Here is a 144179-nt window from a genome sequence, read left to right on the forward strand (position 1 = left end):
AAAACTCACCCCAGTGGGACGTCGATGTGAATGACTATGAGAAACCTTGGAGAGGACGCATATGTAGGTAACCCCCCCCCCCCCGGGACACCGAAAGCAATGGATGTCGAGTGGGTCTGACATAATATTGTGAAAGTCCAGTCCATAGTGGATCCAGCATAATAGTGAGAGTCCAGTCCATAGTGGATCTAACATATTAGTGTGAAAGTCCAGTCCATAGTGGATCTAACATAATAGTGTGAAAGTCCAGTCCATAGTGGATCTAACATAATAGTGTGAGAGTCCAGTCGATAGTGGATCTAACATAATAGTGTGAGAGTCCAGTCCATAGTGGATCTAACATAATAGTGTGAGAGTCCAGTCCATAGTGGATCTAACATAATAGTGTGAGAGTCATAAATAAATAAATGATAAATGGGTTGTACTTGTATAGCGCTTTTCTACCTTCAAGGTACTCAAAGCGCTTTGACACTACTTCCACATTTACCCATTCACACACACATTCACACACTGATGGAGGGAGCTGCCATGCAAGGTGCTAACCAGCACCCATCAGGAGCAAGGGTGAAGTGTCTTGCTCAGGACACAACGGACGTGACTAGGTTGGTACTAGGTGGGATTTGAACCAGGGACCCTCGGGTTGCGCACGGCCACTCTCCCACTGCGCCACGCCGTCCCGAGTCAAGTCCATAGTGGATCTAACATAATAGTGTGAGAGTCCAGTCCATAGTGGATCTAACATAATAGTGTGAGAGTCCAGTCCATAGTGGATCTAACATAATAGTGAGAGTCCAGTCCATAGTGGATCTAACATAATAGTGTGAGAATCCAGTCCATAGTGGATCTAACTTAATAGTGTGAGAGTCCAGTCCATAGTGGATCTAACATAATAGTGTGAGAGTCCAGTCCATAGTGGATCTAACATAATATTGTGAGAGACCAGTCCATATTGGATCTAACATAATAGTAAGAGTCCAGTCCATAGAGGATCTAACACAATATTGTGAGAGTCCAGTCCATAGTGGATCTAACATAATAGTGTGAGTCCAGTACATAGTGGATCTAACATAATAGTGAGAGTCCAGTACATAGTGGATCGAACATAATAGTGTGAAAGTCCAGTCCATAGTGGATCCAGCATAATAGTGAGAGTCCAGTCCATAGTGGATCTAACATAATAGTGTGAAAGTCCAGTCCATAGTGGATCTAGCATAATAGTGAGAGTCCAGTCCATAGTGGATCTAACATAATAGTGAGAGTCCAGTCCATATTGGATCTAACATAATATTGTGAGAGTCCAGTCCATATTGGATCTAACATAATAGTAAGAGTCCAGTCCATAGAGGATCTAACATAATATTGTGAGAGTCCAGTCCATAGTGGATCTAACATAATAGTGAGAGTCCAGTCCATAGTGGATCTAACATAATAGTGTGAAAGTCCAGTCCAGAGTGGATCCAGCATAATAGTGAGAGTCCAGTCCATAGTGGATCTAACATAATAGTGTGAAAGTCCAGTCCATAGTGGATCTAGCATAATAGTGAGAGTCCAGTCCATAGTGGATCTAACATAATAGTGAGAGTCCAGTCCATAGTGGATCTAACATAATAGTGTGAGAGTCCAGTCCATATTGGATCTAACATAATAGTAAGAGTCCAGTCCATAGAGGATCTAACACAATATTGTGAGAGTCCAGTCCATAGTGGATCTAACATAATATTGTGAGAGTCCAGTCCATATTGGATCTAACATAATAGTAAGAGTCCAGTCCATAGAGGATCTAACACAATAGTGTGAGAGTCCAGTCCATAGTGGATCTAACATAATAGTGTGAAAGTCCAGTCCATAGTGGATCTAACATAATAGTGTGAGAGTCCAGTCCATAGTGGATCCAGCATAATAGTGAGAGTCCAGTCCATAGTGGATCTAACATAATAGTGTGAGAGTCCAGTCCATAGTGGATCTAACATAATAGTGTGAAAGTCCAGTCCATAGTGGATCTAGCATAATAGTGAGTCCAGTCCATAGTGGATCTAACATAATAGTGTGAGAGTCCAGTCCATAGTGGATCCAGCATAATAGTAAGAGTCCAGTCCATAGTGGATCTAACATAATAGTGTGAGAGTCCAGTCCATAGTGGATCTAACATAATAGTGTGAAAGTCCAGTCCATAGTGGATCTAACATAATAGTGTGAGAGTCCAGTCCATAGTGGATCCAGCATAATAGTGAGAGTCCAGTCCATAGTGGATCTAACATAATAGTGTGAGAGTCCAGTCCATAGTGGATCTAACATAATAGTGTGAAAGTCCAGTCCATAGTGGATCTAGCATAATAGTGAGTCCAGTCCATAGTGGATCTAACATAATAGTGAGAGTCCAGTCCATAGTGGATCCAACATAATAGTGAGAGTCCAGTCCATAGTGGATCTAACATAATAGTGTGAAAGTCCAGTCCATAGTGGATCTAGCATAATAGTGAGAGTCCAGTCCATAGTGGATCTAACATAATAGTGTGAGAGTCCAGTCCATAGTGGATCTAACATAATAGTGTGAGAGTCCAGTCCATAGTGGATCTAACATAATAGTGGGAGAGTCCAGTCCATAGTGGATCTAACATAATAGTGTGAAAGTCCAGTCCATAGTGGATCCAGCATAATAGTGAGAGTCCAGTCCATAGTGGATCTAACATAATAGTGTGAAAGTCCAGTCCATAGTGGATCTAGCATAATAGTGAGAGTCCAGCCCATAGTGGATCTAACATAATAGTGAGAGTCCAGTCCATAGTGGATCTAACATAATAGTGTGAGAGTCCAGTCCATAGTGGATCTAGCATAATAGTGAGAGTCCAGTCCATAGTGGATCTAACATAATAGTTAGAGTCCAGTCCATAGTGGATCTAACATAATAGTGTGAAAGTCCAGTCCATAGTGGATCTAACATAATATTGTGAGAGTCCAGTCCATATTGGATCTAACATAATAGTGTGAAAGTCCAGTCCATAGTGGATCTAACATAATATTGTGAGAGTCCAGTCCATAGTGGATCTAACATAATAGTGTGAAAGTCCAGTCCATAGAGGATCTAACACAATATTGTGAGAGTCCAGTCCATAGTGGATCTAACATAATAGTGAGAGTCCAGTCCATAGTGGATCTAACATAATAGTGTGAAAGTCCAGTCCATAGTGGATCCAGCATAATAGTGAGAGTCCAGTCCATAGTGGATCTAACATAATAGTGTGAAAGTCCAGTCCATAGTGGATCTAGCATAATAGTGAGAGTCCAGTCCATAGTGGATCCAACATAATAGTGAGAGTCCAGTCCATAGTGGATCTAACATAATAGTGTGAAAGTCCAGTCCATAGTGGATCTAGCATAATAGTGAGAGTCCAGTCCATAGTGGATCTAACATAATAGTTAGAGTCCAGTCCATAGTGGATCTAACATAATAGTGTGAGAGTCCAGTCCACAGTGGATCTAACATAATATTGTGAGAGTCCAGTCCATATTGGATCTAACATAATAGTAAGAGTCCAGTCCATAGAGGATCTAACACAATATTGTGAGAGTCCAGTCCATATTGGATCTAACATAATAGTAAGAGTCCAGTCCATAGAGGATCTAACACAATAGTGTGAAAGTCCAGTCCATAGTGGATCCAGCATAATAGTGAGAGTCCAGTCCATAGTGGATCTAACATAATAGTGTGAAAGTCCAGTCCATAGTGGATCTAGCATAATAGTGAGAGTCCAGTCCATAGTGGATCCAACATAATAGTGAGAGTCCAGTCCATATTGGATCTAACATAATAGTAAGAGTCCAGTCCATAGTGGATCTAACATAATATTGTGAGAGTCCAGTCCATATTGGATCTAACATAATAGTAAGAGTCCAGTCCATAGAGGATCTAACACAATAGTGTGAAAGTCCAGTCCATAGTGGATCCAGCATAATAGTGAGAGTCCAGTCCATAGTGGATCTAACATAATAGTGTGAAAGTCCAGTCCATAGTGGATCTAGCATAATAGTGAGAGTCCAGTCCATAGTGGATCCAACATAATAGTGAGAGTCCAGTCCATAGTGGATCTAACATAATAGTGTGAGAGTCCAGTCCATAGTGGATCTAACATAATAGTGTGAGAGTCCAGTCCATAGTGGATCTAACATAATAGTGTGAAAGTCCAGTCCATAGTGGATCCAGCATAATAGTGAGAGTCCAGTCCATAGTGGATCTAACATAATAGTGTGAAAGTCCAGTCCATAGTGGATCTAGCATAATAGTGAGAGTGCAGTCCATAGTGGATCCAACATAATAGTGAGAGTCCAGTCCATAGTGGATCTAACATAATAGTGTGAGAGTCCAGTCCATAGTGGATCTAACATAATAGTGTGAGAGTCCAGTCCATAGTGGATCTAACATAATAGTGTGAAAGTCCAGTCCATAGTGGATCCAGCATAATAGTGAGAGTCCAGTCCATAGTGGATCTAACATAATAGTGTGAAAGTCCAGTCCATAGTGGATCTAGCATAATAGTGAGAGTCCAGTCCATAGTGGATCCAACATAATAGTGAGAGTCCAGTCCATAGTGGATCTAACATAATAGTGTGAGAGTCCAGTCCATAGTGGATCTAACATAATAGTGTGAAAGTCCAGTCCATAGTGGATCTAGCATAATAGTGAGAGTCCAGTCCATAGTGGATCTAACATAATAGTGTGAGAGTCCAGTCCATAGTGGATCTAACATAATAGTGTGAGAGTCCAGTCCATAGTGGATCTAACATAATAGTGTGAAAGTCCAGTCCATAGTGGATCTAACATAATAGTGTGAGAGTCCAGTCCATAGTGGATCTAACATAATAGTGTGAGAGTCCAGTCCATAGTGGATCTAACATAATAGTGTGAGAGTCCAGTCCATAGTGGATCCAACATAATAGTGAGAGTCCAGTCCATAGTGGATCTAACATAATAGTGTGAGAGTCCAGTCCATAGTGGATCTAACATAATAGTGTGAGAGTCCAGTCCATAGTGGATCTAACATAATAGTGTGAAAGTCCAGTCCATAGTGGATCCAGCATAATAGTGAGAGTCCAGTCCATAGTGGATCTAACATAATAGTGTGAAAGTCCAGTCCATAGTGGATCTAGCATAATAGTGAGAGTCCAGTCCATAGTGGATCCAACATAATAGTGAGAGTCCAGTCCATAGTGGATCCAGCATAATAGTGAGAGTCCAGTCCATAGTGGATCCAGCATAATAGTGAGAGTCCAGTCCATAGTGGATCTAACATAATAGTGTGAAAGTCCAGTCCATAGTGGATCTAGCATAATAGTGAGAGTCCAGTCCATAGTGGATCCAACATAATAGTGAGAGTCCAGTCCATAGTGGATCTAACATAATAGTGTGAGAGTCCAGTCCATAGTGGATCTAACATAATAGTGTGAAAGTCCAGTCCATAGTGGATCTAGCATAATAGTGAGAGTCCAGTCCATAGTGGATCCAACATAATAGTGAGAGTCCAGTCCATAGTGGATCTAACATAATAGTGTGAGAGTCCAGTCCATAGTGGATCTAACATAATAGTGTGAGAGTCCAGTCCATAGTGGATCTAACATAATAGTGTGAAAGTCCAGTCCATAGTGGATCCAGCATAATAGTGAGAGTCCAGTCCATAGTGGATCTAACATAATAGTGTGAAAGTCCAGTCCATAGTGGATCTAGCATAATAGTGAGAGTCCAGTCCATAGTGGATCTAACATAATAGTGTGAGAGTCCAGTCCATAGTGGGCCAGCAGGAAACCATCCCGAGCAGAGACGAGTCAGCAGTGCAGAGATGTCCCCAACCGATGCACAGGCGAGCGGTCCACCCCGGGTCCCGACTCTGGACAGCCAGGACTTCATCCAGGGCCACCGAGAAAATGGTGTTTGTTATGGACAAACTGGGACCAGCACAAAAGTCCAATAACAAAAGACCACTCGGGTTCAGATTCGGGCGGCCATTCTTCCCAATCACGCCTCTCCAGGTTTCACTGTGGTTGCCAACATGAGCGTTGAAGTCCCCCAGTAGGACAAGGGAATCACCCGGGGGAGCACTTTCCAGTACTACCTCAAGGGAGTCCAAAAAGGGTCAGTACTCTTAGCTCAGTGGTTGTTAACCTTGTTGGAGGCACCAGACTCCACCAGTTTTACATGCGCATTCACCGAAGCCTTCTTTAGTGAAAAATAAAATGTTTTTTTTCTCCAATTCAAGACAAAGTTGTATGTTTTTGGTAACACTTAAGTATAGGGGAATATATTCTAAGTGACAAAGACTTAATTTAGAGTTATATGGACACTAGGGGAACATATTTTAAGTAATACAATATGTTAATTATTTGGTCAGGGTCAGGGTTAGAGGGTTAGGGTTACTGTATAATAAGGCCACGCCGAATAAGGCATTAATTAGTACTTAATGACTAGTTAAGAACCAAAATGTTACCAATTTGCATGTTAATAAGCAACTAATTAATGGTGAATAAGTTCCTCATATAAAGTGTTACCATATTTTTTTTACTGGTGCACAAAATCAAGCGTGCATGAACATCATCTTGTCCAAACAACAAAACTAAGACATAAACTCACAACAAATGACACACCTGCAAATCAGTCAGCTGTTGCCGTATCTGTAATATGCCAACAGGGAGAAGTGTTTGTATTTACTGGAAGAGTCGGGTGTGTTTTGATCTCCGCCGAACCCCTGAGGTCGACTCACCCAACCCCTAAGGTTTGATCGAACCCTGGTTAAGAACCACTGTCTTAGCTGCTGCTTGGTGGGTAAGCGCAAACAACAGTCAGGACCCGTCCCCCCACCCAAAGGCGGAGGGAGGCTACCCTCTCGCCCACTGGGTTGAACTCCAACACTGTCTTAGCTGCTGCTTGGTGGGTAAGCACAAACAACAGTCAGGACCCGTCCCCCCACCCAAAGGCGGAGGGAGGCTACCCTCTCGCCCACTGGGTTGAACTCCAACACTGTCTTAGCTGCTGCTTGGTGGGTAAGCACAAACAACAATCAGGACCCGTCCCCCCACCCAAAGGCGGAGGGAGGCTACCCTCTCGCCCACTGGGTTGAACTCCAACACGGTCTTAGCTGCTGTTTGCTGCGTAAGCACAAACAACAGTCAGGACCTGTCCCCCCCACCCAAAGGCGGAGGGAGGCTACCCTCTCGCCCACTGGGTTGAACTCCAACACTGTCTTAGCTGCTGCTTGGTGCGTAAGCACAAACAACAGTCAGGACCCGTCCCCCCCACCCAAAGGCGGAGGGAGGCTACCCTCTCGCCCACTGGGTTGAACTCCAACACTGTCTTAGCTGCTGCTTGGTGGGTAAGCACAAACAACAGTCAGGACCCGTCCCCGCACCCAAAGGCGGAGGGAGGCTACCCTCTCGCCCACTGGGTTGAACTCCAACACTGTCTTAGCTGCTGCTTGGTGGGTAAGCACAACCAACAGTCAGGACCCGTCCCCCCACCCAAAGGCGGAGGCAGGCTACCCTCTCGCCCACTAGGTTGAACTCCAACACTGTCTTAGCTGCTGCTTGGTGCGTAAGCACAAACAACAGTCAGGACCCGCCCCCCCCACCCAAAGGCGGAGGGAGGCTACCCTCTCGCCCACTGGGTTGAACTCCAACACTGTCTTAGCTGCTTCTTGGTGCGTAAGCACAAACAACAGTCAGGACCCGTCCCCCCCACCCAAAGGCGGAGGGAGGCTACCCTCTCGCCCACTGGGTTGAACTCCAACACGGTCTTAGCTGCTGCTTGGTGCGTAAGCGCAAACAACAGTCAGGACCCGTCCCCCCACCCAAAGGCGGAGGCAGGCTACCCTCTCGCCCACTGGGTTGAACTCCAACACTGTCTTAGCTGCTGCTTGGTGGGTAAGCGCAAACAACAGTCAGGACCCGTCCCCCCACCCAAAGGCGGAGGCAGGCTACCCTCTCGGCCAGTGGGTTGAACTCCAACACTGTCTTAGCTGCTGCTTGGTGGGTAAGCGCAAACAACAGTCAGGACCTGTCCCCCCCACCCAAAGGCGGAGGGAGGCTACCCCCTCGCCCACTGGGTTGAACTCCAACACTGTCTTAGCTGCTGCTTGGTGCGTAAGCACAAACAACAGTCAGGACCCGTCCCCCCCACCCAAAGGCGGAGGCAGGCTACCCTCTCGCCCACTGGGTTGAACTCCAACACTGTCTTAGCTGCTGCTTGGTGGGTAAGCGCAAACAACAGTCAGGACCCGTCCACCCACCCAAAGGCGGAGGCAGGCTACCCTCTCGCCCACTGGGTTGAACTCCAACACTGTCTTAGCTGCTGCTTGGTGCGTAAGCACAAACAACAGTCAGGACCCGTCCCCCCACCCAAAGGCGGAGGGAGGCTACCCTCTCGCCCACTGGGTTGAACTCCAACACGGTCTTAGCTGCTGCTTGGTGCGTAAGCACAACCAACAGTCAGGACCCGTCCCCCCACCCAAAGGCGGAGGCAGGCTACCCTCTCGCCCACTGGGTTGAACTCCAACACTGTCTTAGCTGCTGCTTGGTGGGTAAGCACAACCAACAGTCAGGACCCGTCCCCCCACCCAAAGGCGGAGGCAGGCTACCCTCTCGCCCACTGGGTTGAACTCCAACACTGTCTTAGCTGCTGCTTGGTGCGTAAGCACAAACAACAGTCAGGACCCGTCCCCCCACCAAAGGCGGAGGCAGGCTACCCTCTCGCCCACTGGGTTGAACTCCAACACTGTCTTAGCTGCTGCTTGGTGGGTAAGCACAAACAACAGTCAGTACCCGTCCCCCCCACCCAAAGGCGGAGGCAGGCTACCCTCTCGCCCACTGGGTTGAACTCCAACACTGTCTTAGCTGCTGCTTGGTGCATAAGCACAACAACAGTCAGGACCCGTCCCCCCCACCCAAAGGCGGAGGGAGGCTACCCTCTCGCCCACTGGGTTGAACTCCAACACGGTCTTAGCTGCTGCTTGGTGTGTAAGCGCAAACAACAGTCAGGACCCGTCCCCCCACCCAAAGGCGGAGGCAGGCTACCCTCTCGCCCACTGGGTTGAACTCCAACACTGTCTTAGCTGCTGCTTGGTGGGTAAGCGCAAACAACAGTCAGGACCCGTCCACCCACCCAAAGGCGGAGGCAGGCTACCCTCTCGCCCACTGGGTTGAACTCCAACACTGTCTTAGCTGCTGCTTGGTGCGTAAGCACAAACAACAGTCAGGACCCGTCCCCCCACCCAAAGGCGGAGGCAGGCTACCCTCTCGCCCACTGGGTTGAACTCCAACACTGTCTTAGCTGCTGCTTGGTGCGTAAGCACAAACAACAGTCAGGACCCGTCCCCCCACCAAAGGCGGAGGCAGGCTACCCTCTCGCCCACTGGGTTGAACTCCAACACTGTCTTAGCTGCTGCTTGGTGGGTAAGCACAAACAACAGTCAGGACCCGTCCCCCCCACCCAAAGGCGGAGGCAGGCTACCCTCTCGCCCACTGGGTTGAACTCCAACACTGTCTTAGCTGCTGCTTGGTGCATAAGCACAACAACAGTCAGGACCCGTCCCCCCCACCCAAAGGCGGAGGGAGGCTACCCTCTCGCCCACTGGGTTGAACTCCAACACGGTCTTAGCTGCTGCTTGGTGGGTAAGCACAAACAACAGTCAGGACCCGTCCCCCCCACCCAAAGGCGGAGGCAGGCTACCCTCTCGCCCACTGGGTTGAACTCCAACACTGTCTTAGCTGCTGCTTGGTGCATAAGCACAACAACAGTCAGGACCCGTCCCCCCACCCAAAGGCGGAGGGAGGCTACCCTCTCGCCCACTGGGTTGAACTCCAACACGGTCTTAGCTGCTGCTTGGTGTGTAAGCGCAAACAACAGTCAGGACCCGTCCCCCCCACCCAAAGGCGGAGGCAGGCTACCCTCTCGCCCACTGGGTTGAACTCCAAGGCGCTTGGCTTTGAGCCGGGGGGTCAACAAGAATTGCTAACCCAGCCCGTTGCCTCTCACTGCCGGCAACGCCAGTGTGGAAGAGAGTCCAGTCCCTCTCGAGAGAACTGGTTCCAGAGCGTGGAAGTGAGTCCGACTCTATCCAGCCGGAACTCCCCCTCCAGCGAGGTAACCTTCCACTTCCCAAGAGCTAGCTTATGTAGCCGAAGATCAGACCGCCAAGTGCCCTGCCTTCGGCTGCCACCCCGCTCACAACGCACCCGACCTCTGTGGCCCCTGCTATGGGTGGAGAGCCCATTGGAGGGGGGACCCACATTGCCTCTACGGGCTGTGCCCGGTCGGGCCCCATGGTAAAAGGCACTCGCCATTGTGCCCCAACTCTGGGCCTGGCTCCAGAGGGGGGCCCGTCTCCCACGTCCGGAGTCTCGGTTTTTGGCATTTCCCTAGAATTCTATTTCCAATGAACTCTATTTAAAGAAGTTTATTTATATGATATTATCATTACTTTAGTTTTTTTGTTTTTTTTGGCTGTCTTTCTCTTTTTGTGGGGTGGAGGGGTGTCATCGTTGGGAAATAAACAAAAACAATATTTTGACTTTAAGGGCAGACAATAGATGTCTAATGTATGCAAATGTGATGTAATGGATAAGAATGTCTGATGCTGGTTGTCAATAAAAAATAAATACATAAAAAAACATATTTTGTAAGTAAAAAAATCCATCTAAATGAAGTAAGAGTAGTTGTATTGATAGAAGTCGTGCTCACTTCTCTCACGCCGACTGTAGCCTCCACATCAAAGACAAGTGAGAAGAAGATTGTGTCAATCCTGCCTTCCGGTCACAGTGTGCTGACATGACACCAGATTACTTCCTGTCCTGTTCTTTTATTTTGACGGCTCTTCCGGTTTTCATGTGGCTGCTTCACTTCTGTTGATCCTTTTGCTGCCTTCCTTGTCCGGACATTATTCTTTGTTCACGGCTGACGATCGACTCAACTTTTGGATGCCGAGCTCTACTACGCACGTACTTTGTGGACGCCGTCTGCTTCACATGTCCTGTGAGTGTTTTGCTGGGTTTTCAGCAATTTGTTTTGTTTTCTTCATAGTTCCCTCTTGTTCTCGGTTTTTGTTCTTTTATCAATAAATATCCCTTTTTTTTTACTGCACGGTGCAACTTCTTTCGTCTGCGTCTTAAAAATCACTAAAAGATATTATGTAGCATTTCCAATTTCCAGTTTTTGGTGAATTCTTGTGAAATTTCCACTGTCATGTTACTCCTTATAGTTCATTAATTAATAAATTAAGAACATATTTACCAAGTCACACCTTGTGGTGTGATTGTTTTACCTGTTAAGGAAAGTATTTAATCTTATATATATATATATATATATATATATATATATATATATATATATATTCCTTCATATTGGCAGCCATAGTGATTCATTTATTCAGCTGAGGATTAAAACTTGGATCTGACGAAAAAGTAAACACAAATGCTGTCTTCCTCGCTGATAAAACATGATGGCAACATGTATCTGCTAGCTCATGATCACCCCCACTTTTCAATGTGGCGAGTTGGAGTACTACAAGAGGCACTCTAATACAGTGCTTCAATCTGTATTTTTAGTCTTATTATCAAGGAATAATGAGGTCACACTTAAATTAAAACATCAATGCTAAGGTTCCGTCCAGTATTGGGCCGGCGATGATGATGATGATGATGATGATGATGATGTACCTGAGCAAGTGAACAATTGGATCCACAAGGGACAACAACCCTTTCCACAGACTTCACACACACCAGAAACACAAATCTTAGAAGCCTACAACAATACATTAAAAGAAGACTTTAGGATTAAAAGTGAAGATGTGAGGTGAAATAAGTACAAATGCAGTAATAAAAACCAGCGATCCTTTCTGGAGAATCTCTTCTTACAAACAGAGCAAGTAAAAGGTTTCTCACCTGTGTGTGTTCTCATGTGCAATATCATGTCATTCTTAGTGTTGAATCTTTTATCACAAGCTGGGTATCAGGTTCAAACACTGATGACATCTATTAATCAGACAAGAAGCAAGGAATCATGCAGAGACAGAGATCAATTTAGTTCATGAGGAGTATGCATGGAGCTGCACACTTAGTCACAGTCTCGCCCTACGCTCTAAGGTTCAGGTCCCGCATCCCTCTATTTATTTTGGAGTTCCACAGTCAACATCACTGAGGCCGCATCTAAAAGGAGTGGTCACATATCATGCAAAGCAGGTCCAAGACGCACAATACGTGAAGGAATGTGCTGGGGGCCCATGTGATTTCGCCTTGTCTCTACTTCGTCTGCGTGTTGTCATCTTATCGTTGAGGTCCCTCAAGTCCTTGGCTGTGAGCAGGCTAAAACAAAGATAACATCTGCGGCTGAGGCCACCCCTCAGACAAGAAGTTTTTGTCCTTGCACAATTAGAAAAGTCTAACTTGAGCACAATAACTAATAACGAAAGCATCAGACTTTAAGCATACTAAAGTTAGTGTGATAATATACACGCTTATACATTATTATTCTTGCACTGAACAAGCAAGATTTTTCTCTCCAGTGTGTGTTCTCATGTGTCTGGTCATGTGTTGCTTTCTGGAGAAACTCTTCTTACAAACAGAGCAAGTAAAAGGTTTCTCACCTGTGTGTGTTCTCATGTGCAATATCACTTCCTTCTTACTGTTGAATCTTTTAGCACAAGCTGAGCAAGCAAAAGGTTTCTCTCCAGTGTGTGTTCTCATGTGTCTGGTCATGTTAAGCTTTCTGGAGAAACTCTTTTTACAAACAGAGCAAGTAAAAGGTTTCTCACCTGTGTGTGTTCTAATGTGCAATATCATTTCCTTCTTACTGTTGAATCTTTTAACACAAGCTGAGCAAGCAAAAGGTTTCTCTCCAGTGTGCGTTCTCATGTGTGTGGTCATGTTAATCTTTCTGGAGAAACTGTTCTTACAAACAGAGCAAGTAAAAGGTTTCTCACCTGTGTGTGTTCTCATGTGCAATATCATGTCATTCTTAGAGCTGAATCTTTTAGCGCAAGCTGAGCAAGCGAAAGGTTTTTCTCCAGTGTGTGTTCTCATGTGTCTGGTCATGCGTTCCTTTCTGGAGAAACTCTTCTTACAAACGGAGCAAGTAAAAGGTTTCTCACCTGTGTGTGTTCTCATGTGCAATATAAGTTCCTTCTTAGTGATGAATCTTTTAGCGCAAGCTGAGCAAGCAAAAGGTTTCTCTCCAGTGTGTGTTCTCATGTGTCTGGTCATGCTCTGCTTTCTGGAGAAACTCTTCTTACAAACAGAGCAAGTAAAAGGTTTCTCCCCATTATGTGTTGTCATGTGTCTTGTAAAATTACTCTTCAGTCGAAATGACTTCCCACATTCAGAGCAGTCAAAGTGTTTGTTGTTAGTGTGATGTCTCGTATCCTCTTTAGAGTCATTTTTCCTCTCCAAAGGTTTTTGGATGTGGTCACTGTGGTCAGAGGAGTCTGACATCATGTGGTCCATGTCTGACAGTGGAGCAAAGATGCTGTCTGGTTCCGACTTTATATCTTCACAATGCTCTCCATCAGCTTCTGTCATGTGTTGACTTACAAGCTCCGCCCCTCTGTTCTCCTCACTTTGACTGTGATGAAGCTGTAAGGACTGAGCTTCATCTTCATCATGAAGCTGCTCCTCTTTAATGTGGGAGGGGGTCTGTAGCTCCTTTTGTCCCACACTGGTGTGCCACTCCTCTTGGTGACTCCCCGCTGACACCCGCTGGACGTCTGCAGAACAAATGAGGTCTTACTCTATTGGAGTTTGTAGTATTCAAACTATTGACGTGTGAGGTAGTGTAAATAGACAGTGATGGGCAAGCTACCTGGACAATGTAGTAAGCTAAGCTACAAGTTACTCTCATTTAAATGCAGCTAAGCTATCCCCAGAGAATTGAAGCACGCTACACTGCAAAAGTAGCTTGCCACATCAAGGCTACATTTAACAGCATGTATATATATATATACATATATATACTGTATACATACTAGGGGTATAATGGTACGTGTATTTGTATTGAACCGTTTCGGTACGGGGGTTTCGGTTCGGTCTGGAGGTGTACCGAACGAGTACACATGCTAGCAGCGACCGGGCTAGGACAACATGTAAAAGCCAGAGCTGGAAGAGCCTCCTGCCTCGTTAAGATCTCCCGTTTGGGAACACTTTGGCTGCGCGATACAACAATGGAGGACGGAGGTTTGCTGATATTGTTCAGCGGCTGCTTCTGACAACACGTCAAACATGCGTTGCACCTTTCCTGCTTCCGGCTCCCAGACCGTAGTCGAGGAGCGCAGGGGGAGACACTCCTCCAGGGCTGATGTATTCTCGGGGGCAACACCCTTTACTCTACCCGGCAGTGGGTCTCCACAGCTCCGGACTCCAGGGTAAATGAAGAGTCCGGTGATTAGTTGCAAATCGTGGCTTTGTTGAGGTCTTGCACATAGCCAATCCAACAAAACATTAGCCACTCCCGCACTCACCTACCGCTCCCTCACCCACACACTCACTGACGTCACATGCTGTCACAGATTAAAGGTGAAAGAAAAGTTAATCTGAGGCTGAGTTGACTTGAAACTGTTTAATGTTTCACTTTTTATATGTAGAATAAAAGTTGTGTCATTTTATTTAATCCGAGCAACAACTTGAGGCAGTTTAATGTTGATGAAGGTGGACCCCGACTTAAACAAGTTGAAAAACTTATTGGGGTGTTACCATTTAGTGGTCAATTGTACGGAATATGTACTGTACTGTACAATCTACTAATAAAAGTCTCAATTAATCAATATAAAAAAGCACTTTATATGTATGGAAAGGTTTTGTTAAGAAACCATTCTGAGCCTTATATCTTATTTAGTTTTTATTTTATATATGTTGACCACCTTAACCCTTGCAATAGACCTTGTGTGTATATTTATGTTATGCCATTGTTAACAAATTTGGTAAATAAACAACCAAAAATTTATATATATATATATATTTTTTTTACTGTACCGAAAATGAACCGAACCGTGACCTCTAAACCGCGGTACGTACCGAACCGAAATTTTTGTGTACCATTATACCCCTAATATATATATATATATATATATATATATATATATATATATATATATAAACACAGTATTTAGGGACCGATGTCCCTTTGGGACAGAGGACCCTACTGAATTTCTAGCGTTTTATTATTATTAGGGACCGAATATTATTAGGGACTGAATTTCAAAGGTTTTATTATTATTCTTTATTATACCGCCGCCTCTTTGAGCTGTAATTTGACCACATTAACATGCTTCAAAACTCACCAAACTGGACACACACATTAGGACTGGCAAAAATTGTGATCTAATCAAAAAAAAAAAAAAACCCTAAATCCCCAAAAATTTGCTCTAGCGCCCCCTAGGAAGAAAACACAGACAAAACTGCCTCTAACTCCCAGTAGGAATGTCGTAGACACATTAGTGAATTATATTTATATAGCGCTTTTCTCAAGTGACTCAAAGCGCTTTACATAGTGACACCCAATATCTAAGTTACATTTAAACCAGTGTGGGTGGCACTGGGAGCAGGTGGGTAAAGTGTCTTGCCCAAGGACACAACGGCAGTAACTAGGATGGCAGAAGCGGGAATCGAACCTGCAACCCTCAAGTTGCTAGCACAGCCACTCTACCAACCGAGCTATGCCGCATGAAACAAAAACCTATATTTCATACACTGACAACCCCCAGCTAAAATCAACAGGATGTTTGCTATTCCTCCTTTCAAAACAAAAGCTGCACTCCATTCACAATACATTAGAGTCTTAAGATGGCGGTGTTCTGCTCAGACAAAACTGCCTCTAACTCCCAGTAGGATTGTCGTAGACACATGAAACAAAAACCTCTATGTAGGTCTCACTTAGACCTATATTTCCTACACTGACAACCCGAAGTTTGCAATTCCCTCTTCAATACAAAAGATGGCTAAAAAAACTTGCATGTGTGATGTATCATGTTGTATGCATGCATGTGTGATGTATCATGTTGTATGCATGCACGTGTGATGTATCATGTTGTATGCATGCATGTGTGATGCATCATGTTGTATACATACGTGTGTGATGTATCATGTTGTATACATGTGTGTGTGATGTATCATGTTGTATGCATGTGTGTGTGATGTATCATGTTGTATGCATGCATATGTGATGTATCATGTTGTATGCATGCATGTGTGATGTATCATGTTGTATACATACGTGTGTGATGTATCATGTTGTATACATGCGTGTGTGATGTATCATGTTGTATGCATGCATGTGTGATGTATCATGTTGTATGCATGCATCATGTTTCGTTTTTGTCATGTTTGGTTATTTTTTGGGCATTCGGTTCCTGTTCCTGGACTTTTTTTCTTTGGTACCATAGTAACTTATTAATTTCACCCGTCATGTCACGCCCCTGTCCTCTATTTTCACACCTGCTGGTAATCATCATTGGTATTATTTAAACCTGTAGTTGCCAAGAGTTCAGTCTGGCAATTTCACCCACATATCCCTCAACTCCTTCATGCCATACCATGCTGTTCGTTTTGTCCACGCCACGTAAGTTTTCTTATTCATGCCACAGTGCAAGTGTTTTTGTTTCATGTTTGTAGTTTGTAGCCTTTATGCTAGTCTTTTGTTTTTTCATAGCCAAGTGTTTGTACCTCCTTCTGAGCGCCCTTTGTTTGCTTTTTTTGTTAGTTATAGTGTTTAATAAATAATAATGTACTCACATTCACGTCTGGCTCTTCCCAACTATCCTTTGCGACAAAGAAACAATCCAAGTCCAAGTCCTTGTCTGACAGCTTGTTTTAAAATGTCTCTGACAAGCTTGCATTTTCTGATTTGGAAATGACATGAATGTTTGTGCCACTGTGCCAATAACTGCTTAATAAATACAGTTTTGCTAAATTGACTTAGTTGTGATTTCCCTCTCTGCATGAAAGTTCAAAAGTAGAATATATTAGTTTTACTATTATTGTCCTTCGGTCAATGGTCAACAAAATAAACAAACAGTTGTACATTTATAGATTGAAAATGAAAATGTTGCAGACCGAATGGGTTTAGGCTGAAGTTAAACACTTATTGCACTTAACTCTATAAACAATATCAATTACAAAATGAACTTCCCAAATTATGAAATGTCCTTTGCACAACATATTATAAATACACATTATACACAACATGAACATAGTTCAATTATATACACAGTAAAGGCAGTTGAAATATCCTTGCACACGCATTAAACCTTTGCACCAATTATATACAAAATATACAAACAATTATACTTCCATTATTATTAATATCCCACATTTAGTTTTTAATTAACATTAATCATAGTATGTACTACAATGTTGATTCAAGAGTGATATATTTCTTCAAGACAATGGTCTTAAAGTGTTTTTTAAATGTGTGAATGGAAGTGGAACATTTGAAGGAATCATCCAAGCTGTTCCACAGTTGAACTCCTCGAACAGAAACACATCTACTTGTTCTTATTTTAGCTTTCTGAAAGACAGCTGAACCTCTGAGGTCTTAGCGACTCTCTCTGGGTTTGAACCTCTCCTGTGGACACCCGGGCAGCATGTGGTTATGAGCTTTGAAAGCCACAATAGTAGTATTGAGGTCAACAAGATGGTGCAGTTTTAATGTTTTTAATTGAATGAACAGAGCATTGGTATGGTCCTGATAATTTGCATAATTTACAATTCTAATCGCTTTCTTTTGAAGTAAGAATATAGAGTTGATGTTTGATTTGTAATTGTTACCCCAGATTTCAAAACAATAATTAAGATACGGGTGTATGAAAGAATGATATAACATGTTAAGAGCCTTTTGATTTACAGAGTTTTTAATTTTATGTAACATAGCAATATTTTTTGCCATCTTTGTCTTAAGTATATTTATGTACAGTTTCCAATTGAATGTATCATCTATATAGATTCCCAAAAATTTTATTGAATACACCCTTTCTATCTCCATATCGTCAATTCTTATATGACGCTGAATGTTATTTTTACTATTTCCAAAAATGATATATTTAGTTTTATTTAGGTTGATTGATAGTTTATTGGCATCAAACCATTGCTTCAGTATGTGGAGTTCAAGCTCTACAGTCTCTAGGAGTTGGTCAAGGTCTTGCCCAGAACAGTACAGACTTGTATCATCAGCAAAAAGAATACAGTTGAGTTTTTTAAAGATTGTACACATATCACTAATACACAGTAAAAACAATTTTGGTCCCAGTACAGAACCTTGGGGTACTCCTTGTGTTATGATCTTTTTATCTGAATATACATTATTCATATGCACATTCTGCTCTCTGCCACCAGGATAACTGTTCAACCAATCATGAGCAAGACCTCTGACATCATACCTCTGCATTTTGTTTTAAAGTAATGTGTGATGAATGCTGTCTCTGCATTTTCATTAAAAGTAATGTGTGATGGATGCTGTCTCTGCATCTTGTTTAAAAGTAATGTTTGATGGATGCTGTCTCTGCATTTTGTTTAAAAGTAATGTGTGATGGATGCTGTCTCTGCATTTTGTTTAAAAGTAATGTGTGATGGATGCTGTCTCTGCATCTTGTTTAAAAGTAATGTGTGATGGATTCTGTCTCTGCATCTTGTTTAAAAGTAATGTGTGATGGATGCTGTCTCTGCATCTTGTTTAAAAGTAATGTGTGATGGATGCTGTCTCTGCATTTTGTTTAAAAGTAATGTGTGATGGATGCTGTCTCTGCATTTTGTTTAAAAGTAATGTGTGATGGATGCTGTCTCTGCATTTTGTTTAAAAGTAATGTGTGATGGATGCTGTCTCTGCATTTTGTTTAAAAGTAATGTGTGATGGATGCTGTCTCTGCATTTTGTTTAAAAGTAATGTGTGATGGATGCTGTCTCTGCATTTTGTTTAAAAGTAATGTGTGATGGATGCTGTCTCTGCATTTTGTTTAAAAGTAATGTGTGATGGATGCTGTCCCTGCATTTTCATTAAAAGTAATGTGTGATGGATGCTGTCTGCATTTTGTTTAAAAGTAATGTGTGATGGATGCTGTCTCTGCATTTTGTTTAAAAGTAATGTGTGATGGATGCTGTCTCTGCATCTTGTTTAAAAGTAATGTTTGATGGATGCTGTCTGTGCATTTTGTTTAAAAGTAATGTGTGATGGATGCTGTCTCTGCATTTTGTTTAAAAGTAATGTGTGATGAATGCTGTCTCTGCATTTTCATTAAAAGTAATGTGTGATGGATGCTGTCTCTGCATCTTGTTTAAAAGTAATGTTTGATAGATGCTGTCTGTGCATTTTGTTTAAAAGTAATGTGTGATGGATGCTGTCTCTGCATTTTGTTTAAAAGTAATGTGTGATGGATGCTGTCTCTGCATCTTGTTTAAAAGTAATGTGTGATGGATGCTGTCTGTGCATTTTGTTTAAAAGTAATGTGTGATGGATGCTGTCTCTGCATTTTGTTTAAAAGTAATGTGTGATGGATGCTGTCTCTGCATCTTGTTTAAAAGTAATGTGTGATGGATGCTGTCTCTGCATTTTGTTTAAAAGTAATGTTTGATAGATGCTGTCTGTGCATTTTGTTTAAAAGTAATGTGTGATGGATGCTGTCTCTGCATTTTGTTTAAAAGTAATGTGTGATGGATGCTGTCTCTGCATCTTGTTTAAAAGTAATGTGTGATGGATGCTGTCTGTGCATTTTGTTTAAAAGTAATGTGTGATGGATGCTGTCTCTGCATTTTGTTTAAAAGTAATGTGTGATGGATGCTGTCTCTGCATCTTGTTTAAAAGTAATGTGTGATGGATGCTGTCTCTGCATTTTGTTTAAAAGTAATGTGTGATGGATGCTGTCTCTGCATCTTGTTTAAAAGTAATGTGTGATGGATGCTGTCAAAGGCCTTGCTCAGGTCAATAAAAACAGCAACAGCAAAGTCCCTCTTATCAATTTCAGTGCTTACCTCCTCAACTAGTTCCATCACTGCCATGGAAGTGGACCTATTAGATCGGAAACCGTATTGGTGTTCATTTAGCAAGTGATGCTTATCAATAAAACTGTTTAATCTTGACACAAATAATTTTTCAAGGACTTTTGAAAATTATGAGAGTAAAGAAATAGGCCTATAGTTGGTGAACTGATGCTTATCTCCACTTTTGAAGATGGGAATGACTTTTGCCGTTTTCATTTTCTTTGGGAAGACACTTTTTATGAAAGAAATATTGCAAATATAAGTGACGGGAACAGTGTCGTGGAATGTCTGTCTTTTATCCCATATTTTCTGTCTGTTGAAGTCCTAAAAGAAAATCTGTCAAAAAGCTTTAAGAGGTCTGCTCTTTTCTTTTTTTTTCCTATTCAGAACCAAAGGAGCATGTGTGGGGGAAAGTTGAGTTTGTGGTGGCTCTGACCATTCTAAGAAATGTTATGACTGTTTTTTTATGACTAAGGGATCCACGGTTGTTTTGGAGCCAGTAGTTGCAAAAGAACGAGGCCTTGACACATGAGGGAAACATAAAAGGCCAGGAGACCAATATTTGATATGATTTTGCTTGATTCTGAATCTTTCGGAGGATGCTGTCTGCAGTTCAATCCAACTTGTACTTTTGAATATGGGTAAATACAACTTTTGTACTAAAACCACTTTGTTTGCAGTTTAAGCTTCGGGCCAATCCACCACAACAACTATAAAACCAACAATTTCCTTGATCAGAGAAAAGTCCAAGTCACAGCAGTCTGTTGACTTCTTGTTCTTCTGAGAATGTACAATTGTTGGGATTTCACTTTCATGAACGGGGGAAATAAAAAACGATTCTAAATTGTTTTGAATGTTTTTTTCATTAAATTTTGCACTGTTTTCAGGTTGTACAATTTTATTTGCTAAATTAGGTCCAACATTTACAAAGAAGGTGTTAAAAGCATCCGTTATTTCTTTAGGGTCATTTATAGTTTGATTATTTTCTATAAAATAGCTAGGATGTTGCTTATGTGTCATGTATTTTTTTTTTTTTATGATACCATTCCAAACTTTCCACGTACCCTGGATGCTATTTTGATGTTGTTCTAATAGGTTACAGTAATATGTTCGTTTGCTGTGCTTTATTACTTGTGTTAACTTATTTGTGTACATTTGTGTTCAGTCTCTTTGGTTCTGTACTTTAAATGTCTTCTGTAAAGATCATTTTTCTTTTTTAAAGACTTCAATATTCCTCTTGTGATCCACGGTTTGTCCATAACGATGCTGTCTTTAATGACATGTTTTTTAATTGGACAGTGCTTATCGTACAGTTTTATGAAAATATTAAGAAAAGTTTCATATGCCTCATCTGGGTCTGTGGAGGTATAAACCTCCCTCCAGTCTTGGACACATAACTCAGACTAGAATGCTGCCATAGTTTTGTGTGTTTGATGTCTAACAAATCTATATTGAACTGCTTTTTTGCTCTCTCTCTTATCAAAGAAATTGTGTAAAATGCTGAATACAGGTAGATGATCACTTATGTCACTTGGTAGTAGTCCTGCTGTTATTTGATTCTCCGGACGATTGGTGAAAATGTTATCGATCAGTGTGGCAAATCTACGGTTATTCGGGTTGGTTTTGTTATAAGGGGAAAGAAATTATTACTGTACAATCCTGTTATAAAATCTGTTGTTTTATAACAGATTTTATAACACCGCACACAATATGGATCTTTTTTGATTTACTAAACATATCATCCCATTTTTGATTGAATGTGTCTAGACATGATCCAGGCGTTCTATAAACACAACTGACATATATTTATTGGATTTTTCTACTTCAATTTCTACAGTTATACATTCAAATACTCCAGCTTTAGCAGTTGATTTGCTGTCAATCTTCCAACGGTTCAAATCTCGATTCACAAAAAGTGCTACTCCTCCTCCCCTTTTTCCAACTCTATTTGTGGTGAATAATTCATAACCTTCCAATCTCATTTCACAACACTTGTTCTCATTGAGCCAAGTCTCTAAAAACTGCAACAACACTGCATTTTTTGAACTGGCTCAGATATTCTCTAATATTTTCATAACTTTTATATAAGCTTCGGCAATCAAAATGTATTATGGTAAACGATTTGTCCACATTCACACATTTAAATTGTTCATCTGTGTAGTACTCACAGTTTCTGGTAACATCATTGTAAAGATTACAATCCGGATCTATGTCACTGCCAAACTCATTGGACTTACAGTTGTAATTGATATTGTCATTGAAGTCTAGTTGGATGTGATTAGAATTATTATACACTTCATTACTATTATTATTATTGTCATCAGTACTTCTACTATCTAATTCCTTATCACCAACATTGGTTAAGATATTTTTTAATTCAATTTCCATTATACTTTAGTTTTTTCTTTATTCTTTGTACAGATAAAACATTTGTATCCACCTCCACTGAAACACTTGCACTGACACACACACACACGCACGCACGCACGCACGCACGCACGCACGCACGCACGCACGCACGCACACACACACACACACACACACACACACACACACACACACACACACACACACACACACACACACACACACACACACACACACACACACACACACACACACACACACACACACACACACACACACACACACACACACACACACACACACACACACACACACACACACACACACACACACACACACACACACACACACACACACACACACACACACACACACACACACACACACACACACACACACACACACACACACACACACACACACACACACACACACACACGCCCAGACAATACTTTTACTGTATTTTGAGCATCCCAAAGCAGTCGAGGAGAAAACAAGTGTGTATTTGATATTAGTTTAGTGTTTATACGTGGTGTTGAGTTCTTTATGATCCAAGGTAAGAAAAAGTTAAAAAGAACAAAAATAGTCTGAGCATTCCAAAAATAATCTCATCAAAAATCTCACTGTAGCTGTCCTCATAAAAAATGGAACGTTTAAAAAATGAGCTCGACAAGAGTGCAATTGTAACTGTGGGAAAAAAAATGGAACAATGGACATCATCTGAACTGTTCAAGGTCTTCAAGTTCTGTCACCAGTATCATCTGAACTGTTCAAGGTCTTCAAGTTCTGTCACCAGTATCATCTGAACTGTTCAAGGTCTTCAAGTTCTCTCACCAGTATCATCTGAACTGTTCAAGGTCTTCAAGTTCTCTCAGCAGTATCATCTGAACTGTTCAAGGTCTTCAAGTTCTGTCACCAGTATCATCTGAACTGTTCAAGGTCTTCAAGTTCTCTCACCAGTATCATCTGAACTGTTCAAGGTCTTCAAGTTCTCTCAGCAGTATCATCTGAACTGTTCAAGGTCTTCAAGTTCTGTCACCAGTATCATCTGAACTGTTCAAGGTCTTCAAGTTCTGTCACCAGTATCATCTGAACTGTTCAAGGTCTTCAAGTTCTGTCACCAGTATCATCTGAACTGTTCAAGGTCTTCAAGTTCTCTCACCAGTATCATCTGAACTGTTCAAGGTCTTCAAGTTCTTTCACCAGTATCATCTGAACTGTTCAAGGTCTTCAAGTTCTGTCACCAGTATCATCTGAACTGTTCAAGGTCTTCAAGTTCTCTCACCAGTATCATCTGAACTGTTCAAGGTCTTCAAGTTCTCTCACCAGTATCATCTGAACTGTTCAAGGTCTTCAAGTTCTCTCACCAGTATCATCTGAACTGTTCAAGGTCTTCAAGTTCTCTCACCAGTATCATCTGAACTGTTCAAGGTCTTCAAGTTCTCTCACCAGTATCACTTTACCTTGCTCCGGTCTAGATCCATTCAGCTGAATGAAAACCTTGCGGTTTCTTGTCCATGTGGCTCCAATCTTGTTGTTTTTCCTCAGGATCCGTGCTCCCTGTACTATATCTGATATTTTCTTGGTCAGATGCTGGTTGACATACACCCTTAAGATCCCTTCAACTTTCTTCCTTGTCTCAGTAATTCCGTTTTGTGTCTGGGGTTTACAAAGCGCACAAAGACTGCAGGCTTTGCTTTGTCTCTGCGTGGCAGCGTATGACACGCTGAGATGTTGTTTGCATCCACGTGTATGTCTTTTCCTTTCAAAAAGTGCAAGACTTGGTCTCCTAAAGTTTGCAGATCCTCTGTCTCTGCGTCCTCTCCAACATTCCTGCCCGCCGCAGCAGCTCGGGCATATGAGCGCGGTCTGATGTTTAGTCGTGTGATGATGACATCTTCCATCCTTGTGTACTGCTCCAAGTTTTCAACTCTCCTTTCAAGATCACTTATTGTCTTGTCTTTTTGTCCAATTATTTCTTTGAGTTTTCTCCCTTAATCTACAAGCTCCGTTAGCTTGCTTAGCTGCTGGGAGATGCTAGCCAGGTCCCCTGACATGAAGTTTAGTGACTGGCGTATTTCCTCTATGTCATTCTCCATCTTCTTTGGGAGAGGCATGACAAAAAGTGCGTCGATGCTTTCCACGCCTTTCTTTTGTATTTTGGCAGAGTAGATTAAATAATAGTTACTTAATGTTGTCCTACCTCATGTATAGCCCGAGAGCCCCAAAGCGAGCAGCGTGCCTACACGGCGGCCATATGAATGTAGTATGAAGAAGAATGTTTGAATGTAGAGACATAGAATCATCATACTGCTGGCATTATATGCATCAAGTGTTCATTCAAGGCTGAGGCAAAATATCCAAATATATGGTGTATGGTCACATGACCTAAAGATATATATGGTGTATGGTCACATGACCTAAACATATATATGGTGTATGGTCACATGACCTAAACATATATATGGTGTATGGTCACATGGCCTAAACATATATATGGTGTATGGTCACATGACCTAAACATATATATGGTGTATGGTCACATGACCTAAACATATATATGGTGTATGGTCACATGACCTAAACATATATATGGTGTATGGTCACATGGCCTAAAGATATATATGGTGTATGGTCACATGACCTAAACATATATATGGTGTATGGTCACATGACCTAAAGATATATATGCTGTATGGTCACATGACCTAAACATATATATGCTGTATGGTCACATGACCTAAACATATATATGGTGTATGGTCACATGACCTAAAGATATATATGGTGTATGGTCACATGACCTAAAGATATATATGGTGTATGGTCACATGGCCTAAACATATATATGGTGTATGGTCACATGACCTAAAGATATATATGGTGTATGGTCACATGACCTAAACATATATATGGTGTATGGTCACATGACCTAAAGATATATATGGTGTATGGTCACATGGCCTAAACATATATATGGTGTATGGTCACATGACCTAAACATATATATGGTGTATGGTCACATGACCTAAACATATATATGGTGTATGGTCACATGACCTAAAGATATATATGGTGTATGGTCACATGGCCTAAACATATATATGCTGTATGGTCACATGACCTAAAGATATATATGGTGTATGGTCACATGACCTAAACATATATATGGTGTATGGTCACATGACCTAAAGATATATATGGTGTATGGTCACATGGCCTAAACATATATATGGTGTATGGTCACATGACCTAAACATATATATGGTGTATGGTCACATGACCTAAACATATATATGGTGTATGGTCACATGACCTAAACATATATATGGTGTATGGTCACATGACCTAAACATATATATGGTGTATGGTCACATGACCTAAACATTTATATGGTGTATGGTCACATGACCTAAAGATATATATGGTGTATGGTCACATGGCCTAAAGATATATATGGTGTATGGTCACATGACCTAAACATATATATGGTGTATGGTCACATGGCCTGAACATATATATGGTGTATGGTCAAATGACCTAAAGATATATATGGTGTATGGTCACATGACCTAAACATATATATGGTGTATGGTCACATGACCTAAAGATATATATGGTGTATGGTCACATGACCTAAACATATATATGGTGTATGGTCACATGACCTAAACATATATATGGTGTATGGTCACATGACCTAAAGATATAAATGGTGTATGGTCACATGACCTAAACATTTATATGGTGTATGGTCACATGACCTAAAGATATATATGGTGTATGGTCACATGGCCTAAAGATATATATGGTGTATGGTCACATGACCTAAACATATATATGGTGTATGGTCACATGGCCTAAAGATATATATGGTGTATGGTCACATGACCTAAAGATATACATGGTGTATGGTCACATGGCCTAAAGATATATATGGTGTATGGTCACATGGCCTAAAGATATATATGGTGTATGGTCACATGACCTAAAGATATACATGGTGTATGGTCACATGGCCTAAAGATATATATGGTGTATGGTCACATGACCTAAAGATATATATGGTGTATGGTCACATGGCCTAAAGATATATATAGTGTATGGTCACATGACCTAAAGATATATATGGTGTATGATCACATGGCCTAAACATATATATAGTGTATGGTCACATGACCTAAATATATATATGGTGTATGGTCACATGGCCTAAAGATATATATGGTGTATGGTCACATGGCCTAAAGATATATATGCTGTATGGTCACATGACCTAAAGATATATATGGTGTATGGTCACATGACCTAAACATATATATGGTGTATGGTCACATGGCCTAAAGATATATATGGTGTATGGTCACATGACTTAAAGATATACATGGTGTATGGTCACATGGCCTAAAGATATATATGCTGTATGGTCACATGACCTAAAGATATATATGGTGTATGGTCACATGACCTAAACATATATATGGTGTATGGTCACATGGCCTAAAGATATATATGGTGTATGGTCACATGGCCTAAAGATATATATGCTGTATGGTCACATGACCTAAACATATATATGGTGTATGGTCACATGACCTAAAGATATATATGGTGTATGGTCACATGACCTAAACATATATATGGTGTATGGTCACATGGCCTAAACATATATATGGTGTATGGTCACATGACCTAAACATATATATGGTGTATGGTCACATGACCTAAAGATATATATGGTGTATGGTCACATGACCTAAACATATATATGGTGTATGGTCACATGGCCTAAACATATATATGGTGTATGGTCACATGACCTAAACATATACATGGTGTATGGTCACATGACCTAAACATATATATGGTGTATGGTCACATGGCCTGAACATATATATGGTGTATGGTCACATGACCTAAAGATATATATGGTGTATGGTCACATGACCTAAACATATATATGGTGTATGGTCACATGGCCTAAACATATATATGGTGTATGGTCACATGACCTAAACATATATATGGTGTATGGTCACATGGCCTAAACATATATATGGTGTATGGTCACATGACCTAAACATATATATGGTGTATGGTCACATGGCCTGAACATATATATGGGATATGGTCACATGACCTAAACATATATATGGTGTATGGTCACATGACCTAAAGATATATATGGTGTATGGTCACATGGCCTAAAGATATATATGCTGTATGGTCACATGACCTAAAGATATATATGGTGTATGGTCACATGACCTAAAGATATATATGGTGTATGGTCACATGACCTAAACATATATATAGTGTATGGTCACATGGCCTAAACATATATATGGTGTATGGTCACATGACCTAAACATATATATGGTGTATGGTCACATGGCCTAAAGATATATATGGTGTATGGTCACATGACCTAAACATATATATGGTGTATGGTCACATGACCTAAAGATATATATGGTGTATGGTCACATGACCTAAAGATATATATGGTGTATGGTCACATGACCTAAACATATATATAGTGTATGGTCACATGGCCTAAACATATATATGGTGTATGGTCACATGACCTAAACATATATATGGTGTATGGTCACATGGCCTAAAGATATATATGGTGTATGGTCACATGACCTAAACATATATATGGTGTATGGTCACATGGCCTAAAGATATATATGGTGTATGGTCACATGGCCTAAAGATATATATGCTGTATGGTCACATGACCTAAACATATATATGGTGTATGGTCACATGACCTAAAGATATATATGGTGTATGGTCACATGACCTAAACATATATATGGTGTATGGTCACATGGCCTAAACATATATATGGTGTATGGTCACATGACCTAAACATATATATGGTGTATGGTCACATGACCTAAAGATATATATGGTGTATGGTCACATGACCTAAACATATATATGGTGTATGGTCACATGGCCTAAACATATATATGGTGTATGGTCACATGACCTAAACATATACATGGTGTATGGTCACATGACCTAAACATATATATGGTGTATGGTCACATGGCCTGAACATATATATGGTGTATGGTCACATGACCTAAAGATATATATGGTGTATGGTCACATGACCTAAACATATATATGGTGTATGGTCACATGGCCTAAACATATATATGGTGTATGGTCACATGACCTAAACATATATATGGTGTATGGTCACATGGCCTAAACATATATATGGTGTATGGTCACATGACCTAAACATATATATGGTGTATGGTCACATGGCCTGAACATATATATGGGATATGGTCACATGACCTAAACATATATATGGTGTATGGTCACATGACCTAAAGATATATATGGTGTATGGTCACATGGCCTAAAGATATATATGCTGTATGGTCACATGACCTAAACATATATATGGTGTATGGTCACATGGCCTAAACATATATATGGTGTATGGTCACATGGCCTAAACATATATATGGTGTATGGTCACATGACCTAAACATATATATAGTGTATGGTCACATGGCCTAAACATATATATGGTGTATGGTCACATGACCTAAACATATATATGGTGTATGGTCACATGGCCTAAAGATATATATGGTGTATGGTCACATGACCTAAACATATATATGGTGTATGGTCACATGACCTAAAGATATATATGGTGTATGGTCACATGACCTAAAGATATATATGGTGTATGGTCACATGACCTAAACATATATATAGTGTATGGTCACATGGCCTAAACATATATATGGTGTATGGTCACATGACCTAAACATATATATGGTGTATGGTCACATGGCCTAAAGATATATATGGTGTATGGTCACATGACCTAAACATATATATGGTGTATGGTCACATGGCCTAAAGATATATATGGTGTATGGTCACATGGCCTAAAGATATATATGCTGTATGGTCACATGACCTAAACATATATATGGTGTATGGTCACATGACCTAAAGATATATATGGTGTATGGTCACATGACCTAAACATATATATGGTGTATGGTCACATGGCCTAAACATATATATGGTGTATGGTCACATGACCTAAACATATATATGGTGTATGGTCACATGACCTAAAGATATATATGGTGTATGGTCACATGACCTAAACATATATATGGTGTATGGTCACATGGCCTAAACATATATATGGTGTATGGTCACATGACCTAAACATATATATGGTGTATGGTCACATGACCTAAACATATACATGGTGTATGGTCACATGACCTAAACATATATATGGTGTATGGTCACATGGCCTGAACATATATATGGTGTATGGTCACATGACCTAAAGATATATATGGTGTATGGTCACATGACCTAAACATATATATGGTGTATGGTCACATGGCCTAAACATATATATGGTGTATGGTCACATGGCCTAAACATATATATGGTGTATGGTCACATGACCTAAACATATATATGGTGTATGGTCACATGACCTAAACATATATATGGTGTATGGTCACATGACCTAAACATATATATGGTGTATGGTCACATGGCCTAAACATATATATGGTGTATGGTCACATGGCCTAAACATATATATGGTGTATGGTCACATGACCTAAACATATATATGGTGTATGGTCACATGACCTAAACATATATATGGTGTATGGTCACATGACCTAAACATATATATGGTGTATGGTCACATGGCCTGAACATATATATGGGATATGGTCACATGACCTAAACATATATATGGTGTATGGTCACATGACCTAAAGATATATATGGTGTATGGTCACATGGCCTAAAGATATATATGCTGTATGGTCACATGACCTAAACATATATATGGTGTATGGTCACATGGCCTAAACATATCCACATATGAATAAAAGACCATATGGCCCTGCCTTAATTACAATGTGATTCTTTGCCCTGAGAATAAAAATATTTGCTTACTTGGACTGTGATGAAGCTGTGAGGACTCAGCTGCTTTGTCTTCATGCTCTTCAGTCTTCACAGAGACAACAGTCAGTGGAAACTTGCAGACATCAGCCTCCTCCTGCCCTGGAAGACACTCTCCCTCCTGACTCATCCACACGTCCTCCTCTTCCTCTTTAATGAGGGGCGGCTGTGGATCCTCCTCTTCCTCTTTAATGTGAGAGGGCTGCTGGACGTCTGTTGGGTAAATAAGTAAATAAGATAAACATAAATGGTAAATGGGTTGTACTTGTACAGATCTTCTCTACCTTCAAGGTACTCAAAGAGCTTTGACACTACTTCCACATTCACACACACATTCACACACTGATGGAGGGAGCTGCCATGCAAGGCGCTAACCAGCACCCATCAGGAGCAAGGGTGAAGTGTCTTGCTCAGGACACAACGGACGTGACCAGGTTGGTACTAGGTGGCGATTGAACCAGGAACCCTCGGGTTGCGCCCGGCCACTCTGCCAACCGCGCCACGCCGTGAGCTTTACATGTTTACCCCGCGTGCCGTGCCGTGTGACACCAAGGCCCCAGCAACGTTGAGTTATTGATATATTCTTATTGCTTCACACTATTTGGAGACGTGGTTAATGGAGTCAGTGTCGCTGCTGTTGTCCAGCAGTTCAGTGACAATTCCTGCTTTCCTGAAATCATGTCTCTCAATAGGAGCCATTTTGGGGTCTTTACATAAACACACAAATGGAAATGAAACGGCACGGCCTGGCGCAGTCATATATCCCAGCATGCACCGTGCGCTTCTTCTCCTAAAAGGGGAAAATGAAATCGGGGGCTGCTTACCGTAGTTGTGAGACCTGTTGCGGCTCAATATCGGTCCATATATAAGGCACACCGGTTTGTAAGGCGCACCGTCAGCTTTTGAGAACATTTAAGGTTTTTAGGTGCGCCTTATAGTGCGGAAAATACGGTATTGCTTTTCAGGTTTACATAAACGTCACACCCAAACAAAGCATCCTCACAAATCACAAGTCAACAGCGCAGCTCTTCTTCTACCTGATGTCCACAATATATGACAAATCAAGTCTCTAAAGGCTGGGCTGAGGTTAAACAGTAAACAAATGGAGGTTCATTTGTGTCTTGATAATGAAAGCGTTTATTTTACACAGAATTGATACTTTTTAGATATCCAAGTTAAATAAAACAAATTATAAAAATTACATATACACAGTTAACAAAATGTTACACTTAAATCAAAATCACAACCAAAAGCAATAAAACAGTTTCTGTCTCTGTTGAAGGGGTGGGGTTCTGGGGGTCTGGGGGACACTCAAAGTTACACAACAAAATGGCAACAAAAAGTTATTGTGACTGAAATGATCACAGTTACGACACTATGTGCTGAAAAAGTACTTAGAGAACTTGGTCAAATATTTTATTGGGTCTACTTTTTGAGCATATTCAACAATATGGTGATAATGATCTTCTATTTTAATTTGTAAACATTGTTTTTTACAAAAAATACCAATCAGGTGATGAAGTCCATTTACTTCCAGTTGGTGACGCCACACAAGTACCAGTACTTCTGTTAAAAACACCTCTGTCTGTTTCAACACAATACTGGAGTTTTCATCAATAACTTACACAAGTACCAGTACTTCTCCTGTTAAAGACACCTCTGTCTGTTTCAACACAATACTGGAGTTTTCATCAATAACTTATGCAAGTACCAGTACTTCTCCTGTTAAAGACACACCTGTCTGTTTCAACACAATACTGGAGTTTTCATCAATAACTTACACAAGTACCAGTACTTCTCCTGTTAAAGACACCTCTGTCTGTTTCAACACAATACTGGAGTTTTCATCAATAATTTACACAAGTACCAGTACTTCTCCTGTTAAAGACACCTGTCTGTTTCAACACAATACTGGAGTTTTCATCAATAATTTACACAAGTACCAGTACTTCTCCTGTTAAAGACACACCTGTCTGTTTCAACACAATACTGGAGTTTTCATCAATAACTTATGCAAGTACCAGTACTTCTCCTGTTAAAGACACCTGTCTGTTTCAACACAACACTGGAGTTTTCATCAATAACTTACACAAGTACCAGTACTTCTCCTGTTAAAGACACCTGTCTGTTTCAACACAACACTGGAGTTTTCATCAATAACTTACACAAGTACCAGTACTTCTCCTGTTAAAGACACCTGTCTGTTTCAACACAATACTGGAGTTTTCATCAATAACTTATGCAAGTACCAGTACTTCTCCTGTTAAAGACACCTGTCTGTTTCAACACAATACTGGAGTTTTCATCAATAACTTACACAAGTACCAGTACTTCTCCTGTTAAAGACACCTCTGTCTGTTTCAACACAACACTGGAGTTTTCATCAATAACTCACACAAGTACCAGTACTTCTCCTGTTAAAGACACCTGTCTGTTTCAACACAATACTGGAGTTTTCATCAATAACTTACACAAGTACCAGTACTTCTCCTGTTAAAGACACCTCTGTCTGTTTCAACACAATACTGGAGTTTTCATCAATAACTTACACAAGTACCAGTACTTCTCCTGTTAAAGACACCTGTCTGTTTCAACACAATACTGGAGTTTTCATCAATAACTTATGCAAGTACCAGTACTTCTCCTGTTAAAGACACCTCTGTCTGTTTCAACACAATACTGGAGTTTTCATCAATAACTTACACAAGTACCAGTACTTCTCCTGTTAAAGACACCTCTGTCTGTTTCAACACAACACTGGAGTTTTCATCAATAACTTACACAAGTACCAGTACTTCTCCTGTTAAAGACACCTGTCTGTTTCAACACAATACTGGAGTTTTCATCAATAACTTACACAAGTACCAGTACTTCTCCTGTTAAAGACACCTCTGTCTGTTTCAACACAATACTAGAGTTTTCATCAATAACTTACACAAGTACCAGTACTTCTCCTGTTAAAGACACCTGTCTGTTTCAACACAATACTGGAGTTTTCATCAATAACTTACACAAGTACCAGTACTTCTCCTGTTAAAGACACCTCTGTCTGTTTCAACACAATACTGGAGTTTTCATCAATAACTTACACAAGTACCAGTACTTCTCCTGTTAAAGACACCTCTGTCTGTTTCAACACAATACTGGAGTTTTCATCAATAACTTACACAAGTACCAGTACTTCTCCTGTTAAAGACACCTCTGTCTGTTTCAACACAATACTGGAGTTTTCATCAATAACTTACACAAGTACCAGTACTTCTCCTGTTAAAGACACCTCTGTCTGTTTCAACACAACACTGGAGTTTTCATCAATAACTTACACAAGTACCAGTACTTCTCCTGTTAAAGACACCTCTGTCTGTTTCAACACAATACTGGAGTTTTCATCAATAACTTACACAAGTACCAGTACTTCTCCTGTTAAAGACACCTCTGTCTGTTTCAACACAACACTGGAGTTTTCATCAATAACTTACACAAGTACCAGTACTTCCCCTGTTAAAGACACCTGTCTGTTTCAACACAATACTGGAGTTTTCATCAATAACTTAGACAAGTACCAGTACTTCTCCTGTTAAAGACACCTCTGTCTGTTTCAACACAACACTGGAGTTCTCATCAATAACTTACACAAGTACCGGTACTTCTCCTGTTAAAGACACCTGTCTGTTTCAACACAATACTGGAGTTTTCATCAATAACTTACACAAGTACCAGTACTTCTCCTGTTAAAGACACCTGTCTGTTTCAACACAATACTGGAGTTTTCATCAATAACTTACACAAGTACCAGTACTTCTCCTGTTAAAGACACACCTGTCTGTTTCAACACAATACTGGAGTTTTCATCAATAACTTACACAAGTACCAGTACTTCTCCTGTTAAAGACACCTCTGTCTGTTTCAACACAACACTGGAGTTTTCATCAATAACTTACACAAGTACCAGTACTTCTCCAGTTAAAGACACATCTGTCTGTTTCAACACAACACTGGAGTTTTCATCAATAACTTACACAAGTACCAGTACTTCTCCTGTTAAAGACACCTGTCTGTTTCAACACAATACTGGAGTTTTCATCAATAACTTACACAAGTACCAGTACTTCTCCAGTTAAAGACACATCTGTCTGTTTCAACACAACACTGGAGTTTTCATCAATAACTTACACAAGTACCAGTACTTCTCCTGTTAAAGACACCTGTCTGTTTCAACACAATACTGGAGTTTTCATCAAAAACTTACACAAGTACCAGTACTTCTCCTGTTAAAGACACCTCTGTCTGTTTCAAGACAATACTGGAGTTCTCATCAATAACTTACACAAGTACCAGTACTTCTCCTGTTAAAGACACCTCTGTCTGTTTCAACACAATACTGGAGTTTTCATCAATAACTTACACAAGTACCAGTACTTCTCCTGTTAAAGACACCTCTGTCTGTTTCAACACAATACTGGAGTTTTCATCAATAACTTACACAAGTACCAGTACTTCTCCTGTTAAAGACACCTGTCTGTTTCAACACAATACTGGAGTTTTCATCAATAACTTACACAAGTACCAGTACTTCTCCTGTTAAAGACACCTCTGTCTGTTTCAACACAATACTGGAGTTTTCATCAATAACTTACACAAGTACCAGTACTTCTCCTGTTAAAGACACCTCTGTCTGTTTCAACACAATACTGGAGTTTTCATCAATAACTTACACAAGTGCCAGTACTTCTCCTGTTAAAGACACCTCTGTCTGTTTCAACACAACACTGGAGTTTTCATCAATAACTTACACAAGTACCAGTACTTCTCCTGTTAGAAACACCTCTGTCTGTTTCAACACAATACTGGAGTTTTCATCAATAACTTACACAAGTACCAGTACTTCTCCTGTTAAAGACACCTGTCTGTTTCAACACAATACTGGAGTTTTCATCAATAACTTACACAAGTACCAGTACTTCTCCTGTTAAAGACACCTCTGTCTGTTTCAACACAACACTGGAGTTCTCATCAATAACTTACACAAGTACCGGTACTTCTCCTGTTAAAGACACCTGTCTGTTTCAACACAATACTGGAGTTTTCATCAATAACTTACACAAGTACCAGTACTTCTCCTGTTAAAGACACCTCTGTCTGTTTCAACACAACACTGGAGTTTTCATCAATAACTTACACAAGTACCAGTACTTCTCCTGTTAAAGACACCTCTGTCTGTTTCAACACAATACTGGAGTTTTCATCAATAACTTACACAAGTACCAGTACTTCTCCTGTTAAAGACACCTCTGTCTGTTTCAACACAATACTGGAGTTTTCATCAATAACTTACACAAGTACCAGTACTTCTCCTGTTAAAGACACCTCTGTCTGTTTCAACACAATACTGGAGTTTTCATCAATAACTTACACAAGTACCAGTACTTCTCCTGTTAAAGACACCTCTGTCTGTTTCAACACAATACTGGAGTTTTCATCAATAACTTACACAAGTACCAGTACTTCTCCTGTTAAAGACACCTCTGTCTGTTTCAACACAATACTGGAGTTTTCATCAATAACTTACACAAGTACCAGTACTTCTCCTGTTAAAGACACCTCTGTCTGTTTCAACACAACACTGGAGTTTTCATCAATAACTTACACAAGTACCAGTACTTCTCCTGTTAGAAACACCTCTGTCTGTTTCAACACAATACTGGAGTTTTCATCAATAACTTACACAAGTACCAGTACTTCTCCTGTTAAAGACACCTGTCTGTTTCAACACAATACTGGAGTTTTCATCAATAACTTACACAAGTACCAGTACTTCTCCTGTTAAAGACACCTCTGTCTGTTTCAACACAACACTGGAGTTCTCATCAATAACTTACACAAGTACCGGTACTTCTCCTGTTAAAGACACCTGTCTGTTTCAACACAATACTGGAGTTTTCATCAATAACATACACAAGTACCAGTACTTCTCCTGTTAAAGACACCTCTGTCTGTTTCAACACAACACTGGAGTTTTCATCAATAACTTACACAAGTACCAGTACTTGTTCTGTTAAAGACACCTCTGTCTGTTTCAACACAATACTGGAGTTTTCATCAATAATTTACACAAGTACCAGTACTTCTCCTGTTAAAGACACCTCTGTCTGTTTCAAAACAACACTGGAGTTCTCATCAATAACTTACACAAGTACCAGCACTTCTCCTGTTAAAGACACCTCTGTCTGTTTCAACACAATACTGGAGTTTTCATCAATAATTTACACAAGTACCAGTACTTCTCCTGTTAAAGACACCTCTGTCTGTTTCAAAACAACACTGGAGTTCTCATCAAAAACTTACACAAGTACCAGTACTTCTCCTGTTAAAGACACCTCTGTCGGTTTCAACACAATACTGGAGTTTTCATCAAAAACTTACACAAGTACCAGTACTTCTCCTGTTAAAGACACCTGTCTGTTTCAACACAATACTGGAGTTTTCATCAATAACTTACACAAGTACCAGTACTTCTCCTGTTAAAGACACCTCTGTCTGTTTCAACACAATACTGGAGTTTTCATCAATAACTTATGCAAGTACCAGTACTTCTCCTGTTAAAGACACCTCTGTCTGTTTCAACACAATACTGGAGTTTTCATCAAAAACTTACACAAGTACCAGTACTTCTCCTGTTAAAGACACCTCTGTCTGTTTCAACACAATGCTGGAGTTTTCATCAATAACTTACACAAGTACCAGTACTTCTCCTGTTAAAGACACCTGTCTGTTTCAACACAATACTGGAGTTTTCATCAATAACTTATGCAAGTACCAGTACTTCTCCTGTTAAAGACACCTCTGTCTGTTTCAACACAATACTGGAGTTTTCATCAATAACTTACACAAGTACCAGTACTTCTCCTGTTAAAGACACCTCTGTCTGTTTCAACACAATACTGGAGTTTTCATCAATAACATACACAAGTACCAGTACTTCTCCTGTTAAAGACACCTGTCTGTTTCAACACAATACTGGAGTTCTCATCAATAACTCACACAAGTACCAGTACTTCTCCTGTTAAAGACACCTCTGTCTGTTTCAACACAATACTGGAGTTTTCATCAATAACTTACACAAGTACCAGTACTTCTCCTGTTAAAGACACCTGTCTGTTTCAACACAACACTGGAGTTTTCATCAATAACTTACACAAGTACCAGTACTTCTCCTGTTAAAGACACCTGTCTGTTTCAACACAATACTGGAGTTTTCATCAATAACTTACACAAGTACCAGTACTTCTCCTGTTAAAGACACCTGTCTGTTTCAACACAACACTGGAGTTCTCATCAATAACTTACACAAGTACCAGTACTTCTCCTGTTAAAGACACCTCTGTCTGTTTCAACACAACACTGGAGTTTTCATCAATAACTCACACAAGTACCAGTACTTCTCCTGTTAAAGACACCTGTCTGTTTCAACACAATACTGGAGTTTTCATCAATAACTTACACAAGTACCAGTACTTCTCCTGTTAAAGACACCTCTGTCTGTTTCAACACAATACTGGAGTTTTCATCAATAACTTACACAAGTACCAGTACTTCTCCTGTTAAAGACACCTCTGTCTGTTTCAACACAACACTGGAGTTTTCATCAATAACTCACACAAGTACCAGTACTTCTCCTGTTAAAGACACCTGTCTGTTTCAACACAATACTGGAGTTTTCATCAATAACTTACACAAGTACCAGTACTTCTCCTGTTAAAGACACCTCTGTCTGTTTCAACACAATACTGGAGTTCTCATCAATAACTTACACAAGTACCAGTACTTCTCCTGTTAAAGACACCTCTGTCTGTTTCAACACAATACTGGAGTTTTCATCAATAACTTACACAAGTACAAGTACTTCTCCTGTTAAAGACACCTGTCTGTTTCAACACAATACTGGAGTTTTCATCAATAACTTACACAAGTACCAGTACTTCTCCTGTTAAAGACACCTCTGTCTGTTTCAACACAATACTGGAGTTTTCATCAATAACTTACACAAGTACCAGTACTTCTCCTGTTAAAGACACCTCTGTCTGTTTCAACACAATACTGGAGTTTTCATCAATAACTTACACAAGTACAAGTACTTCTCCTGTTAAAGTCACCTGTCTGTTTCAACACAATACTGGAGTTTTCATCAATAATTTACACAAGTACCAGTACTTCTCCTGTTAAAGACACCTCTGTCTGTTTCAACACAATACTGGAGTTTTCATCAATAACTTACACAAGTACAAGTACTTCTCCTGTTAAAGACACCTGTCTGTTTCAACACAATACTGGAGTTTTCATCAATAACTTATGCAAGTACCAGTACTTCTCCTGTTAAAGACACCTGTCTGTTTCAACACAACACTGGAGTTTTCATCAATAACTTACACAAGTACCAGTACTTCTCCTGTTAAAGACACCTGTCTGTTTCAACACAACACTGGAGTTTTCATCAATAACTTACACAAGTACCAGTACTTCTCCTGTTAAAGACACCTGTCTGTTTCAACACAATACTGGAGTTTTCATCAATAACTTATGCAAGTACCAGTACTTCTCCTGTTAAAGACACCTGTCTGTTTCAACACAATACTGGAGTTTTCATCAATAACTTACACAAGTACCAGTACTTCTCCTGTTAAAGACACCTCTGTCTGTTTCAACACAACACTGGAGTTTTCATCAATAACTCACACAAGTACCAGTACTTCTCCTGTTAAAGACACCTGTCTGTTTCAACACAATACTGGAGTTTTCATCAATAACTTACACAAGTACCAGTACTTCTCCTGTTAAAGACACCTCTGTCTGTTTCAACACAATACTGGAGTTTTCATCAATAACTTACACAAGTACCAGTACTTCTCCTGTTAAAGACACCTGTCTGTTTCAACACAATACTGGAGTTTTCATCAATAACTTATGCAAGTACCAGTACTTCTCCTGTTAAAGACACCTCTGTCTGTTTCAACACAATACTGGAGTTTTCATCAATAACTTACACAAGTACCAGTACTTCTCCTGTTAAAGACACCTCTGTCTGTTTCAACACAACACTGGAGTTTTCATCAATAACTTACACAAGTACCAGTACTTCTCCTGTTAAAGACACCTCTGTCTGTTTCAACACAACACTGGAGTTTTCATCAATAACTTACACAAGTACCAGTACTTCTCCTGTTAAAGACACCTGTCTGTTTCAACACAATACTGGAGTTTTCATCAATAACTTACACAAGTACCAGTACTTCTCCTGTTAAAGACACCTCTGTCTGTTTCAACACAATACTAGAGTTTTCATCAATAACTTACACAAGTACCAGTACTTCTCCTGTTAAAGACACCTGTCTGTTTCAACACAATACTGGAGTTTTCATCAATAACTTACACAAGTACCAGTACTTCTCCTGTTAAAGACACCTCTGTCTGTTTCAACACAATACTGGAGTTTTCATCAATAACTTACACAAGTACCAGTACTTCTCCTGTTAAAGACACCTCTGTCTGTTTCAACACAATACTGGAGTTTTCATCAATAACTTACACAAGTACCAGTACTTCTCCTGTTAAAGACACCTCTGTCTGTTTCAACACAATACTGGAGTTTTCATCAATAACTTACACAAGTACCAGTACTTCTCCTGTTAAAGACACCTCTGTCTGTTTCAACACAACACTGGAGTTTTCATCAATAACTTACACAAGTACCAGTACTTCTCCTGTTAAAGACACCTCTGTCTGTTTCAACACAATACTGGAGTTTTCATCAATAACTTACACAAGTACCAGTACTTCTCCTGTTAAAGACACCTCTGTCTGTTTCAACACAACACTGGAGTTTTCATCAATAACTTACACAAGTACCAGTACTTCCCCTGTTAAAGACACCTGTCTGTTTCAACACAATACTGGAGTTTTCATCAATAACTTAGACAAGTACCAGTACTTCTCCTGTTAAAGACACCTCTGTCTGTTTCAACACAACACTGGAGTTCTCATCAATAACTTACACAAGTACCGGTACTTCTCCTGTTAAAGACACCTGTCTGTTTCAACACAATACTGGAGTTTTCATCAATAACTTACACAAGTACCAGTACTTCTCCTGTTAAAGACACCTGTCTGTTTCAACACAATACTGGAGTTTTCATCAATAACTTACACAAGTACCAGTACTTCTCCTGTTAAAGACACACCTGTCTGTTTCAACACAATACTGGAGTTTTCATCAATAACTTACACAAGTACCAGTACTTCTCCTGTTAAAGACACCTCTGTCTGTTTCAACACAACACTGGAGTTTTCATCAATAACTTACACAAGTACCAGTACTTCTCCAGTTAAAGACACATCTGTCTGTTTCAACACAACACTGGAGTTTTCATCAATAACTTACACAAGTACCAGTACTTCTCCTGTTAAAGACACCTGTCTGTTTCAACACAATACTGGAGTTTTCATCAATAACTTACACAAGTACCAGTACTTCTCCAGTTAAAGACACATCTGTCTGTTTCAACACAACACTGGAGTTTTCATCAATAACTTACACAAGTACCAGTACTTCTCCTGTTAAAGACACCTGTCTGTTTCAACACAATACTGGAGTTTTCATCAAAAACTTACACAAGTACCAGTACTTCTCCTGTTAAAGACACCTCTGTCTGTTTCAAGACAATACTGGAGTTCTCATCAATAACTTACACAAGTACCAGTACTTCTCCTGTTAAAGACACCTCTGTCTGTTTCAACACAATACTGGAGTTTTCATCAATAACTTACACAAGTACCAGTACTTCTCCTGTTAAAGACACCTCTGTCTGTTTCAACACAATACTGGAGTTTTCATCAATAACTTACACAAGTACCAGTACTTCTCCTGTTAAAGACACCTGTCTGTTTCAACACAATACTGGAGTTTTCATCAATAACTTACACAAGTACCAGTACTTCTCCTGTTAAAGACACCTCTGTCTGTTTCAACACAATACTGGAGTTTTCATCAATAACTTACACAAGTACCAGTACTTCTCCTGTTAAAGACACCTCTGTCTGTTTCAACACAATACTGGAGTTTTCATCAATAACTTACACAAGTGCCAGTACTTCTCCTGTTAAAGACACCTCTGTCTGTTTCAACACAACACTGGAGTTTTCATCAATAACTTACACAAGTACCAGTACTTCTCCTGTTAGAAACACCTCTGTCTGTTTCAACACAATACTGGAGTTTTCATCAATAACTTACACAAGTACCAGTACTTCTCCTGTTAAAGACACCTGTCTGTTTCAACACAATACTGGAGTTTTCATCAATAACTTACACAAGTACCAGTACTTCTCCTGTTAAAGACACCTCTGTCTGTTTCAACACAACACTGGAGTTCTCATCAATAACTTACACAAGTACCGGTACTTCTCCTGTTAAAGACACCTGTCTGTTTCAACACAATACTGGAGTTTTCATCAATAACTTACACAAGTACCAGTACTTCTCCTGTTAAAGACACCTCTGTCTGTTTCAACACAACACTGGAGTTTTCATCAATAACTTACACAAGTACCAGTACTTCTCCTGTTAAAGACACCTCTGTCTGTTTCAACACAATACTGGAGTTTTCATCAATAACTTACACAAGTACCAGTACTTCTCCTGTTAAAGACACCTCTGTCTGTTTCAACACAATACTGGAGTTTTCATCAATAACTTACACAAGTACCAGTACTTCTCCTGTTAAAGACACCTCTGTCTGTTTCAACACAATACTGGAGTTTTCATCAATAACTTACACAAGTACCAGTACTTCTCCTGTTAAAGACACCTCTGTCTGTTTCAACACAATACTGGAGTTTTCATCAATAACTTACACAAGTACCAGTACTTCTCCTGTTAAAGACACCTCTGTCTGTTTCAACACAATACTGGAGTTTTCATCAATAACTTACACAAGTACCAGTACTTCTCCTGTTAAAGACACCTCTGTCTGTTTCAACACAACACTGGAGTTTTCATCAATAACTTACACAAGTACCAGTACTTCTCCTGTTAGAAACACCTCTGTCTGTTTCAACACAATACTGGAGTTTTCATCAATAACTTACACAAGTACCAGTACTTCTCCTGTTAAAGACACCTGTCTGTTTCAACACAATACTGGAGTTTTCATCAATAACTTACACAAGTACCAGTACTTCTCCTGTTAAAGACACCTCTGTCTGTTTCAACACAACACTGGAGTTCTCATCAATAACTTACACAAGTACCGGTACTTCTCCTGTTAAAGACACCTGTCTGTTTCAACACAATACTGGAGTTTTCATCAATAACATACACAAGTACCAGTACTTCTCCTGTTAAAGACACCTCTGTCTGTTTCAACACAACACTGGAGTTTTCATCAATAACTTACACAAGTACCAGTACTTGTTCTGTTAAAGACACCTCTGTCTGTTTCAACACAATACTGGAGTTTTCATCAATAATTTACACAAGTACCAGTACTTCTCCTGTTAAAGACACCTCTGTCTGTTTCAAAACAACACTGGAGTTCTCATCAATAACTTACACAAGTACCAGCACTTCTCCTGTTAAAGACACCTCTGTCTGTTTCAACACAATACTGGAGTTTTCATCAATAATTTACACAAGTACCAGTACTTCTCCTGTTAAAGACACCTCTGTCTGTTTCAAAACAACACTGGAGTTCTCATCAAAAACTTACACAAGTACCAGTACTTCTCCTGTTAAAGACACCTCTGTCGGTTTCAACACAATACTGGAGTTTTCATCAAAAACTTACACAAGTACCAGTACTTCTCCTGTTAAAGACACCTGTCTGTTTCAACACAATACTGGAGTTTTCATCAATAACTTACACAAGTACCAGTACTTCTCCTGTTAAAGACACCTCTGTCTGTTTCAACACAATACTGGAGTTTTCATCAATAACTTATGCAAGTACCAGTACTTCTCCTGTTAAAGACACCTCTGTCTGTTTCAACACAATACTGGAGTTTTCATCAAAAACTTACACAAGTACCAGTACTTCTCCTGTTAAAGACACCTCTGTCTGTTTCAACACAATGCTGGAGTTTTCATCAATAACTTACACAAGTACCAGTACTTCTCCTGTTAAAGACACCTGTCTGTTTCAACACAATACTGGAGTTTTCATCAATAACTTATGCAAGTACCAGTACTTCTCCTGTTAAAGACACCTCTGTCTGTTTCAACACAATACTGGAGTTTTCATCAATAACATACACAAGTACCAGTACTTCTCCTGTTAAAGACACCTGTCTGTTTCAACACAATACTGGAGTTCTCATCAATAACTCACACAAGTACCAGTACTTCTCCTGTTAAAGACACCTCTGTCTGTTTCAACACAATACTGGAGTTTTCATCAATAACTTACACAAGTACCAGTACTTCTCCTGTTAAAGACACCTGTCTGTTTCAACACAACACTGGAGTTTTCATCAATAACTTACACAAGTACCAGTACTTCTCCTGTTAAAGACACCTGTCTGTTTCAACACAATACTGGAGTTTTCATCAATAACTTACACAAGTACCAGTACTTCTCCTGTTAAAGACACCTGTCTGTTTCAACACAACACTGGAGTTCTCATCAATAACTTACACAAGTACCAGTACTTCTCCTGTTAAAGACACCTCTGTCTGTTTCAACACAACACTGGAGTTTTCATCAATAACTCACACAAGTACCAGTACTTCTCCTGTTAAAGACACCTGTCTGTTTCAACACAATACTGGAGTTTTCATCAATAACTTACACAAGTACCAGTACTTCTCCTGTTAAAGACACCTCTGTCTGTTTCAACACAATACTGGAGTTTTCATCAATAACTTACACAAGTACCAGTACTTCTCCTGTTAAAGACACCTCTGTCTGTTTCAACACAACACTGGAGTTTTCATCAATAACTCACACAAGTACCAGTACTTCTCCTGTTAAAGACACCTGTCTGTTTCAACACAATACTGGAGTTTTCATCAATAACTTACACAAGTACCAGTACTTCTCCTGTTAAAGACACCTCTGTCTGTTTCAACACAATACTGGAGTTCTCATCAATAACTTACACAAGTACCAGTACTTCTCCTGTTAAAGACACCTCTGTCTGTTTCAACACAATACTGGAGTTTTCATCAATAACTTACACAAGTACAAGTACTTCTCCTGTTAAAGACACCTGTCTGTTTCAACACAATACTGGAGTTTTCATCAATAACTTACACAAGTACCAGTACTTCTCCTGTTAAAGACACCTCTGTCTGTTTCAACACAATACTGGAGTTTTCATCAATAACTTACACAAGTACCAGTACTTCTCCTGTTAAAGACACCTCTGTCTGTTTCAACACAATACTGGAGTTTTCATCAATAACTTACACAAGTACAAGTACTTCTCCTGTTAAAGTCACCTGTCTGTTTCAACACAATACTGGAGTTTTCATCAATAATTTACACAAGTACCAGTACTTCTCCTGTTAAAGACACCTCTGTCTGTTTCAACACAATACTGGAGTTTTCATCAATAACTTACACAAGTACAAGTACTTCTCCTGTTAAAGACACCTGTCTGTTTCAACACAATACTGGAGTTTTCATCAATAACTTATGCAAGTACCAGTACTTCTCCTGTTAAAGACACCTGTCTGTTTCAACACAACACTGGAGTTTTCATCAATAACTTACACAAGTACCAGTACTTCTCCTGTTAAAGACACCTGTCTGTTTCAACACAACACTGGAGTTTTCATCAATAACTTACACAAGTACCAGTACTTCTCCTGTTAAAGACACCTGTCTGTTTCAACACAATACTGGAGTTTTCATCAATAACTTATGCAAGTACCAGTACTTCTCCTGTTAAAGACACCTGTCTGTTTCAACACAATACTGGAGTTTTCATCAATAACTTACACAAGTACCAGTACTTCTCCTGTTAAAGACACCTCTGTCTGTTTCAACACAACACTGGAGTTTTCATCAATAACTCACACAAGTACCAGTACTTCTCCTGTTAAAGACACCTGTCTGTTTCAACACAATACTGGAGTTTTCATCAATAACTTACACAAGTACCAGTACTTCTCCTGTTAAAGACACCTCTGTCTGTTTCAACACAATACTGGAGTTTTCATCAATAACTTACACAAGTACCAGTACTTCTCCTGTTAAAGACACCTGTCTGTTTCAACACAATACTGGAGTTTTCATCAATAACTTATGCAAGTACCAGTACTTCTCCTGTTAAAGACACCTCTGTCTGTTTCAACACAATACTGGAGTTTTCATCAATAACTTACACAAGTACCAGTACTTCTCCTGTTAAAGACACCTCTGTCTGTTTCAACACAACACTGGAGTTTTCATCAATAACTTACACAAGTACCAGTACTTCTCCTGTTAAAGACACCTCTGTCTGTTTCAACACAACACTGGAGTTTTCATCAATAACTTACACAAGTACCAGTACTTCTCCTGTTAAAGACACCTGTCTGTTTCAACACAATACTGGAGTTTTCATCAATAACTTACACAAGTACCAGTACTTCTCCTGTTAAAGACACCTCTGTCTGTTTCAACACAATACTAGAGTTTTCATCAATAACTTACACAAGTACCAGTACTTCTCCTGTTAAAGACACCTGTCTGTTTCAACACAATACTGGAGTTTTCATCAATAACTTACACAAGTACCAGTACTTCTCCTGTTAAAGACACCTCTGTCTGTTTCAACACAATACTGGAGTTTTCATCAATAACTTACACAAGTACCAGTACTTCTCCTGTTAAAGACACCTCTGTCTGTTTCAACACAATACTGGAGTTTTCATCAATAACTTACACAAGTACCAGTACTTCTCCTGTTAAAGACACCTCTGTCTGTTTCAACACAATACTGGAGTTTTCATCAATAACTTACACAAGTACCAGTACTTCTCCTGTTAAAGACACCTCTGTCTGTTTCAACACAACACTGGAGTTTTCATCAATAACTTACACAAGTACCAGTACTTCTCCTGTTAAAGACACCTCTGTCTGTTTCAACACAATACTGGAGTTTCATCAATAACTTACACAAGTACCAGTACTTCTCCTGTTAAAGACACCTCTGTCTGTTTCAACACAACACTGGAGTTTTCATCAATAACTTACACAAGTACCAGTACTTCCCCTGTTAAAGACACCTGTCTGTTTCAACACAATACTGGAGTTTTCATCAATAACTTAGACAAGTACCAGTACTTCTCCTGTTAAAGACACCTCTGTCTGTTTCAACACAACACTGGAGTTCTCATCAATAACTTACACAAGTACCGGTACTTCTCCTGTTAAAGACACCTGTCTGTTTCAACACAATACTGGAGTTTTCATCAATAACTTACACAAGTACCAGTACTTCTCCTGTTAAAGACACCTGTCTGTTTCAACACAATACTGGAGTTTTCATCAATAACTTACACAAGTACCAGTACTTCTCCTGTTAAAGACACACCTGTCTGTTTCAACACAATACTGGAGTTTTCATCAATAACTTACACAAGTACCAGTACTTCTCCTGTTAAAGACACCTCTGTCTGTTTCAACACAACACTGGAGTTTTCATCAATAACTTACACAAGTACCAGTACTTCTCCAGTTAAAGACACATCTGTCTGTTTCAACACAACACTGGAGTTTTCATCAATAACTTACACAAGTACCAGTACTTCTCCTGTTAAAGACACCTGTCTGTTTCAACACAATACTGGAGTTTTCATCAATAACTTACACAAGTACCAGTACTTCTCCTGTTAAAGACACCTCTGTCTGTTTCAACACAATACTGGAGTTTTCATCAATAACTTATGCAAGTACCAGTACTTCTCCTGTTAAAGACACCTCTGTCTGTTTCAACACAATACTGGAGTTTTCATCAAAAACTTACACAAGTACCAGTACTTCTCCTGTTAAAGACACCTCTGTCTGTTTCAACACAATGCTGGAGTTTTCATCAATAACTTACACAAGTACCAGTACTTCTCCTGTTAAAGACACCTGTCTGTTTCAACACAATACTGGAGTTTTCATCAATAACTTATGCAAGTACCAGTACTTCTCCTGTTAAAGACACCTCTGTCTGTTTCAACACAATACTGGAGTTTTCATCAATAACTTACACAAGTACCAGTACTTCTCCTGTTAAAGACACCTCTGTCTGTTTCAACACAATACTGGAGTTTTCATCAATAACATACACAAGTACCAGTACTTCTCCTGTTAAAGACACCTGTCTGTTTCAACACAATACTGGAGTTCTCATCAATAACTCACACAAGTACCAGTACTTCTCCTGTTAAAGACACCTCTGTCTGTTTCAACACAATACTGGAGTTTTCATCAATAACTTACACAAGTACCAGTACTTCTCCTGTTAAAGACACCTGTCTGTTTCAACACAACACTGGAGTTTTCATCAATAACTTACACAAGTACCAGTACTTCTCCTGTTAAAGACACCTGTCTGTTTCAACACAATACTGGAGTTTTCATCAATAACTTACACAAGTACCAGTACTTCTCCTGTTAAAGACACCTGTCTGTTTCAACACAACACTGGAGTTCTCATCAATAACTTACACAAGTACCAGTACTTCTCCTGTTAAAGACACCTCTGTCTGTTTCAACACAACACTGGAGTTTTCATCAATAACTCACACAAGTACCAGTACTTCTCCTGTTAAAGACACCTGTCTGTTTCAACACAATACTGGAGTTTTCATCAATAACTTACACAAGTACCAGTACTTCTCCTGTTAAAGACACCTCTGTCTGTTTCAACACAATACTGGAGTTCTCATCAATAACTTACACAAGTACCAGTACTTCTCCTGTTAAAGACACCTCTGTCTGTTTCAACACAATACTGGAGTTTTCATCAATAACTTACACAAGTACAAGTACTTCTCCTGTTAAAGACACCTGTCTGTTTCAACACAATACTGGAGTTTTCATCAATAACTTACACAAGTACCAGTACTTCTCCTGTTAAAGACACCTCTGTCTGTTTCAACACAATACTGGAGTTTTCATCAATAACTTACACAAGTACCAGTACTTCTCCTGTTAAAGACACCTCTGTCTGTTTCAACACAATACTGGAGTTTTCATCAATAACTTACACAAGTACAAGTACTTCTCCTGTTAAAGTCACCTGTCTGTTTCAACACAATACTGGAGTTTTCATCAATAATTTACACAAGTACCAGTACTTCTCCTGTTAAAGACACCTCTGTCTGTTTCAACACAATACTGGAGTTTTCATCAATAACTTACACAAGTACAAGTACTTCTCCTGTTAAAGACACCTGTCTGTTTCAACACAATACTGGAGTTTTCATCAATAACTTATGCAAGTACCAGTACTTCTCCTGTTAAAGACACCTGTCTGTTTCAACACAACACTGGAGTTTTCATCAATAACTTACACAAGTACCAGTACTTCTCCTGTTAAAGACACCTGTCTGTTTCAACACAACACTGGAGTTTTCATCAATAACTTACACAAGTACCAGTACTTCTCCTGTTAAAGACACCTGTCTGTTTCAACACAATACTGGAGTTTTCATCAATAACTTATGCAAGTACCAGTACTTCTCCTGTTAAAGACACCTGTCTGTTTCAACACAATACTGGAGTTTTCATCAATAACTTACACAAGTACCAGTACTTCTCCTGTTAAAGACACCTCTGTCTGTTTCAACACAACACTGGAGTTTTCATCAATAACTCACACAAGTACCAGTACTTCTCCTGTTAAAGACACCTGTCTGTTTCAACACAATACTGGAGTTTTCATCAATAACTTACACAAGTACCAGTACTTCTCCTGTTAAAGACACCTCTGTCTGTTTCAACACAATACTGGAGTTTTCATCAATAACTTACACAAGTACCAGTACTTCTCCTGTTAAAGACACCTGTCTGTTTCAACACAATACTGGAGTTTTCATCAATAACTTATGCAAGTACCAGTACTTCTCCTGTTAAAGACACCTCTGTCTGTTTCAACACAATACTGGAGTTTTCATCAATAACTTACACAAGTACCAGTACTTCTCCTGTTAAAGACACCTCTGTCTGTTTCAACACAACACTGGAGTTTTCATCAATAACTTACACAAGTACCAGTACTTCTCCTGTTAAAGACACCTGTCTGTTTCAACACAATACTGGAGTTTTCATCAATAACTTATGCAAGTACCAGTACTTCTCCTGTTAAAGACACCTCTGTCTGTTTCAACACAATACTGGAGTTTTCATCAATAACTTACACAAGTACCAGTACTTCTCCTGTTAAAGACACCTCTGTCTGTTTCAACACAACACTGGAGTTTTCATCAATAACTTACACAAGTACCAGTACTTCTCCTGTTAAAGACACCTGTCTGTTTCAACACAATACTGGAGTTTTCATCAATAACTTACACAAGTACCAGTACTTCTCCTGTTAAAGACACCTCTGTCTGTTTCAACACAACACTGGAGTTTTCATCAATAACTTACACAAGTACCAGTACTTCTCCTGTTAAAGACACCTGTCTGTTTCAACACAATACTGGAGTTTTCATCAATAACTTACACAAGTACCAGTACTTCTCCTGTTAAAGACACCTCTGTCTGTTTCAACACAATACTAGAGTTTTCATCAATAACTTACACAAGTACCAGTACTTCTCCTGTTAAAGACACCTGTCTGTTTCAACACAATACTGGAGTTTTCATCAATAACTTACACAAGTACCAGTACTTCTCCTGTTAAAGACACCTCTGTCTGTTTCAACACAATACTGGAGTTTTCATCAATAACTTACACAAGTACCAGTACTTCTCCTGTTAAAGACACCTCTGTCTGTTTCAACACAATACTGGAGTTTTCATCAATAACTTACACAAGTACCAGTACTTCTCCTGTTAAAGACACCTCTGTCTGTTTCAACACAATACTGGAGTTTTCATCAATAACTTACACAAGTACCAGTACTTCTCCTGTTAAAGACACCTCTGTCTGTTTCAACACAACACTGGAGTTTTCATCAATAACTTACACAAGTACCAGTACTTCTCCTGTTAAAGACACCTCTGTCTGTTTCAACACAATACTGGAGTTTTCATCAATAACTTACACAAGTACCAGTACTTCTCCTGTTAAAGACACCTCTGTCTGTTTCAACACAACACTGGAGTTTTCATCAATAACTTACACAAGTACCAGTACTTCCCCTGTTAAAGACACCTGTCTGTTTCAACACAATACTGGAGTTTTCATCAATAACTTAGACAAGTACCAGTACTTCTCCTGTTAAAGACACCTCTGTCTGTTTCAACACAACACTGGAGTTCTCATCAATAACTTACACAAGTACCGGTACTTCTCCTGTTAAAGACACCTGTCTGTTTCAACACAATACTGGAGTTTTCATCAATAACTTACACAAGTACCAGTACTTCTCCTGTTAAAGACACCTGTCTGTTTCAACACAATACTGGAGTTTTCATCAATAACTTACACAAGTACCAGTACTTCTCCTGTTAAAGACACACCTGTCTGTTTCAACACAATACTGGAGTTTTCATCAATAACTTACACAAGTACCAGTACTTCTCCTGTTAAAGACACCTCTGTCTGTTTCAACACAACACTGGAGTTTTCATCAATAACTTACACAAGTACCAGTACTTCTCCAGTTAAAGACACATCTGTCTGTTTCAACACAACACTGGAGTTTTCATCAATAACTTACACAAGTACCAGTACTTCTCCTGTTAAAGACACCTGTCTGTTTCAACACAATACTGGAGTTTTCATCAATAACTTACACAAGTACCAGTACTTCTCCAGTTAAAGACACATCTGTCTGTTTCAACACAACACTGGAGTTTTCATCAATAACTTACACAAGTACCAGTACTTCTCCTGTTAAAGACACCTGTCTGTTTCAACACAATACTGGAGTTTTCATCAAAAACTTACACAAGTACCAGTACTTCTCCTGTTAAAGACACCTCTGTCTGTTTCAAGACAATACTGGAGTTCTCATCAATAACTTACACAAGTACCAGTACTTCTCCTGTTAAAGACACCTCTGTCTGTTTCAACACAATACTGGAGTTTTCATCAATAACTTACACAAGTACCAGTACTTCTCCTGTTAAAGACACCTCTGTCTGTTTCAACACAATACTGGAGTTTTCATCAATAACTTACACAAGTACCAGTACTTCTCCTGTTAAAGACACCTGTCTGTTTCAACACAATACTGGAGTTTTCATCAATAACTTACACAAGTACCAGTACTTCTCCTGTTAAAGACACCTCTGTCTGTTTCAACACAATACTGGAGTTTTCATCAATAACTTACACAAGTACCAGTACTTCTCCTGTTAAAGACACCTCTGTCTGTTTCAACACAATACTGGAGTTTTCATCAATAACTTACACAAGTGCCAGTACTTCTCCTGTTAAAGACACCTCTGTCTGTTTCAACACAACACTGGAGTTTTCATCAATAACTTACACAAGTACCAGTACTTCTCCTGTTAGAAACACCTCTGTCTGTTTCAACACAATACTGGAGTTTTCATCAATAACTTACACAAGTACCAGTACTTCTCCTGTTAAAGACACCTGTCTGTTTCAACACAATACTGGAGTTTTCATCAATAACTTACACAAGTACCAGTACTTCTCCTGTTAAAGACACCTCTGTCTGTTTCAACACAACACTGGAGTTCTCATCAATAACTTACACAAGTACCGGTACTTCTCCTGTTAAAGACACCTGTCTGTTTCAACACAATACTGGAGTTTTCATCAATAACTTACACAAGTACCAGTACTTCTCCTGTTAAAGACACCTCTGTCTGTTTCAACACAACACTGGAGTTTTCATCAATAACTTACACAAGTACCAGTACTTCTCCTGTTAAAGACACCTCTGTCTGTTTCAACACAATACTGGAGTTTTCATCAATAACTTACACAAGTACCAGTACTTCTCCTGTTAAAGACACCTCTGTCTGTTTCAACACAATACTGGAGTTTTCATCAATAACTTACACAAGTACCAGTACTTCTCCTGTTAAAGACACCTCTGTCTGTTTCAACACAATACTGGAGTTTTCATCAATAACTTACACAAGTACCAGTACTTCTCCTGTTAAAGACACCTCTGTCTGTTTCAACACAATACTGGAGTTTTCATCAATAACTTACACAAGTACCAGTACTTCTCCTGTTAAAGACACCTCTGTCTGTTTCAACACAATACTGGAGTTTTCATCAATAACTTACACAAGTACCAGTACTTCTCCTGTTAAAGACACCTCTGTCTGTTTCAACACAACACTGGAGTTTTCATCAATAACTTACACAAGTACCAGTACTTCTCCTGTTAGAAACACCTCTGTCTGTTTCAACACAATACTGGAGTTTTCATCAATAACTTACACAAGTACCAGTACTTCTCCTGTTAAAGACACCTGTCTGTTTCAACACAATACTGGAGTTTTCATCAATAACTTACACAAGTACCAGTACTTCTCCTGTTAAAGACACCTCTGTCTGTTTCAACACAACACTGGAGTTCTCATCAATAACTTACACAAGTACCGGTACTTCTCCTGTTAAAGACACCTGTCTGTTTCAACACAATACTGGAGTTTTCATCAATAACATACACAAGTACCAGTACTTCTCCTGTTAAAGACACCTCTGTCTGTTTCAACACAACACTGGAGTTTTCATCAATAACTTACACAAGTACCAGTACTTGTTCTGTTAAAGACACCTCTGTCTGTTTCAACACAATACTGGAGTTTTCATCAATAATTTACACAAGTACCAGTACTTCTCCTGTTAAAGACACCTCTGTCTGTTTCAAAACAACACTGGAGTTCTCATCAATAACTTACACAAGTACCAGCACTTCTCCTGTTAAAGACACCTCTGTCTGTTTCAACACAATACTGGAGTTTTCATCAATAATTTACACAAGTACCAGTACTTCTCCTGTTAAAGACACCTCTGTCTGTTTCAAAACAATACTGGAGTTTTCATCAAAAACTTACACAAGTACCAGTACTTCTCCTGTTAAAGACACCTGTCTGTTTCAACACAATACTGGAGTTTTCATCAATAACTTACACAAGTACCAGTACTTCTCCTGTTAAAGACACCTCTGTCTGTTTCAACACAATACTGGAGTTTTCATCAATAACTTATGCAAGTACCAGTACTTCTCCTGTTAAAGACACCTCTGTCTGTTTCAACACAATACTGGAGTTTTCATCAAAAACTTACACAAGTACCAGTACTTCTCCTGTTAAAGACACCTCTGTCTGTTTCAACACAATGCTGGAGTTTTCATCAATAACTTACACAAGTACCAGTACTTCTCCTGTTAAAGACACCTGTCTGTTTCAACACAATACTGGAGTTTTCATCAATAACTTATGCAAGTACCAGTACTTCTCCTGTTAAAGACACCTCTGTCTGTTTCAACACAATACTGGAGTTTTCATCAATAACATACACAAGTACCAGTACTTCTCCTGTTAAAGACACCTGTCTGTTTCAACACAATACTGGAGTTCTCATCAATAACTCACACAAGTACCAGTACTTCTCCTGTTAAAGACACCTCTGTCTGTTTCAACACAATACTGGAGTTTTCATCAATAACTTACACAAGTACCAGTACTTCTCCTGTTAAAGACACCTGTCTGTTTCAACACAACACTGGAGTTTTCATCAATAACTTACACAAGTACCAGTACTTCTCCTGTTAAAGACACCTGTCTGTTTCAACACAATACTGGAGTTTTCATCAATAACTTACACAAGTACCAGTACTTCTCCTGTTAAAGACACCTGTCTGTTTCAACACAACACTGGAGTTCTCATCAATAACTTACACAAGTACCAGTACTTCTCCTGTTAAAGACACCTCTGTCTGTTTCAACACAACACTGGAGTTTTCATCAATAACTCACACAAGTACCAGTACTTCTCCTGTTAAAGACACCTGTCTGTTTCAACACAATACTGGAGTTTTCATCAATAACTTACACAAGTACCAGTACTTCTCCTGTTAAAGACACCTCTGTCTGTTTCAACACAATACTGGAGTTTTCATCAATAACTTACACAAGTACCAGTACTTCTCCTGTTAAAGACACCTCTGTCTGTTTCAACACAACACTGGAGTTTTCATCAATAACTCACACAAGTACCAGTACTTCTCCTGTTAAAGACACCTGTCTGTTTCAACACAATACTGGAGTTTTCATCAATAACTTACACAAGTACCAGTACTTCTCCTGTTAAAGACACCTCTGTCTGTTTCAACACAATACTGGAGTTCTCATCAATAACTTACACAAGTACCAGTACTTCTCCTGTTAAAGACACCTCTGTCTGTTTCAACACAATACTGGAGTTTTCATCAATAACTTACACAAGTACAAGTACTTCTCCTGTTAAAGACACCTGTCTGTTTCAACACAATACTGGAGTTTTCATCAATAACTTACACAAGTACCAGTACTTCTCCTGTTAAAGACACCTCTGTCTGTTTCAACACAATACTGGAGTTTTCATCAATAACTTACACAAGTACCAGTACTTCTCCTGTTAAAGACACCTCTGTCTGTTTCAACACAATACTGGAGTTTTCATCAATAACTTACACAAGTACAAGTACTTCTCCTGTTAAAGTCACCTGTCTGTTTCAACACAATACTGGAGTTTTCATCAATAATTTACACAAGTACCAGTACTTCTCCTGTTAAAGACACCTCTGTCTGTTTCAACACAATACTGGAGTTTTCATCAATAACTTACACAAGTACAAGTACTTCTCCTGTTAAAGACACCTGTCTGTTTCAACACAATACTGGAGTTTTCATCAATAACTTATGCAAGTACCAGTACTTCTCCTGTTAAAGACACCTGTCTGTTTCAACACAACACTGGAGTTTTCATCAATAACTTACACAAGTACCAGTACTTCTCCTGTTAAAGACACCTGTCTGTTTCAACACAACACTGGAGTTTTCATCAATAACTTACACAAGTACCAGTACTTCTCCTGTTAAAGACACCTGTCTGTTTCAACACAATACTGGAGTTTTCATCAATAACTTATGCAAGTACCAGTACTTCTCCTGTTAAAGACACCTGTCTGTTTCAACACAATACTGGAGTTTTCATCAATAACTTACACAAGTACCAGTACTTCTCCTGTTAAAGACACCTCTGTCTGTTTCAACACAACACTGGAGTTTTCATCAATAACTCACACAAGTACCAGTACTTCTCCTGTTAAAGACACCTGTCTGTTTCAACACAATACTGGAGTTTTCATCAATAACTTACACAAGTACCAGTACTTCTCCTGTTAAAGACACCTCTGTCTGTTTCAACACAATACTGGAGTTTTCATCAATAACTTACACAAGTACCAGTACTTCTCCTGTTAAAGACACCTGTCTGTTTCAACACAATACTGGAGTTTTCATCAATAACTTATGCAAGTACCAGTACTTCTCCTGTTAAAGACACCTCTGTCTGTTTCAACACAATACTGGAGTTTTCATCAATAACTTACACAAGTACCAGTACTTCTCCTGTTAAAGACACCTCTGTCTGTTTCAACACAACACTGGAGTTTTCATCAATAACTTACACAAGTACCAGTACTTCTCCTGTTAAAGACACCTCTGTCTGTTTCAACACAACACTGGAGTTTTCATCAATAACTTACACAAGTACCAGTACTTCTCCTGTTAAAGACACCTGTCTGTTTCAACACAATACTGGAGTTTTCATCAATAACTTACACAAGTACCAGTACTTCTCCTGTTAAAGACACCTCTGTCTGTTTCAACACAATACTAGAGTTTTCATCAATAACTTACACAAGTACCAGTACTTCTCCTGTTAAAGACACCTGTCTGTTTCAACACAATACTGGAGTTTTCATCAATAACTTACACAAGTACCAGTACTTCTCCTGTTAAAGACACCTCTGTCTGTTTCAACACAATACTGGAGTTTTCATCAATAACTTACACAAGTACCAGTACTTCTCCTGTTAAAGACACCTCTGTCTGTTTCAACACAATACTGGAGTTTTCATCAATAACTTACACAAGTACCAGTACTTCTCCTGTTAAAGACACCTCTGTCTGTTTCAACACAATACTGGAGTTTTCATCAATAACTTACACAAGTACCAGTACTTCTCCTGTTAAAGACACCTCTGTCTGTTTCAACACAACACTGGAGTTTTCATCAATAACTTACACAAGTACCAGTACTTCTCCTGTTAAAGACACCTCTGTCTGTTTCAACACAATACTGGAGTTTTCATCAATAACTTACACAAGTACCAGTACTTCTCCTGTTAAAGACACCTCTGTCTGTTTCAACACAACACTGGAGTTTTCATCAATAACTTACACAAGTACCAGTACTTCCCCTGTTAAAGACACCTGTCTGTTTCAACACAATACTGGAGTTTTCATCAATAACTTAGACAAGTACCAGTACTTCTCCTGTTAAAGACACCTCTGTCTGTTTCAACACAACACTGGAGTTCTCATCAATAACTTACACAAGTACCGGTACTTCTCCTGTTAAAGACACCTGTCTGTTTCAACACAATACTGGAGTTTTCATCAATAACTTACACAAGTACCAGTACTTCTCCTGTTAAAGACACCTGTCTGTTTCAACACAATACTGGAGTTTTCATCAATAACTTACACAAGTACCAGTACTTCTCCTGTTAAAGACACACCTGTCTGTTTCAACACAATACTGGAGTTTTCATCAATAACTTACACAAGTACCAGTACTTCTCCTGTTAAAGACACCTCTGTCTGTTTCAACACAACACTGGAGTTTTCATCAATAACTTACACAAGTACCAGTACTTCTCCAGTTAAAGACACATCTGTCTGTTTCAACACAACACTGGAGTTTTCATCAATAACTTACACAAGTACCAGTACTTCTCCTGTTAAAGACACCTGTCTGTTTCAACACAATACTGGAGTTTTCATCAATAACTTACACAAGTACCAGTACTTCTCCTGTTAAAGACACCTCTGTCTGTTTCAACACAATACTGGAGTTTTCATCAATAACTTATGCAAGTACCAGTACTTCTCCTGTTAAAGACACCTCTGTCTGTTTCAACACAATACTGGAGTTTTCATCAAAAACTTACACAAGTACCAGTACTTCTCCTGTTAAAGACACCTCTGTCTGTTTCAACACAATGCTGGAGTTTTCATCAATAACTTACACAAGTACCAGTACTTCTCCTGTTAAAGACACCTGTCTGTTTCAACACAATACTGGAGTTTTCATCAATAACTTATGCAAGTACCAGTACTTCTCCTGTTAAAGACACCTCTGTCTGTTTCAACACAATACTGGAGTTTTCATCAATAACTTACACAAGTACCAGTACTTCTCCTGTTAAAGACACCTCTGTCTGTTTCAACACAATACTGGAGTTTTCATCAATAACATACACAAGTACCAGTACTTCTCCTGTTAAAGACACCTGTCTGTTTCAACACAATACTGGAGTTCTCATCAATAACTCACACAAGTACCAGTACTTCTCCTGTTAAAGACACCTCTGTCTGTTTCAACACAATACTGGAGTTTTCATCAATAACTTACACAAGTACCAGTACTTCTCCTGTTAAAGACACCTGTCTGTTTCAACACAACACTGGAGTTTTCATCAATAACTTACACAAGTACCAGTACTTCTCCTGTTAAAGACACCTGTCTGTTTCAACACAATACTGGAGTTTTCATCAATAACTTACACAAGTACCAGTACTTCTCCTGTTAAAGACACCTGTCTGTTTCAACACAACACTGGAGTTCTCATCAATAACTTACACAAGTACCAGTACTTCTCCTGTTAAAGACACCTCTGTCTGTTTCAACACAACACTGGAGTTTTCATCAATAACTCACACAAGTACCAGTACTTCTCCTGTTAAAGACACCTGTCTGTTTCAACACAATACTGGAGTTTTCATCAATAACTTACACAAGTACCAGTACTTCTCCTGTTAAAGACACCTCTGTCTGTTTCAACACAATACTGGAGTTCTCATCAATAACTTACACAAGTACCAGTACTTCTCCTGTTAAAGACACCTCTGTCTGTTTCAACACAATACTGGAGTTTTCATCAATAACTTACACAAGTACAAGTACTTCTCCTGTTAAAGACACCTGTCTGTTTCAACACAATACTGGAGTTTTCATCAATAACTTACACAAGTACCAGTACTTCTCCTGTTAAAGACACCTCTGTCTGTTTCAACACAATACTGGAGTTTTCATCAATAACTTACACAAGTACCAGTACTTCTCCTGTTAAAGACACCTCTGTCTGTTTCAACACAATACTGGAGTTTTCATCAATAACTTACACAAGTACAAGTACTTCTCCTGTTAAAGTCACCTGTCTGTTTCAACACAATACTGGAGTTTTCATCAATAATTTACACAAGTACCAGTACTTCTCCTGTTAAAGACACCTCTGTCTGTTTCAACACAATACTGGAGTTTTCATCAATAACTTACACAAGTACAAGTACTTCTCCTGTTAAAGACACCTGTCTGTTTCAACACAATACTGGAGTTTTCATCAATAACTTATGCAAGTACCAGTACTTCTCCTGTTAAAGACACCTGTCTGTTTCAACACAACACTGGAGTTTTCATCAATAACTTACACAAGTACCAGTACTTCTCCTGTTAAAGACACCTGTCTGTTTCAACACAACACTGGAGTTTTCATCAATAACTTACACAAGTACCAGTACTTCTCCTGTTAAAGACACCTGTCTGTTTCAACACAATACTGGAGTTTTCATCAATAACTTATGCAAGTACCAGTACTTCTCCTGTTAAAGACACCTGTCTGTTTCAACACAATACTGGAGTTTTCATCAATAACTTACACAAGTACCAGTACTTCTCCTGTTAAAGACACCTCTGTCTGTTTCAACACAACACTGGAGTTTTCATCAATAACTCACACAAGTACCAGTACTTCTCCTGTTAAAGACACCTGTCTGTTTCAACACAATACTGGAGTTTTCATCAATAACTTACACAAGTACCAGTACTTCTCCTGTTAAAGACACCTCTGTCTGTTTCAACACAATACTGGAGTTTTCATCAATAACTTACACAAGTACCAGTACTTCTCCTGTTAAAGACACCTGTCTGTTTCAACACAATACTGGAGTTTTCATCAATAACTTATGCAAGTACCAGTACTTCTCCTGTTAAAGACACCTCTGTCTGTTTCAACACAATACTGGAGTTTTCATCAATAACTTACACAAGTACCAGTACTTCTCCTGTTAAAGACACCTCTGTCTGTTTCAACACAACACTGGAGTTTTCATCAATAACTTACACAAGTACCAGTACTTCTCCTGTTAAAGACACCTGTCTGTTTCAACACAATACTGGAGTTTTCATCAATAACTTATGCAAGTACCAGTACTTCTCCTGTTAAAGACACCTCTGTCTGTTTCAACACAATACTGGAGTTTTCATCAATAACTTACACAAGTACCAGTACTTCTCCTGTTAAAGACACCTCTGTCTGTTTCAACACAACACTGGAGTTTTCATCAATAACTTACACAAGTACCAGTACTTCTCCTGTTAAAGACACCTGTCTGTTTCAACACAATACTGGAGTTTTCATCAATAACTTATGCAAGTACCAGTACTTCTCCTGTTAAAGACACCTCTGTCTGTTTCAACACAACACTGGAGTTTTCATCAATAACTTACACAAGTACCAGTACTTCTCCTGTTAAAGACACCTGTCTGTTTCAACACAATACTGGAGTTTTCATCAATAACTTATGCAAGTACCAGTACTTCTCCTGTTAAAGACACCTGTCTGTTTCAACACAATACTGGAGTTTTCATCAATAACTTATGCAAGTACCAGTACTTCTCCTGTTAAAGACACCTCTGTCTGTTTCAACACAATACTGGAGTTCTCATCAATAACTTATGCAAGTACCAGTACTTCTCCTGTTAAAGACACCTGTCTGTTTCAACACAATACTGGAGTTTTCATCAATAACTTACACAAGTACCAGTACTTCTCCTGTTAAAGACACCTGTCTGTTTCAACACAATACTGGAGTTTTCATCAATAGCTTATGCAAGTACCAGTACTTCTCCTGGTAAAGACACCTGTCTGTTTCAACACAACACTGGAGTTTTCATCAATAACTTTGTGAAAACCCAGCACAGTCTTTATATTTAATGTGAATACTGTATCTTAGTTGTTGAGACAGTAATGTGCTTATTCAAGCTTGGATTGGGGTATGAATGTTTTTATTGGGAAAATACGTTGATTTTATTTTTTTTAGTTAGCACATAAACTAACTAGCAAGCTAATGGTTAGTAGTCTGTCCATACTTTTATCAAGATGTGGTTATCAATCACAGTTTTTTATCATTTTAATTTAATATGGTAATACTAAACCGTCAGTCTACCCCAGGGCAGCTGTGGCTACTGATGTAGCTTACCACCACCAGGTGTGAATGAATGTTGAGTCCCACTTCTCTGTGAGCGCTTTGAGTCTTTAGAAAAGCGCGATATAAATCAAAGTTATTTTTTTTAACCATTGTAGGCAGTACACTCCCACTCAAAGGATCTGGTTTTCAATCGCATAGTCTGGGTAAATTAGTGAGACTTCTCAAAAACCGAATACGATCAGATTAAAGTGTTTCCATGAGTTGTGCAATAATTATCGCATTTTTCCGACCACAAAGAGCACTGGATTACAGGACTGACACTGTTAACACAATGACATTATTTGTGTTCTTTCCTGTGTTGTGTTAAATGTGTGTAGCAAAACAACCGATAAAAACACAGCAAATACCACCTTTTTTTCCGAAAATTAATGAAAAAGCGGTACAGTGAGTACAAAAACAGATTTGGAAATTGGATGGGGGACAAATTGAAAAGTTTTATAAGTTTGATCGAGGCATTCTTAACTTCACTGATGTAAAGTCTGTAAATATTGCGATTGACTTAAATATCATGGAAATAAAAAAAATATAATTCCAAAATCACTTATATTTTTTTTATTTCCATGAATGTTTTTTTAATTCCAAAATCACTTAAAAAAAACATTCATTGTATGTTTTTGTTATCATGCAGAATACTTTTGGGTGGTCATTTTGTTGCCTGGGCCAAAAGGAACTTTTAACAAAAACGTGTTCTACTATGTGGTATCTCCATCAACAATTCCTCTTCAGAAATTGGAGACCATCTACAACAGAAAGTCAGTCACCTTTATGTTCTTTGAATAGTTCAAGTGTTGACTACTTTGGTTATTGAAAATAAATGTTTACTTATCATCACTTATTGTTGCATGCAAGTCAGATTCAGGAAGTGAAATTAGAACTTGAATTAGATTTGATTACAGTGTAAAATGTATTTGGTGAGTGTGTGAGTTTAGTGTCAACATGTTGCTAAAGGTTTACATCTTCTTGGGGACTGGAACACGGATACAGTGGGGCAAAAAAGTATTTAGTCAGCCAGCGATTGTGCAAGTTCTCCCACTTAAAATTGTCTTTCTGAAAGTTATAAGAAGCAAAGCAAAACAATTTATGAATTTATTTAAACAAGTGAAGACCAAGTCTTTCAAATATGTTCTTGGATTTTCAAATTCTATTTGAGTTTTGTCTCTCTTAGAATTAAAAATGTCCAGCAAAGCGAGACCAGCTTGCTAGTAAATAAATACAATTGAAAAAATAGAGGCAGCTCACTGGTAAGTGCTGCTATTTTTAGAACAGGCCAGCGGGCGACTCATCTGGTCCTTACGGGCGACCTGGTGTTGGTGACCCCTGCTCTAAAACAAGCACTCATTGAACCCCACTTTGACTAGGGAGTTCATGTTTGGTATCGTGACAAGACAAACTGTCTATTGAGGAAAAGTGTTAATAATGAAATATAAAGTTAGTAAAGATGTGAGAGTAAGAAGTCAACAAACCTGTTCCGTGTAACACAACTTGATGTTTCTTGAAAACAGCGTCCAGTATTCCATTCTTCTCTTTGGTTCTAGAAAGTTCCGCCTGGTAATCTGCTATAGTTCTTCCGGACATTTGCAGGCAAATCCCAACACTTTATTCTCACATTTGATTTCTATTTAGCGAAGTGTTGACAACCTCCGCCTCTCTTTGTTAGCAGCTAACTAGCTAAGCTAGCTAACAAGCTAAGCTAACTAGCTAAGCTAGCTAAACTTGCCAGCACAATAAGGTTATCGCTCCCCGGGACGGGTTTTTTTTTCTCTTGAATTAAAGACTCAAAGATGTATTTTATACGACGTACATTTTTTACAAACTGGAGAAGAAATAATAAGACTGACTTATTGTTGGCGTCCTTCTCGCTTCTTTCTGCGCAGATGTGCTTTCACGACAGTTGTTCCGCTTGACGTTACAAGACCGTTCTGCTCTCGTCTACGACTGCTCTGCTCTCGCGAGATGTGTCAAGCGCAGAAGACTCAAAACTAAATAAAATAAATAAAATAAAATAAAAGTAAATCAGGAGCGTGATCACTTTTGGATTGTCAACATTTATTTTGCATTATTGACTTTGTTAAAAGGATGATTTTTTTCGCTAACTAAAATGATGTATATATTGTTGCATTATTCACCAATAAAACGATACATTTTTGATCCTGTGTTTTATTCTGATGATAATGAAAAATGAAGTAAAAGGCAAAGTGAATGTGAAAGTATAAAGCTACTCCCTCTGGCCGACACGTCAATTGATCGTGCGGTAGCCAAAAGTCAGCAGTAGATGGCAGTGCAGTGTTGTAAAGCAGTGCTTCTCAAATGGGGGTACTTGAAATATGCCAAAGCGTACGTGAGATTTTTTTTTTAATATTCTAAAAATAGCAACAGTTAAAAAATCATTTATAAACATATTTATTGACTAATACTTCAACAAAATATGAATGTAAGTTCATAAAGTGTGAAAATAAATGCAACAATGCAATATTCAGTGTTGACAGCTAGATTTGTGGACATGTTCCATAAATATTGATGTAAAAGACTTCTTTTTTTGTGAAAAATGTTTAGAAGTAAGTTGATGAATCCAGATGGATCTCTATTACAATCCCTAAAGAGGGCACTTTAGGTTGATGATTACTTCTATGTGGAGAAATCTGCATTTAGAATTAAATCACTTGATTATTTTTCAACAAGTTTTTACTTATTTTTATATCTTTTTTTCCAGATAGTTCAAGAAAGACCACTACAAATAAGCAATATTTTGCACAGTTATACAATTTAATAAATCAGAAAGTGATGACATAGTGCTGTATTTTACTTCTTTATCTCTTTTTTTCAACCAAAAATGCTCTGACAAGGGGGTACTTGAATGAAAAAGATGTTGACAGGGGGTACATGACTGAAAAAGGTTGAGAACCACTGTTGTAAAGTCCTACATATACTACCATTGAAAAGTTGCTGGCCATACAAACAAAACGCAAAACAACCTTTTTTTCTTCCTGAGAACTTTTTTCAAAAACTAAAATAGCGGAGATTTACTCTTTTTTTTGTCATGTTTATTTTCATAGCTTCTTTCAAGCCAGACAAAGGAAATACGATTATTTTGCCGGATTCACTACTTGAGCTAGTGATATACGACAAAGCTTTGAGTCTTCTGCGCAGAACCGTCTTGTAACGTCAAGCGTGCCAACTGTCGTAAAAGCACATCGGCGCAGAAAGCCGCAAGCAGGACGCTAATAAGTCTGTCTTATGATTTGCTCTCCAGTTTGACATATTTACGTCGTATAAAATACACATTTGATTCTAAATTTAAGGACATAATCGTCTCGATGCGCTAGAAGCACTTTGCTGGATCTCGTGTTCGTTTATTGTTAGTTAGCTTAGCTTTGCTAGTTAGCTTAGCGTGTTAGCTGCTAACAGAAGACACAGAAGTTATCAACACATCGCTAAGTAGAGATCAAGTGTGAGAGTAAAGTCTTGCAATTGTGTGAAAATGTCTACATTACACATGTTGAGAGCGTTGGTGGACCAGCGACTAACTGCTGCCGTTGAAGAAATATTTGTCGTGTTCGAAAGAACGATAGCAGAATACGAGGCGGAACTTTCTAGAACAAAAGAGGAGAACAATCAACTACTGGACGCTGTTTTCAAGAAGCATCAAGTTGTGTTACTCGGAACAGGTTTGTTGACTTCTTACTCACACACCTTTAATCACTTTATATTTGACTAATAACAAGAAAATGACATTTGGAATATATCAGTCCAAGTATTACCATGAATTGGTGAAGGTGGACCCCGACTTAAACAAGTTGAAAAACTTATTGGGGTGTTACCATTTAGTGCTCAATTGTACGGAATATGTACTGTACTGTGCAATCTACTAATAAAAGTATCAATCAATCAATCAATCAATCAATCAACCCGTTCACAAGATGTAGAAAAATTATCAAAGAGGATCTGATTTTTTTTTTTTTACTTTGCCCATCATTCACAATCCTAATGCAAGACAATAACATGTTTTCTTTTTTATGCATTCTAAGTCGTAAACCAGGCGTGTCCAAAGTGCGGCCCGAGGGCCATTTGTGACCCCGAGCTAATAAATACTATACTAAAAATGTAAAACATAAAAAAGTGTAATAAAAGAGTAAACAGTGACATGTAACAAGAAAAAGTTGCAATGTTGACACTAATAACACAAAGCTGCCATGCGGACTGTTATTGACCTGCTGAAGGCTACAATTACTTCACTGGAACTATTTCACTTTCAAATATTTTGGGGGGATAATATTGCATATTTTGTGCGAAACAAAGTTTTCTTTCACAAAAAGGGCATCAAACAAACAAAAAAGTGTGAAAAAAAAGATCAAATCTACTAATCAAGAGATTGTTAAAAGTAAAAAAAAATATAAATATACTTTGGCTTATTTTCAACACGTATTCTTTTTTTTTATTGTTATGAATTATTGACCTATTTAGGGTTCCAATTACTTCACGTCAAATATTCCTCTTTGAAATGTTTTGGGGGAAAATGTTGCATAGCTTGTGTGTTTGCCATATAAATAAGGGTGTTGACTTAAAGGCCATAAACATAAAAAACTCCATTTAAGAAAATGTTTTAACGACAGACAGACCTGAAGTTGATCTCGAGATTCAAGCGTTAAATGAAAAAAAGGATAATTTATGACTTATTTCTAACATTTTCATGACTGAGACCCTTCCGGAGACCGGGAACCAAACTTGAGGAAAGCCATAAAGGTTAAAAAAAACCCACAACTATTGTATTGCTTTTAAAAAGGAAAAATATCAAAATGGCCTCCCATGCTTTGATTTTTCAGTCTGCGGCCCACAGTGGAAAAAGTTTGGACACCCCTGTCGTAAACAGACAAAATTCTAACAATGGAGTCAAATCAGTTCATTCTCCTGAAGGAATCAATAAAGTACTATCTATCTATCTATCTATCTATCTATCTATCTATCTATCTATCTATCTATCTATCTATCTATCTATCTATCTATCTATCTATCTATCTGTCTATCTAATACCTCTATTCTGCTCACTAAGCCCCTCAAATAAGAATTAATAGATCAATATAATATACCGTATTTTTCGGACTATAAGTCGCAGTTTTTTTCATAGTTTGGCCGGGGGTGCGACTTATACTCAGGAGCGACTTATAGTCAGGAGCGACTTATGTGTAAAATTATTACCACATTACCGTAAAATATCAAATAATATTATTTATCTCATTCACATAAGAGACTAGACATATAAGATTTCATGGGATTTATGGATTAGGAGTGAGAGATTGTACGGTAAAGTTATAGCATGTTCTATATGTTATAGTTATTTGAATGACTCTTACCAGAATATGTTAGGTTAACATAGCAGTTGCTTATTTATGTGTCGTACAACCTACACTTATTCAGCCTGTTCTTCACTATTCTTTATTTATTGTAAATTGCCTTTTAAATGTCTGTTCTTGGTGTTGCGTTTTATCAAAAAAAAATTCCCCCCAAAATGCGACTTATATATGTTTTTTTCCGTTTTTATTATGCGTTTTCGGCATGTGCGACTTATACTCCAGAGCGACTTATACTCCGAAAAATACGGTAGTAACAATAGGTTAAGATTTGTCAGTGTGCGAGGTGTTACCCAGTTTACCCTAGGGCAACAACTTTAATTTATGTTTGATGAAACGTGATTATGTGCATGCGTGTATGTATGTATGTATGTATTTGTACTTGTATAAGAGCAGTATGTGTATATGTGTACAGTGAATGTATATGTACAGTATGTGTATGTTTGTACAGTGAATGTATATGTGGATGTAAGAACTGTGAGTATGTAGGTATGTACTGTATTTGTGTATGTATGTATGTATGTTTGCATGAATAACGGTGTGTGTGTGTGAGTATATGTGTGTTTGCATGTACAATATATTTGACTCCCAGTGTGTGTGGGAGCCAGAGTACAGCCTCAGCCACCCAGAAAGCCCAACCTAAACAGCAGGTGTGGTGCCCAGGGAACCAGGGACCACCGGCCCCACACAGCCAGGCCGGCCGGCGACAGGAACCCCAGAGCCAGGCCCACCATGCCGCCCGGAAGAGCCAGCAGCAGGCCGTAGACAAGGCACGGGAGAAGCATGGGACAGCCAGCCCTCAAGCCAGCGAGATACCACACCCCACACGGGAAGAAAGGCGAGACGCCCCTTTCGGGGGGCTCTCTGAGCCCCCGCCACCTGGACGGACGGAGACCAGCCAGCGCCAGTCAGCCCAAACGCCAACATGCAAACAAGAGACATTAACATCTCCCCCACCAAAAGACCCCACCCCCCAACCAAAACCCGCACAAACACACCAATGCCCAAAAAATAAAAATATAATAATAATAAATAGATATATAATGGATAAAAGTGTCTCCTCCACTTCCTGCAGATCATCAAGGACCAGAAGCTGCTGATCATCGTTGGCAGCATGCTGCTGATGGACTTGTGCATCCTCTTTTGCTGGCAGATTGCGGACCCGCTGGAGGAGTACAGCTTGGAGGTAAGTGAAGACAGTCACACAAGACACTCCCACCATTGCATTTGGAGCACCAGCAAACAAAATGTCCGCCTCGGGTCTTTGTACCATCTGCCTTCTGGTGGTGATTATTTTTGGGTTGGGATATGAGCTTCCCGTCCTGATCCCTTGGCCAGACTTTTGCCAAGCTGGCAAAGACGCTTCGCCAAAGAAGTGCAAAATGGGAGTGAACTCCCCACTCGGATTGCGATGCTAACATAGCTTCTGCGCCACATGTTAGCGTACAAAGTCTCTGTGCCGCACGTTAGCATCACTTGGGACTGTAACAGAACATGAATGCAAAAATGTTCTACCAAACACGTTTTTGTCTCTTTTCTAAAATGGGAACAAACTTCACACTATCAAATGCTAACATTGCTTCGGCGTAACAAGTTAGCATAAAAAGTCACTTTCTCTGTGACGCATGTGAGCATCACTTGGCACTGTAATAGAACAGGAATCCAAAAATGTTTGACCAAACACCCTCAGCGAGGTCTCTGCCCGGGAATGGCAGGCCACCAGACCGCTCCGGCTTAGGAGGCAATGAGAGGTGCGCCGTACTCCCGAACCCCAACCCCCCATGCATGTGTACAAGGCCCCCAGGGTGTCTACTGTGCAGTTAAAATGAGTAGGCCAGCCGTTACAGCCGACCTCCAGTCCCTACTGATGTGTGAGTGAGATGTGTATGCTTGTGGGAACTAATAATGTCATTAAAATTGGGGGACATCAAGGTCATGGTGGGTCCCAACCAAGCCGATCCCCCCCAAATCTTAAGTGTCTAATATGCAGCTAAGGTTGAAGGATGGACGAGCAGGGGACAAGACAGGAGGACTGGAGCCCGATAGGAGGAATCCTCATCCCCCCGCCATGCCTCCCCGCCGGACAAATTCCCCAAAATCTTATATATGTGTGAGGGTGTGTGCTATAAGTAGGAGGAGTAGAGCTCCACCGAGGCCGCCAACCCACCAACCCCAACTCATTCACAGCCAGGCCAATCCAGCCACCGGACGTCCACCCCGGCCAACCCAACACCCCAACGCACCGCTGACCAAGCTCAGTGCCGCAGCCCCATACAGCCGCAGACAGCGCCGGGGAATGAGAGGCGAGCGGTACGCAGCTGCCCCACTCTGGGGAGGAAACGACCTGCAATCCGGCGTGCTCTAGACCCACCACCAATCCGACCGCCCCAAAGCATACCCGTAGATCCCAACTATATCTGCTCCGCTAACTCTGGGTCACAGCTTGTGCCTGTCAGCAAGTGGAGATGTTGACCTGTTCAAGATGGCGGCCCCACAGCCTGTCAGTGCCAATAGGCAGTAGCATGCACAAACACTTCATTGCACCTGTCAGTCAGCAGGTGGAGATGTTGACCTGTTCAAGATGGCGGCCCCACAGCCTGTCAGTGCCAATAGGCAGTAGCATGCATAAACACTTCATTGCACCTGTCAGTCAGCAAGTGGAGATGTTGACCTGTTCAAGATGGCGGCCCCACAGCCTGTCAGTGCCAATAGGCAGTAGCATGCATGAACACTTCATTGCACCTGTCAGTCAGCAGGTGGAGATGTTGACCTGTTCAAGATGGCGGCCTCACTGCCTGTCAGTGCCAATAGGCAGTAGCATGCATAAACACTTCATTGCACCTGTCAGTCAGCAGGTGGAGATGTTGACCTGTTCAAGATGGCGGCCCCACAGCCTGTCAGTGCCAATAGGCAGTAGCATGCATAAACACTTCATTGCACCTGTCAGTCAGCAGGTGGAGATGTTGACCTGTTCAAGATGGCGGCCCCACAGCCTGTCAGTGCCAATAGGCAGTAGCATGCATAAACACTTTATTGCACCTGTCAGTCAGCAGGTGGAGATGTTGACCTGTTCAAGATGGCGGCCCCACTGCTCGTCAGTGCCAATAGGCAGTAGCATGCACAAACACTTCATTGCACCTGTCAGTCAGCAGGTGGAGATGTTGACCTGTTCAAGATGGCGGCCCCACAGCCTGTCAGTGCCAATAGGCAGTAGCATGCATAAACACTTCATTGCACCTGTCAGTCAGCAGGTGGAGATGTTGACCTGTTCAAGATGGCGGCCCCACAGCCTGTCAGTGCCAATAGGCAGTAGCATGCATAAACACTTCATTGCACCTGTCAGTCAGCAGGTGGAGATGTTGACCTGTTCAAGATGGCGGCCCCACAGCCTGTCAGTGCCAATAGGCAGTAGCATGCACAAACACTTCATTGCACCTGTCAGTCAGCAGGTGGAGATGTTGACCTGTTCAAGATGGCGGCCCCACAGCCTGTCAGTGCCAATAGGCAGTAGCATGCACAAACACTTCATTGCACCTGTCAGTCAGCAGGTGGAGATGTTGACCTGTTCAAGATGGCGGCCCCACTGCTCGTCAGTGCCAATAGGCAGTAGCATGCATAAACACTTCATTGCACCTGTCAGTCAGCAAGTGGAGATGTTGACCTGTTCAAGATGGCGGCCCCACTGCTCGTCAGTGCCAATAGGCAGTAGCATGCACAAACACTTCATTGCACCTGTCAGTCAGCAAGTGGAGATGTTGACCTGTTCAAGATGGCGGCCCCACTGCTCGTCAGTGCCAATAGGCAGTAGCATGCACAAACACTTCATTGCACCTGTCAGTCAGCAAGTGGAGATGTTGACCTGTTCAAGATGGCGGCCCCACTGCTCGTCAGTGCCAATAGGCAGTAGCATGCACAAACACTTCATTGCACCTGTCAGTCAGCAAGTGGAGATGTTGACCTGTTCAAGATGGCGGCCCCACAGCCTGTCAGTGCCAATAGGCAGTAGCATGCACAAACACTTCATTGCACCTGTCAGTCAGCAGGTGGAGATGTTGACCTGTTCAAGATGGCGGCCCCACAGCCTGTCAGTGCCAATAGGCAGTAGCGGCCTATTCAAACGGGAAGAATAACTTTCAAAATAAGAGTTGGGTAAAAGACTAAACACACCCTCAGCCATCGCAGGCCACACAAAATGACTCGGCTGGCCACATTTGGCCCACCAGCCTTGGGTTAGAATTTAGTCTTATCTTGTTTTACTACTTTACAACTTGAGCTAAATCAGCGGTGATCATCACTTCCTGTCTCCTCCATGTGTAGCTTTAGCATGCTTAGCTGCTCCTTCTTTACTAATCTGTGCATTTGCAAAGTTGGAAACTTTTTGCGAAACTTCTAAAATGACATTTCTCTAAGTTAAGGCAGCTCAGAAAGAGTACAGTAAATACAAAGTTCTGCCCAAAATTACTGGTATTTTGTTGTGATAGTTAAAATTTCACAAAAAGTAAGTAAGGAAAAAGCATTGCTTTTAATGTCATACAGTGTGTAAGTACATGAATATAGCCCATGTGACATACTCCGCTACAGTAGATGGCAGTATGCACCTTTCATGTCATTGCTGCAAGCTGCCCTTAATATGTGTCCCCTCCCCCTAGAAGCAGCCTCAGTGATGTTAGCTAGAGAACTCCCGCATAAATAGAGGAACGCGTGGGACTGCCACTCAGAGCGTGGTGAGAGACTGTAACTGAGTGCGCAGCCCCAAACCTTTCTCCTCATGAGCAAAATTGAACTCTGTCTCTGCCTGATTCCTTGCTTTTTGTCTTTTTTAATAGATAGTTCAGTGTTTGAACCTGGCTACAATTTATTTGTGTGTGGCTGAGTCAAGTAAAATAGTATCAAGACTCTCGTTGATAAATCATGCGGGCAAGGTTGGATTTTATCATTCAACTTTGCGTCTTGCGAGGACGCATCCATGTAGACAAACAAGGACTAGGACCCGACATCTGCCATTTAACTAACTAACTGACTAACTATTATTCAACCATCTCCGTGTTTGATTGTTGTCCTGTTGTCGGTTGATAAAAGTCCACAACCATGAAATACTCCCAGTAAGATTTTTCATCCATCCATCCATCCATTTTCTACCGCTCATTCCCTTTTGGGGTCGCGGGGGGCGCTGGCGCCTATCTCAGCTACAAACGGGCGGAAGGCGGGGTACATAAGAGCTATAAATGATTGAGATATTGTAGTTTGATGCATATATTTGATTGGGCCGACCTCACATAGTTGTTGGCACAACAGCTGCAAAGTAAAATACGGTAAGACCTCATTTGTTCTGCAGACGTCCAGCGGGTGTCAGCGGGGAGTCACCAAGAGGAGTGGCACACCAGTGTGGGACAGAAGGAGCTACAGACCCCCTTCCACATTAAAGAGGAGCCGCTTCAAAGTGAGGAGGACAGAGGGGCGGAGGTTGTAAGTCAACACATGACAGAAGCTGATGGAGAGCATTGTGAAGATATCAAGTCGGAACCAGACAGCATCTTTGCACCACTGTCAGACATGGACCACATGATGTCAGACTCCTCTGACCACAGTGACCACATCCAAAAACCTTTGGAGAGTAAAAAGGACTCTAAAGAGGATACGAGACATCACACTAACAACAAACACTTTGACTGCTCTGAATGTGGGAAGTCATTCCGACGGAAGAGTCTTTTTACAAGACACATGAGAATACATACTGGAGAGAAACCTTTTACTTGTTCTTTTTGTGAGAAGAGTTTCTCCACAAAACATTACATGACCACACACATGAGAATACATACTGGGGAGAAACCTTTCCCATGCTTAGTGTGTCCCAAAAGATTCTCCATAAATTCTCACATGACCAGACACATGAGAACACACACTGGAGAGAAACCTTTTGCTTGCTCTGTTTGTAAGATGAGTTTCTCCACAAAACATTACATGACCACACACATGAGAACGCATACTGGAGAAAAACCTTTTACTTGCTCTGTTTGTAAGAAGAGTTTCTCCAGAAAGCTTGACATGACCACACACATGAGAACACATACTGGAGAGAAACCTTTTACATGCTCTGTTTGTAAGAAAAGTTTCTCCACAAAGTCTCGGATGACCACACACATGAGAATACATACTGGGGAGAAACCTTTTACTTGCTCTGTTTGTGAGAAGAGTTTCTCCAGAAAGCTTAACATGAGCAGACACATGAGAACACACACTGGAGAGAAGCCTTTTGCTTGCTCATCTTGTGCTAAACGATTTAACACTAAGTATGGAATTATATCACACATGAGAACACACACTGGAGAGAAGCCTTTTGCTTGCTCAGCTTGCGCCAAACAATTCAACACCAAGTATGAAATGATATTACACATGACAACACACACTGGTGAGAAACCTTTTACCTGCTCTGTTTGTGAGAAGAGTTTCTCCACAAAGCAAAACATGACCACTCACATGAGAACACACACTGGAGAGAAACCTTTTACCTGCTCTGTTTGTAAGAAGGGTTTCTCCAGAAAGCTTGACATGACCACACACATGAGAAGACATACTGGAGAGAAACATGAGAAACCTATTGCTTGCTCAGCTTGTGCTAAACGATTCAACACTAAGTATCAAATGATGTCACACATGAGAACACACACTGGAGAGAAACCGTTTAGTTGCACTGTGTGTGACAAAAAGTTCAGGTTCAAGAATCAGGTCAGTAAACACAAGTGTGTAACAGTCATGGACACTGCAGGGATTTGAAAACACTTAAAGGCCTACTTGAATGAGATGTTCTTATTTAAACGGGGATAACAGCTCCATTCTACGTGTCATACTTCATCATTTCGCCATATTGCCATATTTTTGCTGAAAGGATTTAGTAGAGAACATCCACGATAAAGATCGCAACTTTTGGTCGCTAATAAAAAAGCCTTGCCTGTACCGGAAGTAGCAGACGATGTGCGCGTGACATCACGGGTTGTAGGGCTCCTCACACCTAAACATTGTTTACAATCATAGCCTCCAGCAGCAAGTGCAATTCGGACCGAGAAAGCGACAAGTTCCCCATTAATTTGAGCGAGGATGAAAGATTCGTGGATGAGGAAAAAAAAAAATTAAAAAAGAAAAGGCGACGACTCCAGGTGACGGCAGTGTGAGCGAATCAGTTGTTATTAGACACATTTACTTGGATCATTCTGGAAAATCCCTTATCTGCTTATTGTGTTAATAGTGTTTTAGTGAGATTATAAAGTCATACCTGAAAGTCGGAGGGCTGCAGTGAACGCCAGTGTCTCTGAGAGAAGCCAATGGAAGCCAAGATCACAGCTGCCTTTTTGACAGCTACAGGAGGAGGTCGCATCATCCACTGAAGTCTCCGGCAAGAGCCACCTTAATATAACAATTTCCCATCCAAAAAGTTGCTGGTTGACGTAGAGAAACATGTTTGCTTGACCGCTCTGTGTTAAAGCTTCACAACAAACAAAGAAACACCGGCTGTGTTTCGGTGCTAAAGGCAGCTGCAATCCACAACTTTCCACCAACAGCATTCTTCTTTGACGTCTCCATTATTAATTGAACAAAAGATTCAGCAACACAGATGTTCAAAATACTGTGTAATTATGCGATGAAAAGAGAGGACTTTTAGCGGTAAGTGGTTGCCGGGGGCTAAGATGTCCCCTCCAACCTGAGACGTCACGCGCACGCCTCATCGTACCGAGACGTTTTCAGCACCACACTTTGCAGGAAATTTCAAACTGCAATTTAGTCAACCAAAAAGGCCGTATTGGCATGTGTTGCAATGTTAAGATTTCAGAAGTCTCCTGAAGAAATAAATAAAGTTCTGTCTAATATAAGCTATCAGACTGCGTGGTCGGTAGTAGTGACTTTCAGTAGGTCTTTAAACAGTGATTGTGCTAAATGTACTTTAAAAACACAGCATGTTTAATAGGAATGTATATTTCATGTTGTATGTGGGGGGGGGCACAGGTCCAGCGGACATATTACAATATCATGTTAGACCCACTCGACGTCCATTGCTTTCGGCCTGCCCTAGAGGGGAGGGGGGGGCTTTGCCCACATATGTGGTCCTCTCCAAGGTTTCGTCATAGTCATTCACATCGACGTCCCATCATTATTTTATTTTGATCTTTTATTTTTTTTCTCCCCCTCCCTTGTTTACCTGTATCTCACCTTTTTTGTAAGGGGCGCCGGAAGCCGTCAGACCCGTCAGCGATTCTGTTCTGTCTCCCTGTAATTTTTGTCTTATCTTGAATGGGATTGTGCTGAAAATGTTAATTTTCCTGAAGGAATTCTCCTGACAGAATAAATAAAGTACTATCTATCTATCTATCTATCTATCTATCTATCTATCTATCTATCTATCTATCTATCTATCTATCTATCTATCTATCTATCTATCTATCTATCTGTCTGTCTGTCTGTCTGTCTGTCTATCTATCTATCTGTTTCCTTGCCCTTATGTGGGCTCTGTACCACGGATGTTGTTGTGGCTTGTGCAGCCCTTGGAGACACTTGTGATTTAGGGCTATATAAATAAACATTGATTGATTGATTGATTGATTTATCATTTACCATTGAGGTTCATTTTAGCATTTTTTAAATTGAAATCGGAGGGTATATGTTATGGTTTGACTAAGGGAGATGAAGGCAACAGACACCAAGGCGAAGTATGTACAATAATTTATTGTATATATATATATATATATATATATATACCGAAGGCCTGGAATAACCTACAATGGAATATTCAACTTCAAACCCTTGTTACATTAAATGAGTTCAAAGCTTCCGTGAAAGGATTGCAGTCTACCTTGTCTGTATGCACATGTGTCATACATATGAGCAAGTTTTAATGTTGTAAATGTGATGTTTTATGTGTTGTTTACTGTTTTTAATGTAACCTTGCTGCTGCTCCTCTTGGCCAGGTCTCCCTTGGAAAAGAGATCTTTGATCTCAGTGGGATTTTACCTGGTTAAATAAAGTCTAAATAAAAATAAATGAAAAATGGTCTTACCAGTCAAGGCGTTGAGGGGTTCCGGTTTGGTGGCCGCAGGATTAGGTCTCTGCTTTTTGCAGATGATGTGGTCCTGATGGCTTCATCTGACCGGGATCTTCAGCTCTCGCTGGATCGGTTCGCAGCCGAGTGTGAAGCGACCGGAATGAGAATCAGCACCTCCAAGTCCGAGTCCATGTTTCTCGCCCGGAAAAGGGTGGAATGCCATCTCCGGGTTGGGGAGGAGACCCTGTCCCAAGTGGAGGAGTTCAAGTACCTAGGAGTCTTGTTCACGAGTGGGGGAAGAGTGGATCGTGAGATCGACAGGCGGATCGGTGCGGCGTCTTCAGTAATGCGGACGTTGTACCGATCCGTTGTGGTGAAGAAGGAGCTGAGCCGGAAGGCAAAGCTCTCAATTTACCGGTCGATCTACGTTCCCATCCTCACCTATGGTCATGAGCTTTGGGTCATGACCGAAAGGATAAGATCACGGGTACAAGCGGCCTAAATGAGTTTCCTCCGCCGGGTGGCGGGGCTCTCCCTTAGAGATAGGGTGAGAAGCTCTGCCATCCGGGAGGAACTCAAAGTAAAGCCGCTGCTCCTTCACATGGAGAGGAGCCAGATGAAGTGGTTCGGGCATCTGGTCAGGATGCCACCCGAGCGCCTCCCTAGGGAGGTGTTTAGGGCACGTCCAACCGGTAGGAGGCCACGGGGAAGACCCAGGACACGTTGGGAAGACTATGTCTCCCGGCTGGCCTGGGAACGCCTCGGGATCCCCCGGGAAGAGCTAGACGAAGTGGCTGGGGAGAGGGAAGTCTGGGTTTCCCTGCTTAGGCTGTTGCCCCCGCGACCCGACCTCGGATAAGCGGAAGATGATGGATGGATGGATGGATGGTCTTACCTTTACTTATAAATGAAATCCATGCCAGCTCCTTCTGATCAAAAGCATCGATAACTTGTTTACAGAAGTCTTCCTTATCTTTCTTCAGTTTTAAAAGTCTCTCTGTCTCGATGGAGATCTTCCTTTATTACCTCCCGCCATGATTGAAAGTCCAGTTTAGAAAACTGCTATCAGGCTGCCACTATCAGTTAGCTCGGGTGCGGGCGGCGACATAATTAGCCTTGGACAACTCCCCCTCCCGTTCTGCTCCGTGGGTGATCTCTTTATCCCACCGCTGCCAACATGAAGTATTATTGTATAAATAATACACTGGCTATTTAGGACTGGAACATGCTTTATTTCAGCCCGGTTGTTTACATAGCCAGCAAAGGTCCGTCGTGCTCCCGCCGCGTCATGTCCGTCCCAGCACAATCCCGTCACTCATTTCACTTCTTCTGCAGCAGAGTAGTCGCAAGAAGGATCACTAGCGCCCTCTACCACCAGGGGGCGGGAGTCATTCAATGACTCATATTTAACAGACGCAGCTACGGTATTGTGACGGTCTCAAGCTGTCGTCTTGCGGGTTCCCAGGACCACCAAGGAAGGACATGGCTTGAGCAGTTTGACTTTGTTTATTTTACAACAAAACCTCAGTCCAGGTCGCTCTTCCGCTCCTCCTCTCCGCTCGCTCGTCGCCATTTTGGGCAGGGCACGATGCCTGTCTGTCAGACTGTCGGCTCCACAGGTATATTAATAAAACATAGCTGCTTATGCTTTTAGCATACCTGTCAGAAAGTGTTTTAGTTCCATCTTATTCCGACGCAGTTTTGAGATGTTAGATTTCCTCTGCTCTTAATTTGGCGATCAAGTCTGAGACGTCATTTCCTGTTTGTAGCGTTTCTGCGTAAAACGGGCTCTTGGGTGATTGTGTAAACAGCATTGTGTGCGTTCCTGGCTAAAATGTAAGTATACGTCGAATATAGCACGTTTATTAATGCTAAAATGCCCATTACTACAGTACTGGCCCCCGATGGGTCCCTGCAAACATAGTCAAGCGATCAGGTCCTGTCTCTTACACCGTCAGTACTGCTGCTGGACTGGTATGGAAAAGACATGATGATCAACTTCTTCAGGGGACAGCATTGAGCCCGAACCAGATGTCGGTGGATACTCCGAACGAGTCAGAGTTCAGCGCACTCTTATCTCCTGCTGTCACCACCCAAAAGAGCAATGGAATATACTGCTGAGACTTGTGCTTCCGACTTTTCACTACGAGATCCTGTGATGGATGTTCAAACAACCACGGCTGTTTGGGGCGGCATAGCTCGGTTGGTAGAGTGGCCGTGCCAGCAACTTGGGGGTTGCAGGTTCGATTCCCGCTTGTGCCATCCTAGTCACTGCCGTTGTGTCCTTGGGCAAGACACTTTACCCACCTGCTCCCAGTGCCACCCGCACTGGTTTAAATGTAACTTAGATATTGAGTGTCACTATGTAAAGTGCTTTGAGTCACTTGAGAAAAGCGCTATATAAATATCATTCACTTCACTGTTCCAGAGTCACCCAGTGGAGACCGTAAGACTGAACATTTTGTTGAGCCCCGTTATCCGGTAAAAGGACGACGTCCTCCAGAACGCCTGAACTTATAGACTCTATGTTTAGCGACCAACTGGGGCGGAATTAGCCACATGGTTTTGGTCACGGGGTGAGGCCGTTTAACCTCATCTCCGAGTTATGTTGGCTAACTGTTACCAAACAATGTCAAAAAAATAAAAAGGTGAAGCGCCCAATGGTGTTTTGCTCTAAGGATTTGGTTGTTGTGGGGACAGGGGCGGTTCTTTCTAAAATAAACACACGCTGAGAAATAGCTGGGTGCCTGCCTACTTCACGGCTCCTAGACAAACCTACAGAAAACAGGGACATTCATTCATTAAATCATCTACATGGTGAAGGACACAAAGTACGCAAAACAAAAGTCCAATTATGCAAAACAGAAGTAAAGTCAATCAATCAATCAATCAATGTTTATTTATATAGCCCCAAATCACAAATGTCTCAAAGGACTGCACAAATCATTACGACTACAACATCCTCGGAAGAACCCACAAAAGGGCAAGGAAAACTCACACCCAGTGGGCAGGGAGAATTCACATTCAGTGGGACGCCAGTGACAATGCTGACTATGAGAAACCTTGGAGAGGACCTCAGATGTGGGCAACCCCCCCCCCCTCTAGGGGACCGAAAGCAATGGATGTCGAGCGGGTCTAACATGATACTGTGAAAGTTCAATCCATAGTGGCTCCAAGACAGCAGTGAGAGTCCCGTCCACAGGAAACCATCTCAAGCGGATCAGCAGCGTAGAGATGTCCCCAACCGATACAGGCGAGCGGTCCATCCTGGGTCCCGACGAGCGGTCCATCCTGGGTCTCGACTCTGGACAGTCAGTACTTCATCCATGGTCATCGGACCGGACCCCCTCCACAAGGGAGGGGGGGACATAGGAGAAAGAAAAGAAGCGGCAGATCAACTGGTCTAAAAAGGAGGTCTATTTAAAGGCTAGAGTATACAGATGAGTTTTAAGATGAGACTTAAATGCTTCTACTGAGGTAGCATCTCGAACTGTTACCGGGAGGGCATTCCAGAGTACTGGAGCCCGAACGGAAAACGCTCTATAGCCCGCAGACTTTTTTTGAGCTCTAGGAATCACTAATAAGTATCTCTAAACAACGATGGACGTACTATTGTGGGAAGCGGAAAAACAGCAGTTATTACAAGCACCAAAACCACAAACAAAGAAGCCAATTATGTAATTTCTGGAATGAACTAATTACTGTAAAAGTTGGATATCAAATTACGCTGAAATAGTAGCTCCATTAAGTAAATGAATCCATGAAAAAGGTCTAAAAATGTCATCACCTGCAGAGTGGAGTCCAGAAGCTGAAGCAGCATTCTGTGAAATAAAAATAGAACTGGGTAAGCAACTCAAGTTTTGAAAGCTGTCAAATTAGCATCAAATGACTTAGTGCAAGCTGCAGAATGATGTAAATGAATGAAAGATCAAAAGGTTGCAATACGCACAGATAGGAAACATGCACACATTTGCAAAACACTGGCAAAAAAGAAGAATGATAATGTCAACAGGAAAACCTGGAGAGCTATGAAAAGAATTCTTAAAAGCACCACAGTTAGCAGCTAAAACAGCAATATGCAAATGAGCGGCACACACCAACGGAACGGACGCGGTATCACCAGGAAATGGGTTTGCGGACAAAACAGAAAAACAAGCAGCAGAATAAGAAATACAAGTTTTTCAAACTACAAACTAGCAACATGAATAATGATATACTAAAAGACGTGTAACAACAAAGTACTCCAAAAGAAAAATATCAATGGATAAAAAAACGGAGCCACGTTGAACCAAGAAGACATCTATGTATGTCCAGACAATAAACCAATCTTACCAAAAATCTGTGTAAGTAGGCAGCAGTATTGAGCCAGGGTTGTACTCATGTCTCAACAGGAGGGAAGATGACCCTCATACTGTACAGACGTACTGTACTACCCATGGCTTTTATTCTTATTCCAAAAATGTTGTAGGCACAATCCACAAGGGAATATGCACCCACAACGAGGCCAATTCCCCAAAACACAACACCCGTTCCAACATCTGTGCATGGATTTTATTGAACTAAATAAGATTGAAAAAAAAAAACTGTAGTGCTCTGGTCATAGTACAAACCCCATTTCCATATGAGTTGGTAAATGGTGTTAGATGTAAATATAAACAGAATACAATGATTTGCAAATCCTTTTCAAGCCATATTCAGTTGAATATGCTACAAAGACAACATACTTGATGTTCAAACTCATAAACATTTTTTTGTGTCCAAATAATCATTAACTTTAGAATTTGATGCCAGCAACACGTGACAAAGAAGTTGGGAAAGGTGGCAATAAATACTGATAAAGTTGAGGAATGCTCATCAAACACTTATTTGGAACATCCCACAGGTGTGCAGGCTAATTGGGAACAGGTGGGTGCCATGATTGGCTATAAAAACAGCTTCCCAAAAAAATTCTCAGTCTTTCACAAGAAAGGATGGGGCGAGGTACACCCCTTTGTCCACAACTGCGTGAGCAAATAGTCAAACAGTTTAAGAACAACCTTTCTCAAAGTGCAATTGCAAGAAATTTAGGGATTTCAACATCTACGCTCAATAATATCATCAAAAGGTTCAGAGAATCTGGAGAAATCACTCCACGTAAGCAGCATGGCTGGAAACCAACATTGAATGACCGTGACCTTCCATCCCTCAGACGGCACTGTATCAAAAACCAACATCAATCTCTGAAGGACATCACCACATAGGCTCAGGAACACTTTAGAAAACCACTGTCACTAAATACAGTTGGTCGCTACATCTGTAAGTGCAAGTTAAAGCTCTACTATGCAAAGCCAAAGCCATTTATCAACAACATCCAGAAACGCCGCCGGCTTATCTGGGCCCGAGATCATCTAAGATGGACTCATGCAAAGTGGAAAAGTGTTCTGTGGTCTGACGAGTCCACACTTCAAATTGTTTTTGAAAATATTCGACATGGTGAAGCGAACCATCCAGACTGTTATTGACGCAAAGTGTAAAAGCCAGCATGTGTGATGGTATGGAGGTGCATTAGTGCCCAAGGCATGGGTAACTTACACATCTGTGAAGGCACCATTAATGCTGAAAGGTACATACAGCTTTTGGAACAACATATGTTGCCATGTAAGCACCGTCTTTTTCATAGACACCCCTGCTTATTTCAGCAAGACAATGCCAAGCCACATTCAGCACCTGATACAACAGCGTGACTTCGTAGTAAAAGAGTGCGGGTACTTTCCTGGCCCGCCTGCAGTCCAGACCTGTCTCCCATGAAAAATGTGTGGCGCATTATGAAGCCTAAAATAGGACAGCGGAGACCCCGGACTGTTGAAGGACTGAAACTCTACATAAAACAAGAATGGGAAAGAATTCCACTTTCGAAGCTTCAACAATTAGTTTCCTCAGTTCCCAAACGTTTATTGAGTGTTGTTAAAAAAAAAAGGTGATGTAACACAGTGGTGAACATGCCCTTTCCCAACTACTTTGGCACGTGTTGCAGCCATGAAATTCTAAGTTAATTATTATTTGCAAAAAAAAAAAAAGATGTTTATGAGTTTGAACATCAAATATGTTGTCTTTGTCGCATATTCAACTGAATATGGCTTGAAAAGGATTTGCAAATCATTGTATTTTTTTTATATTTACATCTAACACAATTTCCCAACTCATATGGAAACGGGGTTTGTAGATGCATTTTCAAAGTGGGAAGAAATATTTCCTACAGGAAGAGCAGATGCGCTAACAGTAGCAAAAGCATTATGCAAAGATATAATACTAATATATGGTATACCCGGAAATCTATACAGTGACAACGGACCTCATTTTGTAAATCAATGAAGAATATAGGATGAATATTCCACCTTGACTTCAACAACCACTGTGCTTAACATCCACAAAGCGCAGGACAAGTGGAAAGAACAAACACAACAATTCAAAAAACGGACTAAAGAAATGTACAGATTTAGTAAAAATGTACATGAACATTACAAGTACAGCCGCGTTAAACCACAAACGTAAAATGCTAAGGCAAGAAAAGCGGACTCCGCCATCTGTTCGATAGATCTGATCCTAAAACCCAGGTCCAAATATAACAACCTGTGTCCCATGGATAGTCCCGTGGGCCTACAATCAATCACTGATCTTTACGGCTGCTCTCAATAGCACCTCTACAACACGACTTCCTGGAAGAAACTTTCAAGGATTCCCAAATGGAAATCCCACCACGGGAACAGCCTGGCCAAATTACTGCTGGTACCTCACAGGACTCTGGTCGCAACATATCTTGGATTAGATTATATCTTGTATTTATTATTTTACTTCTTTTTTGTCTGGTTATGTATTTGTTTTCTATCATCCCGTGAGGTGTATATTATTTTTTTTTAAATATTTGGATGTATTTGTTTAGTTTGTATGCTTGTGAATCTGGACTATCCATTAAGTAAGACTACTTATTATGTTGAAGGGGACAAGAAATATAAGATTGTCTTCATCCTGTTCCTTCTCAAGCAGAGGTGTGTAAATATGTGTTTAGTTGCTGAAGTTTAATTGTCTGTTGATAATGAATGAATGAAGGAATGAATGAAGGAGATGGACTACACCCATATTTCATGGTCAAGTGGACTACACCCATATTTCATGGTCAAGTGGACTACACCCATATTTCATGGTCAAGTGGACTACACCCATATTTCATGGTCAAGTGGACTACACCCATATTTCATGGTCAAGTGGACTACACCCATATTTCATGTTCAAGTGGACTACACCCATATTTCATGGTCAAGTGGACTACACCCATATTTCATGTTCAAGTGGACTACACCCATATTTCATGGTCAAGTGGACTACACCCATATTTCATGGTCAAGTGGACTACACCCATATTTCATGTTCAAGTGGACTACACCCATATTTCATGGTCAAGTGGACTACACCCATATTTCATGGTCAAGTGGACTACACCCATATTTCATGGTCAAGTGGACTACACCCATATTTCATGGTCAAGTGGACTACACCCATATTTCATGGTCAAGTGGACTACACCCATTTTTCATGGTCAAGTGGACAACACCCATATTTCATGGTCAAGTGGACTACACCCATATTTCATGGTCAAGTGGACTACACCCATATTTCATGGTCAAGTGGACTACACCCATATTTCATGGTCAAGTGGACTACACCCATATTTCACGGTCAAGTGGACTACACCCATATTTTATGGTCAAGTGGACTACACCCATATTTCACGGTCAAGTGGACTACACCCATATTTCATGGTCAAGTGGACTACACCCATATTTCATGGTCAAGTGGACTACACCCATATTTCACGGTCAAGTGGACTACACCCATATTTCATGGTCAAGTGGACTACACCCATATTTCATGGTCAAGTGGACTACACCCATATTTCACGGTCAAGTGGACTACACCCATATTTCATGGTCAAGTGGACTACACCCATATTATGTTCAAGTGGACTAGCACCCAATCTTTCTTGGTCAAGTGGACTACACCCATATTTCATGGTCAAGTGGACTACACCCATATTTCATGTTCAAGTGGAGTACACCCATATTTCATGTTCAAGTGGACTACACCCATATTTCATGGTCAAGTGGACTACACCCATAGTTTCATGTTCAAGTGGACTACACCCATATTTCATGTCAAGTGGACTACACCCATATTTCATGGTCAAGTGGACTACACCCATAGTTCATGGTCAAGTGGACTACACCCATATTTCATGTCAAGGTGGACTACACCCATATTTCATGGTCAAGTGGACTACACCCATATTTCATGTTCAAGTGGACTACACCCATATTTCATGGTCAAGTGGACTACACCCATAGTTCATGGTCAAGTGGACTACACCCATATTTTCATGGTCAAGTGGACTCCACCCATATTTCATGGTCAAGTGGACTACACCCATATTTCATGGTCAAGTGGACTACACCCATATTTCATGGTCAAGTGGACTACACCCATATTTCATGGTCAAGTGGACTACACCCATATTTCGTGTTCAAGTGGACTACACCCATATTTCATGGTCAAGTGGACTACACCCATATTTCGTGGTCAAGTGGACTACACCCATATTTTCATGGTCAAGTGGACTACACCCATATTTCATGGTCAAGTGGACTACACCCATATTTTCATGGTCAAGTGGACTACACCCATATTTCATGGTCAAGTGGACTACACCCATATTTCATTGGTCAAGTGGACTACACCCATATTTCATGGTCAAGTGGACTACACCCATATTTCATGTTCAAGTGGACTACACCCCATATTTCATGGTCAAGTGGACTACACCCATATTTTCATGGTCAAGTGGACTACACCCATATTTCATGGTCAAGTGGACTACACCCATATTTCATGGTCAAGTGGACTACACCATATTTCATGTCAAGTGGACTACACCCATATTTCATGGTCAAGTGGACTACACCCATATTTCACGGTCAAGTGGACTACACCCATATTTCACGGTCAAGTGGACTACACCCATATTTCATGTTCAAGTGGACTGCACCCATATTTCATGGTCAAGTGGACTGCAACCATATTTCATGGTCAAGTGGACTACACCCATATTTCATGGTCAAGTGGACTACACCCATATTTCACTGGTCAAGTGGACTACACCCATATTTCACGGTCAAGTGGACTACACCCATATTTCACGGTCAAGTGGACTACACCCATATTTCACGGTCAAGTGGACTACACCCATATTTCACGGTCCAAGTGGACTACACCCATTTTTCACGGTCAAGTGGACTACACCCATATTTCATGGTCAAGTGGACTACACCCATATTTCATGTCAAGTGGACTACACCCATATTTCATGGTCAAGTGGACTACACCCATATTTCATGGTCAAGTGGACTACACCCATATTTCATGGTCAAGTGGACTACACCCATATTTCATGGTCAAGTGGACTACACCCATATTTCATGGTCAAGTGGACTACACCAAGATTTCATGGTCAAGTGGACTACACCCATATTTCATGGTCAAGTGGACTACACCCATTTTTCATGGTCAAGTGGACTACACCCATATTTCATGGTCAAGTGGACTACACCCATATTTCATGTTCAAGTGGACTACACCCATATTTCATGTTCAAGTGGACTACACCCATATTTCATGGTCAAGTGGACTACACCCATATTTCATGGTCAAGTGGACTACACCCATATTTCATGTCAAGTGGACTACACCCATATTTCATGTCAAGTGGACTACACCCATATTTCATGGTCAAGTGGACTACACCCATATTTCATGGTCAAGTGGACTACACCCATATTTCATGGTCAAGTGGACTACACCCATATTTCATGGTCAAGTGGACTACACCCATATTTCATGGTCAAGTGGGACTACACCCATATTTCATGGTCAAGTGGACTACACCCATATTTCATGTTCAAGTGGACTACACCCATATTTCATGTTCAAGTGGACTACACCCATATTTCTTGGTCAAGTGGACTACAACCCATATTTCATGGTCAAGTGGACTACACCCATATTTCATGTTCAAGTGGACTACACCCATATTTCATGGTCAAGTGGACTACACCCATATTTCATGGTCAAGTGGACTACACCCATATTTCATGGTCAAGTGGACTACACCCATATTTCATGGTCAAGTGGACTACACCCATTTTTCATGGTCAAGTGGACTACACCCATATTTCATGGTCAAGTGGACTACACCCATATTTCATGGTCAAGTGGACTACACCCATATTTCATGTTCAAGTGGACTACACCCCATATTTCATGTTCAAGTGGACTACACCCATATTTCTTGGTCAAGTGGACTACACCCATATTTCATGGTCAAGTGGACTACACCCAATATTTCATGGTTCAAGTGGGACTACACCCATATTTCAATGGTCAAGTGGACTACAACCCATATTTCATGGTCAAGTGGACTACACCCATATTTCATGGTCAAGTGGACTACACCCATATTTCATGGTCAAGTGGACTACACCCATTTTTCATGGTCAAGTGGACTACACCCATATTCTCATGGTCAAGTGGACTACACCCATATTCATGTTCAAGTGGACTACACCCATATTTCATGGTCAAGTGGACTACACCCATATTTCATGGTCAAGGTGGACTACACCCATATTTCATGGTCAAGTGGACTACACCCATATTTCATGGTCAAGTGACTACCACCCATATTTCATGGTCAAGTGGACTACACCCATATTTCATGGTCAAGTGGACTGCACCCATATTTCATGGTCAAGTGGACTACACCCATATTTCATGGTCAAGTGGACTACACCCATATTTCACGGTCAAGTGGACTACACCCATATTTCATCGGTCAAGTGGACTACACCCATATTTCATGGTCAAGTGGACTACACCCATATTTCATGGTCAAGTGGACTACACCCATATTTCATGGTCAAGTGGACTACACCCATATTTCATGGTCAAGTGGACTACACCCATATTTCATGGTCAAGTGGACTACACCCATATTTCATGGTCAAGTGGACTACACCCATATTTCATGGTCAAGTGGACTACACCCATATTTCATGGTCAAGTGGACTACACCCATATTTCATGGTCAAGTGGACTACACCCATATTTCATGGTCAAGTGGACTACACCCATATTTCATGGTCAAGTGGACTACACCCATATTTCATGGTCAAGTGGACTACACCCATATTTCATGGTCAAGTGGACTACACCCATATTTCATGGTCAAGTGGACTACACCCATATTTCATGGTCAAGTGACTACACCCATATTTCATGGTCAAGTGGACTACACCCATATTTCATGGTCAAGTGGACTACACCCATATTTCATGGTCAAGTGGACTACACCCATATTTCATGGTCAAGTGGACTACACCCATATTTCATGGTCAAGTGGACTACACCTATATTTCATGGTCAAGTGACTACACCCATATTTCATGGTCAAGTGGACTACACCCATATTTCATGGTCAAGTGGACTACACCCATATTTCATGGTAAAGTGACTACACACATATTTCTTGGTCAAGTGACTACACCCATATTCATGGTCAAGTGGACTACACCATATTTCATGGTCAAGTGGACTACACCCATATTTCATGTTCAAGTGGACTACACCCATATTTCATGGTCAAGTGGACTACACCCATATTTCATGGTCAAGTGGACTACACCCATATTTCATGGTCAAGTGGACTACACCCATATTTCATGGTCAAGTGGACTACACCCATATTTCATGGTCAAGTGGACTACACCCATATTTCATGGTCAAGTGGACTACACCCATATTTCATGGTCAAGTGGACTCACACCCATATTTCACGGTCAAGTGGACTACACCCATATTTCACGGTCAAGTGGACTACACCCATATTTCACGGTCAAGTGGACTACACCCATATTTCATGGTCAAGTGGACTACACCCAATATTTCACGGTCAAGTGGACTACACCCATATTTCACGGTCAAGTGGACTACAACCCATATTTCATGTCAAGTGGACTACACCCATATTTCATGGTCAAGTGGACTACACCCATATTTCATGGTCAAGTGGACTACACCATATTTCATGGTCAAGTGGACTACACCCATATTTCATGGTCAAGTGGACTACACCCATATTTCATGGTCAAGTGGACTACACCCATATTCATGGTCAAGTGGACTACACCCATATTTCATGGTAAAGTGGACTCCACCCATATTTCTTGGTCAAGTGAACTACACCCATATTTCATGGTCAAGTGGACTACACCCATATTTCATGGTCAAGTGGACTACACCCATATTTCATGTTCAAGTGGACTACACCCATATTTCATGGTCAAGTGGACTACACCCATATTTCATGGTCAAGTGGACTACACCCATATTTCATGTTCAAGTGGACTACACCCATATTTCATGGTCAAGTGGACTACACCCATATTTCATGGTCAAGTGGACTACACCCATATTTCATGGTCAAGTGGACTAACACCAATATTTCATGGTCAAGTGGACTACACCCATATTTCATGGTCAAGTGGACTACACCCATTTTTCATGGTCAAGTGGACTACACCCATATTTCATGGTCAAGTGGACTACACCCATATTTCATGTTCAAGTGGACTACACCCATATTTCATGGTCAAGTGGACTACACCCATATTTTATGGTCAAGTGGACTACACCCATATTTCATGGTCAAGTGGACTACACCCATATTTCATGGTCAAGTGGACTACACCATATTTCATGGTCAAGTGGACTACACCCATATTTCATGGTCAAGTGGACTACACCCATATTTCATGGTCAAGTGGACTACACCCATATTTCATGGTCAAGTGGACTACACCCATATTTCATGGTCAAGTGGACTACACCCATATTTCATGGTCAAGTGGACTACACCCATATTTCATGGTCAAGTGGACTAACACCCATATTTCACGGTCAAGTGGACTACACCCATATTCACGGTCAAGTGGACTACACCCATATTTCACGGTCAAGTGGACTACACCCATATTTCACGGTCAAGTGGACTACACCCATATTTCACGGTCAAGTGGACTACACCCATATTTCACGGTCAAGTGGACTACACCCATATTTCATGTTCAAGTGGACTACACCCATATTTCATGGTCAAGTGGACTACACCCATATTTCATGGTCAAGTGGACTACACCCATATTTCATGGTCAAGTGGACTACACCCATATTTCATGGTCAAGTGGACTACACCCATATTTCATGGTCAAGTGGACTACACCCATATTTCATGGTAAAGTGGACTCCACCCATATTTCTTGGTCAAGTGAACTACACCCATATTTCATGGTCAAGTGGACTACACCCATATTTCATGGTCAAGTGGACTACACCCATATTTCATGTTCAAGTGGACTACACCCATATTTCATGGTCAAGTGGACTACACCCCTATTTCATGGTCAAGTGGACTACACCCATATTTCATGTTCAAGTGGACTACACCCATATTTCATGTCAAGTGGACTACACCCATATTTCATGGTCAAGTGGACTACACCCATATTTCATGGTCAAGTGGACTACACCAATATTTCATGGTCAAGTGGACTACACCCATATTTCATGGTCAAGTGGACTACACCCATTTTTCATGGTCAAGTGGACTACACCCATATTTCATGGTCAAGTGGACTACAACCCATATTTCATGTTCAAGTGGACTACACCCATATTTCATGTTCAAGTGGACTACACCCATATTTCATGGTCAAGTGGACTACACCCATATTTCATGGTCAAGTGGACTACACCCATATTTCATGGTCAAGTGGACTACACCCATATTTCATGGTCAAGTGGACTACACCCCATATTTCATGGTCAAGTGGACTACACCCATATTTCATGGTCAAGTGGACTACACCCATATTTCATGGTCAAGTGGACTACACCCATATTTCATGGTCAAGTGGACTACACCCATATTTCATGGTCAAGTGGACTACACCCATATTTCATGGTCAAGTGGACTACACCCATATTTCATGGTCAAGTGGACTACACCCATATTTCATGGTCAAGTGGACTACACCAAGATTTCATGGTCAAGTGGACTACACCCATATTTCATGGTCAAGTGGACTACACCCATTTTTCATGGTCAAGTGGACTACACCCATATTTCATGGTCAAGTGGACTACACCCATATTTCATGTTCAAGTGGACTACACCCATATTTCATGTCAAGTGGACTACACCCATATTTCATGGTCAGTGGACTACAACCCATATTTCATGGTCAAGTGGACTACACCCATAATTTCATGGTCAAGTGGACTACACCCATATTTCATGGTCAAGTGGACTACACCCATATTTCATGGTCAAGTGGACTACACCCATATTTCATGGTCAAGTGGACTACACCCATATTTCATGGTCAAGTGGACTACACCATATTTCATGGTCAAGTGGACTACACCCATATTTCATGGTCAAGTGGACTACACCCATATTTCATGGTCAAGTGGACTACACCCATATTTCATGGTCAAGTGGACTACACCCATATTTCATGGTCAAGTGGACTACACCCATATTTCATGTTCAAGTGGACTACACCCATATTTCATGGTCAAGTGGACTACACCCATATTTCATGGTCAAGTGGACTACACCCATATTTCATGGTCAAGTGGACTACACCCATATTTCATGGTCAAGTGGACTACACCCATATTTCATGGTCAAGTGGACTACACCCATATTTCATGGTCAAGTGGACTACACCCATATTTCATGGTCAAGTGGACTACACCCATATTTCATGGTCAAGTGGACTACACCCATATTTCATGGTCAAGTGGACTACACCCATATTTCATGGTCAAGTGGACTACACCCATATTTCATGGTCAAGTGGACTACACCCATATTTCATGGTCAAGTGGACTACACCCATATTCATGTTCAAGTGGAGTACACCCATATTTCATGTTCAAGTGGACTACACCCATATTTCATGTTCAAGTGGACTACACCCATATTTCATGTTCAAGTGGACTACACCCATATTTCATGGTCAAGTGGACTACACCCATATTTCATGGTCAAGTGGACTACACCCATATTTCATGGTCAAGTGGACTACACCCATATTTCATGGTCAAGTGGACTACACCCATATTTCATGGTCAAGTGGACTACACCCATATTTCATGGTCAAGTGGACTACACCCATATTTCATGTTCAAGTGGACTACACCCATATTTCATGTTCAAGTGGACTACACCCATTATTCTTGGTCAAGTGGACTACACCCATATTTCATGGTCAAGTGGACTACACCCATATTTCATGTCAAGTGGACTACACCCATATTTCATGGTCAAGTGGACTACACCCATATTTCATGGTCAAGTGGACTACACCCATATTTCATGGTCAAGTGACTACACCCATATTTCATGGTCAAGTGGACTACACCCATTTTTCATGGTCAAGTGGACTACACCCATATTTCATGGTCAAGTGGACTACACCCATATTTCATGGTCAAGTGGACTACACCCATATTTCATGGTCAAGTGGACTACACCCATATTTCATGTTCAAGTGGACTACACCCATATTTCATGGTCAAGTGGACTACACCCATTTTTCATGGTCAAGTGGACTACACCCATATTTCATGGTCAAGTGGACTACACCCATATTTCATGGTCAAGTGGACTACACCCATATTTCATGGTCAAGTGGACTACACCCATATTTCATGGTCAGGTGGACTACACCCATATTCATGTTCAAGTGGACTACACCCATATTTCATGGTCAAGTGGACTACACCATATTTCATGGTCAAGTGGACTACACCCATATTTCATGGTCAAGTGGACTGCACCCATATTTCATGGTCAAGTGGACTACACCCATATTTCATGGTCAAGTGGACTACACCCATATTTCACGGTCAAGTGGACTACACCCATATTTCACGGTCAAGTGGACTACACCCATATTTCATGGTCAAGTGGACTACACCCATATTTCATGGTCAAGTGGACTACACCCATATTTCATGGTCAAGTGGACTACACCCATATTTCATGGTCAAGTGGACTACACCCATATTTCATTGTCAAGTGGACTACACCCATATTTCATGTTCAAGTGGACTACACCCATATTTCATGGTCAAGTGGACTACACCCATATTTCATGGTCAAGTGGACTGCACCCATATTTCATGGTCAAGTGGACTACACCCATATTTCATGGTCAAGTGGACTACACCCATATTTCATGGTCAAGTGGACTACACCCATATTTCATGTTCAAGTGGACTACACCCATATTTCATGGTCAAGTGGACTACACCCATATTTCATGGTCAAGTGGACTACACCCATATTTCATGGTCAAGTGGACTACACCCATATTTCATGGTCAAGTGGACTACACCCATATTTCATGGTCAAGTGGACTACACCCATATTTCATGGTCAAGTGGACTACACCCATATTTCATGGTCAAGTGGACTACACCCATATTTCATGTCAAGTGGACTACACCTATATTTCATGGTCAAGTGGACTACACCCATATTTCATGGTCAAGTGGACTACACCTATATTTCATGGTCAAGTGGACTACACCCATATTTCATGGTCAAGTGGACTACACCCATATTTCATGGTCAAGTGGACTACACCCATATTTCATGGTAAAGTGGACGCCACACATATTTCTTGGTCAAGTGAACTACACCCATATTTCATGGTCAAGTGGACTACACCCATATTTCAGGTCAAGTGGACTACACCCATATTTCATGTTCAAGTGGACTACACCCATATTTCATGGTCAAGTGGACTACACCCATATTTCATGGTCAAGTGGACTACACCCATATTTCATGGTCAAGTGGACTACACCCATATTTCATGGTCAAGTGGACTACACCCATATTTCATGGTCAAGTGGACTACACCCATATTTCATGGTCAAGTGGACTACACCCATATTTCATGGTCAAGTGGACTACACCCATATTTCACGGTCAAGTGGACTACACCCATATTTCACGGTCAAGTGGACTACACCCATATTTCACGGTCAAGTGGACTACACCCATATTTCACGGTCAAGTGGACTACACCCATATTTCACGGTCAAGTGGACTACACCCATATTTCACGGTCAAGTGGACTACACCCATATTTCATGGTCAAGTGGACTACACCCATATTTCATGGTCAAGTGGACTACACCCATATTTCATGGTCAAGTGGACTACACCCATATTTCATGGTCAAGTGGACTACACCCATATTTCATGGTCAAGTGGACTACACCCATATTTCATGGTCAAGTGGACTACACCCATATTTCATGGTCAAGTGGACTACACCCATATTTCATGGTCAAGTGGACTACAACCCATATTTCTTGGTCAAGTGAACTACACCATATTTCATGGTCAAGTGGACTACACCCATATTTCATGGTCAAGTGGACTACACCCATATTTCATGTTCAAGTGGACTACACCCATATTTCATGGTCAAGTGGACTACACCCATATTTCATGGTCAAGTGGACTACACCCATATTTCATGTCAAGTGGACTACACCCATATTTCATGGTCAAGTGGACTACACCCATATTCATGGTCAAGTGGACTACACCCATATTTCATGGTCAAGTGGACTACACCCATATTTCATGGTCAAGTGGACTACACCCATATTTCATGGTCAAGTGGACTACACCCATATTTCATGGTCAAGTGGACTACACCCATATTTCATGGTCAAGTGGACTACACCCATAATTTCATGTTCAAGTGGACTACACCCATATTTCATGGTCAAGTGGACTACACCCATATTTTATGGTCAAGTGGACTACACCCATATTTCATGGTCAAGTGGACTACACCCATATTTCATGGTCAAGTGGACTACACCCATATTTCATGGTCAAGTGGACTACACCCATATTTCATGGTCAAGTGGACTACACCCATATTTCATGGTCAAGTGGACTACACCCATATTTCATGGTCAAGTGGACTACACCCATATTTCATGGTCAAGTGGACTACACCCATATTTCATGGTCAAGTGGACTACACCCATATTTCATGGTCAAGTGGACTAACACCCATATTTCACGGTCAAGTGGACTACACCCATATTTCACGGTCAAGTGGACTACACCCATATTTCACGGTCAAGTGGACTACACCCATATTTCACGGTCAAGTGGACTACACCCATATTTCACGGTCAAGTGGACTACACCCATATTTCACGGTCAAGTGGACTACACCCATATTTCATGTTCAAGTGGACTACACCCATATTTCATGGTCAAGTGGACTACACCCATATTTCATGGTCAAGTGGACTACACCCATATTTCATGGTGAAGTGGACTACACCCATATTTCATGGTAAAGTGGACTCCACCCATATTTCTTGGTCAAGTGAAACTACACCCATATTTCATGGTCAAGTGGACTACACCCATATTTCATGGTCAAGTGGACCTACACCCATATTTCATGTTCAAGTGGACTACACCCATATTTCATGGTCAAGTGGACTACACCCCTATTTCATGGTCAAGTGGACTACACCCATATTTCATGTTCAAGTGGGACTACACCCATATTTCATGGTCAAGTGGACTACACCCATATTTCATGGTCAAGTGGACTACACCCATATTCATGGTCAAGTGGACTACACCAATATTTCATGGTCAAGTGGACTACACCCATATTTCATGGTCAAGTGGACTACACCCATTTTTCATGGTCAAGTGGACTACACCATATTTCATGGTCAAGTGGACTACACCCATATTTCATGTTCAAGTGGACTACACCCATATTTCATGGTCAGGTGGACTACACCCATATTTCATGTTCAAGTGGACTACACCCATATTTCATGGTCAAGTGGACTACACCCATATTTCATGGTCAAGTGGACTACACCCATATTTCATGGTCAAGTGGACTGCACCCATATTTCATGGTCAAGTGGACTACACCCATATTTCATGGTCAAGTGGACTACACCCATATTTCACGGTCAAGTGGACTACACCCATATTTCACGGTCAAGTGGACTACACCCATATTTCATGGTCAAGTGGACTACACCCATATTTCATGGTCAAGTGGACTACACCCATATTTCATGGTCAAGTGGACTACACCCATATTTCATGGTCAAGTGGACTACACCCATATTTCATTGTCAAGTGGACTACACCCATATTTCATGTTCAAGTGGACTACACCCATATTTCATGGTCAAGTGGACTACACCCATATTTCATGGTCAAGTGGACTGCACCCATATTTCATGGTCAAGTGGACTACACCCATATTTCATGGTCAAGTGGACTACACCCATATTTCATGGTCAAGTGGACTACACCCATATTTCATGTTCAAGTGGACTACACCCATATTTCATGGTCAAGTGGACTACACCCATATTTCATGGTCAAGTGGACTACACCCATATTTCATGGTCAAGTGGACTACACCCATATTTCATGGTCAAGTGGACTACACCCATATTTCATGGTCAAGTGGACTACACCCATATTTCATGGTCAAGTGGACTACACCCATATTTCATGGTCAAGTGGACTACACCCATATTTCATGGTCAAGTGGACTACACCTATATTTCATGGTCAAGTGGACTACACCCATATTTCATGGTCAAGTGGACTACACCCATATTTCATGGTCAAGTGGACTACACCCATATTTCATGGTAAAAGTGGACGCCACACATATTTCTTGGTCAAGTGAACTACACCCATATTTCATGGTCAAGTGGACTACACCCATATTTCATGGTCAAGTGGACTACACCCATATTTCATGTTCAAGTGGACTACACCCATATTTCATGGTCAAGTGGACTACACCCATATTTCATGGTCAAGTGGACTACACCCATATTTCATGGTCAAGTGGACTACACCCATATTTCATGGTCAAGTGGACTACACCCATATTCATGGTCAAGTGGACTACACCCATAATTTCATGGTCAAGTGGACTACACCCATATTTCATGGTCAAGTGGACTACACCCATATTTCACGGTCAAGTGGACTACACCCATATTTCACGGTCAAGTGGACTACACCCATATTTCACGGTCAAGTGGACTACACCCATATTTCACGGTCAAGTGGACTACACCCATATTTCACGGTCAAGTGGACTACACCCATATTTCACGGTCAAGTGGACTACACCCATATTTCATGTTCAAGTGGACTACACCCATATTTCATGGTCAAGTGGACTACACCCATATTTCATGGTCAAGTGGACTACACCCATATTTCATGGTCAAGTGGACTACACCCATATTTCATGGTCAAGTGGACTACACCCATATTTCATGGTCAAGTGGACTACACCCATATTTCATGGTCAAGTGGACTACACCCATATTTCATGGTAAAGTGGACTCCACCCATATTTCTTGGTCAAGTGAACTACACCCATATTTCATGGTCAAGTGGACTACACCATATTTCATGGTCAAGTGGACCTACACCCATATTTCATGTTCAAGTGGACTACACCCATATTTCATGGTCAAGTGGACTACACCCATATTTCATGGTCAAGTGGACTACACCCATATTTCATGTTCAAGTGGACTACACCATATTTCATGGTCAAGTGGACTACACCCATATTTCATGGTCAAGTGGACTACACCCATATTTCATGGTCAAGTGGACTACACCAATATTTCATGGTCAAGTGGACTACACCCATAATTTCATGGTCAAGTGGACTACACCCATTTTTCATGGTCAAGTGGACTACACCATATTTCATGGTCAAGTGGACTACACCCATATTTCATGTTCAAGTGGACTACACCCATATTTCATGGTCAAGTGGACTACACCCATATTTTATGGTCAAGTGGACTACACCCATATTTCATGGTCAAGTGGACTACACCCATATTTCATGGTCAAGTGGACTACACCCATATTTCATGGTCAAGTGGACTACACCCATATTTCATGGTCAAGTGGACTACACCCATATTTCATGGTCAAGTGGACTACACCCATATTTCATGGTCAAGTGGACCTACACCCATATTTCATGGTCAAGTGGACTACACCCATATTTCATGGTCAAGTGGACTACACCCATATTTCATGGTCAAGTGGACTACACCCATATTTCACGGTCAAGTGGACTACACCCATATTTCACGGTCAAGTGGACTACACCCATATTTCACGGTCAAGTGGACTACACCCATATTTCACGGTCAAGTGGACTACACCCATATTTCACGGTCAAGTGGACTACACCCATATTTCACGGTCAAGTGGACTACACCCATATTTCATGTTCAAGTGGACTACACCCATATTTCATGGTCAAGTGGGACTACACCCATAATTTCATGGTCAAGTGGACTACACCCATATTTCATGGTCAAGTGGACTACACCCATATTTCATGGTCAAGTGGACTACACCCATATTTCATGGTCAAGTGGACTACACCCATATTTCATGGTAAAGTGGACTCCACCCATATTTCTTGGTCAAGTGAACTACACCCATATTTCATGGTCAAGTGGACTACACCCATATTTCATGGTCAAGTGGACTACACCCATATTTCATGTTCAAGTGGACTACACCCATATTTCATGGTCAAGTGGACTACACCCCTATTTCATGGTCAAGTGGACTACACCCATATTTCATGTTCAAGTGGACTACACCCATATTTCATGGTCAAGTGGACTACACCCATATTTCATGGTCAAGTGGACTACACCCATATTTCATGGTCAAGTGGACTACACCAATATTTCATGGTCAAGTGGACTACACCCATATTTCATGGTCAAGTGGACTACACCCATTTTTCATGGTCAAGTGGACTACACCCATATTTCATGGTCAAGTGGACTACACCCATATTTCATGTTCAAGTGGACTACACCATATTTCATGTTCAAGTGGACTACACCCATATTTCATGGTCAAGTGGACTACACCCATATTTCATGGTCAAGTGGACTACACCCATATTTCATGGTCAAGTGGACTACACCCATATTTCATGGTCAAGTGGACTACACCCATATTCATGGTCAAGTGGACTACACCCATATTTCATGGTCAAGTGGACTACACCCATATTTCATGGTCAAGTGGACTACACCATATTTCATGGTCAAGTGGACTACACCCATATTTCATGGTCAAGTGGACTACACCCATATTTCATGGTCAAGTGGACTACACCAAGATTTCATGGTCAAGTGGACTACACCCATATTTCATGGTCAAGTGGACTACACCCATTTTTCATGGTCAAGTGGACTACACCCATATTTCATGGTCAAGTGGACTGCACCCATATTTCATGGTCAAGTGGACTACACCCATATTTCATGGTCAAGTGGACTACACCCATATTTCACGGTCAAGTGGACTACACCCATATTTCACGGTCAAGTGGACTACACCCATATTTCATGGTCAAGTGGACTACACCCATATTTCATGGTCAAGTGGACTACACCCATATTTCATGGTCAAGTGGACTACACCCATATTTCATGGTCAAGTGGACTACACCCATATTTCATTGTCAAGTGGACTACACCCATATTTCATGTTCAGTGGACTACACCCATATTTCATGGTCAAGTGGACTACACCCATATTTTCATGGTCAAGTGGACTGCACCCATATTTCATGGTCAAGTGGACTACACCCATATTTCATGGTCAAGTGGACTACACCCATATTTCATGGTCAAGTGGACTACACCCATATTTCATGTTCAAGTGGACTACACCCATATTTCATGGTCAAGTGGACTACACCCATATTTCATGGTCAAGTGGACTACACCCATATTTCATGGTCAAGTGGACTACACCCATATTTCATGGTCAAGTGGACTACACCCATATTTCATGGTCAAGTGGACTACACCCATATTTCATGGTCAAGTGGACTACACCCATATTTCATGGTCAAGTGGACTACACCCATATTTCATGGTCAAGTGGACTACACCCATATTTCATGGTCAAGTGGACTACACCCATATTTCATGGTCAAGTGGACTACACCCATTTTTCATGGTCAAGTGGACTACACCCATATTTCATGGTCAAGTGGACTACACCCATATTTCATGTTCAAGTGGACTACACCCATATTTCATGGTCAAGTGGACTACACCCATATTTCATGGTCAAGTGGACTACACCCATATTTCATGGTCAAGTGGACTACACCCATATTTCATGGTCAAGTGGACTACACCCATATTTCATGGTCAAGTGGACTACACCCATATTTCATGGTCAAGTGGACTACACCCATATTTCATGGTCAAGTGGACTACACCATATTTCATGGTCAAGTGGACTACACCCATATTTCATGGTCAAGTGGACTACACCATATTTCATGGTCAAGTGGACTACACCCATATTTGTTTGCATACATGAAAGCATGCGCAACACCCAACAACCCAGAGTGAACACCTATACACAGTTGTAAGCGTACCATCATATGGTGTGCATGAATGGTTCAAAGTAGTGTGCAATAATTGGTTCCTCATTTGGCTGTTAATTGGTTACTCATAGCGGAGCAAACGGGAAAGGCTGCTAAAACTGATTGTGTTGTATGTAAGCCCCAGACCATTACTGAAGATCATTCTGGCATCTGTGAATCAACAATGTTTAATTGAAGTAATAAGCAAAACAACTCCTGAATGAAATTGCGCTACATGGGACAAAATCTACCCTGTAACCAAAGAAACAAAGCAGAAACCAATATTTGATAAACGTGTGACAAAAGCTAATTCCACCTGCATTTACATGCTAGGCTCAGGACAACAGTTAGGAAAGTTATGGTCGGACAACAGCTTGCACATAGTAAATGTATCAATGTTTGTGTGACAATTGTTAACACGCCGGAACACTTTGATACCTGAACATTGGAAAAGAAGTACACGTGATGTAACCTGGCAAAGTGTTGGAGATCCAACTTATATCGATGCAATAGGTGTCCCCAGAGGTGTACCTGACCAGTACAAATTGGTAAATCAAGTTGCAGTTGGATCCGAATGATCTGTCTGCCGGTGGTGTACGATTAACAAGAATGTTGACAGAATAAAGTATGTCCACTACAACGTACAGAGAATAGGAATTAGACACAGACCGCACTTGAAGCCGTCGCTGATCAATTCGCCGCCTCCTTCCTTATGGCTTTTCAAAACCGTATGTTGTTAGCAGAAGAAGGTAATGTATGCGCAATATTGGGTGAACAGTGTTGCACGTTAGCCTGACCAGACCACTGGAAGCCCTGTGTACCCTCAACGGTAAAATGAAAGAGCACTCTGGCATAGATACATCTATGTTGGATGTGTTCAGCAGATACAAGTCCTATCATCAATTCTAGTATCTATGGCTGTGTTTGCAGCAATACTGACGTTGTATGGATGTTGTTGTATTCCCTGTCTGCGTTGTCTGCTTAACCGTCTGAGCACCACAGCGTTTTAGCCCAGCAGATGGTAGAACTGTTCGGATGCACCTTCTGGCGGACGACAAGGAAGATGAACCTGATGACGAGGATACGTACCTGGACGGTGTTCCTGATCTGTTTTCCAGACCCTGGTGAATAAAGAATAAGAAAAATGATGTTGAACTCTGAGTGTAAACATAACTTGCCCCTAGGGAAATTAACTATTAACTGAAAATCACAAGAAGTTATTAGGGATAAGAAGATTATGGGGAAGTTATATGATAAACAGGAGGGAAATGTTAGAATAATTATGTATAAATTATCAAACAACTCTTATGTTTAAAGGTTTTTGCTATAGTTATTATCAATTATGCTGAAGTTGTTGTTTTTGTTTTTGTGCAAAAACTTTACTTGTAATCCAATCCATTCCGAGTCTCTCGTATCAGACCAAGCAGAGGCAGGGCGATATCGCGAGTGTTAGCACATTTGCATTTTTGTATATTCATATATTGTGTCCAAGCCGGGGCTGCTGACCGCACTTGAAGCCGTCGCTGATCAATTCGCCTCCTCCTTCCTTATGGCTTTTCAAAACCGTATGTTGTTAGCAGAAGAAGGTAATGTATGCGCAATATTGGGTGAACAGTGTTGCACGTTAGCCTGACCAGACCACTGGAAGCCCTGTGCACCCTCAACGGTAAAATGAAAGAGCACTCTGGCATAGATACATCTATGTTGGATGTGTTCAGCAGATACAAGTCCTATCATCAATTCTAGTATCTATGGCTGTGTTTGCAGCAATACTGACGTTGTGTGGATGTTGTTGTATTCCCTGTCTGCGTTGTCTGCTTAACCATCTGAGCACCACAGCGTTTTAGCCCAGCAGATGGTAGAACTGTTCGGATGCACCTTCTGGCGGACGACAAGGAAGATGAACCTGATGACGAGGATACGTACCTGGACGGTGTCCCTAATCTGTTTTCCAGACCCTGGTGAATAAAGAATAAGAAAAATGATGTTGAACTCTGAGTGTAAACATAACTTGCCCCTAGGGAAATTAACTATTAACTGAAAATCACAAGAAGTTATTAGGGATAAGAAGATTATGGGGAAGTTATATGATAAACAGGAGGGAAATGTTAGAATAATTATGTATAAATTATCAAACAACTCTTATGTTTAAAGGTTTTTGCTATAGTTATTATCAATTATGCTGAAGTTGTTGTTTTTGTTTTAGTGCAAAAACTTTACTTGTAATCCAATCCATTCCGAGTCTCTCGTATCAGACCAAGCAGAGGCAGGGCAATATCGCGAGTGTTAGCACATTTGCATTTTTGTATATTCATATATTGTGTCCAAGCCGGGGCTGCTGAAAATACCCCCATTCCTCTCGCAGCAGCCTTGGTGATGTAACCAGGGACGTCCCAAAAAAATACTGGAGCACATGGGACTGAGACTTTAGAGCGTAGGTTGTTTTCTGTATAGTACAGCCCACTACGACTCCTCATTGAGCACCTGAAAAGTACAACGACTCTTCAAAGGCTCTCAAAAAGGAGACAATCTGTAAGATAGCAAGAGGAGACGTTAGCAGGAGCAGACCACTTGTATCGGAGTTTGTTTTAGATGCAGGCAGATATAATCTGCATTAATATTGAATCGAAAACCTCTGTCTAATTTCAAGACATTCCATTAAAATAGAGGTCCCCAAACTACGGCCCGCCAGCTCCCAGGTCCGGTGGCCATGGATGAAGTATTTGTTGGCTGTCCAGAGTCGGGACCCAGGATGGACCGCTCGTTTGTGTATCGGTTGGGTACCTCTCTGCGCTGCTGATCCGCCTCCACTTGGGATGGTTTCCTGCTGGCTCCACTATGGACGGGACTCTCGCTACTATATTAGATCGACTTTGGACTGGACCCTCACCGTTATGTTGGATCCACTATGGACTGGACTTTCACAATATTATGTTAGACCCGCTCCACATCCATTGCTTTTGGTCCCCTAGGGAACAACAATTCTGACTATTATTTACCAATTTGGACCAATACAATTATCACTTTAAGGTTGCAGAGAACTGAATTTTAGTCTTAAAAAATCTCAAAAAATTGCCTAACAGTTCTTCAGGCACCTCTGATGCTTCCTTTAAATTCCAAAAGGGAACTATTGTGCTATTCTAGCTGGTATCCAAGCACCAATTTGGACCTATACAATTACGACTAGGCCTCTTGTACTACTTTTTTAGAGTTGCAAAGACCTGAAATTTAGTCTTCAAAAACTGCCCAAGCAACATTTTGGGGGACCTGGTTGTGCTATTTTTAGATTCCAAAATGGAACAATGTAATTACGGGTGTTGTTTGTTATTTGTCTAGTTAATTTTTATTATTATTATTATTTTTTATATGATTTGTATTTTGTTATCAATAGATTTTGTTTATTATTTCAATGTTGTTTACATAATCTTTACAATGGAGAAAATACTGTAGACCTTGCAGTAGCTGTGTTTGGCCGGAGGAGGGCGCCATCGTTCCGTCTCTGACATGGTAAAACAACCGGATTTTCCATACTGGCTTCCGGTGTGACTTAAGTACCGTTTCACGTTGATGACATCATTCACCTGGCTGCTGTAAGACTTACACCAAATATATATCTACTTACACTGTAACGTATTATTTTTTAACTTTTTTCGTTTTTTCTTGTTTATTATCGCAAACAACTACAAAAATACTTTTACACTGTTTGCTCATTTTTCGATGGGACCTTTTTGCAACCAACATTGACTTTTTTCAACTTTTTCCAGATTCATTACAAACTTCATCCATCCATCCAATCATCAGTTTTCTACCGCTTGTCACTTTCGGGTTTGCGGGGAGTGCTGGAGCCTATCTCAGCTGCATTCGGGCAGAAGGCAGCGTACACCCTGGACAAGTCTCCACCTCATCACATGTCTTTGGAGGTGGGAGGGTGTGGAGAGGTGGAGCCGGCAGTCCGACAGCGAGGCAGGGCACACCGTTGCCCAGCCCAAGATGGCGGCGAGGAGGCGTGGCCGGCAGTCCGACAGCGAGGCAGGGAACGCCGGAGCCCGGTCCAAGATGGCGGCGAGGAGGCGTAGAAGGCGAGCGAGCGGCGAGGCGGGACGCGCCGGGAGCTACGCCGCAATCATGATCAGGTGCGCACCTGGGGACAATTGAGTAATCGTCTCGCACTGTATAAAACAGGCGACAGAGAGCGGCAGAGAGACGAAAAGGAGCCAGAGGGAAGCTGACGTTGAGAGAGAGAGACTGAGAGCGCGAGACAGGCAATGACGCCCGAAGTAGAAAGGAGCAGCTAAAAAGCAGTCTTTATTGAAGAACAAAGAAGTCTCAACGTGCCGCCGCTATGTCCTTCCTTGACGGTCCTTGGAACCTGCACGACGGCTTGAGAAGTCTGTCACAGAGGGGCCTATCCCCAGGTGCATGTCTTTGGAGGTGGGAGGAAGCCGGAGGGAACCCACGCAGTCACGGGGAGAACATGCAAACTCCACACAGAAAGATCCCGAGCTTGGGATTGAACTCAGGACTACTCAGGACCTTGTTATTGTGAGGCACATGCACCAACCCCAGTTCCACCGTGCTGCCTATTACAAACTCAAGGACGTTAAAAGGTGATATGATGTCGTTTCTGGTCCGTCGAAGATTGCCTCGTTGATGCAAATTGGTCCACTCGTTTGGGTTCCACCCAGAAGATAACCGCCAGAGTAGAATTTTGGACCAGACCTAGCATTCCCCTTGCATGACCTATGCTGAAGCAACACCAGGTGACCCTAAACACCAGGGGGATGACACATGCCAACATCATCGTTATAAACGTTGGGTTAGGTGATGAAGCCCCCCCCCTGGCGGAAACATTGTGTCACTGCAGGTCTACAAAATCATAATAGAGGTCTTGCATTTTCCTTATGTGAACCCCATGCACATATTCTGCCTGCACCCCCCCCCAAAAAAGCCTAACTTCCCGACAAGGCCAGGCATGACAATCAGTTTGGCTCCAAAGCCAGATAGATGTATGTACAACATCATCAAAATGATGCATCATCTCAAAAACATTATTAAAGAAAACCAGCCGCCCACAACATCTCAAATGGTTCTCACTCTGACAACATGGTCAGGCCGGCGGTCAATCGTCCCGCTACGCAAGCCTTGATCATGGACAATGCCAAAATTTGGGCAGACACCACTATTTGCATCTTGAGGGACCACTACGAGAAAACCTTAAAAGTTGAGATGGACAAACTGATCCCCTTGATCGGAGCGGACTGAATGTCCCCATTTCAGATTGCCCGGGTCTGGGCAAATAAACAATTGGGGCGCAGATTAGCGATCGACACTTCAGTTCAAGCAGAGGCCCCTACAAGACAAAAGAGCACATAAGAGCGAGCTGCAAGCAACCGACCCGTGGAGGACCTCAGCCCTTCCAGTTCCGGTACTTACAAGCACAGGTGAAGACCCTTGGGGACCTGCCTGGCACCTGCAACAAAGACCGACAGACCACAGCTCAATGCACACGCGTTAGATACCTGCATCGCACCGGAACGAGAAGGGCGATACAAATGCAGAAGACCCGCGGAGTACTTCAAGCTGGATATTCTCTCCGTCCCATCGCAGGAGCCACAGACACGGGCGGAGACTCACAGCCCCATTTCAAGCCGCTTCGACCTGAGCCAAGAAACATGTGGGGCACAAATTAGCAGTGGACACTAGATCGGGACGAGGCCCGAATAGTCTCGGTCTTGGTGGCGCCTTCCCCCGGTGCTACTCGCAGCAAAAAGCCTGGAACAGATGGCAGCACAGCAAATGCAGAAGAACCGCACACGGCCTTCGGTCTCTCCCAGGTGAATCAGAAACAGGCGGAGACCTCCGGTGAGCTCCCTCCTGGGATCTGCAGCAGTGCGCCTGGAACGCAGAGTGACAGACGACATCTGACTAAATACATCGGGTTCCAGTACTCTGGAATGCCCTCCCGGTAACAGTTCGAGATGCTACCTCAGTAGAAGCATTTAAGTCTCATCTTAAAACTCATCTGTATACTCTAGCCTTTAAATAGACCTCCTTTTTAGACCAGTTGATCTGCCGCTTCTTTTCTTTCTCCTATGTCCCCCCCTCCCTTGTGGAGGGGGTCCGGTCCGATGACCATGGATGAAGTACTGACTGTCCAGAGTCGAGACCCAGGATGGACCGCTCGTCGGGACCCAGGATGGACCGCTCGCCTGTATCGGTTGGGGACATCTCTACGCTGCTGATCCGCTTGAGATGGTTTCCTGTGGACGGGACTCTCACTGCTGTCTTGGAGCCACTATGGATTGAACTTTCACAGTATCATGTTAGACCCGCTCGACATCCATTGCTTTCGGTCCCCTAGAGGGGGGGGGGGGGTTGCCCACATCTGAGGTCCTCTCCAAGGTTTCTCATAGTCAGCATTGTCACTGGCGTCCCACTGGATGTGAATTCTCCCTGCCCACTGGGTGTGAGTTTTCCTTGCCCTTTTGTGGGTTCTTCCGAGGATGTTGTAGTCGTAATGATTTGTGCAGTCCTTTGAGACATTTGTGATTTGGGGCTATATAAATAAACATTGATTGATTGATTGATCAAGCCCGCTAACAACACGCCCGTCGACCCCCCTTCTTCAGTCTCATCCGTGACGTCCAACGCTTTGAGGTCCACCTCCTGCTCCGGAGGACTACACCATGAAAGTACTGAAACATTGGATCCGGTGGTTCACTTGGCCTCTCCATCCACCAGATTCTTCGGGGGTACCAGCTACACTTAAATGTGTTGGATTGGCCCCCTTCAGGTGGGGAGCCTCGGCGGACCTTGCTTGAGTCCCACGGGGTGCAGTTGGACAGAGCTTTCTTGAGCTTTTTAGCTCCTCCCGCAAACCCCAACCCTAAACCTAACCCCAATCCTCCAACAAGAAGGATCAGACGACTGCATCAGGCCCCCGGTTGACCAGGTCTGCAGCTCGCTCGCTCCAGTCGCTGTGGAGCCAACCAGAGAGGTCAGCACCACTGCACAGAACCGGCTCAGAAATGTGCTGACACACTGACTCCGGCGATGGTCTTGCCGACCCCAGGGGGGCACAAGCAATTTTTTTTACAATGTGTCTGACTTTGTTTTCGGGGGTTGTCCTTTGTGGGCGTGTGGTGGAGGCCGGCCAAGTGCAAATGGACAGAGCGTCCCAGGGAACCTCATTTTTTCTTATTGCCTTAAACCTTATACAAGCAGCAGTTGAAGACGTCACAATGTCAAGGTGGAACAAGGATGAATGGACTTGGCTTGCGGTACGGCGGAAACAACGACACCGGTGAGAATTGGTTCCATCTACTTGGTCCAACTTGGCCAAAATCGTCCCCCGCTTTGACACATGCCGCCATTACAATGACGGACATTGAGGTATGCACCAAAGCGCCCCAGCAGGGACGATTTGGGCAACCAACCTTGTGTCTAGGGTCCCCTCGTGTCCCTTACACATAGGTTCTACCAAGGGGGTGCCACGTCAGATCCAGAAATAGACTATTTTGGCTGTGATGGAGGCCATTTTCCGGAGGGAAACAAGTTAGTGGAACCAATTCTCGCCGGTGTCGTTGTTTCCGCTATACCCGTAACCGTGTCCACTCATTCTTGTTCCACCTTGACATACACTCAGCATCAATGGTTGGAATTGGGGGTTATGATTGCTCACTGCTCCCCTCAACTCCCAGGGCATGAACAAAGGGATGGGTCAAATGCAGGGTACACATTTCACCACACCCAGTGTATGTGTGACAATCATTGGTACTTTAACCAAAACCACAATAGAGTTCTTGCACTGACCCACCGATGACATCATTCTGGAGACTTCCTTTGTTCAATCAATCAATCAATGTTTATTTATATAGCCCCAAATCACAAATGTCTCAAAGGACTGCACAAATCATTACGACTACAACATCCTCGGAAGAACCCACAAAAGGGCAAGGAAAACTCACACCCAGTGGGCAGGGAGAATTCACATCCAGTGGGACGCCAGTGACAATGCTGACTATGAGAAACCTTGGAGAGGACCTCAGATGTGGGCAACCCCCCCCCCCTCTAGGGGACCGAAAGCAATGGATGTCGAGCGGGTCTAACATGATACTGTGAAAGTTCAATCCATAGTGGCTCCAACACAGCAGTGAGAGTCCCGTCCACAGGAAACCATCTCAAGCGGATCAGCAGCGTAGAGATGTCCCCAACCGATACAGGCGAGCGGTCCATCCTGGGTCCCGACGAGCGGTCCATCCTGGGTCTCGACTCTGGACAGTCAGTACTTCATCCATGGTCATCGGACCGGACCCCCTCCACAAGGGAGGGGGGGACATAGGAGAAAGAAAAGAAGCGGCAGATCAACTGGTCTAAAAAGGAGGTCTATTTAAAGGCTAGAGTATACAGATGAGTTTTAAGATGAGACTTAAATGCTGTCCCAGGAACCACAGATACGGGCGAGTTCCCTCCTAAGACCTTCAGAGCGCACGACTCAACACGACACACCACTCTGCGACTCCGTGGAGGACGCTGGGTTGTTCGCTGCCAGGAAAGAGCTGGCTCCAGCATCCCATAAACTCCACCTCTCGGGGTGGGGCAAACAAAATGTTTTTGATTGGGCGTCCAGGGGGGCTTAATAGGACGTGAGGGCAGGCCCGGATGACCGCTGATGGACAGTGCAAACCAGAGTCTTCACCCTAACCCACACCCAAACCCAAATCTAACCCAAAGAGAAAAAAAACATTCATTTCGGGAATTTCGAAGTGTCCCAATAGATCTTTTTGTGCATTTTTCATGGTTTCAAAGATAAAGTTAGAAGAGGTCCGAACAAAAAACAAAAATGAGAGGATGGAGGATACCGTTTCCTGGCCAGGAAAAATAGTATCCCCTGCACGCTCGCAGTTAAAAAGATGGTCGACATCCTGCTAGAGCAACCCTTGGAAAGTCCAGCCTGATGAAGATCCACTAGATGCAAACGCTGCAAAAGAGACTTGCCATCTTGCCACAATTCTTTGACAGCCGGGCACAACTGCAAACAATAAAAAATCCTCCTAAATATGTTTGACAGGCGGATCGGTGTGGCGTCCTCAATAATGCGGACGCTGTATCGACCCCTTGTGGTGTAGAAGAAGCTGAACCGGAAGGCAAAGCTCTTAATTGTACCCGTCCATCTACGTTGCCATCCTCACCTATGGTCTTGAGCTTGGGAATGTGACCGAAAGGACAAGGTCACAAGTACAAGATCTACGTTCCCATCCTCACATATGGTCATGAGCTTTGGGCTGTGACCGAAAGGACAAGGTCACAAGTACAAGATCTACGTTCTCATCCTCACATATGGTCATGAGCTTTGGGTTGTGACCGAAAGGACAAGGTCACAAGTACAAGATCTACGTTCCCATCCTCACCTATGGTCTTGAGCTTGGGAATGTGACCGAAAGGACAAGGTCACGGGTACAAGATCTACGTTTCCATCCTTACCTATGGTCTTGAGCTTGGGAATGTGACCGAAAGGACAAGGTCACGGGTACAAGATCTACGTTCCCATCCTCACCTATGGTCTTGAGCTTTGGGTTGTGACCGAAAGGACAAGGTCACAAGTACAAGATCTACATTCCCATCCTCACCTATGGTCTTGAGCTTGGGAATGTGACCGAAAGGACAAGGTCACGGGTACAAGATCTACGTTCCCATCCTCACCTATGGTCTTGATCTTGGGAATGTGACCGAAAGGACAAGGTCACGGGTACAAGATCTACGTTCCCATCCTCACATATGGTCATGAGCTTTGGGTTGTGACCGAAAGGACAAGGTCACAAGTACAAGATCTACGTTCCCATCCTCACCTATGGTCTTGAGCTTGGGAATGTGACCGAAAGGACAAGGTCACGGGTACAAGATCTACGTTCCCATCCTCACCTATGGTCTTGAGCTTGGGAATGTGACCTAAAGGACAAGGTCACAAGTACAAGATCTACATTCCCATCCTCACCTATGGTCTTGAGCTTGGGAATGTGACCGAAAGGACAAGGTCACGGGTACAAGATCTACGTTCCCATCCTCACCTATGGTCTTGAGCTTTGGGTTGTGACCGAAAGGACAAGGTCACAAGTACAAGATCTACGTTCCCATCCTCACCTATGGTCTTGAGCTTGGGAATGTGACCGAAAGGACAAGGTCACGGGTACAAGATCTACGTTCCCATCCTCACCTATGGTCTTGAGCTTGGGAATGTGACCTAAAGGACAAGGTCACGGGTACAAGATCTACGTTCCCATCCTCACCTATGGTCTTGAGCTTGGGAATGTGACCGAAAGGACAAGGTCACGGGTACAAGATCTACGTTTCCATCCTCACCTATGGTCTTGAGCTTGGGAATGTGACCGAAAGGACAAGGTCACGGGTACAAGATCTACGTTCCCATCCTCACATATGGTCATGAGCTTTGGGTTGTGACCGAAAGGACAAGGTCACAAGTACAAGATCTACGTTCCCATCCTCACCTATGGTCATGAGCTTGGGAATGTGACCGAAAGGACAAGGTCACGGGTACAAGATCTACGTTCCCATCCTCACATATGGTCATGAGCTTTGGGTTGTGACCGAAAGGACAAGGTCACGGGTACAAGATCTACGTCTCCATCCTCACCTATGGTCTTGAGCTTGGGAATGTGACCGAAAGGACAAGGTCACAAGTACAAGATCTACGTTTCCATCCTCACCTATGGTCTTGAGCTTGGGAATGTGACTGAAAGGACAAGGTCACGGGTACAAGATCTACGTTCCCATCCTCACCTATGGTCATGAGCTTGGGAATGTGACTGAAAGGACAAGGTCACGGGTACAAGATCTACGTTCCCATCCTCACCTATGGTCTTGAGCTTTGGGTTGTGACCGAAAGGACAAGGTCACGGGTACAAGATCTACGTTTCCATCCTCACCTATGGTCTTGAGCTTGGGAATGTGACCGAAAGGACAAGGTCATGGGTACAAGATCTACGTTCCCATCCTCACATATGGTCATGAGCTTTGGGTTGTGACCGAAAGGACAAGGTCACGGGTACAAGATCTACGTTCCCATCCTCACCTATGGTCTTGAGCTTGGGAATGTGACCGAAAGGACAAGGTCACGGGTACAAGATCTACGTTTCCATCCTCACCTATGGTCTTGAGCTTGGGAATGTGACCGAAAGGACAAGGTCACGGGTACAAGATCTACGTTCCCATCCTCACCTATGGTCTTGAGCTTGGGAATGTGACCGAAAGGACAAGGTCACGGGTACAAGATCTACGTTCCCATCCTCACATATGGTCATGAGCTTTGGGTTGTGACCTAAAGGACAAGGTCACAAGTACAAGATCTACGTTCCCATCCTCACCTATGGTCTTGAGCTTGGGAATGTGACCGAAAGGACAAGGTCACGGGTACAAGATCTACGTTCCCATCCTCACATATGGTCATGAGCTTTGGGTTGTGACCGAAAGGACAAGGTCACAAGTACAAGATCTACGTTCCCATCCTCACCTATGGTCTTGAGCTTGGGAATGTGACCGAAAGGACAAGGTCACGGGTACAAGATCTACGTCTCCATCCTCACCTATGGTCTTGAGCTTGGGAATGTGACCGAAAGGACAAGGTCACGGGTACAAGATCTACGTTCCCATCCTCACCTATGGTCTTGAGCTTGGGAATGTGACCTAAAGGACAAGGTCACGGGTACAAGATCTACGTTCCCATCCTCACCTATGGTCTTGAGCTTGGGAATGTGACCGAAAGGACAAGGTCACGGGTACAAGATCTACGTTCCCATCCTCACATATGGTCATGAGCTTTGGGTTGTGACCGAAAGGACAAGGTCACGGGTACAAGATCTACGTTCCCATCCTCACCTATGGTCTTGAGTTTGGGAATGTGACCTAAAGGACAAGGTCACGGGTACAATATCTACGTTCCCATCCTCACCTATGGTCTTGAGCTTGGGAATGTGACCGAAAGGACAAGGTCACGGGTACAAGATCTACGTTCCCATCCTCACCTATGGTCTTGAGCTTGGGAATGTGACCGAAAGGACAAGGTCACAAGTACAAGATCTACGTTCCCATCCTCACCTATGGTCTTGAGCTTGGGAATGTGACCGAAAGGACAAGGTCACGGGTACAAGATCTACGTTTCCATCCTCACCTATGGTCTTGAGCTTGGGAATGTGACCTAAAGGACAAGGTCACGGGTACAAGATCTACGTTTCCATCCTCACCTATGGTCTTGAGCTTGGGAATGTGACCGAAAGGACAAGGTCACGGGTACAAGATCTACGTTCCCATCCTCACCTATGGTCATGAGCTTTGGGTTGTGACCGAAAGGACAAGGTCACGGGTACCAGCGGCCCAAATGAGTTTCTCCCACCGGGTGGCGGGTCTCTCCCTTAGAGATAGGGTGAGAAGCTCTGCCATCCGGGAGGAACTCAAAGTAAAGCCACTGCTCCTCCACATGGAGAGGAGCCAGATGAGGTGGTTTGGGCATCTGGTCAGGATGCCACCCGAACGCCTCCTTAGGGAGGTGTTTAGGACTCGTCCGACTAGTAGGAGGCCACGGGGAAGACCCAGGACATGTTGGAAAGTCTATCTCTCCCGGCTGGCCTGGGAATACCTCACGATCCGCCGGGAAGAACTGGACGAAGTGGCTGGGGAGAGGGAAGCCTGGGCTTCTCTGCTTAGGCTGCTGCCCCCGCGACCCGACCTCGGATAAGCGGAAGAAGATGGATGGATGGATTTATTCACTACCAAACTGGAATTTTTGATCTGGGGCTTTACTTGTTGTTTGGTTGTCACCTAGGCGGGCTGTAGATGGAGATTGCAAACCGATTCATTTCCCTAACCCAAACTTAAACCTAACACTAAATCCTGAGCCTGACCCTCCCCCATCCCCCAACCCTAACCACATTTGAAAGTCCTTTTAAAACATACGTTGTATTCATCTGGTACACCAATATGTTTCTCTCTCTCTCTCTCTCACACACACACACACACACACACACACACACACACACACACACACACACACACACACACACACACACACGCACACGCGCGCACAAACACATCCGTTTCACCAATTTCAGCCTCATTAATACAGAAAGGTTGAGTGTTTGAATTGATAAATCACAGTCAGACTACGTTGCCCACTCGCATCTCAAACTTGCTTTTTGTTCCCTTTAATCACCTCCCGTTTCTCCTTATTTCCTCTTCCTTCTTTGTGAGATCTGCTAACTTGGAGGTATGCAATCTAAATAGTGCTCTGATGGATTGGCTGTCTTCCACAAGCGAGAAGATTAGCCCAAGGGCAAAAGCACTCCTGCTTCCCAAGTGGCAGACTGAAGATGAATAAGTGTTTATTAAAGCCCACACAGAATGGCTTCTTTCCCACACCATTATGGCTGGGAAAAAAAAAGTCCACGCTCGCCAACACTTTAGCAAGAGGGCATCAGACTCCTGCAGCAGATAAACCAACAGCCGAATGAAACGGGACAATGCAGATTTGTGGTTGACTAAAAAAACGAAATAAAAAGTACATTTTTACTCTAAGTTGTCACACAACTCTTATGCTTAAAGGCCGTTGCTATAGTTATTATCAATTGTGCTCAAGTTGTACTTTTCTACCTGTGCAATGGCACACAACTCCTAATCTTCCACGGCAAATGAAGGGTGGTCTCGCCGCAGATGTTTTCTTTCGTTTCAGCCTGCTAAAACAGCCAAGGACGGACTTCAAGGACGTCAACGAAGATAAGACGACAGCACGCAGACGGAGCAGAGACAAGGTGAAAACACAAGGCCCCCAGCACATTCCGTCACGTATTGTGCGTACTGGAGCTGTGCGACCACTCCCTTTAGAGGCGGCCTCAGTGATGAACTCCTGAATAAATAGTGGAGCACGGGTGCTGTGCCTTAGAGCGTAGGGCGAGACTGTGACTAAGTGTGCAGCTCCATGCGTTCTCCTCCGGAGCTAAATTGAACTCTGACTCTGCCTGATTCCTTGCTTCTTGTCTGTGTAATATTATAACAGTGACTAAATAACAGTGACTAGATAGTATACAGTGTGATTGTGCAATATAATAACAGTGACTAGGTAGTTGTGTACTGTGTGTTTGTGCAATATTATAACAGTGACTAGGTAGTACTTGTAGTTTGTTGTAGTTATAGGACTAGTAGTTTTAGTAGTGACTTGGAATAGTGTAGTTGCAGTTTATTGTAGTTATAATTTCTTGTAGTTTTTCTAGTTGCATGATTGTAATTGTAGTCGTAGTAGTGTACTTGTAGTTTCTTGTAGTTTACTTGGATTTTATGTAGCACTTACATTACCTGACATCCTTCCTGACACAGCCCTGGTCGGAGATTGAACTCGCACCCTCTGCCCCAAAAGGCGCAAGTGTGTAGTAATACTAAGTGTGTACCAGGGATTTCTGAAATGTTGGGTGAATTCTGCTTTTGTCCTCTCTGATGAAAGAACTGGCTGGGGCAAAGTGTGTTGCTATAAACCAGCCAGTCTTTCATCCAATGGGGTTAGAGTTAGGCTAATTCTAACCTCTAACCCTTAACCCAGATTCATACGTAATACGGAACAAAGTGTGTCACTTTCAGCCTCAATGCAGCATTTAGATCTGTGTTTGCAAATATGGAACAATTCCCTTTTGAAAGGAGAGTAAGACTAAGAATGGCAGCTAGCTGGCAGAAGCTCTGCTTCAAGATGCTACGTCTGCTTCAAGGTGCTACGTATTTGTGTCTGCTTCAAGATGCTACGTCTGCTTCAAGATGCTACGTCTTTGTGTCTGGTTCAAGATGCTATGTCTTTGTGTCTGGTGTCTGCTTCAAGTTGCTACGCCTGCTTCTAGAAAATACGTCTGCTTCAAGTTCAAGTTCTAGAAAATACGTCTGCTTCAAGTTGCTACGCCTGCTTCAAGGTGCTACGTCTTTGTGTCTGGTTCAAGATGCTACGCTTGCTTCTAGATAATACGTCTGCTTCAAGATGCTATGTCTTTGTGTCTGGTGTCTGCTTCAAGATGCTACGTCTTTGTGTCTGGTGTCTGCTTCAAGATGCTACGTCTTTGTGTCTGGTGTCTGCTTCAAGATGCTACGTCTGCTTCAAGATGCTATGTCTTTGTGTCTGGTTCAAGATGCTACGCTTGCTTCTAGATAATACGTCTGCTTCAAGATGCTACGTCTTTGTGTCTGGTGTCTGCTTCAAGTTGCTACGCCTGCTTCTAGAAAATACGTCTGCTTCAAGTTCAAGTTCTAGAAAATACGTCTGCTTCAAGTTGCTACGCCTGCTTCAAGGTGCTACGTCTTTGTGTCTGGTTCAAGATGCTACGCTTGCTTCTAGATAATACGTCTGCTTCAAGATGCTATGTCTTTGTGTCTGGTGTCTGCTTCAAGATGCTACGTCTTTGTGTCTGGTGTCTGCTTCAAGATGCTACGTCTTTGTGTCTGGTGTCTGCTTCAAGATGCTACGTCTGCTTCAAGATGCTATGTCTTTGTGTCTGGTTCAAGATGCTACGCTTGCTTCTAGATAATACGTCTGCTTCAAGATGCTACGTCTTTGTGTCTGGTGTCTGCTTCAAGTTGCTACGCCTGCTTCTAGAAAATACGTCTGCTTCAAGTTCAAGTTCTAGAAAATACGTCTGCTTCAAGTTGCTACGCCTGCTTCAAGGTGCTACGTCTTTGTGTCTGGTTCAAGATGCTACGCTTGCTTCTAGATAATACGTCTGCTTCAAGATGCTATGTCTTTGTGTCTGGTGTCTGCTTCAAGATGCTACGTCTTTGTGTCTGGTGTCTGCTTCAAGATGCTACGTCTTTGTGTCTGGTGTCTGCTTCAAGATGCTACGTCTGCTTCAAGATGCTATGTCTTTGTGTCTGGTTCAAGATGCTACGCTTGCTTCTAGATAATACGTCTGCTTCAAGATGCTACGTCTTTGTGTCTGGTGTCTGCTTCAAGTTGCTACGCCTGCTTCTAGAAAATACGTCTGCTTCAAGATGCTACGTCTTTGTGTCTGGTGTCTGCTTCAAGATGCTACGTCTTTGTGTCTGGTGTCTGCTTCAAGATGCTACGTCTTTGTGTCTGGTGTCTGCTTCAAGATGCTACGTCTTTGTGTCTGGTGTCTGCTTCAAGATGCTACGTCTTTGTGTCTGGTGTCTGCTTCAAGATGCTACGTCTGCTTCAAGATGCTACGTCTTTGTGTCTGGTTCAAGATGCTACGCTTGCTTCTAGATAATACGTCTGCTTCAAGATGCTACGTCTTTGTGTCTGGTGTCTGCTTCAAGTTGCTACGCCTGCTTCTAGAAAATACGTCTGCTTCAAGATGCTACGTCTTTGTGTCTGGTGTCTGCTTCAAGATGCTACGCCTGCTTCTAGAAAATACGTCTGCTTCAAGATGCTACGTCTTTGTGTCTGGTGTCTGCTTCAAGATACTACGTCTAGTTCAAGGTGCTACGTATTTGTGTCTGCTTCAAGATGCTACGTCTGCTTCAAGATGCTACGTCTTTGTGTCTGGTTCAAGATGCTACGCTTGCTTCTAGATAATACGTCTGCTTCAAGATGCTACGCCTGCTTCTAGATAATACATCTGCTTCAAGATGCTACGTCTTTGTGTCTGGTGTCTGCTTCAAGATGCTACGTCTTTGTGTCTGGTTCAAGATGCTACGTCTGCTTCAAGATGCTACGTCTTTGTGTCTGGTTCAAAATGCTACGCTTGCTTCTAGATAATACGTCTGCTTCAAGATGCTACGTCTTTGTGTCTGGTGTCTGCTTCAAGATGCTACGTCTTTGTGTCTGCTTCAAGATGCTACGTCTTTGTGTCTGGTTCAAGATGCTACGCTTGCTTCTAGATAATACGTATGCTTCAAGATGCTACGTCTTTGTGTCTGGTGTCTGCTTCAAGATGCTACGCCTGCTTCTAGAAAATACGTCTGCTTCAAGATACTACGTCTTTGTGTCTGGTGTCTGCTTCAAGATGCTACGTCTTTGTGTCTGGTTCAAGATGCTACGTCTGCTTCTAGATAATACGTCTGCTTCAAGATGCTACGTCTTTGTGTCTGGTGTCTGCTTCAAAATGCTACGCCTGCTTCTAGATAATACATCTGCTTCAAGATGCTACGTCTTTGTGTCTGGTGTCTGCTTCAAGATGCTACGTCTTTGTGTCTGGTGTCTGCTTCAAGATGCTATGTCTTTGTGTCTGGTGTCTGCTTCAAGATGCTACGTCTTTGTGTCTGGTGTCTGCTTCAAGATGCTACGTCTGCTTCAAGATGCTACGTCTTTGTGTCTGGTTCAAGATGCTGTGCTTGCTTCTAGATAATACGTCTGCTTCAAGATGCTACGTCTTTGTGTCTGGTGTCTGCTTCAAGATGCTACGCCTGCTTCTAGAAAATACGTCTCCTTCAAGATGCTACGTCTTTGTGTCTGGTGTCTGCTTCAAGATGCTACGTCTGCTTCAAGATGCTATGTCTTTGTGTCTGGTGTCTGCTTCAAGATGCTACATCTGCTTCAAGATGCTACGTCTGCTTCAAGATGCTACGTCTTTGTGTCTGGTTCAAGATGCTACGCTTGCTTCTAGATAATACGTCTGCTTCAAGATGCTACGTCTTTGTGTCTGGTGTCTGCTTCAAGATGCTACGCCTGCTTCTAGATAATACAACTGCTTCAAGATGCTACGTCTTTGTGTCTGGTGTCTGCTTCAAGATGCTACGTCTGCTTCAAGATGCTACGTCTTTGTGTCTGGTGTCTGCTTCAAGATGCTACGTCTTTGTGTCTGGTTCAAGATGCTACGCTTGCTTCTAGATAATACGTCTGCTTCAAGATGCTACGTCTTTGTGTCTGGTGTCTGCTTCAAGTTGCTACGCCTGCTTCTAGAAAATACGTCTGCTTCAAGATGCTACGTCTTTGTGTCTGGTGTCTGCTTCAAGATGCTACGTCTTTGTGTCTGGTGTCTGCTTCAAGATGCTACGTCTGCTTCAAGATGCTACGTCTTTGTGTCTGGTGTCTGCTTCAAGATGCTACGTCTTTGTGTCTGGTGTCTGCTTCAAGATGCTACGTCTTTGTGTCTGGTTCAAGATGCTACGCTTGCTTCTAGATAATACGTCTGCTTCAAGATGCTACGTCTTTGTGTCTGGTGTCTGTTTCAAGATGCTACGTCTTTGTGTCTGGTGTCTGCTTCAAGATGCTACGTCTTTGTGTCTGGTGTCTGCTTCAAGATGCTACGTCTTTGTGTCTGGTTCAAGATGCTACGCTTGCTTCTAGATAATACGTCTGCTTCAAGATGCTACGTCTTTGTGTCTGGTGTCTGTTTCAAGATGCTACGTCTTTGTGTCTGGTGTCTGCTTCAAGATGCTACGTCTGCTTCAAGATGCTACGTCTTTGTGTCTGCTGTCTGTTTCAAGATGCTACGTCTTTGTGTCTGGTTCAAGATGCTACGCTTGCTTCTAGATAATACGTCTGCTTCAAGATGCTACGTCTTTGTGTCTGGTGTCTGCTTCAAGATGCTACGTCTTTGTGTCTGGTTCAAGATGCTACGCTTGCTTCTAGATAATACGTCTGCTTCAAGATGCTACGTCTTTGTGTCTGGTGTCTGCTTCAAGTTGCTACGCCTGCTTCTAGAAAATACGTCTGCTTCAAGATGCTACGTCTTTGTGTCTGGTGTCTGCTTCAAGATGCTACGCCTGCTTCTAGAAAATACGTCTGCTTCAAGATGCTACGGCTTTGTGTCTGGTGTCTGCTTCAAGATGCTACGTCTGCTTCAAGATGCTACGCCTGCTTCTAGAAAATACGTCTGCTTCAAGATGCTACGTCTTTGTGTCTGGTGTCTGCTTCAAGATGCTACGTCTGCTTCAAGATGCTATGTCTTTGTGTCTGGTGTCTGCTTCAAGATGCTACGTCTTTGTGTCTGGTGTCTGCTTCAAGATGCTACGCCTGCTTCTAGAAAATACGTCTGCTTCAAGATGCTACGTCTTTGTGTCTGGTGTCTGCTTCAAGATGCTACGTCTTTGTGTCTGGTGTCTGCTTCAAGATGCTATGTCTTTGTGTCTGGTGTCTGCTTCAAGATGCTATGTGTTTGTGTCTGGTGTCTGCTTCAAGATGCTACGTCTTTGTGTCTGGTGTCTGCTTCAAGATGCTATGTCTTTGTGTCTGGTGTCTGCTTCAAGATGCTACGTCTTTGTGTCTGGTGTCTGCTTCAAGATGCTATGTCTTTGTGTCGGTTGTCTGCTTCAAGATGCTATGTATTTGTGTCTGGTGTCTGCTTCAAAATGCTACGCCTGCTTCTAGATAATACATCTGCTTCAAGATGCTACGTCTTTGTGTCTGGTGTCTGCTTCAAGATGCTACGTCTTTGTGTCTGGTGTCTGCTTCAAGATGCTATGTCTTTGTGTCTGGTGTCTGCTTCAAGATGCTACGTCTTTGTGTCTGGTGTCTGCTTCAAGATGCTATGTATTTGTGTCTGGTGTCTGCTTCAAAATGCTACGCCTGCTTCTAGATAATACATCTGCTTCAAGATGCTACGTCTTTGTGTCTGGTGTCTGCTTCAAGATGCTACGTCTTTGTGTCTGGTTCAAGATGCTACGTCTGCTTCAAGATGCTACGTCTTTGTGTCTGGTTCAAGATAATACGCTTGCTTCTAGAAAATACGTCTGCTTCAAGATGCTACGTCTTTGTGTCTGGTGTCTGCTTCAAGATGCTACGTCTGCTTCAAGATGCTACGTCTTTGTGTCTGGTGTCTGCTTCAAGATGCTACGTCTTTGTGTCTGGTGTCTGTTTCAAGATACTACGTCTGCTTCAAGGTGCTACGTATTTGTGTCTGCTTCAAGATACTACGTCTGCTTCAAGGTGCTACGTATTTGTGTCTGCTTCAAGATGCTACGTCTGCTTCAAGATGCTACGTCTTTGTGTCTGGTTCAAGATGCTACGCTTGCTTCTAGATAATACGTCTGCTTCAAGATGCGACGTCCGTGTCTGGTGTCTGCTTCAAGATGCTACGCCTGCTTCTAGATAATACATCTGCTTCAAGATGCTACGTCTTTGTGTCTGGTGTCTGCTTCAAGATGCTACGTCTTTGTGTCTGGTGTCTGCTTCAAGATGCTATGTCTTTGTGTCTGGTGTCTGCTTCAAGATGCTACGTCTTTGTGTCTGGTGTCTGCTTCAAGATGCTATGTATTTGTGTCTGGTGTCTGCTTCAAAATGCTACGCCTGCTTCTAGATAATACATCTGCTTCAAGATGCTACGTCTTTGTGTCTGGTGTCTGCTTCAAGATGCTACGTCTTTGTGTCTGGTTCAAGATGCTACGTCTGCTTCAAGATGCTACGTCTTTGTGTCTGGTTCAAGATAATACGCTTGCTTCTAGAAAATACGTCTGCTTCAAGATGCTACGTCTTTGTGTCTGGTGTCTGCTTCAAGATGCTACGTCTGCTTCAAGATGCTACGTCTTTGTGTCTGGTGTCTGCTTCAAGATGCTACGTCTTTGTGTCTGGTGTCTGTTTCAAGATACTACGTCTGCTTCAAGGTGCTACGTATTTGTGTCTGCTTCAAGATACTACGTCTGCTTCAAGGTGCTACGTATTTGTGTCTGCTTCAAGATGCTACGTCTGCTTCAAGATGCTACGTCTTTGTGTCTGGTTCAAGATGCTACGCTTGCTTCTAGATAATACGTCTGCTTCAAGATGCGACGTCCGTGTCTGGTGTCTGCTTCAAGATGCTACGCCTGCTTCTAGATAATACATATGCTTCAAGATGCTACGTCTTTGTGTCTGGTGTCTGCTTCAAGATGCTCCGTCTTTGTGTCTGGTTCAAGATGCTACGTCTGCTTCAAGATGCTACGTCTTTGTGTCTGGTTCAAGATGCTACGCTTGCTTCTAGATAATACGTCTGCTTCAAGATGCTACGTCTTTGTGTCTGGTGTCTGCTTCAAGATGCTACGTCTTTGTGTCTGCTTCAAGATGCTACGTCTTTGTGTCTGGTTCAAGATGCTACGCTTGCTTCTAGATAATACGTATGCTTCAAGATGCTACGTCTTTGTGTCTGGTGTCTGCTTCAAGATGCTACGCTTGCTTCTAGATAATACGTATGCTTCAAGATGCTACGTCTTTGTGTCTGGTGTCTGCTTCAAGATGCTACGCCTGCTTCTAGAAAATACGTCTGCTTCAAGATGCTACGTCTTTGTGTCTGGTGTCTGCTTCAAGATGCTACGTCTTTTTGTCTTGTTCAAGATGCTACGTCTGCTTCTAGATAATACGTCTGCTTCAAGATGCTATGTCTTTGTGTCTGGTGTCTGCTTCAAAATGCTACGTCTTTTTGTCTTGTTCAAGATGCTACGTCTGCTTCTAGATAATACGTCTGCTTCAAGATGCTACGCCTGCTTCTAGATAATACATCTGCTTCAAGATGCTACGTCTTTGTGTCTGGTGTCTGCTTCAAGATGCTACGTCTTTGTGTCTGGTGTCTGCTTCAAGATGCTACGTCTTTGTGTCTGGTGTCTGCTTCAAGATGCTACGTCTTTGTGTCTGGTTCAAGATGCTACGCTTGCTTCTAGATAATACGTCTGCTTCAAGATGCGACGTCCGTGTCTGGTGTCTGCTTCAAGATGCTACGCCTGCTTCTAGATAATACATCTGCTTCAAGATGCTACGTCTTTGTGTCTGGTGTCTGCTTCAAGATGCTCCGTCTTTGTGTCTGGTTCAAGATGCTACGTCTGCTTCAAGATGCTACGTCTTTGTGTCTGGTTCAAGATGCTACGCTTGCTTCTAGATAATACGTCTGCTTCAAGATGCTACGTCTTTGTGTCTGGTGTCTGCTTCAAGATGCTACGTCTTTGTGTCTGGTGTCTGCTTCAAGATGCTACGTCTTTGTGTCTGGTGTCTGCTTCAAGATGCTACGTCTTTGTGTCTGGTGTCTGCTTCAAGATGCTACGTCTTTGTGTCTGGTTCAAGATGCTACGCTTGCTTCTAGATAATACGTATGCTTCAAGATGCTACGTCTTTGTGTCTGGTGTCTGCTTCAAGATGCTACGCCTGCTTCTAGAAAATACGTCTGCTTCAAGATGCTACGTCTTTGTGTCTGGTGTCTGCTTCAAGATGCTACGTCTTTGTGTCTGGTGTCTGCTTCAAGATGCTACGCCTGCTTCTAGATAATACAACTGCTTCAAGATGCTACGTCTTTGTGTCTGGTGTCTGCTTCAAGATGCTACGTCTGCTTCAAGATGCTACGTCTTTGTGTCTGGTGTCTGCTTCAAGATGCTACGTCTTTGTGTCTGGTTCAAGATGCTACGCTTGCTTCTAGATAATACGTCTGCTTCAAGATGCTACGTCTTTGTGTCTGGTGTCTGCTTCAAGTTGCTACGCCTGCTTCTAGAAAATACGTCTGCTTCAAGATGCTACGTCTTTGTGTCTGGTGTCTGCTTCAAGATGCTACGTCTTTGTGTCTGGTGTCTGCTTCAAGATGCTACGTCTGCTTCAAGATGCTACGTCTTTGTGTCTGGTGTCTGCTTCAAGATGCTACGTCTTTGTGTCTGGTGTCTGCTTCAAGATGCTACGTCTTTGTGTCTGGTTCAAGATGCTACGCTTGCTTCTAGATAATACGTCTGCTTCAAGATGCTACGTCTTTGTGTCTGGTGTCTGTTTCAAGATGCTACGTCTTTGTGTCTGGTGTCTGCTTCAAGATGCTACGTCTGCTTCAAGATGCTACGTCTTTGTGTCTGCTGTCTGTTTCAAGATGCTACGTCTTTGTGTCTGGTGTCTGCTTCAAGATGCTACGTCTTTGTGTCTGGTTCAAGATGCTACGCTTGCTTCTAGATAATACGTCTGCTTCAAGATGCTACGTCTTTGTGTCTGGTGTCTGCTTCATGTTGCTACGCCTGCTTCTAGAAAATACGTCTGCTTCAAGATGCTACGTCTTTGTGTCTGGTGTCTGCTTCAAGATGCTACGCCTGCTTCTAGAAAATACGTCTGCTTCAAGATGCTACGGCTTTGTGTCTGGTGTCTGCTTCAAGATGCTACGTCTGCTTCAAGATGCTACGCCTGCTTCTAGAAAATACGTCTGCTTCAAGATGCTACGTCTTTGTGTCTGGTGTCTGCTTCAAGATGCTACGTCTGCTTCAAGATGCTATGTCTTTGTGTCTGGTGTCTGCTTCAAGATGCTACGTCTTTGTGTCTGGTGTCTGCTTCAAGATGCTACGTCTTTGTGTCTGGTGTCTGCTTCAAGATGCTATGTCTTTGTGTCTGGTGTCTGCTTCAAGATGCTATGTCTTTGTGTCTGGTGTCTGCTTCAAGATGCTATGTCTTTGTGTCTGGTGTCTGCTTCAAGATGCTATGTCTTTGTGTCTGGTGTCTGCTTCAAGATGCTACGTCTTTGTGTCTGGTGTCTGCTTCAAGATGCTATGTCTTTGTGTCTGGTGTCTGCTTCAAGATGCTATGTCTTTGTGTCTGGTGTCTGCTTCCAGATGCTACGTCTTTGTGTCTGGTGTCTGCTTCAAGATGCTATGTCTTTGTGTCTGGTGTCTGCTTCAAGATGCTACGTCTTTGTGTCTGGTGTCTGCTTCAAGATGCTATGTATTTGTGTCTGGTGTCTGCTTCAAAATGCTACGCCTGCTTCTAGATAATACATCTGCTTCAAGATGCTACGTCTTTGTGTCTGGTGTCTGCTTCAAGATGCTACGTCTTTGTGTCTGGTTCAAGATGCTACGTCTGCTTCAAGATGCTACGTCTTTGTGTCTGGTTCAAGATAATACGCTTGCTTCTAGAAAATACGTCTGCTTCAAGATGCTACGTCTTTGTGTCTGGTGTCTGCTTCAAGATGCTACGTCTGCTTCAAGATGTTACGTCTTTGTGTCTGGTGTCTGCTTCAAGATGCTACGTCTTTGTGTCTGGTGTCTGCTTCAAGATACTACGTCTGCTTCAAGGTGCTACGTATTTGTGTCTGCTTCAAGATACTACGTCTGCTTCAAGGTGCTACGTATTTGTGTCTGCTTCAAGATGCTACGTCTGCTTCAAGATGCTACGTCTTTGTGTCTGGTTCAAGATGCTACGCTTGCTTCTAGATAATACGTCTGCTTCAAGATGCGACGTCCGTGTCTGGTGTCTGCTTCAAGATGCTACGCCTGCTTCTAGATAATACATCTGCTTCAAGATGCTACGTCTTTGTGTCTGGTGTCTGCTTCAAGATGCTCCGTCTTTGTGTCTGGTTCAAGATGCTACGTCTGCTTCAAGATGCTACGTCTTTGTGTCTGGTTCAAGATGCTACGCTTGCTTCTAGATAATACGTCTGCTTCAAGATGCTACGTCTTTGTGTCTGGTGTCTGCTTCAAGATGCTACGTCTTTGTGTCTGCTTCAAGATGCTACGTCTTTGTGTCTGGTTCAAGATGCTACGCTTGCTTCTAGATAATACGTATGCTTCAAGATGCTACGTCTTTGTGTCTGGTGTCTGCTTCAAGATGCTACCCCTGCTTCTAGAAAATACGTCTGCTTCAAGATGCTACGTCTTTGTGTCTGGTGTCTGCTTCAAGATGCTACGTCTTTTTGTCTTGTTCAAGATGCTACGTCTGCTTCTAGATAATACGTCTGCTTCAAGATGCTATGTCTTTGTGTCTGGTGTCTGCTTCAAGATGCTACGCCTGCTTCTAGATAATACATCTGCTTCAAGATGCTACGTCTTTGTGTCTGGTGTCTGCTTCAAGATGCTACGTCTTTGTGTCTGGTGTCTGCTTCAAGATGCTACGTCTTTGTGTCTGGTGTCTGCTTCAAGATGCTACGTCTTTGTGTCTGGTTCAAGATGCTACGCTTGCTTCTAGATAATACGTCTGCTTCAAGATGCGACGTCCGTGTCTGGTGTCTGCTTCAAGATGCTACGCCTGCTTCTAGATAATACATCTGCTTCAAGATGCTACGTCTTTGTGTCTGGTGTCTGCTTCAAGATGCTCCGTCTTTGTGTCTGGTTCAAGATGCTACGTCTGCTTCAAGATGCTACGTCTTTGTGTCTGGTTCAAGATGCTACGCTTGCTTCTAGATAATACGTCTGCTTCAAGATGCTACGTCTTTGTGTCTGGTGTCTGCTTCAAGATGCTACGTCTTTGTGTCTGGTGTCTGCTTCAAGATGCTACGTCTTTGTGTCTGGTGTCTGCTTCAAGATGCTACGTCTTTGTGTCTGGTGTCTGCTTCAAGATGCTACGTCTTTGTGTCTGGTTCAAGATGCTACGCTTGCTTCTAGATAATACGTATGCTTCAAGATGCTACGTCTTTGTGTCTGGTGTCTGCTTCAAGATGCTACGCCTGCTTCTAGAAAATACGTCTGCTTCAAGATGCTACGTCTTTGTGTCTGGTGTCTGCTTCAAGATGCTACGTCTTTTTGTCTTGTTCAAGATGCTACGTCTGCTTCTAGATAATACGTCTGCTTCAAGATGCTATGTCTTTGTGTCTGGTGTCTGCTTCAAAATGCTACGCCTGCTTCTAGATAATACATCTGCTTCAAGATGCTACGTCTTTGTGTCTGGTGTCTGCTTCAAGATGCTACGTCTTTGTGTCTGGTGTCTGCTTCAAGATGCTACGTCTGCTTCAAGATGCTATGTCTTTGTGTCTGGTGTCTGCTTCAAGATGCTACGTCTTTGTGTCTGGTGTCTGCTTCAAGATGCTACGCCTGCTTCTAGAAAATACGTCTGCTTCAAGATGCTACGTCTTTGTGTCTGGTGTCTGCTTCAAGATGCTACGTCTTTGTGTCTGGTGTCTGCTTCAAGATGCTATGTCTTTGTGTCTGGTGTCTGCTTCAAGATGCTATGTCTTTGTGTCTGGTGTCTGCTTCAAGATGCTATGTCTTTATGTCTGGTGTCTGCTTCAAGATGCTACGTCTTTGTGTCTGGTGTCTGCTTCAAGATGCTATGTCTTTGTGTCTGGTGTCTGCTTCAAGATGCTATGTCTTTGTGTCTGGTGTCTGCTTCCAGATGCTACGTCTTTGTGTCTGGTGTCTGCTTCAAGATGCTATGTCTTTGTGTCTGGTGTCTGCTTCAAGATGCTACGTCTTTGTGTCTGGTGTCTGCTTCAAGATGCTATGTATTTGTGTCTGGTGTCTGCTTCAAAATGCTACGCCTGCTTCTAGATAATACATCTGCTTCAAGATGCTACGTCTTTGTGTCTGGTGTCTGCTTCAAGATGCTACGTCTTTGTGTCTGGTTCAAGATGCTACGTCTGCTTCAAGATGCTACGTCTTTGTGTCTGGTTCAAGATAATACGCTTGCTTCTAGAAAATACGTCTGCTTCAAGATGCTACGTCTTTGTGTCTGGTGTCTGCTTCAAGATGCTACGTCTGCTTCAAGATGTTACGTCTTTGTGTCTGGTGTCTGCTTCAAGATGCTACGTCTTTGTGTCTGGTGTCTGCTTCAAGATACTACGTCTGCTTCAAGGTGCTACGTATTTGTGTCTGCTTCAAGATACTACGTCTGCTTCAAGGTGCTACGTATTTGTGTCTGCTTCAAGATGCTACGTCTGCTTCAAGATGCTACGTCTTTGTGTCTGGTTCAAGATGCTACGCTTGCTTCTAGATAATACGTCTGCTTCAAGATGCGACGTCCGTGTCTGGTGTCTGCTTCAAGATGCTACGCCTGCTTCTAGATAATACATCTGCTTCAAGATGCTACGTCTTTGTGTCTGGTGTCTGCTTCAAGATGCTCCGTCTTTGTGTCTGGTTCAAGATGCTACGTCTGCTTCAAGATGCTACGTCTTTGTGTCTGGTTCAAGATGCTACGCTTGCTTCTAGATAATACGTCTGCTTCAAGATGCTACGTCTTTGTGTCTGGTGTCTGCTTCAAGATGCTACGTCTTTGTGTCTGCTTCAAGATGCTACGTCTTTGTGTCTGGTTCAAGATGCTACGCTTGCTTCTAGATAATACGTATGCTTCAAGATGCTACGTCTTTGTGTCTGGTGTCTGCTTCAAGATGCTACGCTTGCTTCTAGATAATACGTATGCTTCAAGATGCTACGTCTTTGTGTCTGGTGTCTGCTTCAAGATGCTACCCCTGCTTCTAGAAAATACGTCTGCTTCAAGATGCTACGTCTTTGTGTCTGGTGTCTGCTTCAAGATGCTACGTCTTTTTGTCTTGTTCAAGATGCTACGTCTGCTTCTAGATAATACGTCTGCTTCAAGATGCTATGTCTTTGTGTCTGGTGTCTGCTTCAAGATGCTACGCCTGCTTCTAGATAATACATCTGCTTCAAGATGCTACGTCTTTGTGTCTGGTGTCTGCTTCAAGATGCTACGTCTTTGTGTCTGGTGTCTGCTTCAAGATGCTACGTCTTTGTGTCTGGTGTCTGCTTCAAGATGCTACGTCTTTGTGTCTGGTTCAAGATGCTACGCTTGCTTCTAGATAATACGTCTGCTTCAAGATGCGACGTCCGTGTCTGGTGTCTGCTTCAAGATGCTACGCCTGCTTCTAGATAATACATCTGCTTCAAGATGCTACGTCTTTGTGTCTGGTGTCTGCTTCAAGATGCTCCGTCTTTGTGTCTGGTTCAAGATGCTACGTCTGCTTCAAGATGCTACGTCTTTGTGTCTGGTTCAAGATGCTACGCTTGCTTCTAGATAATACGTCTGCTTCAAGATGCTACGTCTTTGTGTCTGGTGTCTGCTTCAAGATGCTACGTCTTTGTGTCTGGTGTCTGCTTCAAGATGCTACGTCTTTGTGTCTGGTGTCTGCTTCAAGATGCTACGTCTTTGTGTCTGGTGTCTGCTTCAAGATGCTACGTCTTTGTGTCTGGTTCAAGATGCTACGCTTGCTTCTAGATAATACGTATGCTTCAAGATGCTACGTCTTTGTGTCTGGTGTCTGCTTCAAGATGCTACGCCTGCTTCTAGAAAATACGTCTGCTTCAAGATGCTACGTCTTTGTGTCTGGTGTCTGCTTCAAGATGCTACGTCTTTTTGTCTTGTTCAAGATGCTACGTCTGCTTCTAGATAATACGTCTGCTTCAAGATGCTATGTCTTTGTGTCTGGTGTCTGCTTCAAAATGCTACGCCTGCTTCTAGATAATACATCTGCTTCAAGATGCTACGTCTTTGTGTCTGGTGTCTGCTTCAAGATGCTACGTCTTTGTGTCTGCTACGTCTCATGTTGTAAAGCTAAGAGGACTTGGTATTTCAGCCAAAACCAATAAAATCCCATTTCTGGTAGGGTTACATTTGAGCAGTTCCATTTAGGCGCATCCCGATAACAGGAATGCATTTAGGTGTACCCCGATAACAGGAATGCATTTAGGTGTACCCCGATAACAGGAATGCATTTAGGTGTACCCCGATAACAGGAATGCATTTAGGTGTACCCCGATAACAGGAATGCATATTCATTGAGGAGCAGGTGATGAAAGCAAGACAAGAAAACAGATAAGTCACTTAGATCTTTACTCAAGCAAGCTGAAAACAGATTTGACATCTGGAAATGACGGACACATAAGTTTATGGAATATTTGAGGAATGAAAGAAATATAAAATATGTGGTGCAATCTCTGGATTTTGTACGGAAGCTCTCAGAGTGACCAACAGTGTCCCACACTAAAAATTCCATTATGTCGCTTGCTCTTGTCCTCTCCAAATGCAGCCTGAGGATCCTTGGACTTGCAAGTACTTCCACTGTGTATTTGTACTCCCAAGTACTTCCACTGTGTATTTGTACTCCCAAGTACTTCCACTATGTATTTGTACTTTCAAGTACTTCCAAGTACTTCCACTATGTATTTGTACTTTCAAGTACTTCCGAGTACTTCCACTATGTATTTGTACTTTCAAGTACTTCCAAGTACTTCCACTATGTATTTGTACATTCAAGTACTTCCGAGTACTTCCCCTATGTATTTGTACTTTCAAGTACTTCCAAGTACTTCCACTATGTATTTGTACTTTCAAGTACTTCCAAGTACTTCCACTATGTATTTGTACTTTCAAGTACTTTCAAGTACTTCCACTATGTATTTGTACTTTCAAGTACTTCCGAGTACTTCCACTATGTATTTGTACTTTCAAGTACTTTCAAGTACTTCCACTATGTATTTGTACTTTCAAGTACTTCCAAGTACTTCCACTATGTATTTGTACTTTCAAGTACTTCCGAGTACTTCCCCTATGTATTTGTACTTTCAAGTACTTCCAAGTACTTCCACTATGTATTTGTACTTTCAAGTACTTCCAAGTACTTCCACTATGTATTTGTACTTTCAAGTACTTCCAAGTACTTCCCCTATGTATTTGTACTTTCAAGTACTTCCAAGTACTTCCACTATGTATTTGTACTTTCAAGTACTTTCAAGTACTTCCACTATGTATTTGTACTTTCAAGTACTTTCAAGTACTTCCACTATGTATTTGTACTTTCAAGTACTTCCACTATGTATTTGTACTTTCAAGTACTTCCAAGTACTTCCACTATGTATTTGTACTTTCAAGTACTCCCAAGTACTTCCACTATGTATTTGTACTTTCAAGTACTTCCAAGTACTTCCACTATGTATTTGTACTTTCAAGTACTTCCAAGTACTTCCACTATGTATTTGTACTACCAAGTACTTCCACTATGTATTTGTACTTTCAAGTACTTCCAAGTACTTCCACTATGTATTTGTACTTTCAAGTACTTTCAAGTACTTTTACTGTGTATTTGTACTTTCAAGTACCTCCATGTGACATAGTGTCGTGGTGGCAAATATTAAAATGTCAATATTAAAAGCAACACGTCACCTTCCGGAAAATCAAACAGCAACTTTTAATACAACACAGAATCCTTATAAGGCATGAGTTGTTATAGTTGTATTTAAATCTTTTTTTTTTTGTGGTGGTAAGGTAAAAAGGGGGGGGGGGGGGCGCTTGGTTATTTAAAAAGCAATGTGCACATTTCCACAATTTGGGTTAGATGGAGCATTATGTACAGCACCTGCAAATCTTTTTTGTCTACAACTCAGATTGTGTTATTTTTTCGGCAGGGTGGTTCACCTCAAGAGAGAAAAATAAAAAAGCATAAACAAACATTTAAGCTTTTTCGGTATTTGTGCTGCCAGTTCCTTTTTTTTTTTTTTTGGTAAAGACAGACCACCAAGTACACGGCATCACTAGCAGGCTTCTTATGCAACAGAGATGCAAGTACCATTGGAATGACCCTAATCCTAACCCTAACCCTATCATTGTTGAAATAACCCTAACCCTGATGACATGTACAAATGGATATTTTCCAACACAGGAATTTGAAGATCAGGGGCCTCAAGGATTAAGACCTTTATGGATTTCCTCCTAAAAAATGCTGTATGCTCGAATCCAAAAAGCGGCCCCGGGTGCCCCAAGTATTAGGAGGGAGTGCAGATGATGTAGTCCTGATGGCTTCATCTGGCCGGGATCTTCAGCTCTCACTGGATCGGTTCGCAGCCGAGTGTGAAGCGACCGGAATGAGAATCAGCACCTCCAAGTCCGAGTCCATGGTTCTCGCCGGAAAACGGTGGAGTGCCATCTCCGGGTTGGGAGGAGACCCTGCCCCAAGTGGAGGAGTTCAAGTACCTAGGAGTCTTGTTCACGAGTGGGGGAAGAGTGGATCGTGAGATCGACAGGCGGATCGGTGCGGCGTCTTCAGTAATGCGGACGTTGTATCGATCCGTTGTGGTGAAGAAGGAGCTGAGCCGGAAGGCAAAGCTCTCAATTTACCGGTCGATCTACGTTCCCATCCTCACCTATGGTCATGAGCTTTGGGTCATGACCGAAAGGATAAGATCACGGGTACAAGCGGCCGAAATGAGTTTCCTCCGCCGGGTGGCGGGGCTCTCCCTTAGAGATAGGGTGAGAAGCTCTGCCATCCGGGAGGAGCTCAACGTAAAGCCGCTGCTCCTCCACATCGAGAGGAGCCAGATGAGGTGGTTCGGGCATCTGGTCAGGATGCCACCCGAACGCCTCCCTAGGGAGGTGTTTAGGGCACGTCCAGCTGGTAGGAGGCCACGGGGAAGACCCAGGACACGTTGGAAAGACTATGTCTCCCGGCTGGCCTGGGAACGCCTCGGGATCCCCCGGGAAGAGCTAGACGAAGTGGCTGGGGAGAGGGAAGTCTGGGCTTCCCTGCTTAGGCTGCTGCCCCCGCGACCCGACCTCGGATAAGCGGAAGATGATGGATGGATGGATGGATGGATGCACACAAAAACCTGGACTGTGCTCTTTTTCACGGTAAAGTTGAGATGTCTCAAGGGTGAAGTAAATGTGGAAATGTGACACCCACCTGATGCTTGGTAAGAAATGTCCAACAATTACTCCTCAGAATGATGGGTGTGCACACCAGAGACATACCAACAATTAGCACAGGCAAAACCCCCCTGAAATGATCGGCACGTTAGCCAGGTGTACCAAGTTCCCGCACAAGGCAGCCCAAAGGGCCAACTTTAAAGCAACAGGGTTGGTGTCAGAATAATTGTATATAAGGTTTCACACAACTTTGTGTTCCCATGACTTCAGGTCACCTGCGAGAAGACAAAAGCTCTCTTTGATCTTATCAAGCAAAAAGCCTACCGCTTTTAAAACTCCACTGAGTTTTTAAAACTCCACTGTGCGAGGTGGAGGTGTCGCTTTCTTTGACCAATCGGACAACCACGGGAAGACGTTGTCATGACCTGAAGTCTACAAAGCAGAGAGGGGGAAAACCTGACACCGCTCCAAGCACCTTTTCTTTGAACTGATTATGACCGAGTGCGGGAGCTGTTTATGACCCCCCTCCCCTTAGAAACAGCTGCAGCTATGTAATCAGAAAAGGCCCAAATAAAGGAGGCGGCGTGGAGCCCTTTCGTCAGAGCGTGGGACGACGCTGTATGAGGGTGCAGGTCGACGCACTCTCCTCATGAGCTAAATTGAATCCTGTTTCTGTTTGATTCTTTGCTTCTTATCCTGTTTAATAGATAGGTGGGTGTTTGAACCAGACAGTTAGGGTTAACCAATGTAATGAGAGTTATTGACTGCTGGCCATCGCATGATCAATATGTATACGCCAACAGAAAACATTGTCATTGGATCCATTTTACAGATACTCGCAACCCTCTAAGGGACAAGCGGTAGAAAATGGATGGATGGATTTTACAGATCATATGTGGTTAGAGTGCCATCTCCGGGTTGGGGAGGAGATCTTGCCCCAAGTGGAGCAACTCTAGTACCTCGGAGTCTTGTTCATGAGTGAGGGAAGAGTGGATGGTGAGATCGACAGGCGGATCGGTGCGGCGTCTTCAGTAATGCGGACGCTGTATTGATCCGTTGTGGTGAAGAAGGAGCTGAGCCAGAAGGCAAAGCTCTCAATTTACCGGTCGATCTACGTTCCCATCCTCACCTATGGTCATGATCTTTGGGTCATGACCGAAAGGACAAGATCACGGGTACAAGCGGCCCAAACGGGGCTCTCCCTTAGAGATAGGGTGAGAAGCTCTGTCATCCGGGAGGAGCTCAAAGTAAAGCTGCTTTAAGAGCCAGATGAGGTGGTTCGGACATCTGCTCATCCGACCGGCAGGAGGCCAAGAGGAAGACCCAGGACACGTTGGGAAGACTATGTCTCCCGGCTGGCCTGGGAACGCCTCGGGATCCCCGGGGAGGAGCTGGACCAAGTGGCTGGGGAGAGGGAAGCCCGCGACCCGACCTCAGATAAGCAGAAGAAAATGGATGGATGGATGTGGTGCACGCCAACATGCGTGCTCACTTCCACGTTGACAAAAGAAATGTGCACACTTGAATACATTGGAATGTTTTTGGTATGTTTTCTGGATTTAAGTGTACAAAACTTTTTAGTAAAGAAATCCATGCAGATCTTAATAAATGAAACCCCTGGCATTTAAAAAAAAACATTTCTGACGTGGGTAAATCAAGCTAACATCTTGTCTGAGTGAAACAGCATCTTTGTTGAAGTCCAATTGTTGGCATCTGGAAGGATCAAACATCTTTGTGGGCTTTGGACGTCCGAGCTGGCGCTCGGGCGTCAAAAGAATTCTGGTTGTTTGTGGCCTAAAAAATAATTATTATCAAGAACATTCTGGCTTCACTCCGGGGCCTCGCCAGGGTCTGATGTCGCTAGCCTTTTGTGTGCAGCAATACAGGAAGTGGAAAAAACCCTATTTGGGACTGTCGTGATAACAAGAATAGGATTAAATAAACTCCGTTTTGTCCTGTTCCTGTTCCGACGTGGACGTGTGGCTTGTAACAAAAGGGGAATGTCAACGTCAGCCTCTGTGCGTGCTTGAAGAAACCCAACTAAACGCAGAAAAAGTACCTCGACCTCAGGAGGTGGCTCTTTTTCTTTTACAAGAAGTTTAGAGAAGTGGGCTGCTAGCTGAAAAGGCCTCTCGGAGGAACACACACCAAGTTTAAGATAGACTGTAAACGTGTTTCTTTCATTTTTACCATCTTCCTTTTCTATTACTTGGAAAATATCGCTAACAAAGGGAAGACAATAAAATGAGAGTATTTGCAAGGGACATTTTCCAATGGGATTTTGAGCTGGCGAACCCGAACCCGAGTCCGCAAATGAACGTGGGCGCGTTTACAGAATCCTAAGCAGCGTTAGAAGAAACGTGTAGCTGTAGCTGCTAATGCTGAGCGGTAAAGCTAAAGGAATTGGATGGAGGTGTGTTGTCAAGGCGTTCATTCTTTAATTGTCGTTATTGACATCTAAATGGACTCACCAGACCCTCATCCTATGTAACTCATGTAGCCATGTTTCACCCCCCCCCCCCCCGTGTGGCATCCGCAGGATTTGAATAAATGACCCCGAGATTAAAAAAAGAAAGACTTTGAGTGGCAGTGGAAGTGCGAAGCACACAGATTACAGGACTTCTTTTACCCGGGCAAAAGGGTTCTTAGTTCTTAGTGATGATGTTGGGTGCGGAAAAAGGTTAAACATTGGAACTGCAAAGCATAACGTGACACCATCCAATGCACATTGAATTATTTCCACCCTTCACTCATTCTCAGGATAGTTTTGAAAGCAAAAAAAACAGCTTCTGACCCCATTTGACATTATGTTTGTGTTGGTCCCTCAAGAGTCGGACCTTCCATATCAAAATGACTTTTCTCTTTGCGAGCCAGGGGCCTTAAGTGTTTCCTGTGACTTTGCCAAAAGCAAGACAGGTAGAGCAAAAGTTTACTTCCAGCGTGTTCAGTGTCTCAATACAGCCCCGTGGTCTGGAAGTCAACCGATTTTTCATCCTCAGGCATGACAGTCGTCACGGTACAAACGCCAAAGGAAACCCACTCAAGAGACGTTGACTGTAGACCATGGCAAGATCATCCATACATCCTTGGACCTATCCTGAGCACAATGCCAGCTTGCTAGCTGCACAGCTGGGCCAGCTCAGGTTGAGGGGAGGCATCTGGGAGCTTGGAGTTAAAGATCTGGAGGGCCTCCTTGATGCGTGCCACCTCGCCAGCTGACAGCTTGAGTCGATGCCGAAGCAGACAAGAAAAAAGGTCCAGCGACTGAGGTGCTGGTGGCGTTAACCTATTAATGCGATCCCTCATCTCCAACAACATCAAGAAGGCGGCTTCCTGTGTACCTTGTGTGTATGGGTAGTCCAACTGGAGGATTAAGTCCTTGATGCCCTCAGGGTCAAAGTGCATGCTGTATCCAAACACTTTTAGCGTGTTGATCTTCATATAGCCCAGGTTGGATGTCTGATCCTCCATGTCCAAAGGTTCATAGAAGAGTGTTTCGTTCACTGTCGGATCGTCTGTGACGATACGGCTTCGCAGGTAGATGTGGACAGTTTCAAAGAAGGACTTCCACCGGTTCCCCAGCGACAGTGTCCAGTTGTAGCATTGTGCAGCCGCTGCAGAGTCCAGTCGAGTCCTCTCCCAGTCCGGGAAGTCCGGCCGGTTCACTGGCATGAACCAACTCTCCGAGTGACTCCCCCCAAAAGGGTTCACGTAAATTGCAGGCACGGGTTCCAATGTGGAGTTCTTAGTTGAGCAGATCTGGAAAGTAATGGCCATCAGCATGTGGATGAGATTGGATTTGTTTTTATTACTCTTGAGCGTGAGCAGCATCCTCTTTCTCCAGGCAGGGTTGAACCAACTTCCCAGGCGCACATCATTGCTGATGTAGATGGCGTGGACCTCTATCCTGCTGTCCAGCTGCTGGAGCAGGTTCTTGGCCTGGAGGAAGACAAAACACTTTCAACTTCTCCAGGCCAACAACAAGAGACACACACACACACACCATGGTTCTAAACCTGGACCAAACAATGGCCCACAGCTTCTCAGAGGATCTTTAAGCTTGTGAAAATACATCATGACCTTTTCTTTTTTAACATTGGCTAGCGCCATGAATCCCACCCTGGACAAGTCGCCACCTCATAGCAGGGCCAACACAGATGTACAACATTCACACACTTGGGACCATTTAGTTTTGCCAATCAACCTATCCCCAGGTGCATGTCTTTGGAGGTGGGAGGGGCCTATCCCCAGGTGCATATCTTTGGAGGTGGGAGGGGCCTATCTCCAGGTGCATGTCTTTGGAGGTGGGAGGGGCCTATCCCCAGGTGCATGTCTTTGGAGGTGGGAGGGCCTATCCCCAGGTGTATGTCTTTGGAGGTGGGAGGGGCCTATCCCCAGGTGCATGTGTTTGGAGGTGGGAGGGGCCTATCCCCAGGTGTATGTCTTTGGAGGTGGGAGGGGCCTATCCCCAGGTGCATGTCTTTGGAGGTGGGAGGGGCCTATCCCCAGGTGCATGTCTTTGGAGGTGGGAGGGGCCTATCCCCAGGTGCATGTCTTTGGAGGTGGGAGGGGCCTATCCCCAGGTGCATGTCTTTGGAGGTGGGAGGGGCCTATCCCCAGGTGCATGTCTTTGGAGGTGGGAGGGGCCTATCCCCAGGTGCATGTCTTTGGAGGTGGGAGGGGCCTATCCCCAGGTGCATGTCTTTGGAGGTGGGAGGGGCCTATCCCCAGGTGTATATCTTTGGAGGTGGGAGGGGCCTATCCCCAGGTGCATGTCTTTGGACGTGGGAGGGGCCTATCCCCAGGTGTATGTCTTTGGAGGTGGGAGGGGCCTATCCCCAGGTGCATGTCTTTGGAGGTGGGAGGGGCCTATCCCCAGGTGTATATCTTTGGAGGTGGGAGGGGCCTATCCCCAGGTGCATGTCTTTGGAGGTGGGAGGGGCCTATCCCCAGGTGCATGTCTTTGGAGGTGGGAGGGGCCTATCCCCAGGTGTATATCTTTGGAGGTGGGAGGGGCCTATCCCCAGGTGCATGTCTTTGGAGGTGGGAGGGGCCTATCCCCAGGTGCATGTCTTTGGAGGTGGGAGGGGCCTATCCCCAGGTGCATGTCTTTGGAGGTGGGAGGGGCCTATCCCCAGGTGCATGTCTTTGGAGCTGGGGTAGAAGCCACGCATTCACGCGGAGAACATGCAAACTCCACACAGAACGATCTCGAGCCCGGGATTGAACTCGGGACTACTCGGGACCTTCGTATTGGGAGGCACATGCACTAACCCCTGTACCACCGCGCTGCCCTGATCAGAAATGTTTGCCAAAATACCAATCATTGCGTGATTATTGCACTGCAATGTCAACATTTGTTGGCTTCATATCCTTTGGTGCATCCTAGTCAGTAGGTCAGTGCAGGGCTCAATATTAGTGTGTTGGGGTTAGATTTGGCTTTAAAAGGTGAGAGAAGAACGCACTGCCGACCTGATAAGAGAAAGCGATGATAGAGTATTATCTGCTCACAGATGCACACTGCAGCTAGCCCTGGATAGTCCCACTCCTTAAAGCTTCAGCCAAATGCAGGATTCTCACAGGAATAAGGCACATCTACAACCTGAAGGACCGTATATAATATTATTGTGGCCTGGTCCCCCTGAGTGTGAGAATGAACATCAGAAGCTCTTCTAACCTCAGCGTCCGGCATGTCCAGATCCAGGTTCAAATAGTGGTCCAGGGACGAGGCGACGCTTGGTCGACAGGAACCCAGGTGTAAGAGGTTGCCGTGGTGGCAGGATCCACAGCGGGTGGCGTTGTCGGCGGCACACGATGAACAGGAGACGGAAGAGGTGCCGACGACACAGGGAATGACACCCTGGCAGGGGGGCTGGTCCACAGGACAGCTGCAGCTCCGGATTTCCTCCGAGAAGAAGCCCAGGACTCCATGCTCGTTGCAGTAGAGCAAGGCCTGAGCCCGAGTCAACCAAAAGGCGAGCGGCCTGCAAAGAAGACATTGTGTCAGCAAACATGGCAGCTAAGATGTGATTATTTGTCACTGTCACTTGCTACAGATGCACAAGATACAAAGCAAATGCTATTTGACAAACTCCGCAAATATGTAGACCTCTTGCCCCGGAAGTCTGCAATAATATCTCACCTTGTGTTGGACTGATGTGGGGGAGGAAGCATTTTTCACCACCATGTAGACCTATTTGCCCAAAGTGAGGAATATTTATTTGAACACTGCAGTCCCCCCTTTCTTAAACTTATTTCCCCCACGGGATAATACGAATTTCTCTTCTGTAATCGGATTGTGTTTGTGTTTGATGTTTGGCTTTTCTGACGGAATCGTGCCCTTATATGGGGAATTAAGGGTGTTGACCTATGCAAATTACGGAATTAAGTGAGTTGACCTATGCAAATTGGGGGGGCAAAGGGGCGTGTTTGTATGCAAATGATGACATACACTCACACGCTCAACATTTGGCATTCAGCAATGGGGACGGCGTGGCACGGTTGGGAGCGTGGCCGTGCCAGCAACCTGAGGGTTCCAGGTTCGATTCCCAGCTTCTACCAACCTCGTCACGTCCGTTGTGTCCTTGAGCAAGACACTTCACCCTTGCTCCTGATGGGTCCTGGTTAGTGCCTTGCATGGTAGCTCCCGCCATCAGTGTGTGAATGTGTGTGTGACTGTGGACAAAGTGTCAAAGTGCTTTGACTAACAAAGTGTCAAAGTGCTTTGACTACCTTGAAGGTAGAAAAGCGCTATACAAGTATACCATTTACCATGAATTAAGAACAGCAGGTGGGAACAATCTGGCCGTTTAAGAACACGTCATGAATTTGAATGGACTCCTCTTAGGAAATCACTTAGGTAGAAAGATAAGAGGAAAAATTAGGAACTTATTGCTGAATGGGCCCAAAGTGGTTATGAGCTAGTGGAAGGTGAGTAAGGAATATACACACACACACACACACACACACACACACACACACACACACACACACACACACACACACACACACACACACACACACACACAATGACAGGAAGTAAACACCTAAAGTACTACTTCAGTCTGTGTAAGGAACCAAGGCTTTTCCAATTTCTCAGGAAACCTCTACTCAAACAAAATGGTGGACCTTACACTTTGTATTTCTAAGTCCAGGGAGAGTTTTCCACTTGTGCTTACTTTAGTGTTTGCCTTTATACCTCAACTTCTGAACACTTGATCTTGTTTTGGTTGGTTTCACTTGTTTTAGTCCAACCGCACGTCTGTAAACACTAGTTTGTTTTTTGTCTGACACACTTTAACACTTTGGGCCTCCAGTCAATCAAAAACCTTCAATCTAATTAGGAAAATTGATCTGAGATGAGTTAAGTTGAGTTTGTGTTTATTTGGAACATGCATGCATACAACATGATACATCACACATGCATGCATACAACATGATACATCTCACATGCATGCATACAACATGATGCATCACACATGCATGCATACAACATGATACATCACACGTGCATGCATACAACATGATACATCACACGTGCATGCATACAACATGATACATCACACATGCATGCATACAACATGATGCATCACACATGCATGCATACAGCATGACGCATCACACATGCATGCATACAACATGATGCATCACACATGCATGCATACAGCATGACGCATCACACATGCATGCATACAACATGATACATCACACATGCATGCATACAACATGATACATCACACATGCATGCATACAACATGATGCATCACACATGCATGCATACAGCATGACGCATCACACATGCATGCATACAACATGATACATCACACATGCATGCATACAACATGATACATCACACATGCATGCATACAACATGATACATCACACATACAACATGACACATCACACATGCATGCATACAACATGATGCATCACACATGCATGCATACAACATGATGCATCACACATGCATGCATACAACATGATACATCACACATGCATGCATACAGCATGACGCATCACACATGCATGCATACAACATGATACATCACACATGCATGCATACAACATGATACATCACACATGCATGCATACAACATGATACATCACACATACAACATGACACATCACACATGCATGCATACAACATGATGCATCACACATGCATGCATACAACATGATGCATCACACATGCATGCATACAACATGATACATCACACATGCATGCATACAGCATGACGCATCACACATGCATGCATACAACATGATACATCACACATGCATGCATACAACATGATACATCACACATGCATGCATACAACATAATACATCACACATACAACATGACACATCACACATGCATGCATACAACATGATGCATCACACATGCATGCATACAACATGACGCATCACACATGCATGCATACAACATGATACATCACACATGCATGCATACAGCATGACGCATCACACATGCATGCATACAACATGATACATCACACATGCATGCATACAACATGATGCATCACACATGCATGCATACAACATGATACATCACACATACAACATGACACATCACACATGCATGCATACAACATGATGCATCACACATGCATGCATACAACATGATACATCACACATGCATGCATACAACATGATACATCACACATGCATGCATACAACATGATGCATCACACATGCATGCATACAGCATGACGCATCACACATGCATGCATACAACATGATACATCACACATGCATGCATACCACATGATGCATCACACATGCATGCATACAACATGATACATCACACATACAACATGACACATCACACATGCATGCATACAACATGATGCATCACACATGCATGCATACAACATGATACATCACACATGCATGCATACAACATGATACATCACACATGCATGCATACAACATGATACATCACACATGCATGCATACAACATGATACATCACACACGCATGTATACAACATGACACATCACACATGCATGCATACAACATGATGCATCACACATGCATGCATACAACATGATACATCACACATGCATGCATACAACATGATACATCACACATGCATGCATACAACATGATGCATCACACATGCATGCATACAACGATGATGCATCACACATGCATGCATACAACATGATGCATCACACATGCATGCATACAACATGATGCATCAAACATGGATGCATACAACATGATACATCACACATGCATGCATACAACATGATACATCACACATACAACATGATGCATCACACATGCATGCATACAACATGATACATCACACATGCATGCATACAACATGATGCATCACACATGCATGCATACAACATGATACATCACACATGCATGCATACAACATGATACATCACACATGCATGCATACAACATGATACATCACACATGCATGCATACAACATGATACATCACACATGCATGCATACAACATGATACATCACACATGCATGCATACAACATGATACATCACACATGCATGCATACAACATGATACATCACACATGCATGCATACAACATGATACATCACACATGCATGCATACAACATGGACGCATCGTTTGCTGGACTGTTTGGCGGTGATGAGCAAACGAAGGTTATGGCCTGTAACTGGGAGCGAGGGAAAGAGTGGGCCCGACTGTGTGTGATGAGTCAAAAAGCAGTGGACCACAGGGCAGTCAGCTGGGCAGATCAAATGGGAGCGGAGATGTACCAAGGGAGTGCTAGACTCGATGAGTTCACATCAGAAAATGGGAACAATACAGAAAAAGCAAAGGTAGTATATATTTTTAATTACACTCAACCTTCAACTGGGACACTACATCGCTTTTGGTGATTTTTATTTGAACTGGACAGCTAAAACCAATAGGGAGAAATACGACTATACTGTTTTACTGCAGTAAAAGTGGTCCCACTAAAATAACATCCTTAAACAGAAACGAATCTTGTCTTCTCAAAAAAAAAAGAGGGTTAGGGTAAGAGATGAGAAGGGATGGAAATGCTGTTTCTTTTGATACACTAAAAAGTGATCTAGCTCAATTGAACTTGGACTTTGAAAAAGTAGACTGGAATTTATTATCACACATCAATGAAGAAGCAAATTCTGCATTGGGTTTTTAGGCAGTCAGAATGAAATCAACAAAAAAAGGCAATTCTACTTTGGTTGAGAGACATGGAATATGATGACAAAAAGAGATCATCTTCTTGAGAAAGCTTTGAAATCTGCACTTGACCGAATAAAGATTATTGCGACTTAGTTGTAAAAGAGCTCAGGAGTAGCCTCTGTAACTCTATTGATTCAATCAGACGTAGTACAGGAAATCATCATTTGGCATGACAAATATAAATGTGATTTCTTGTACAGAAGTATACAGAAATATGAGATGAACAATAATCAGCAACCAACACAGAATGAAAAAACAGTAGTAAATGCTTCTCTTTGAAAGATTGTGTACAATCTCTGTCGTCACTACTTGGAAATAGAAAATAAAGATATAATTAAAGCTGCAAGCAGCGATGGACGGGAACACTTTGGCTGCTGCCCCCGTGACCCAAGCCCGGATAAGCGGTATGAGATGGATGGATGGATTATTACACAGAGAAAAAGTTGTATACACATTTGTTATACATCAGTCTCATAGTAATAACAGTTGTAAAGTGGCTTGGGCATTTTATAAGGACGCCTTGGTGCCGCCATTTTGAGACTAATGCATTGTGAAAGGAGTGCAGTTGTTGTATTGAAGTGAGAATAGCAAACTTCCTGTTGATTTTAGTTGGGGGCGGTCAGTGCATGAAATATAGGTCTCAGTGAGACCTATATTGAGGTTTTTGTTTCATGTGTGTATGACAGTCCTACAGTGAGTTAGAAGCAGTTTTTTTTTTTAGCAGGAAGTCACCATTTTGTAAAAGAAGTAGCACAACAGCAGCAGCGCCCCGGTTCTTTGCGGGCTCATAAAATCCAAAGCGGGGTAGTAATTAAAACTCTTTCATCAGCTTTTAATCAGAAAAGGTTTCAATCTCTCTTCTGTGTTTATTTGAAGTCGAAATGACAAACGCCCTCAGAGGAGATAATATTTGAAAGAAAGCGACATTTTTTAGACAACTTTTGTATTGAAGTGGGAATAGCAAACTTTCTGTTGATTTTAGCCAGGGGGTGTCAGTGGATGAAATACAGGTCTAACTGAGACCTAGGTAGTGGTTTTGGTTTCATGTTTCTACGACATTAGAGACAGTTTTGTCTGTGTTTTCCCTAGAGCGCAATTTTGAGTTTTGGTTTTTTGATTAAATGGCAATTGTTGCCGGTCCTGATGTGTGTGTCAAATTTGGTGAGTTTTGAAGCATGTTAAGGGCGTCAAATTACAGCTCAAAGAGGCGGCGGTATAACAATAATAATAAAGAATAATAATAAAATCTTAAAAATTCAATAAGGTCCTCTGTCCCAAAGGGACATCGGTCCCTAATAATAATAAAACCTTAGATATTCAATAGGGTCCTCTGTCCCAAAGGGATATCGGCCCCTAATAATAATAATAAAACCGTGGATATTCAATAGGGTCCTCTGTCCCAAAGGGACATCGGTCCCTAATAATAATAAAACCTTATATATTCAATAGGGTCCTCTGTCCCAAAGGGATATGGGCCCCTAATAATAATAATAAAACCTTAGATATTCAATAGGGTCCTCTGTCCCAAAGGGATATCGGCCCCTAATAATAATAATAAAACCTTAGATATTCAATAGGGTCCTCTGTCCCAAAGGGACATCGGCCACTAATAGTAATAATAAAACCTTAGATATTCAATAGGGTCCTCTGTCCCAAAGGGACATCGGTCCCTAATAATAATAAAACCTTAGATATTCAATAGGGTCCTCTGTCCCAAAGGGATATCGGCCCCTAATAATAATAATAAAACCTTAGATATTCAATAGGGTCCTCTGTCCCAAAGGGACATCGGCCACTAATAGTAATAATAAAACCTTAGATATTCAATAGGGCCCTCTGTCCCAAAGGGACATCGGTCCCTAACAATAATAAAACCTTATATATTCAATAGGGTCCTCTGTCCCAAAGGGACATCGGCCCCTAATAGTAATAATAAAACCTTAGATATTCAATAGGGTCCTCTGTCCCAAAGGGACATCGGTCCCTAATAATAATAAAGCCTTAGATATTCAATAGGGTCCTCTGTCCCAAAGGGATATCGGCCCCTAATAATAATAATAATAAAACCTTGGATATTCAATAGGGTCCTCTGTCCCGAAGGGACATCGGTCCCTAATAATAATAAAACCTTAGATATTCAATAGGGTCCTCTGTCCCAAAGGGATATCGGCCCCTAATAATAATAATAAAACCTTGGATATTCAATAGGGTCCTCTGTCCCAAAGGGATATCGGCCCCTAATAATAATAATAAAACCTTGGATATTCAATAGGGTCCACTGTCCCAAAGGGACATCGGTCCCTAATAATAATAAAACCTTAGATATTCAATAGGGTCCTCTGTCCCAAAGGGATATCGGCCCCTAATAATAATAATAAAACCTTAGATATTCAATAGGGTCCTCTGTCCCAAAGGGACATCGGCCCCTAATAGTAATAATAAAACCTTAGATATTCAATAGGGTCCTCTGTCCCAAAGGGACATCGGTCCCTAATAATAATAAAACCTTAGATAGTCAATAGGGTCCTCTGTCCCAAAGGGATATCGGCCCCTAATAATAATAATAAAACCTTGGATATTCAATAGGGTCCTCTGTCCCAAAGGGACATCGGTCCCTAATAATAATAAAACCTTAGATATTCAATAGGGTCCTCTGTCCCAAAGGGACATCGGCCCCTAATAATAATAATAAAACCTTAGATATTCAATAGGGTCCTCTTTCCCAAAGGGACATCGGCCCCTAATAGTAATAATAAAACCTTAGATATTCAATAGGGTCCTCTGTCCCAAAGGGACATCGGTCCCTAATAATAATAAAACCTTAGATATTCAATAGGGTCCTCTGTCCCAAAGGGATATCGGCGCCTAATAATAATAATAAAACCTTGGATATTCAATAGGGTCCTCTGTCCCAAAGGGACATCGGTCCCTAATAATAATAAAACCTTAGATATTCAATAGGGTCCTCTGACCCAAAGGGATATGGGCCCCTAATAATAATAATAAAACCTTAGATATTCAATAGGGTCCTCTGTCCCAAAGGGATATCGGCCCCTAATAATAATAATAAAACCTTAGATATTCAATAGGGTCCTCTGTCCCAAAGGGACATCGGTCCCTAATAATAATAAAACCTTAGATATTCAATAGGGTCCTCTGTCCCAAAGGGATATCGGCCCCTAATAATAATAATACAACCTTGGATATTCAATAGGGTCCTCTGTCCCAAAGGGACATCGGTCCCTAATAATAATAAAACCTTAGATATTCAATAGGGTCCTCTGTCCCAAAGGGACATCGGTCCCTAATAATAATAAAACCTTAGATATTCAATAGGGTCCTCTGTCCCAAAGGGATATCGGCCCCTAATAATAATAATAAAGCCTTGGATATTCAATAGGGTCCTCTGTCCCAAAGGGACATCGGTCCCTAATAATAATAAAACCTTATATATTCAATAGGGTCCTCTGTCCCAAAGGGATATCGGCCCCTAATAATAATAATAAAACCTTAGATATTCAATAGGGTCCTCTGTCCCAAAGGGACATCGGCCACTAACAGTAATAATAAAACCTTAGATATTCAATAGGGTCTTCTG

General features: G+C 42.2%; 3 protein-coding genes across 6 annotated transcripts in view; 1 reads left to right on the forward strand and 2 right to left on the reverse strand.

Annotated features, from left to right (window-relative positions):
• Window positions 1-12052: 12052 nt before the first annotated feature.
• LOC133545643 (zinc finger protein OZF-like) lies at window positions 12053-62967 on the reverse strand. Its single transcript, XM_061891408.1, has 3 exons — window positions 62543-62967; window positions 30343-30561; window positions 12053-13736 (listed from the first exon to the last, which is right to left on the reverse strand). The coding sequence occupies exons 1-3, from the start codon at window positions 62652-62654 to the stop codon at window positions 12502-12504; spliced, it is 1566 nt and encodes a 521-aa protein (XP_061747392.1). The 5' UTR covers window positions 62655-62967; the 3' UTR covers window positions 12053-12501.
• Window positions 62968-64259: 1292 nt separating this feature from the next.
• Window positions 64260-75121, forward strand: LOC133545070 (gastrula zinc finger protein XlCGF57.1-like). The gene is made up of 3 exons (XM_061890381.1): window positions 64260-64744; window positions 67500-67610; window positions 71760-75121. Exons 1-3 carry the CDS (start codon window positions 64558-64560, stop codon window positions 73196-73198), a joined length of 1737 nt encoding a protein of 578 aa, XP_061746365.1. The 5' UTR covers window positions 64260-64557; the 3' UTR covers window positions 73199-75121.
• Window positions 75122-127551: 52430 nt separating this feature from the next.
• Window positions 127552-144179, reverse strand: part of LOC133545263 (BMP/retinoic acid-inducible neural-specific protein 3-like) — a 1164151-nt gene continuing 1147523 nt past the window's right edge. For all 4 annotated transcript variants that reach the window (XM_061890672.1, XM_061890669.1, XM_061890671.1 and 1 more), the window contains exons 8-9: window positions 136051-136357; window positions 127552-134312 (exon numbers count right to left, since the gene is read on the reverse strand). In XM_061890672.1, coding sequence (XP_061746656.1) covers window positions 133491-134312; window positions 136051-136357 — 1129 coding nt within the window. In that variant the 3' untranslated portion in view covers window positions 127552-133490. The remainder of the gene's footprint in view (window positions 134313-136050; window positions 136358-144179) is intronic.

Source organism: Nerophis ophidion, linkage group LG28 (genome assembly GCF_033978795.1).
Source record: "Nerophis ophidion isolate RoL-2023_Sa linkage group LG28, RoL_Noph_v1.0, whole genome shotgun sequence".
Lineage (NCBI taxonomy): Eukaryota > Metazoa > Chordata > Actinopteri > Syngnathiformes > Syngnathidae > Nerophis > Nerophis ophidion.

What these genes read in the sequence shown, in the direction of transcription:
- LOC133545070 (XM_061890381.1), top strand. Translation starts at nt 64,558, where the DNA reads ATGTCTACATTACACATGTTGAGAGCGTTGGTGGACCAGCGACTAACT. An exon ending in AGTTGTGTTACTCGGAACAG is followed by an intron (nt 64,745 to 67,499) that starts GTTTGTTGACTT and finishes CACTTCCTGCAG; the next exon opens with ATCATCAAGGACCAGAAGCT. An exon ending in TGGAGGAGTACAGCTTGGAG is followed by an intron (nt 67,611 to 71,759) that starts GTAAGTGAAGAC and finishes TTTGTTCTGCAG; the next exon opens with ACGTCCAGCGGGTGTCAGCG.
- LOC133545643 (XM_061891408.1), bottom strand. Translation starts at nt 62,654, where the DNA reads ATGTCCGGAAGAACTATAGCAGATTACCAGGCGGAACTTTCTAGAACC. An exon ending in AGTTGTGTTACACGGAACAG is followed by an intron (nt 30,562 to 62,542) that starts GTTTGTTGACTT and finishes TTTACCCAACAG; the next exon opens with ACGTCCAGCAGCCCTCTCAC. An exon ending in ACAGCTTCATCACAGTCCAA is followed by an intron (nt 13,737 to 30,342) that starts GTAAGCAAATAT and finishes TTTGTTCTGCAG; the next exon opens with ACGTCCAGCGGGTGTCAGCG.